The sequence below is a fragment of the Panthera leo genome, chromosome B4 (genome assembly GCF_018350215.1).
Source record: "Panthera leo isolate Ple1 chromosome B4, P.leo_Ple1_pat1.1, whole genome shotgun sequence".
NCBI classification, from domain to species: Eukaryota; Metazoa; Chordata; class Mammalia; order Carnivora; family Felidae; genus Panthera; species Panthera leo.
This window is the reverse complement of record NC_056685.1, coordinates 43,096,600-43,240,778: the sequence shown is the minus strand read 5'-3', so window position 1 is coordinate 43,240,778 and position 144,179 is coordinate 43,096,600. Positions and strand designations below refer to the sequence as shown.

The window sequence follows — 144,179 nt, the reverse complement described above, 5'->3', positions numbered from 1 at the left end:
AACACAGCAGTATAGAGGCCAGAAGACTTGGAATTCTGGGCATCCAGGCTACAGAGTGACAGAAACATCTCCAGGGGCCCACGGGAACACCTTGGCGGTCCATAGGTGCATGATTGCAAGTTGGGAAAAATAAAATGGGTGGTGTAGGCACAGAGAGGAGGGATCCCCTTCTGTGGAGAGACACAAGGAAGAGAAAAAAAGGCTGTGGAAGTGTAGGATTGTATTTGGACAAGAGAAAAATCATGGAACAGGGAACGGAAAAAAAGAGAGAGAGAGAGAGAGAGAGAGAGAGAACCAATTTCTAACATGATCCAGGGTTGCAGGACTTTCTCCGAACTGGGGCCTGCCATCCTGTACGCGTGCCTATGGGAGAAGAAGGACCAGCTCTGGGATCTGTAGTGAGCTCAGAGGTACAGTTGGACAGAGCAGTCCTCTCCCTTAAGTGCTATGGGGAAAAAACATGTAGCCACTCACCAGCCCACCAGCCAGAGGCCCTTTGTCAGCTTGCTGGGTGGAGTGGCACTACCCTGGAACAGGGGCACACAGATCAGGATCCTTTAAGACACTGGGGTTTGCAATCCAACCAAGCACCTGGGAGGCATGGGAGACTGTGAAGCAGGATAAACCACCTGATTCATGCCCACGAGGCACTGTGAGGACGGCCTGAACAGAGTGGTCTGGGACACCCGGTCAGGGGAGGAGAGACGGGGGTGTCACGATTTTTCTCCCCATCACCAACAAAGTGGGGCTTCAGGGAATGGGACAGAGGGTCCACAGTGGAGGCGGGGCCAACCTACACAAACCACGCCCCTTCTGGTAACCTGCGTATCTAATGGAGAAAGACTGACCCTGACCCAGCCAGATGGCCCCTCCTCTAGACCAGTGCAGCCACTTGTTCCAAGTCACCATCAGATATTGGTCCAATGGTTTTGCATTTTCTGATTTGATTCTCGGTCAATGCTTTATATATACATATATATGTATATATTTCCTTTTCTTCCTCTTGTTTCTTCCCTTCTCTATTCTAGTTGTGGTTTGTTTAAGCAGACATTTTTGATCTATTGTTTTGCACCACTTCTGTATCTCCTCCTTTATTTTCCTCTCTCTCTGGATTAAGCCATATAGTTCTTCTAATTCTCTGCCTGGTCAATATGTTTTTTCCTCTTCTCTCTTTCCCCACCCCTGTCATTTCTCTCTTTGTAGGGGATAAGGCTTTTTCTGCCACCTCCCCCCCCCTTTTTAATTTTTTTCCGGGGTACTTCAATGAACAAATCAAAGCACACCTGATGGAAGATCCAAATCACCACTATGAATAGGGAGATAAATCAACCAGAGTCACAACAGCAGAGAGCATGCAACATACTCCAAAAACACCTCCTGAAGAGCCAGGCCCTGGGAAGTGTATGACCCCTTTTAATATAATAGTGCTTACAGCAGCAGGACACATAATAAGCTATTAAAACACATAAGGGACAGAAAACTAGCCAAAATGGCAAAACAGAAGAACTTTCCTCAAAAGAAATTACAGGAAGAAATGACAGCAAGAGAATTACTCAGAACAGATATGAACAATATATCTGATCGAGAATGTATAATAATAGTTACAAGATTAATAGCTGGGCTTGAAAAAAGCACAGAAGACATCAGAGAATGTATTGCTACAGAGATCAAGGCACTAAGAGACAGTCACGACAAATTAAGAAATGCTGCAAAGGAGATGCAAAATAAACTACTTGCAGTGACAGCAAGGATGGAGAAGGCAGAGGGGAGAATAAGTGAAAGAGAGAATAAAATTATGGAAAATGATGAAGCTGAGAAAAAAAGAGATAAGAAAATACTAGACCACGAGGGGAGAATTAGAGAGTATCATAGGAGTTTCTGTGTCATAGGAGTTTCAGAAGAAGAAGAAGAGAGAGAAAGGGGCAGAAAGGTTACTGGAAAGTCTTATCAAATTATAGCTAACAACTTCCCTAATCTGGGGAAGGAAGCAGACACCCAAGTCAGGAGGCACAGAGAACTCCCTTCAGATGAAGAAGAATAGGCCTTCTCCATGGCATATCATAGTGAAACTGGCAAAATACCAAGATAAAGAGAGAATTCTAAAAACAGCTAGGGACAAACAGGCCTCAACCTACAAGGGTAGACACATAGGTACTAGCAGACCTGTCCACTGAAATTTGGCAGGCTAGAAGGAAGGGGTAGGAAACAGTCAGTGTGCTGAATAGGAAAAAATATGCAGCCAAGAATCCTTTATCCATCAAGGGTGTCATTCAGAATAGAAGGAGAGATAAAGGCTTTCCCAGACAAGCAAAAACTAAAGGAGTTCATGACCACTAAACCAGCTTGCAAGAGATCCTAAGGGGGACTCGGTGTGTGGAATGCTGCAAAGACTACCAAGGACCAGAGACATCACCACAAGCATGAAACCTGCAAATAACACAATGACACTAAATCCATATTTCAATAATCACTCAGAATGGAAATGTACTAAACACTTCAATCAAAAGACATAGGGTATCAGAATGGATTAAAAAAAATAAAAAATAAGATCCATCTATATGTTGTCTACTAGAGACTCATCTTAGACCTGAGGACACCTTCAGATTGAAAGTAAGGGGATAGAGAACAATCTATCATGCTACTGGAAGTCAAAGAAAGCTGGAGTAGCCATACTTATATCAGATAAGCTAGATTTTAAACTAAAGACTGTAACACAAGATAAAGAAGGGCATTATATCGTAATTACAGGGTCTATCCATCAAGAAGAGCTAACAATTATAAATCTTTATGTCCCCAATGTGAAAGAACTTAATCACAAACATAAGCAATTTTAAAGATAAGAATGTGGTAATTGCAGTGTACTTTAATACTCCACTCACAGAAACTGACAGATCATCCAGGCAGAAAATCAATAAAGAAATAATGGCCTTGAATGAGACATTAGACCTAAAACTTGACACATACGTTCAGAACTTTACATCTAAAAGAAACAGAATCATGGGGCGCCTGGGTGGCTCAGTCGGTTAAGCTTCCGACTCCGGCTCAGGTCAGGTCTCGCGGTCCGTGAGTTCGAGCCCCGCGTCAGGCTCTGTGCTGACAGCTCAGAGCCTGGAGCCTGTTTCAGATTCTGTGTCTCCCTCTCTCTCTGACCCTGCCCTGTTCATGCTCTGTCTCTCTCTGTCTCAAAAATAAATAAACGTTAAAATAAAAAAAAGAAAAGAAAAGAAAAGAAACAGAATCCACGTTCCTCTAGAGTGCACATGGAACATTCTCCAAGACAGATCACAAACTGGATCACAAAACAGCTCTCAATAAATACAAAAGAATTGAGATCATACCATGCATACCAGATCATAATGCTATGAAACTTGAAACCAATCACAAGAAAAATTTGGAAAGCCTCCAAATGCATCTTACTAAAGAACATCTAACTGAAGAACATCTTACTAAATGCATCTTACTAGTAATGCATCTTACTAAAGAACATCTTACTAAAGAATGAATGGGCCAAAAGCCAATTAAAGAAGAAATTTTAACATATATGGAAGCAAATGAAATGAGAACACAACAGTCCAAACCCTTTGGGGTGCCACAAAGACAGTCCTCAGAGGAAAATACATTGCAATCCAGGCCTAGCTCGAGAAACAAGAAAAATCCCAAATACAAAACCTAACCACACACCTAACGGAACTAGCAGCAGAACAGCAAAGAAACCCCAAAGGCTGCAGAAGAAGAGAAATAATAAAGACTAGAGCAGAAATAAACAATATAGATTAATAAAAAAGACCATTAGAACAAATCAATGAATGTAACAGCTGGTTTTTCTTTTTGAAAAAATAAACAAAATTGATAACCCCCTAGCCAGACTTCTATGAAGTCTGGGAAAAGAGAGAGAACCCAAATAGATAAAATCATGAATGATAGAGGAGAGATCACAACCAACACCACAGAAATACAAACAATGATTAGAGAATCCTATGAAAAATTATATGCTAACAAACTGGACGACCTGGAAGAAATGGACAAATTCCTACACACATACACACTCCCAAAACTCAAATGGCAAGAAATAGAAAATTTGAACAGACCCATAACCCATAACAGACCAAGTGAAGAAATTGAATGATGGAGCAAAAATCTCCCAACAAATAAGTGTCCCGGGCCAGATGGCTTCCCAGGGGAATCCTACCAGACATTTAGAGCAGAGTTCATACCTATCCTTCTCGAGCTCTTCCAAAAATAGAAATGGAAGGAAAGCTTCTGGGCTCATTCTATGAAACCAGCATTACCTTGATTCCCAAACCAGATAGAGACCCCATCAAAAAAGAGAATTTCAGGCCAATATCACTGATGAACATGGATGCAGAAATTCTCAACAAGATACTAGCAAATCGAATTCAACAGCATAATAAAAGAATTTTTCACATGATCAAGCGGGATTCATTCTTGGGCTGCAGGACTGGTTCCATATTTGCAAATCAATCAATGTGATACAACACTTTAATAGAAGAAAGGATAAGAATCATAGGATCCTGTCAATAGATGCAAAAAAACACATTTGACAAAACATAGAATCCTTTCTTACTGAAAAAAAAAGTCGCGATAGAAGGAACATACCTTAATATCATAATAGCCATATATGAAAAGCCCACACCTGATATCATCTTCAATCAGGAAAAACTGAGACCTTTTCCCTGAGATTATTGACATGACAGGGATGTGCACTGTCACCACCCTTGTTTCACATAGTGTTGGAAAGTCCTAGCCTCAGCAATCAGACAACAAAATGAAATAAAATGCATCCAGTTTGGCAAAGAAGTCAAACTTTCACTTTCCACAGATGACATGATACTCTCCATGGAAAACCCAAAAGACTCCACCAAAAAGCTGCTAGGACCGATACATGAATTCAGCAAAGTTGAAGGATACAAAAGCAATGTACAGAAGTCAGTTGCATTTCTATACACAATTAATGAAGCAGCACAAAGAGCAATCAAGAAATCGATCCCATTTACAATTGCACCAAGAACCATGAGATACCTAGGAATCAACCTAAGCAACGATGTAAAAGATCCATATGCTGAAAACTATAGAAAATTTATGAAAGAAATTGAAGAAGACGCAAAGAAATGGAAAAACATTCCCTGCTCATGGGTTGGAAGCACAAGTAGCGTTAAAATGTCAATACTACCAAAGCAATCTACACATTCAATGCAATCCCAATCCAAATTGCACCAGCCTTCTTCTCAGAGCTAGAACAAACAATCCTAAAATTTGCATGGAATGACAAAAGACCCCAAATAGCCAAAGTTATGTTGAAAAAGAAAACCAAAGTGGGAGGCATCACAATCCTGGACTTTAGCCTCTACTACAAAGCTGTAATCACCAAGACAGTATGCTATTGGCACACGAACAGACACACAGACCAATGGAATAGAATAGAGAACCCAGAAATGGACCCACAGAGGTATGGCCAACTACTCTTTGACAAAGCAGGAGAGAGTATCCAATGGAAAAAAGACAGTCTCTTTGGCAAATGGTGTTGGGAGTTTGGGACAGCAACATGCAGAAGAATGAAACTGGACACCTTTCTTACACCATACACAAAAATAACTCAAAATGGATGAAAGACCTGTGAGACAGGAAACCATCAAAACCCTAATGGAGAAAACAGGCAACAACCTGTTTGACCTCAGCCTCAACAACTTCTTTCTTGACACATCTCCAAAGGAAAATAAAAGCAAAATGAACTATTTGGAGCTCATCAGGATAAAAAGCTTCTGCATTGCAAAAGAAACAATCAACAAAACTAAAAGGCAACTGAAAGAATGGGAAAAGATATTTGCAAATGAAATATCAGATAAATGGTTAGCATCCAAAGTATATAAAGAACTTACCAAACTCAACACCTGAAAAACAAATAACCCAGTGAATAAATAGGCAGAAGACATGAATAGACCTTCGTGGGAATGCAAACTGGTGCAGCCTCTCTGGAAAACAGTATGGAGGTTCCTTAAAAAATTAAAAATAGAATTACTTTACAACCCAGAAATAGCACTGCCAGGAATTTATCAGAGGATACAGGAGTGCTGACGCATAGGGGCACATGAACCCCAATGTTCATAGCAGCACTTTTGACAATAGCCAGATTATGGAAAGAGCCCAAATGTCCATCAACTGATGAATGGATAAATAAGATGTGGTTTATATATACAATGGAATGCTGCTTGGCAATGAGAAAGAATGAAATCTTGCCATTTACAACACCACAGATGGAATAGGAAGGTATTGTGCTAAGTGAAATAAGTCAGTCAGAGAAAGACAAATATCACATGTTTTTGTTCATATGTGGAACTTGAGAAACTTAACAGAAAACCATGGGGGATACAAAGGGGAAAAAAAGATTCAGAGAGTGAGGCAAACCCATAAGAGACTCTTAAACACAGAAAACAAACTGAGGGTTGATTTGGGGGTAGGGGAGAGGGGAAAATGGGTGATGGGCATCAAGGAGGGCACTTGGGATGAGCACTGGCTGCTGTATGTAAGGGATGAATCATGGGAATGTACCCCCAAAACCAAGAGCACACTGTATACACTGTATGTTAGCTAACCTAACAATAAATTATATTATAAATAAGTAAACAAACAAACAAACAAACTTTTAAGGAACTCTATTTTATTTTACTTAGTAGTTGCACTATTTTACTATTCCAGCAACAATATACAAGCATTCTAATTTCTCCACATTCTTGTCAACACTTGTAATATATATTTTTGTAATAACCATACTAACTGGGTATGAGGTGATATTTCACACCAAGTAGTATGGTTTTCATTTGCTAAGATGATTAGTGATGTTGGGGTGCCTGGGTGGCTCAGTCGGTTGAGGGTCCAACTTGGGCTCAGGTCACAATCTCGCGGTCCGTGAGTTCGAGCCCTGCGTCGGGCTCTGTGCTGATGGCTCAGAGCCTGGAGCCTGCTTCCGATTCTGTGTCTCCCTCTCTCTCTGCCCCTCCCCCGTTCATGCTCTGTCTCTCTCTGTCTCAAAAATAAATAAACGTAAAAAAAAAAAAAAATCAAAAAAAAAAAGATGATTAGTGATGTTGATCATCTTTTTTATATACTCATTGGCCATTTTTACGTCATCTTGGAGAAATGTCTATTCAAGTTTTTTGCTCATTTTTTTAATCAGACTCTGATCTTTTTGTTGTTATTATAGATGAGTCATAGAAATTCTTTATATATTCTTCATATTAATCCCTTATTAAATATATGATTTGCAAACATTTTCTCCTATTCTGTAAGCTGATTTTTCACTCTGTTGATTGTGTCCTTTGATGCACGAAAGACTAAAGTTTAATGTAGTACCCATTTGTCTATCTGTGCTTTGGTTGCCTTTTTTTTTTTTTTTTTTTGAGTATCATATACAATAAATAATTGTCAAGTTCAATGTTATTAAGATTTTCCTGTATGTTTTCTTCTAGAAGTTTCATAATTTTAGGTATTACATTTACGTTGTTAATGCATTTGGAGTTAATTTTTATATATAATGTAAGATAAAATTCTGACTTTGTTCTTTTGCATGTTGGCGGATACTTCCCAACATCATTTACTGAAGAGACTCTCCTTTCCCCATTAAGTAGTGTTGGCACCCTTGTTGAAGATAATATGGCCAAAAACATGGAGTTATTTCTGGTTCCTATTCGTTTTTATTTGTTTATTTGCCTGTCTTTATACCAGTTTCACACTGTTTTTATTACTGTAGCTTTGTGATGTGTTCTGAAATCAGAAGGTATAAGTTCTCCAACTTTGTTCTTCTTTTTCAAGATTGATTTATTTGAAGTTCTTAGCGATTCCATGTGAATTTTAGGATGATTTCTTTCTATTCTGAGAAAAAAAGTGTTACTGGAATTTTGATAGGAATTGCATTTAATCTGAGTTAAATGTGCAGTATGCACATTTTAGTAATATTAAATCTTCCAATCCATGAACATGGGATATCATTCCATTTATTGGTGTATTATTTAATTTCTTTCAGCAATGTTTTGTAGTTTTTAGTGTTCGAGCTTTTCATTTTCTGAATTAAGTTTATTCTTCAGTATTTTCTTCCTTTTGATGCTTTTGTAAACATAATAATTTTTTTCATTTTCTTTTTTTCCCACGTCTGCCTGCAGTACCGCAGCTCTGCTTGCTGCTCACATCAGTTTTCAGTGGCTTCTAAAGTTGACCCGGTCCCCTAAGCACTCTGCCCTAAGCAAGACAAAAACCAGTCCCTTAAGTAGTCCTCAAACAACCTGGAATGTTGGATGCACGAGCCACTCTTTCCCCCCCCACCCCATCATGAAGAAACTACATGGGATTTCCTCACGATATCTCCACAATATGCTGTGTAGGAGTAAGGGCACTAATGAGTGTATCAAATGCCGGGAGCGATCATGCCCCTTTTGTTGGAATCTCTTCTTAATTTTACAATGCCTCTGGGTGCTGCGACTTCTCAGCTCATCTCTGGAGTTCTTACTGAGGTGTTCTTGTCCACACATTGTTGTTAATTCAGTGGAAGAAGATGAGCCTGTAGCTTCCTGGTCTGCCATCTTACTGCAGTCACCATTTTCTTTTATATTTTCAGCCTAGAGTGGTTTCTGTTATCTCATGATTACCACTTACTGCCTTTTGTGTTTTCACCTCTGGTACCGAATTATGCTTTTATCACTCTTTTCTCCATTTCCTAGCCATATTCTGGCCTCTACTATACTTCTTCATATTTAAAAGTATTCCTGTCCACCCCAACTCCCACTATTAATCTAGGAAAGCTCAATGTCAAAACAAGACATATAGTAAAAAAAAAAAAAAAAATCTGCGTTTTTGAGCTATTCAATATCATTGCTACTGTTGCAAATTCTCAAGTTCAGAGTTACTTGTAATCACTCATTCTCTGAAATCTTCAGTTTTAACATCATATATATGAAGTGTGTGCCTATCTCTGTATGTGTGTGTGTATACTACATATATATATATATATATATATATATATATATATATATATATGACAGTATATTCCTAAATTCTGATAAACTTTTTGCAAAAGTGCCAAGTGTAATTAGATGAACATAACTAAAAGCATTCTGCACGTATGAATTCAGATGAAGGTTTTATTTTTTATGTATACAATAGTGGTTACACAATAAAAGTCTTTTGTGATAGATGATTGTGAAGACAGCTGTAGCAAACAAAATGAAACATCAATGTGTTGCATATGTAGTATGGACAACTAAAGACTCTTCTTTGTTTCTACTTCTAGCCAGTTTATTCTTTCGTAGCCCACAAGACTTCTACAAGTTTTGCTTGAAGGGAAATGTCTTTGAAGGGAGCCCTCAAATAAATTAGTTTTCATTTGGCTACTGTGGATTCCAAAAGTCACAGTCATGCTTCATTTAAATGAAACTCTAGTATGCCAAACCATGATTTAAATCCCCTGAATTATCAGACTTCTGTTCACTCTGTTGATCTTTCTCAAATATCCTCACACTTTTCACTTGCTGCATGATTATTTCTTTGTGTGTGGCTCGTGAACCACCTCATTAATCTGGGATGATTTTTTTTAGCACATCCCCCACCTTAGCCTAACTGTGTCTTAGGAAAGGAAGAATACATGTGGCAAGATTCTACAATACTAACAAGTTTTCGGGTGGTCCCTATATAGACACTAAAATTTGAGGAACAGTATTCTATATAGGTGACCCAGTATACCCTTCCATAATTCTGGCAGATTATGTTTACTTTAAAGATTTAGATGAAGTATGTGACAAAACCAAATATCATAGCACAAATAAAGTGACTGCTAGTTACCAAATAGTCAGATACTCAAGGAACATTGTCATTGAATCACTGAAGAGAGCATATCAACCTAAGCTTGTTTTAGTGATTCAATATATTATACTCAAGACTTTCAGAATTTTGGGGGAAGGTGAAATATCCACCTTCTAAATATTGGTGGATAACCATTGGTGCATCACTCTAAAAATTAAACTCTCACAAGGAAATAAAAAGAAATAGCTTAGAAATTTCTTAAATTCAGAATATTATCATCAATCATGCTGGATATATTTTTATAATACAGGAAAATATATTTTTCATATGTTTCTAAAAACAGCAACCCTTTTTATTTTTCCCACCATCCACTTAAAGATGCATAGATTGTAAATGTCATATGCGTTCTTTTCAATTCTCACACATGCTTACTTTTTTCATAAGTATCCGTAGCATTTAAAGAATAAGCGTGTGTCTCTGTAACAGGCGCAGAATGAAAACTTTTCTTCTATGAATAGCCACTTCCTCCTTCTGGGGAATCAAAGCCGGGAGACCACTTTCAGTGTTCAGTGATTCTGAGCATTTGGTACAATTCTGCTCTGATTACAGCAAGTGACTTTGAGGAAATCCCTGGTTTTCTCTTGTATCATTTGCAATGTGGGAATGTCAGACTTGGTGGCATCTAAGATCCTGCTCTAAGGTTCTATGCCTGAAAATCCTTGAAAAAAAGGAAATTCTACAGACTCAAGGCCTCTACTTTCTATAATTCTGGTAGATTTCAATTTTGTGCTTATGTGGAGACTCTGTTATAGTCATGAGTGCCTTTAGAACTAAGCTAAGCATGGTCTATGGATCTTTAGCTATTTGCTTTTTTAAATTATGTTATTAAGGGGCCATGTCCACATTTACAATGCCATTTTTCATATTTCGTAGCTTGATCTACAGCACAAATATTTCACAAAGAATTTAGAACTTTTGAAAGGCATCCTGCCATTTTTGGCATAAATGTTTACTTTTTACAACATTTCATTAAATGTTATTTCTCTTGATTACTGAATCTTTTCGGAGAGTCCTTTAAATTTGCACCCTAGATGAATGTCTCATTTGTCTCATGCCAGTCCTGACCTGGAGAAAGATACTCAAAAGGGATGATTAGAACAACAACAACAAGATCTTCCCCAAATTTTGTCAAACAGCTGACCAGTTAACTACGCAAAGTAGACGTTACATATCTAAGTATATTGGAAACTCAGGAAGTGGATTGTCTTACTAATTTACGAGAGAATTAGTAAATTTAGGAGAAACCTCGCAGCTAAAAGTGTAGGTGGGAGGAGATACAAAAGAAACAAAAAAGCATTTCAGACTGGGCACTTCCTTTCGCTGATCTTGACTCATAGCACTTGGAGTCTGTCCTTACGCACAAGCTTTGTGCCACGTTCTCCTGCTTGCAATGGACAGACAAGTGACATATGCTGATTTAAACTTATCCAGGGGTCTTTGCCTGGAAAGTTCATCACCCCCATCTCTTCCTCAGGGTAAGTGCCTTTTGTTTTCCATTTGGCATTTGTTTGTCTTTCAGAGTTAGATTTTTCTCTTATATTGATGGTTTTAAATCACAGCTCTGAGGATAAGCAGCAGTCCTATATATATAGGATATATATAGGAGATATATATATATATATATATATATATATATATAGGATATATATATGGATATATAGGATATATAAGATATATATATATATATATAGGATATATATACCATATATATGGATATATAGGATATATATATATATGATATATATATATGGTATAGCTTAGCTTATCTGTAGGTAACAGTAACTGTGACGAAAAGCACACACCTTGTAGGTTTCTTCTTTTATCAAGATATTAGTGTGAAGAGTGAACATCACTCCTATTCCTGAGCCTTGGTTAAAAACCAGGAAGAAATATTTTACACGTATGAACAAAGTAATATTTTAGAGACATAATTATCTTAGAGACATAATAATTTAGAGACATAATTTTACACGTATGAACAATGTAATATTTTAGAGACTTCCTATCATGGTAACGTACCTTATTCCAAATCCTTCCCCAAAATACTAATGCTAACTTTTACTGCACTCCCTCCCATAGTGTTTTTCCCCCCAATATGAAGTATAAGGGCGATGATTAATATCCTTCGCTATCCAAAGAGAAGGAGAAAATTTTTTCTAGAAGAATATCATATTCAAGATCAAAGACTTCAACGTAATTATAATCTGATAGTTTCTAACTTTGAAACTTGATACTTGAAATGTATCCTGGTTTCGACGGAGATAAGCCATGAGACACTGGAGAATATCATTAAAAGAACCTATTTGACACTTGTTGGAATCAGCACTTTTCTATGTCAGAGGAATTAGTATTTTCTATGTCAGTGGGAAAAAAAAAGGGGGGTAACGGTCATGTGAGGTAATAGGTGACGGATGCCAATAGCCTGGAAATGGATGAAAAAAGACCAGAAACTAGGCAGAAAATATGCACGGAATTACCATGACGTTCTGAAATCTAACCAAATGTACTACTGGGATTTTTATCCAACCTGATATTCATTTCATATTGTGCTAAACATTGGGCTATAGCCTTTTAAGATGATTTGGTATAGGTTTGAAACTACTAAATTATCAATGTTCTAAATCGGGAAAAAAGGCTTAGGGTTACCAAATAAGTTTCACTATACTCTTCATTATGGGGGTTAAGGGGAATTGGAGGATCTTGATAACTACAGTCAGGGTTTGGTGTGGCCACAGTTATTTTTTAGGGAAATAATGAGACTTTCTCTTACCCTATTCAGATCTAGCAAAGGTGGAGAGGGAGGAGGCTGGTGTTTAAAAGGGATGACCTAAAGTGAATACAGAGAAAGGCAGTGAGATTTTCCTCAAAAATTACTATCTATGACCCCAAATCAGTGCGTCCAGAAAATTTGTCCAGTCTGATCATATTTTTGTCCTATTTCACCATCGTGAAAGGAAATCTGAAACAAAGTAGAATAAGGCCAACAAAACGTGTAATTTAAAAACACTGATCTGATATTACAATTATTGCGAAACCACTGCTGAGCTCCTTGGCTAAACTCTTCAGGTTGTGGTAACTGTTAAACAGTGAATGCACCAAAAGTAGTCAGCGAGCTAGAGGGAGATGTGAGCTGTGACCTATTTTGTTACAGCGAATGGTTTGCTCCCTTAGAAAAGTAAGTAAGGTGTTGGTAAAAATGCCTCTAGACATTGTTTATTCATTCAAAAATAAACTATTGGTTTTGAAGCTACAGCAGGGAACAAAATAGAGAAAAAATATTTTCCTTTATTGCAATTATACTACTATAAGAGACATAATAAACAAATAACTGAGTATATGTAAAAAGATCATGTGATATTTAAAACATTTTTTTTAAATGTTTATTTATTTTTGAGAGAGACAGAACAAGCAGCAAAGGGGCAGAGAGAGACACACAGAATCTGAAGTGGGCTCCAGGGTCCAAGCTGACAGCACAGAGCCTGACGTGGGGCTTGAACTCACAAACTGCGAGACCGTGACCTGAGCCAAATGGGACGTTTAACCAGCCGAGCCACCCAGATGCCCCAAAAGATCACGTGATATTGAGTGAAATTGAGAAGAATAAAAAATAGAAGTAGAATTTAGTTTGGTGGGGGGTACTGTATCAAATGGATTACAGGAGGTGATGATAAGAAGACTTTTGAATCAAGACCTGTCAAGACTTGTGGGACAAAGTCATGCTTTCTGGGAGAAGAGTCTTTTAGGAAGTTGGACACACAAGTGCAACCTCCCTGACATCAGAACTTACCTGTCATACTGTAGGAGAGCACGCAGATTAGGGTGAAATATCAGCATGTATATATGGAGAGCCACAGGAGATGAAGTTAGAGAGGTCATTCGAAGCCAGATTGAATAGGGATCTGCAGACCACTTTATAGACTTGTCCACATTCAAATCTCCATAGAAAGCCTTTGAAAGGTTTAGAGCAATGGAGTAGAATGGTTTAATATATTGTTTATACCCAAAGAGTAGCCCAGAGTGGGTATTTCCCAATAACCAAGGTTTACTTGGCCTCTTCAACTTGTTATCGTAACTCCATTAATTTCAATCTCATACAGTGCAGCAGAAGAACTTAATACAGAAGAGCATCCCAAGCACAGGACCTTCCATTCAATTCCTTAAGTTTTATCAAGAATGAAGAAGTATCTTTAAAAGTCACTTCAGGCGTGCCTGGGTGGCTCAGTCAGTTAAGCATCCAACTCTTGATTTCATCTCAGGGATGACCCCAGGGTCATGGGATTGAGCCCCATGTTGGGCTTTGTGCTGAGCATGGAGCCTACTTAAGATTCTCTCTCTCTCTCTCTCTCTCTCTCTCTGCCCCTCTCCCAGGCGTGTCCTCTCTTTCTCTCTCAAAAAAAAGTCACTCCAAATTTCCTTTGAGCTATACAGATGGTCCCCTACTTACTAAGGTTCAACTTGCAATTTTTGGACTTTCCAATGGTGTGAAAGCAATACACTTTCAATAGAAACCATACTTTGAATTTTGAATTCAATCTCTTCCCTGGCTAGCAAGGAGCGGCACAATCTTATTGCGTGATGCGGGGCGGTGGCAACCACAGGTCCCCATCAGCCACACCATCATGAAGGTTACAGCCAATACAGTCATCCTGTTCCCGTGCAACCATGCAGCTTTTCACTTTCAGTACACTATTCCCTAAATTATGAGATTTTCAATACTTTATTCTAAAATAAGCTTTGTGTTAGATGATTTTGCCCAAGCTTAGGCTAATGTAATTATTCTGAGCCCTTTTAAGATAGGGTAGGCTAAGCTATGATGCTCAATAGGTTAGGGATAGTAAAACTATTTTCAAATGACTATCTTTTCAACTTTCACTGGGTTTATGGGGATGCAAGGAATATACATAAGGAATAAATTGAGGAAGATTTGTAGTTTTTAAAAAAGATTAAAAGAAAAATAACCTAATATTTATTGAATAATTACTATGTGCCAGATACTATGCATAGCATTTTAGAAGAATTGTTTCATATAGTCTTTTCAAAAACCTTAAGAAGTAGATATTAGTCTACATCTTATAAATGAGGAAATTTGTCACTTAGGAAGCTAGAATACCTTGCCCAAAGCAACATGCTCAAATACAGATGTGCTAGATTTGAAAGCCTCTGCTTCTAACCACTGCTGTGCTTCCATAATAAATATTAAAATAGTCACTATATGTCTCCATTTTGCAAAGTTTCAAGGGAAAAAAGGACAAGGAAGGAAAGAGACATAAAGGTAAAATAATATACATATCTACAACCAGAAAGAATTATATTTTAGGGCCAGTCTTAGGTTCATTGACTGCATTTAGCCATTCTGTATCACAGTGGTTTTCATTAGAAGTTCTAGGTCAATGTTAATCAAGTTTGGTGTTCTCAGATCCAGATGTATGCCCAGAGTTTAGGAGTCTCCTCTGGGTACTTACTCATAGGTGATAATCTATGTGTCACTACCTTGAATCTTACCGATCATCTGTTTCTTCCCATAATCTTTGATCACATTAGCTATTCTAAATTCCATCTACTGGGGAACATTTTAGAAAGAGCTAAGATATGAATGTCAACATACTAACTAAGGGGACCATTAGTAGTTTTCTGCAAATTGGGTTGCACAAAATTATTGCCAGGGACAGTGTAAACAAACAAAGTGCAAATGGAATTGTAAGTCACTCTGGAACATTTAAGAAGAATAAAAGATAGCATTTTAACAAACCTGGTACTAATATTCTTAACAACTGACTCAAAACAAATAAATGTCTATATAGAGAAATATTAGAAAAAAATATAAAAAGAATAGATAATATAAATAAATCCAGAGCTTTAGATAAATTAAAAAAACCTTTACTTGTAAAAGCCCTCTGCTCTAATAATATAATTTAGAAAACAACTTGTAATATATCTTACAGCTATATTATATGTATGTGTGTGTATATATATATGTATCTATATATGCATGTTATGGCTATATTACATATATATGTTATATATGTGTGTATATGTGCATGTGGGTGTGTGTGTGAGTGTGTGTGTGTGTGTGTGTGTGTGTGTTACAAACCAAACGAGAGCAAAAGGGGTCTTATAATTAAGTCAGAGGTATAGGCATTACCTAAATACAATTTCAAGTGCAGTAACTAAGGTATGAATTACTAGACTAATTCCTATCAGAGCTGATTCAATTTTGGAATCTGAGCTGGTGTTTCCCTGAAAGTTTTTTTATTAGAACATTACTCTCAGGGGCACCTGGGTAGCTCAGTCAGTTCAGCGTTTGACTTTGGCTCACATCATGATCTTGCGATTCGTGAGCTCAAGGCCCATGTCGGGCTCTGTGCTGACAGTGCGGAGCCTGCTTGGGATTCTCTCTCTCTCCCTCCCTCTTTCTCTGACCCTCCCCCACTCACACTCTGTCTCTCTCTCTCTCTCTCTCTCTTAAAAATAAATGAACATTAAAAATTAAAAAAAATTACTCTCATTATTTTTCCCCACGAAATTTATAGTTTTAAAGATGTCTAGAACAAAATATATTGATAAACTTATGATTAATTTATGCTTCCATTTCATTAATTAATATAATCACAATTTCTTTTTTTAATGTTTATTTATTTTGTGAGAGAGAGAGGGAGCAAGAGCATGTGTGCTTGCAAACAAAGGAAGGGCAGAGAGAGAGGGAGAGAGAGAATCCCAAGTAGGCTCCATGCTGTCAGCACAGAGCCCAGTGCAGGGCTCGATCTCACAAACCATGACACCATGACCTGAGCAGAAATCAAGAGTCAGATGCTCAACCAACTGAGCTACCCAGGCTCCCCCATAATCATAATTTGTGATAAACATGATAAACATGAGACACAGTATACTGTAAATGATATGATTGCAGAGAAAAACGAATGTATTTGATATTTTGTTAGACTATGCAACATTGTAGACATAAGCTCATGTTATGTTATATTCATCGAAATACTAAAATAATATGCAGCCTCATAAAACACTCTTCTCTGATTCAAGTTGGAGATAATTGCTTTAGACAACAATAAAGCAGAGGAATCCATGTCTAAGAATAGAATTGTTGTGTGTCACAAGAAGCTAAAATGGTACTTAGCACAAAATAGAGCCTCCATAGAACTCATTCTAACATATCTTGACTGGATGAAGGCCATCCTTTTTAGACAAAATTCTTTGACTTACTTCCTACAATAGGGCGTGTGCTTCATTTTCATACAGCACTTGGCAATTTTCGAAACTTTTCACATCTATCCCGTTTGATTGTTACACCAATCTTTTGTACCTAAGACAAGCGTAAATATTTCTGTTTTACTCATGAGCCAAATCTCAGGTGGATCTGACTGAGAACCCATCTCGTGGAGCTCTAACATGGCTGATAAGCGTTCTTTCCTGCCCCCAGCTCCCAACTTGAATCTGTCTATATGCGACCCAAACCACCTTTGCTTTTTGTTCCAGATGGACCCAACCAGTTAACTAAGTGTATTTTCTTAACTTCTCAGACATCTGTCAAGGTCCACCTTGGCATCAGTTTGCTCTGAAACTTGGTTGTACTGGGGTTATTCTTCTCACCTTGACTGTGATTGGGTTGAGTATTTCAGGTAAGTGATTCAAGATCATTTGCTTCAGAATACATATTTTGTTCCTATCATTAGAGTATCAAATAATTTGGCCACCCCCAAACTTAGCGAAAGACCGATGAAAGAAAAACAATTACAAAACAATGCTTTTAACAATGCTCAGCCCAAATCTACTCTGCGAACTTCAGCCTTTTGGATTTCTGTTCCTAATTGTTCTGATCATCTTCATGAGGTATTTCAGATGTGCTCCAGAACTTAAAATTAGATCACCATTCTAATAAAGACATGACAATAACAAATAAAATTTAAATTTTCCATTATTTACAGTTTTTTCAGTACCTATTATATTCCAGATTGCACTAGGCAATCTCTCCCATGGGGTAGGCATAATTGTATTCCTCCCGAATATGAGAAAGCTTGGTCAGGAGTATAAACAACTTAAGAGTAGATAACAGGTAACAACGTCTATGTAAGTTCATTGTTAGGTGTTTTTTCTTGTTTGTTTGTTTACGTATGCTGTGTTCTAACTAGACCCTTTGTTACTACATAGCTATTGCCTTTATATTCTACCCACATTCAAGCTGGTTGAGATAACAGAGTTTCCCGAAGTGATAATAACATATCCATTTTGCCACATTCAGCATTTAATCTTCTTACTGGTTTCTCCTTATTTACTAGTAATATTCTTAAGGCAAAACTCATCAATAGAAGAAAGCGGTGTGGATGTTCAAGAGAACAGGAATGAAACAACAGGTAATTTTGTAGCTTGGAAGTTCCTAAAAATAACAACTCGTATTTGACCGATACCATACATTACATTAGTAAAGGCTCCTAACAACCCATATATTCAGATAGTATGAGCTTTCTGACTTTATGTTTGACAAACCTGGGGAATGGGAGGGTTAAGCAACTCACTTAGGGTCAAATCTCACCAAGTAAGAGGCGACAATGGAAATTGTACCTGTGGACTGACCTCAGAGCCGATGATCTTAACCACTAGGTCACACTTCCACACTTAGAGGAAACAAAAGAAGTATTCTGAAGCCAATGATCGTGAATCACTTACCTGACACACTCCAGCCCAACACAGATGTTGCTGCTAGAATATTCAAGAATTAACAGCCAAATATCAAGTTAAGAAGTAATATACGCACCTAAGTGAAATAGTGGATGATTTTAGTGAGCATGTCAAACAGTTAACTTTTGACTGAAGTTAATTAGTAAAACTGAAATATAAAATAAGTTTCTAAATATTTATCATATTCACGACTAGAAGGTTAATCTTGCTTCACGAAGCAGTGTGCGTTAATAAAGACACTGTGGTTGAATGACTGTAGTAAAATATGATTGTGGATGGTGCACATGCTCCCAGATCATCAATTTTAAGTAACCTGGAAATCCTTCTGGAAAATGTTACCCAACAGATTGCACTAAGTAAGCAAGTATATACTTTGGCAATTAGAAATTTTCCGTAGTACTGGTCATCAATTTAGGGCGATAAATTATATTTGCTTTGCAGTTTACAAGTTGTTTGAGGTAAAAAGTCCTTTCGATAAGTTTGATATTGTTGGATATGTAGTGGGATCAACACTACTGATGAGCTTGAGAAAATTCAGCAATAGTTTTGACTCTTCACACCATCTGATTATGTGCACTTAAATTATTCTGTCAGCGCCTTAAAAAGTAAGATGTGGCTGCGTAAATGATTTTAATGGTCTTTTCCTATTCTAACACTCTATGATTCCATTTATGCCCCATACAACTGGTCATGGATTTCCAATTCTTGATATCAGAATGAAGAGTGTCAAAAACCTCAAAATTATAGCCAATCCATTCATTGTTCTCACAATAATAATCAGAGACTTCTGTGCATTTATAATGACTTGTGCGTGTGTGATTGGTTGTGGTGGGTGGAAACAGGAGAGAACTATAACACTTATTTATTTCATCTTTCTCTTTACTTCAGAGAAACCAGATCTGTTAAAGTGCCCAAAAGATTGGCGTCTACTCCGAGAAAAATGTTTGTTTTTTTCTCTCGCTTCCGATACTTGGAACTACAGTCTAGCTGACTGTTCCACAAAAGAATCCAGTTTGCTGCTTTTTCAAGATCCAGAAGAATTGGTAAATAATTAAATAAGATACCTTAATAGAACTTAGCACTTTTTTCTAACCTTACCACGGCCTTTGGGGTTCAGCCCAAAGGGGCTATGCAGATACAAGTAGCAACTTTGACTTCAAGAAGCTCACAATCTGAGAGAAGAAACAGACATATAAGGAAATAATTGAATGTAATTTGATGAATGCAACAATATAAATATAGAGAGTAATATCACAAAGAAGGAATAATCAACTCTGATGGGGAGTTAGGAAAGTCATCATAGATGAGGTAAGACTTGAACTCAGTTTTAGAGAAAGAGTAGAAAAATGCAAACCATGAATAGATCATACAGATTCAGTATTCTGCCATTTTGTTTGCTTTATTTATAGAGACACGTACAAAGCCTGATACCTAAAAAAGAATTTCTGTTTTGGATTGGATTAAATTTAACATTATCAGAGAAGAAATGGAAGTGGATAAATGGGTCATTTTTAAATCCAAACGTGTGAGTATTTGATAAGCCAATTTGAATATTCACTCTATACCAGCTTTGTATTTCGAGAACATAAAATTGTTATGAAAGACTGAGTTTTGTGGTTTCCATTTGGCTTAGAAATTTTCAAGACGTCCAGAATAGACTTAGAAGATGAACGATTCTGAAGCTGGTTGGTTGAAAGTCCCATATGGGAAAAGACATCAGCCCTTTAGAGCAATATATATATGTGTGTATATATATATATATATATATATATATATATATATATATTTACCTACAACGGAGATTTAGGAAACAAGGAATAGATAATTTGGTGGCGGGGTGGGGGGGATGGGGATCGCATTAAACCATCTCTAGCTGGAGGCTTTTAGCATGCAGAATTATTTAAGTAGTGTTTTTCAGTGAATTAAAAAAAAAAAAAAGTAAATATCAAGAGTGTGGAACCCAGACAGGCCGGAAAGCCTTACTGATAATGTAAACAGTCGATTAACATATATTTTAAATACATTATAGTTATTCTACACTGTATTCTTGCAATAAGCTAGAGAGAAGAAAATGTTATTAAGAAAACCATAAAACTAGAAAATACACTTACAGTAACACACTGTATTTATCAAAAGACCATGTGAAGTGAACACATATAGTTCAAACCCATGATGTTCAAAGGTCAACGGTATATTTTAACAAGTGGTGCAAAGGAGACAATTATTTGAGGGGATGTGATAAATATGGCATAGGCCACAAAGGATCTATTAGCTATTTTCTATTGGGTGTCTCATTGTAGTTTTTTGTGTAAGATGTCCAAGAAAATTATCGGTTCAATAGGAGGGTTGATACTACCCAAATAAATTATATATTTTAACAGAATTAATGGATAATTGTGTAACAAAGGCAGAGAATTTTTTCCTCGGAAGCAAAAGTATGCATTCAAATAATGTTTCTGTGAAGAACTTCTTTTGATAAGTTGTTCAGAAGAGAGGATGTTGTGTTGCTTTATTTTTTAACTTATTTTAATGTGTATTTATTTTTGAGAGAGAGACACAGAGCGTGAGCAGGGAAGGGGCAGAGAAAGGGAGACACAGAATCTGAAGCAGGCTCCAGGCCCCGAGATGTCAGTGCAGAGCTGGACGCGGGGCTGGAACCCACAAACTATGAGATCGTGACCTGAGCTGAAGTCGGACGCTTAAACAGACTGAGCCACCCAGGCGCCCCTGTGTTCCAGTTTTTGAGTCTATGAAGGCTTCAATCACATTCTATAAATGATAGTTAAAACTTTTTTATCATTCAAAAAACATGAGGAAAATGAGGAAAACACATGAGACTTAAAACACAGGAACAAGTCCAAGTTTATCTAAGCTATAGTGTAAACGTATAAGGGAAAGTGTGAAACATTGAAACATATGTGGGTTTAATTAGCAAATTTTTATGCTGTTTGACACATGTTCTAAAATATTTTTTAAAGGTGATTCTTCCAAAAAATTATTTTAGGGGCGCCTGGGTGGCTCAGTCGGTTAAGCATCCGACTTCGGCTCAGGTCACGATCTTGGGGTCCGTGAACTCGAGCCCCACATCGGGCTCTGTGCCAACAGCTCAGAGCCTGGAGCCGGCTTCAGATTCTGTGTCTCCCTCTCTCTCTGCCCCTCCCCCGCTCATGCTCTGTCTCTCTCTGTCAAAAATAAATAAACATTTTAAAAAAAATTTTTTTAATTATTTTAAAGTCTAAGTGTTCCGAGGTAGAATAAATTTATGAAAGGGCAAGCCTACTCTTTCTGGTGGATAAAATGTGCTTTCACACCACACATGTATACCACACACACACCAAAAACAACATACACACATCCAACACACATCACACATACACGACACAAGCCACACACAAAATACGCTGACTACACGTATACAACACACGTACTCCACACATACACCACACACACACCACACAAATTCCAAAAAAAAATCTACCTTCATTTTTTACATGTTTTCTGGTGATTACTCTCTGTACTTTATTCCCATATAAATGAAAATTTAATGTTGACTTATTTTTCTTTGTTCATACCCAAATTAGGGTTAATGGAAATCAGTGTGTGTGTGTTTATTTTATTGAAGTTTATAATAAAATTGGAGAACACTGAAGTGTCCGTGAGTGGAAATATAGGTAAAGCGGATGGATTAAATTCAGCTGAACATCCCATTTTACTCTGAGATAAAAATTATGCTTTAATTAAATATGGCAGTGATCAGGCAAACCTGGAAGGAATGGGGTTGTAGTAGAAAGAGTATTCATTAAATTCTGCTTTTATTTTAACTGTCAGCCTGGCTTTCAGGTAAAGAAAAAAATAGAGGGTGATAGTAATTGTTTTTGCAGGATTAATAGGGATTAAATGAGATAAGGTAGAGAACCAGGCTGAGATCTGGTTAAGGAAAGCCTAGGAAGCCATTGACGATCTTTCGGAAAGAAAGTCTTTGATTTGGCCATGTAAGCATTAAAAAGTTATCTTGTAAAGCGGAAGAAGGAATCAAATGGGTAGAAGAGATAAAACATGGCGGACTTTGGCAATAGCCCAGTTGAGAGAAGTTCATAAGTTGACTAGGGTGTCAGGCACTAGGAAGGAATCGGATTGGCTGCTCAGGCCGAAAGGGCTGCATGGAGAAATGCAGTGAAGGAACAAAGAAAAGCTGTGACAGAACCCTATCCTCTTTGTTTGAAATGGATAAGAGAGTCTTGAACCATCCTATCCTGGCACCTTACCCTAGTGCTGCCTATTTCCAATACTAGTCCCACCCCCCCACCAGCAGTGAGCCATAAGCCTCATGTGTGTTGGAACCAATGACATTTTGAAGCAGACACCCACCAATTTCTGTTTGGAATGAGGAAAAATGGAAGCCTCTGGCCCTGGTCACATACCACACAAACTAAGCCTCTTTTTTTTTTTTTTTAATGTTTTTATTTATTTTTGAGACAGAGACAGACAGAGCATGAGCAGGGGAGGGGCAGAGAGAGAGGGAGACACAGAATCTGTAACGGGCTCCAGGCTCTGAGCTCTCAGCACAGAGCCCGATGTGGGGCTCGAACTCACAGACCGTGAGATCGTGACCTGAGCCAAAGTCGGACGCCTAACCGACTGAGCCACCCAGGTGCCCGGCTAAGCCTCTTTTCTAAGCCGATCCAAATTCTGTAGACCCTGCATGTCCGTCATATGCTGTTGTCTACTTACTATGTTTACTGAGTGCAAACTTGAAGCATTGTCAGACCTTCACATGGGCTATCTCAATGCCTCCCCCAAATATCAGGTGGTCCTGTCCTCTCTATTTAAGAAAACTGAAGCTCAGTAAAGTTAAGAAACTTTTCACATGTATTAAGGACAGAATAAGAATAAGAAGAGAACCCCAGTTTGCAAAGCTTGGCGTTTGTTTGTTTGTTTGTATATATTAGTTTGAAGCTTCTTGGTAGAGAATGCTTTTCCAGTGAAGATAAACTGGCAAGGGCTGGAGATTTATTATTAGCTTTAAATTAAAAGTTTACACCATTAGGTTTGTGACTGTGTGCTTGCTCTATACTCAATACTTTAGCAGCCCATTGTTTCCTGAAAGTTGTAGGAGACGCTGGCTGGATGAGGAGAATTACGTGAGAAAATTCCAAGCACTAAATGACGCTTTTCGTTTGCTCCACAGATTACGTATTGTTGGCTATACTAAGAAAAACAGCTGTGTTTACGTCTCACCGACAGGAATTTTTTCTGAGGACTGTGACACAGACAATAAATGGATCTGCCAGAAAGAACTACAACCTGTCAGAAATAAGGCGTGTTCTGGCTCTTGACTATGCATTCCCTCTCAATTTCTCTACTTTCCATCACAGGTCTCCGCATCTATACAGCTAACCTGGCCCGATGTATATCTAGAAGCACAAAGTGAACCAATACTGACTCTTCTAAAACTGTCGTGAATCTTACAGAAGTTCACGGCTAACCTACTCATTGTATGAATGAGGAAGCAAATACATAGGGAAACCAAGTATCATTTTAAGATACAGTGACGTTCCATGGAGAGAAGCCCAGACCAGCTGACTGGTTTCCAGTCTTGGCCTATACATGTGGCCTTCCTTGATCCCCTCTATGCTTTAGCTCACCTCTAGAAAAGTTACAGTAAAAGATTTCTAAAGTCCTGTGGATATTTCATAGTCTATGATTTTTCATATTATCACACAACTGGATTGTTCCAGAACATTGGCCTAAGTCCATTCTCTTGACTCTGATATCAGAATCTCATGACCAAAGGATCTTGGGAAGGGACCTAAACTCTTCCCGCCATTCCAGTGTTCTTCCTATTTTAATTTTCTCATTACTTCTTTATTTTCCTTCTATGTCCCTTTCTCTCTAGGCTCACACACAGGCTGTAGGAAATATGTAATTAAATTTTTCATTATTTAGTGGAAAATAAGTGATTTTTTTCATCAAAAGGGAAATATTTATTCAGATAAATGTCGGGAGTGTTCACTTTTTAAAAATATGCCACATTTTCTATGGAGATCAAACAATAATAATCCTGGACTTATTGTGTAAGGAGGTTTACAATAAAATTTCTGAAAAATAGGTATTTACTTACTTTGATCATTCAATGCCAATTTGAATTACATAAATTCAAATACATATAATAATGACCTAAATATTTCAATTTCTGTTTTTCATGATGATTTATAATACTAGTTAACATAAAATTTTGAATATATCCAAACCCCAAAGCATAATTCATTTTGTGTCAGATACTTGGGAAATAAATTACTTAGGGAGACATTCTACACAAGAGCGTCATTACAAACGATGTAACATAAAAGTGAGACTATGAAATGTTTGGCACCCTTGAGGAAATGACCTGCAAAGAACAGAAACCTGCGTTGCAAGAAAAAAGTGTTTCCATAACTGATAACATACATTTCCAACCCTTGGATGACATTCAGTTGCACCTTCTAAAGCGAATCAGGATGAGGCTAAGTGCATCCAGTTAAACCAGAATGCATTCCAAACATGGGCCTGTTGCTTCTCCTACACCTGTTAGATCTGAAACGAAGTGCCCCAAAAGTGCACGTCCATAAGAAACTTTTACAAAAAAAAAAAAAAAATGACTCCAAGAACTTAGGGTCTTGGACTTTTGCTATTGCAGTATGAGCTTATCAGTGAGGCTTACCGGTGGACGATACCGGAGAGCATCTCTGAGACTCAGACTGTGAGGATGCAGTTTCCTGAGGAAGGCAGGTCTAACCGTATTCTAGGAAGATTAAGAAATATTAGGTCTAAGGAACAATTTTGGTTACGGTATTTGAGTCAGTGTTTGTTGACAATAAGCCGACTGCAACTCCAAGACACGTCAAAAGAGATCCCGTGTCATTCAAGATCTGCCATCTACATTTTCTCTAAGCAGCCCATACGCTCCAGGCACAGACGCCTTGCTTGTCTCCAGACACCTCCTGATGTTTTAGGATTACGGAGTTTCATACCTGTTGTCCCGCAAGGGTGTGACGCTGTTTTCATGCAACATCTTTATTCTTTATCTAGAAGAACCCTAGTAGTTGTGGAAGGCTTAACTCAAATGGTAGTTCCTTTCTGAATTTTTGTTCAAACTTCTCTGTCTCCCACAATTTGTCATTTATTTCTCTTTCCTCCTCTGAAATATAATTACATTCCTCCTTTGCTGTCTTTTCGTGCGCTGCTTTTACGTTTGTAAGGCTGGTTCCACTGCTCTCCTGGCTAGTGTTGGACAAAAACCAAGATAGAACAATGGAGGGAAGAAAAGAGAAGTCCCTGACTCCTTTTGATACAGTGAGCTAAGCTGACCAACTGGCACAGTAACAGTCTGTTTATGTTGTAGGAGATTGACCTTGAAGCTGAACCAGTGAGACCCCCTCTGTTTCTTTTCTATGTTACGTGCTTGGATTTGAAGTCCATTTGCTTCTGTTTGACCTTCCTACCTATTCACTTCACAGCTCTCTTCATTAGGCACCTTACCTGTTAAAAAGTAGGTCTCATGGGAAAACATGGTGGAAAAAACTAAAAACTAAAAATAAAATATCCTCGATACCTTAACCTAGCTTTGTTTTTGTTTTTGTTTTGAGAGAGAAAGAAAACACAAGTGGGGGATGGGCAGAGAGAGAGGGAGACACAGAATCTGAAACAGGTTCCAGGCTCTGAGCCGTTAACGGGAACTCATTGGGCGGGGGCTCAGAATCACAAACCCTGATATCATGACCTGATCCAAAGTCAGCAGCTTAACCAACTGAGCCACCCAGACACCCCAAACTTAGCTTTTTCAAAAAGTCGTTGTTTCCAATGCACAGATGTGTAGGCAGCCAGCTATGAGATTCTTTTCCTTTGTAATGCAGGTATGGGTAAACCAGAATAACTTTTGACTTAGGTACCAAGCCTGGAAACTTGAAATACAAGGCCAACAAGGGATATGTACGTGTACTTCAGTGGTTTGCTGTGGACTCCATTCTGCCCCCTTGTGGACTTAAAATCACGTACAGTAGAATTTGTTTATTGAATGGGTTTGCCTAGATGGCTCTTGCTTGGAGTGTCTTAAGGCAGTTTGAGTGAAACGGCCATTGGGGCTGATGTTATTTCAAATCCTTCCGCCTAACATCTGGGGCTCTTGATTCTGACCACAGACCTTTGCAAGGTGGCTGAATTACAAGAACAGTTTTCCTAAAAAGCCCATTTTTCAAACAACAATACAAGCTGCATAGAATGACTTGTCAACATTCGGGAAATGACCCACTGAGAGAGCTAGAACCCAAATCGGACCTCCCAGGTATAGGAAGCCAATTGCGTGGCTACCTCTCTATCTATCCCAACACAATCAATCAGGGCCTTTTCAAAACAAACATCCGAACATTGCTACCCAGAGTGTGCTTTGGATTTATCATTTGTGCTCCCTGGGAAACTTGCAAAATTCTACTTTAGGTAACTGCCACGTGGCTACAAATTCCCAGGTGCAGGCATTCAATAGGCATAATCTCTCCATGTAATTCCAATTCTGATTTCAGTTTCTCTCCAGATAGTTTGTTTCTCCAGGCTTTTATTCAGATATTTTTATTCATTAGTAATAACTTTGGGGCTGAAAGCACCAAAAACAGTATCCAATTATTAGTACTTTGTTTGGTGCTAATGAGGACATAGGATGATTTAAATTAATGATTATTTGTTAGTGAAGTGATTTTGCCCAACTAGCAATGGAAGAGTGGATCCAGAATGCAAGCTTTTGAATCACAATTCTCTCTGCTTGTTTCTTCACTGATGTGTCCCAAGAACCTAGAAAGATGTCTGGGATATGGCAGGTACTCAATGAATAGTGCATGAATGACGATTTAAGAAGAATAAATATTTTGGGGTGCCTGGGTGACTCAGTAGGTTGAGCATCCGACTGTGGCCCAGGTCATGATCCTGTGGTTAGTGAGTTCGAGCCCCACTTCAGGCTCTGTGCTGACAGTTTAGAGACTTCAGGCTCTGTGCTGACAGTTTGGAGACTAGAGCCTGCTTCGGATTCTGTGTGTGTCTCTCTCTCTCTGCCCCTCCCTAGCTTATGCTCGCACTGTCTCTCTCTCTCTGTCAAAAAGAAAAAAACTTAAAAAAAATTTTTTAAATAAAAAAGAAAGAATAAATATTCTATGTCAGAGTTTACTTTGTAGGAAATTTGGGGTAGTTAATAAAACAATATTTAGGAGCTGATATATGGGATGTGAATGCCTTTGTTCATGCTGCTTTTCTGAGTGAATGCCCTTCTTTCCTCTTTACCTGTTGGGAACTTCCAATATTTTTAACACTCAAATGAAGTCTATCTTCTAGAAAGTGACCTGTGATTGTTTCGGCACAGTAGATGTTGTTTTCTATGAAATCTTGTACTTTCAGCCTTACCCACCTGCTTTGTATTACATATATTATCAATTCCTTTCTTCCTCAATTTTGTCACTATGCTAAGACAAATTCAGGTCTTTCGGGTCATTTATCTTATTTTCAAATTTTCACACTACTTAGGGGCTCAGCATATAATTGAACTGCTTCTGGCTTATCAGTGTTTTTTCCTGAATTAATATCCATTGCAGTTACCAGGCAGCGACAGACAAAAACAACACAGAGGAGGGATTGCTACAACCAACCGAAATAATGTCCCAAATTTCTAACCAGTTAAATCAGAGCAAAAGAATCCTCAGCAAATTATTTTTAAAATTTTTCACATTTAATTAACGGGATTATATAATGTCAAAATAGACTTATAAGAGAAACAGTAAGTACAAATACAACCGTATTTTCTACCTGCATCAGTTAAGTTTTGCTACGTGACAGATCACCTCAAAACTCAGTGGATTAAAACACAATGATTTAGTTTGCTCACCAGATTATGGGTCAGCCAGAAGCTTCTACTGATCTGATCCTGGTTTGGCTGGTCTTGTCTGGGCTCACTCATGTACCTGGGGGCTGCTGACTGACCTACTGAAGGCTGACTGGGCTAGGAGGATCTTAGTCAGCTGCGGGCCAGTTGGCTTACTGTCCACTTGGCTAATAGGCCCACGCGTTTCTTATTCCCCGTCAGACTATCTCAAGTTAATCAGACGGTGGCTGGGAGAGTTCCAAGAGGTAGAAGCTCTAGGTTTGCAGCTGGACTTGTTACTCTCCCCGCATTTGATTGGACAAATCAAGTCAAAAACTAGCCCAGAGTCAAGGCGTGGAGGTAATAGACTTTTGGTCTTAATGGGAGGAAGTTCAAAGTCCCACTACAAAGGGCGTGGGTACAATGGAGGGGGACAGAACCAGTATCGGCGTTCTTTCTTTTCATTCAATTTGCATATAACCCTTTAAAAAAACTTTTAAGTGTTTATTTATTTTTGAGAGAGAGACAGAGACAGTGCAAGTGGGGGAAGGGCAGACAGAGAGAGAGAGAAAGAGACTGAGAGAGAGAGACACACAGAATCCGAAGCAGGCTCCAGGCTCCGAGCTGTCAGCACAGAGCCCGATGTGGGGCCTGAACTCACAAAATGCTAGATCATGACCTGAGCCAAAGTCGGGCACTTAACCAACTGAGCCACCCAGGCGCCCCTGCATATAACCCTTTAAAGTGATTTCTGGTTGTACCATACTTCACATAGCGTATATGCAGAATTTTCTCCTAGTAATTGGGATATTGGTACTAGATGTCCACAAAGGCATTTTTCAATGGAAGGATTCAATAATTCTATGGCTTCAGGCCCAGAAATTAGAAGGGGGGGGGGGAGGTATAAAAGGGACTTCCGATCAGTAAAACTTGTCACTTAGTTTGAAGATATGTTTTCCCTATGGAATGGACTTGAGTTTTGAGGAGGGAAAGAGCTGCAAATGGGTTGATAATGGTGGGCATGATAAAAGAGGGAAGATCTGGTTGCTTTCAAAGCTCCCCGAAAAGATTAAAAGGACACCAGCTTCCTGGTTATAGCATGTCAGAAAAGTAGCACGGATCATGAACAAGATGAATTGGTGCAGGGTGAGAAAGACGAAATTCGCAGGATAATTTGTTCAGAGCGAGTTCTATTTCCTTTCCTCATCAAAGAAATGTATCATTTAAATCTTTCCAGATCTTTATCTTGTGGCTTATTGCCCACTCCTTCTTCATCCCTTATAGTTTTGTTCCTTTACTCTCTCCACGTGGCTTACACGTGGGGTGACAATGCATAAGAGCAGAAGAGGAGTGATTGGCTCTGATGAACTGTCCACTATATATATGTATATATGTTTTCAGAAACACCTATGCATGCATAGCAAACAGATATAGTGCACAGGAATATTTTATGGCATCTCCTATCATATATGCATATCTTTTTTTCTTAAGTTTATTTATTTATTTTGAGAGAGAGAGAGAGAGAGAGAGAGAGAGAGAGAGAAAGCAAGCAAGAGAGGGGCAGAGAGAGGGAGAGAGAGAAAATCCCAAGCAGGCTCCACACTGTCAGTGCAGAGCCCCATGTGGGGCTCAAATCCGCAAACCACAAGATCATGACCTGAGCCAAAACCAAGAGCTGGTCGCTTAACCAACTGAGCCACCCAGACGCCCCTACGTACAGTATATCTTAAGAGGAATTATGTTTCCTTCTCCGTAGGAAACTAGTCTCAGCAACAGAAAGTCAGTTATCAGGCATTTCCTTCTAGCAGCGTCAAGGTCTCTGAGGAGTTAGACTCAAGAAGTTCATTATTAGTTACCATATGCAAGTTGGACCAAAGAGAGACGTGACTTTTTTGACACATGAAAAGAAAGTGAAAGATCCCTGAGTCTATTTTGTTTTTTGTTTTTTGTTTTGTTTTGTTTTTCATTTTACACATGAGAGCTACTTATAGGTGACTTGGGTAAGGTCACAAAATTAAACATTAATTGAGCCAGGACTAGATACTGGATTTCTCCCAGTCAGTCCTTGCTTCTTCCTGTTTCCGTGTTTCTTCCACTTTCCTGCATGCCTATGTGAATGTTCACTACTCGATCTTAAGTGCAAATTTTTTCAGGGATTCTTAACCTCCCGAGATTTTTTACACATGTCATCTCCTAGAGCTAACAGTTGAGGATGTTTTGTTAAGTATTTTTTTCTGGGGACACCTCAGTCGGTTAAGCATCTGACTTCAGCTCAGGTCATGATCTCGTGGTTTCTGAGTCCAAGCCCGGCATCAGGCTCTATGCTGTCAGCAGGGACCCCACTTCAGATCCTCTGTCTCCCTCTCTTCTTCTCCTCCCCGTTCACATTGTCTGTCTCAAAAATAAATAAATATATATGTTTTTAAAAGTATTTTTTTCTGGATACTCCTTTCACAGCAGGAGTGTTCTTAAATTCAAAGCGAATCTATCGCCACCTTGTGACTATAATGTGCCACTACAACTGGAAAAACAGTTTGGGGTGGAGGGGGAAGTTTCACATTCATAAAAAAGATTCTTACCTAGATTTTCCTTACGTAGATCTAATAATTGTTAGAACTTTTCCACATTGAACTTTACCTCTCTCTTCCGTTTTATGCTCTTCTTTTCTGAATGATTTGAAAGTAAGTTGTACATAGAAATTAATCTATACAAAGCGTATATTGTAAGATATATTTCAATCCAAATTTTCCCAAGTGGTCTTGGAACTACCTTCCTCAATCCACTTCCTTCCTCAATCCAGGATCTAATCAAAGTTTACACTCTGCGTTTGGTTATTACCACTTTGATCTCCTATAATAAAGAATAGTCTATATGCTTTTTCTTTCTTATGCACAGCATTTATATATTGAAGAGTCTGGGCCAATTTTATTATAGAACGACCTGCATTATGAATTCTTATATTTTTTGCTTACAATATCAGTGTTAATTTTAATATGTTCCCCTTCCCCCCCCCCCTTTTTTTTTAACATTTTCCATTTAGGGCAGAGGTCTGAGTTTCCCCACCCTTGAATGTGATCAGGCTTTGACGATACCAAATGTGACATCAGATGCTAGATCACAAAACTCAGGGTAGCTTCTGCTTACACTGAACAGCTCATGGGAAGCTTGCTCTTGGAATTCAGCCTCCAGGCTGAGAAGTAAGACAACATGGAGGTGTTCTGGACAACTTCGGTCTAAGCTGAAGTTTCAAGTGACTGCCATCTTCAATTGCCAGATACCTAAGTGAGGGAGGCTTTGCAATGACTCCAGACCCAGTGACCTTCTGGCTGGAATTGCACTAGAAAGAGAGAACCGCCTGGCTGAGCTCTGTCAGCCCTCAGAATTGTAAGAGATAATAAAATGACTGTGGCTGCTCTAAGCCACTATGTTTTGTGGTAATTTGTTTTTTGGCCACGCTAAACTGGAACAGTGTTATTTACATTGCTTCTTCATCCCCAACTTAAAATCGTGATGCAGGTGTCACTAATGCTACTTAATTATAACGACCTGATACTTTAGTTTTCTTAAAACAAATTTTAAAAAACCCTCGGTCTCTGGAGTGCCTGAGTGGCTCAGTCGGTTAAGCATCCGACTCTTGATTCTGGCTCAGGTCATGACCTTGAAGTTCATGAGTTTGAGCCCCATGTCAGGCTCTGTGCTGACAGCGTGGAGCCTGTTTGAGATTCTCTCTCCCTTTCACTCTGCCCCTCCCCATTCTCTCTCTCTCAAAATAAATAAACATTAAAAAAAAAAAAAGTCTTTGGGAATGCAAGCTGGTGCAGCCACTCTGGAAAACAGTATGGAGGTTCCTTCAAAAACTAAAAATAGAACTACCCTGCGACGCAGCAATTGCACCACTAGGTATTTATCCAAGGGATACAGGTGTGCTGTTTCAAAGGGACACATACATGCAGCCCCATGTTTATAGCAGCACGATCAACAATAGCCAAATTATGGAAAGAGCCTAAATGTCCATCAACTGATGAATGGATAAAGAAATTGTGGTTTATATACTCAATGGAATACTACGTGGCAATGAGAAAGAATGAAATATGGCCTATTGTAGCAACGTGGATGGAACTGGAGAGTGTTACACTAAGTGAAATAAGTCATACAGAGAAAGACAGATACCGTATGTTATCATCTTATGTGGATCCCGAGAAACTTAACAGAAGTCCATGGGGGAGGGGAAGAAAAAAAAAAGGTTAGAGAGGGAGGGAGCCAAAACATAAGAGACTCTTAAAAACTGAGAACAAACTGAGGGTTGATGGGGGGTGGGAGGGAGGGGAGAGTGGGTGATGGGTATTGAGGAGGGCACCTTTTGGGATGAGCACTAAGTGTTGTATGGAAACCAATTTGACAATAAATTTCATGCTTAAAAAAAAAAAAAAGAAAACCCAAAAATGAATAAACAGAAAAAAAAAAGATGTGGTATATATATACAATAAAGTATTACTCTGCAATCAAAAAGAATGAAATCTTGCCATTTGCAACTACCTGGATGGAACTAGAGGGTATTATGCTAAGTGAAATTAGTCAGTCAGAGAAAGACAAAAATCATGTGACTTCACTCATATGAGGACTTTAAGAGACAAAACAGATGAACATAAGGGAAGGGAAACAAAAATAATATAAAAACAGGGAGGGGGACAAAGCATAAGAGACTCATAAATATGGAGAACAAACAGAGGGTTACTGGACGGGGTGTGGGAGGGGGGATGGGCTAAATGGGTAAGGGGCACTAAGGAATCTCCTCCTGAAATCATTGTTGCACTATATGCTAACTAATTTGGATGTAAATTTAAAAAATAAAATCAAATTAAAAAAGAAAAAAAGTCCTGGTCTAAAGGAGCTCCTACCCAATCATTTAAGTCATTACAGTACATATGCATTTGGTTTTTACGTGTCTCAGCAAAATGTTTCAATCTGGAAAATATTGTCCCTCAGTGTTACATATGAGCACTGTCTGATTTTTAATATCAGTCCCAATTCATTTATTTTTAAAAAAATTTTTGTTTGCTTCAGAGATGAGATAGGAGTTCTGAGAGACTGTTGGTTAGCTATTATTTTGTTTTCCAAAAATCTTTTCTAAACAGAAATGTCATATAGGTTATGCAATGAGACAATAAATGGGTCCAAGTCCTAATCCAGCAAGAGGAACTGTATGATCTTGAGTGAGTAAACCTCTTGGATATTTAACTTATTCATCAGTAATAAGAACACTCAAGACAATGACCGTCTTTCTGGGTAGGAACTTGGCCCCAATCCTACACTTGGCCCCTATCCCAGCAATGCTGTCAATATCATTTATTGTAAATACTCTGTAGTTATTGTTTGAAACTCTCTTCAGTTCAGGAATGATTTAAAAGAGTAATTTCCTTTTTCCAAGTATTGAGTTTTTTGTTTAAAATCCTTTAGTGGTTTCTAAAATAATGACAATACATTTAACTTTATGCTTTGCATTTTTTGAAAAAGAAATGGTGTATTCTCTGAGGTACAGAACTTAAAGAGTACATAAATCTGCCTTAGTAGTTGTATTACAGTCTATTATATCCAAAGAAGTCTTTAGTCAAGTGAACCTAAAAACTACAAAGTCTGGTGGGTCAAAGCTTCCCAGTGTCATTCTGATTCTACACATTCCACACCTATTTTTAAACATTTCTGTAGGTAATCTGTATGGGGTCCATTAAAGTTCAGAATTAATTCTTCACTGAAAAAATACCGACTGACCTACGATGTCTACCAGTTTTTGTCACTTGGGACATGTCAGTGAATACAGTGGAGAAACATCCCAGACCTTGTAGAGCTTACATCCCATAACGGTCAGATTAACAATAAATAATTGCTATAAGTAAATGCATAAAAGGCAATAAAATAAGAAAAAAGGAAACAAAGGGTGAAGGATTTGAGGGATGGTGGTGGTTCTAAATAAGATGGTCAAGGGGCGCCTGGGTGGCTCAGTTGGTTAAGCGTCCGACTTCAGCTCAGGTCTCACAGTCTGTGAGTTCGAGCCCCACGTCAGGCTCTGTGCTGACAGCTCAGAGACTGGAGCCTGCTTCAGATTCTGTGTCTCCCTCTCTCTCTGCCCCTTCCCCACTCATGCTCTGTCTCTCCCTGTCTCAAAAATAAGTAAAAACATTAAATAAATAAATAAATAAATAAATAAGATGGTCAAGGGCAGATATGTTGAGCAAAACTTTGGAGAGATGAGGAGATAAGACAGGCAATGGAATATCACAGCAAAAGCAGATCTAGGTGAAAGGAAGAGCCAATGAAAACCAAAAGTATGGCCAGCATATTCCAGGAACACCAAGAAGGTGAAAATGGCCGATCTATGTAAATGAAGGCACAGTAGCAGGAACTGATGTCAGGGAGATAACAAGGTGAGATCAGGTAAAACCTGTCGGTCACTGTGGAGACTTTGGCTTTTCCTCTGTGGAAAACGGGAAGCCATTGTGGGGTTTCGAGCACAATAAGGGCTTGATTTGGTTCACGTTTTAGTTTTCGGTGTTCAACTGGATTTCTGTATTGACAAAAGACTATGGAGGGCAAAGACAGAAGCAAGGAGGCAGGTGAGGAGGCAGTTGTGATAACACAGGAAGGCAATGAAGGTCGCTCAGAGCAGCGTGACAGCAGTGGGGATGGTGAGAGGTGTTTAGATTCTGGATATATTTTAAAGGTAAAAGTAAGGGGCACCCGGATGGCTCAGTCAGTTAAGCATCCGACTCTTGATTTCAGCTCAGGATATGTGGGCTTGGTGTGGAGCCTCCTCGGGATTCTCTCTCTCTCTCTCTCTCTCTCTCTGCCCCTCCCCTGCATGTGTACCCGTGTGTGCTCTCTCTCTCTCAAAAAATAAATTAACAAATAAATGAACTTTAAAAAATAAAGGTAAAATTAAAAGAGTTTTCAGACAGATTGGTATGGGACACGGAGAACAGTCCAGAATGGCTGCAGATTTTATGGCCTGAGCACCGGAAGGGGAGATTTGTTTTCAAGTGAAACAAGGGAAGGCTTTGGGTAGAAGCAGGTTTGGGGTAGATTGAGAGTTCTGTTTTGAATAAGTGGGACCAAGATGTTCATTAGATATACCACTAAAGATTCCCCGTAGGTAACTCAATACACAAATTTCAAATTAGGGTGAGGGCTCTGGGCTGCAAGCAGAAATATGGGGGTTATTGGCATCAAAAGCTAAGGAACTACATGAGGCCACTGAGAAAGGGAATGAAGGGTTATAGAGAAGAGAAGAGGGCTTAGCCCTGGTGGCACCCCACACTGAACAACGGAAACAGAGGACTCAACAAAGACTGTGGATAAGACGCTAATGAGAAGAAGGAAAACCACAGAGGGCGGTGCCCCAGTAGGCAACTGAACAAGGGCATCAGGAAAGAGGAAGCGTGTCAAATGGTGACGTTTCTTTTCCACGAAAGATACCTTATGGTTTACGTTCTTAAATCGGTTAGGTAGAAACTAGATAAGACCCGGAGAAGGAACGTCCAGAGGCAGAGTCCCGAGTCCGTGAAGGGGAATGATGGAGACCTGAGCTGGGACGTAAGAATGGTGATAAATAAACTACACATTATAAGCCAGGGAGCTCAACATCCTGACTTTGTGGCTTCCCAGACCTTGGGCCTGACAGATCAAAAATGGCGGTGGGGAGCATGCGTACTCCTCTTCCACCCCTGCCCCAGGATAATCTCTAGGCTCCTTACGATGCATTTGCATTGCAAGAACAGCCCAGCCCCAAGGAGAGAGGCTGCCACTCCTGTTCGGTACCTTGTAGGATCAAAAACCCCCCCTCCCAACCTGTGGAAGGGACTTCCCAAAAGATTGGAAGCAGCCTCCGTTAGAGACCACTTGGGTGAGCCCCCCTTATACAACCTGCCCCCTCTGCTACCTTGAGAATGTGCTTTCGCTTTAATAACCCCAGGTGTGATTGCTGCTTTCCCTCTGGCTGTCATTGTTCCCAGCCCGATCCCCATTCACACGCCGCGGACTCTCACCTCCCACAAATCCGTGAATAATTTGATAACGCTCCGTGTAGTATTCTCAGGTCAAAATCTTAATACCAGCCTACACAAAACCTCTGTGGGGGTTCACTTGTAGACTTCTGGTTATTATAGCCTCGAAGTGGAGACCAGCCTTGTTTTTGTCCTTGGAAGTCAATCTGTGTGCTTCTCTGCTAGCCCCCAGTTTCCAGGCCCACCTGTACCCTTTTCTTAAAATAAAAAGGCAATTGTATAGTCTATGATTAGGCATCGATCTCTCTTAAGGGAGAGCTTTAACTGTATGCTGATTTTCAGTTTGTGTCAGCGAAATCCAAAGACGGACCTAATTGCTCTGTTTTGCCGATCTATACTTGATTCTAAAATAGAGCAGTATTAGTGGGATTATGGAAGAGTCTTCTAAACATTTCCCCTGGGTTTTACTGCTCTTCTAAATAGAGACCATCAGATCAAGGTCTTTTTTGCATCTTTTTTTTTTTTTTTTTTTTTTTTTGTCTTTCTCCACTGGATCTCATATACCTACAGAAGACAGTCTAGTGTCCACTACTCATGCAAGTTTTCTATTTTTGTTGTTCATTCTTCTTTATATTTGAGGGTTCTGGAAGAGAATAGTTCTGTGGCCACATTTATACTTCATCTCTATCCTCTAGCTAGCTAAATTGCTGCGTCATTTCCAGCTGTCCTATTTTACTATCCTTCAGGAAAAACCAAGAAAAAAATATCTTAAGTCTCTTTTTTCTTCCTTTTTTGTTTTTAGAGAGAGAGGGGGAGAGGGAAAGGGCCAGAGGGAGAGAGAGAATCTTAAGCAGACTCCACTGTTCAGTACAGAGCCCAAATCAGAGTTCAATCCCACACCCTGGGGTCATAACCTGAGCTGAAATCAAAGGTCAGTGCCCAACCGACTGAGCCACCGAGGCGCCCCTAACAGTCTTTTTTTTTTTTTAACGCAGAGCAATTCAGTTCTCTTTAGCTGTCTCCACGAACATTTTTCTTTTATACATGCAATGATACATTAACGTTCTCTTCTAAACTCAGCCATATGCTATGGTTCCACCCGTTTTCTCTCCGAACGCTTTGTTCAAAAGTAAAATGTAGTATAGATATACGTTTTCCACTGATGTAACCTATGTCTGTCTACTTTAGTGCTGAGATTTCTACCCTTGATTTCCCACATTGACGTCTACCAGCTTCAGACAAGAACAAATCTGAGTTAGGGGCGCCTGGGTGGCTCAGTTGGTTGAGTGTCCGACTTCAGCTCAGGTCTGTGAGCATGAGCCCCGCGTCGGGCTCCGTGCTGACAGCTCGGAGTCTGGAGCCTGCTTCGGATTCTGTGTCTACCTCTCTCTCTGCCCCTCCCCCACTCACGCTCTGTCTCTCTCTCTCTCTGTCAAAAATAAATAAACATTAAAAAAATTAAAAAAAAAAAAGAACAAATCTGAGTTAAAGCTGGGTTATTATGTGCTATTGCAAGGGATGCCCACACCACGGGTGCAAGATTTTGGACACTTTGAATAACTGAGCAATTATAAGACTCCACAGAGCATACTCATGTCGGTCTTTCACCTAAAAGCCACAGATATAGTGCAGCCAGAGAAAGAATGTGTAGGAAACATTTGGGGTCCTTGGAGACTTCCATGGTCAGTCACCCCAGGGTTCTCAGTCACACATGGTTTGCATTCCATTTCCAGATTGAATTACCAATATCTATGCAAGGGAATGTAACTCTGGGAAAGCTCAAAACGGAAGTTTCCACCTATTTCCCATCCCTACTCCATTGGTGACATTATCGTCAGGCTGCCTAATTGGTTGGACCAGTTGAAAACCATCAGTCAACACACTAGCCCTAGGGGTCACCATGGACGTTTTGAAGTTTAAACAGCACATCACAAATCCTACTGAGCTTTTTTTTGCCAAGAGTCAAAGACGGACAATCAACAGTCGTCAGAGATAAGGCTACAGTTTTCTGTTCCAGTTCACCTGTGAGTCAACTTTATCCTTCCACGGCAGACTATTTTAGTAGGAAAGTATTAGGAAGGGCTTGTTAAAGGACCTGGTGTTATGCTACGTGATTTGGGGGAGGGTTCCATAAAGTTGATCTTGCTCTATATTTGATGCTTTCAGAAACTAGCATTTTGGTCCACAAATTTGATTGTTGAGTGTTGATTTTGATTATTGAGGGATAGAGCTAACTTGCAGCTGTTTTGTGGTAGCTCTATCATTGTCTCCAGGGGTGCCTGAAGAAATTCACTAGTTTATAATTTATAATGTGAGGTTTAAGGTGCCAAAAAGCACATGCATGTGCCCTCTATCAGCTCAACTACATTTTTTACTGAAAACATACAGATTGATGTTCTGTGCTGGGTTTACCTGGTTTCACTGGTAGGTTTTGGCTATGTGACCAGTGGGAGATAAGACACCTCTCTATAGACTTGTCCCTTGATTTCCCTGAGACGGAAGTATCATCCACATGTCATGGTGGTTCATGTTCCAGAGACAAAGCATGTTCTCTGTGGATGGAAGAGGACCCTGGAAGATGTGCACGGATATCTAGAATCTTCGGGGTATTTGCCTATGTTTTCTTTCTCCTGTAAGCATAGATCTTCTGTCTTTATCAAAACTTTATTTAAGTATGCTCTTTGGAGATTCCTTTCACTGCATAATTCCTGAAGGTTTCTTAACAGTCTTAATGTAGGAGGCAGGAAGAACACAGCAAGACCTGAGGTGTAATTGAGAAAGAAGCTGGAATCACGTATGTAGCTGAGAGAAGGAGATATGTGATCAGTTTGCCCAATGTGCTGATCTGTGTCTGTCTGAAATATGATTAGGCCTTGCTTTTGTCTTACTTTAACATGATCCCAGAGTGATCTTGTGTAATGTTTGTATTCTGTAAAATTATTATGTTCAGCAGGAACACCAGCTAAGAGCTGACAGGGATGCTTTTTTTTTTTCTATCTTAAGCCCCTGCTTTTGGTTAAAGGAAGATGAATTCAAACCATAGGACATTAATCTGTGATATCCAGGTCTTTGCCATTGCTGAAATTCTGTGAATCTGGAGATTTTCTAGAGAATGTTGCTTGCACTCGTTCGTGCTGTTGTTAGAAGTTGTGGAATCACGTGATGTAATAATAACTATGCAGTAGCACCTAAGACCCTGGATAAAACACAGTCAACCACAACACAGACTGCCAACAAAATGATATTAATCCTTGAAATAGATCACAGGGCAGGATCCTAGATAACTAAACCCAGACCATTAAAACATGTCTCAATATCCTTCTAGGTTGGTTTCAGAGAACCATGTGCCTTTTTCTGTTAGTTTAGTCATGCGCTGTTTACTGACTATATTCGTGAGGTACAGAAAGAAGATTTGCCAAGGCACAAACACCCCCCACCTTGGGAGTTCCTTAAGAGGAAATCATAGGCCATGCTAAATCTGGTTGTGAGTTTAAAATGGCGTGTTGCGTTTTAAGAGACGAAGTGGTATCGATGTTAAGCAGTGATGCCTTAGATGGGCACCGTCCCCGTTGGTAGTAGAAGTGTCATTCATTTTAACAGGAGTGAATCAATCATCGGTCCCTTAAGGTGGTCACATTTTCTGAGTAGAGTTCAATAATTCCTGCAAAGTCACCAGGGGTGTCTCTGAGAAAACAGAAGAGATGCTATTTTCCAATGATAGTTCTGAAATAAGCACACTTCTCATGGGCTGGATTTAGCTGATTAGAATGCAGTGACCTCAATAGAAGTATTCTGTTGGGGAACGGGAGAGTCAAGGCCCAAGTTTTACAAGACTAAAGGTTACAATGAATAATGTAACGGTAATTTAAGTAGCGGACAAGTCCTGCAAAACAAAATCTACCTTTTGAAATCTTTTCACAATGTTTCCCAATCGTTCTTCAATTTTGTCCCCCTAAGGAGCCCTTTGAAGTGGTTTGTTTCTAATTGTCATACCCAAGAAATTTTAATACCATAAATTTAGATATGCTGTATATCTATTTATGCCCTGTATATATAATCATGCTTAAACTTAAAAAAGTAAGACATTTTCAACCCATTAGAACTATTTTTGCTCTCTTAGAGGTGGTGTCACTCCTGTTGAGAATGTATACTTTAAAGAAACAGCTATTGGTTGTGTGACAGGAAAACAGATGGGGGATAATAGACCCGCCAATCAGTTCTTTGCTATGGTCTGCAGAAAATGCATAAGGAAATTTTGCTTTTCTTAATGACAGAAGGCCACAGCGTGTCAACAGTAAAAAGATGTAGAAAGACTCCCTTGGCTGAGCTTGTTGGGAAATCATTCAGCCAGTCAATATGGGGTGGTAAAATACAGTCGGAGGCAAGATTAGAGAAGAGAAAACAGAAAGAAAGGAGATGGTGGGTAATCAAAAATTTTATTTTATTTTATCGCCTTGTGTGGGAATGTTTTACTCCGGGCAGCTGTCTCTTTTTAGAGGACTTGTAGGAATCTCCAACTTCAAGTCCCTCAATGAAGAGGACCACAGTGATCAGACCAAGAGGATATCTGGTATAAAGAGAAGATGGCGTCTGTCTTCTTGGTTGGGAAACATGGATCCAGTGATCAACAGTTTGGAGCTTTACTGCTGTCCTAGTTGTTCCAATACCACGTAAGATCCTTTTCTGGCGCTTAACCAGACCAGGATGAATTGTTTGTATAGCGTTTCTTTGAGAGGACTCAATGTCCATGTTCAAGTTATGAAGGGATGTGTTGAGTGGTTATTCGAAAAAAACTGTTTGTACCTATTTAATAACACTGGTTGTATCTTGTTATATCTGTTCATAATAGGGAAGTCGCCTAATACATGGGGCGGCCTGTTATTAATCTATAAGAGAGAGTCTGTATCCTGCGTACCATCAAGGTTTGTGGCAATCCCTGAGGCAAAGGAAGTTCTAGACTCTCTAAGAGCTTTACCAATTTTTGGTGTTGTTTTTTTTTTTAATTCCATTTGGTCTACTTTGCACTGAAGATGGAGGATAGAACAATGAAACTTTTTAAGCAAAAAGTAAAGCCTTACAGAGGGATTTAAGAATCTCTCAGTGAGGGGAGCCTGGGGGACTCAGTCGGCATCCGACTTTGGCTCAGGTCATGACCTCACAGTTCGTGGGTTCAAGCCCGGCATCGGGCACTGTGCCGACAGCTTGGAGCCTGGAGCCTGCTTCGGATTCTGTGTCTCCTTCTCTCTCTGTTCCTCCCTTGCTCTCACTCTGTCTCTCTCTCTCTCTTAAAAATAAAGATTAAAAAAACAAAAACAAAAACAAAAAAATCTCTCAGTGAAAGGCATTTCCGAAAATAAGCAAATAATGGCCAGATATACGGGAACATGATCATTGTGTAAATGTTGATCTTTATCTTTTTTTTTTTTTTTTGACCTTGGAAAGCCCAGATGAAGATTATTAACTCCGTCAGGTGGATTGATTTAAATGCAGGAAGCGTATCAGGTTGCAAGATTGAATTTGAATCCTTAATGGATAGAGGATGATTTCAAGTTTTTGTTTTGAAGTGTAAACCACTATAAAATAAAATTAAATCAGGATTATCTAAGAGAACTACAAGAGGCCTGTGTACAGGATGGAACATTTTCTAGCAGAGATTAAACCACTGAGGAATTTCCTCAAGTAGAGAAAGGAACACTCCTGAATTCAGCATGCTACCATGGTGGATCTGATATGTAAGGAAGAATCAAATAAAATGGGGACTTGAATATAACTCCAAGTGCCTGCAACTAACAAGAGTATTTAAATCCAGAATCCTAGAAGCAAAAGCTTTTTGTAAATAATTATTATACCAGTCTTTGTGCTGAAACATGAGTGTCCTTTTTTTAATCTTTTGTTTTGTAATCCTTTTTTACAATCGCTGTTAATTCACATTAAGTTATTTGACTTTTATGTAATAAATCCAGAAAGCTGTACTTTCTTCTAGATTTACCAGGTCTTTTAAGTTCAGTAAATAAAGTGTTCTCACGGTACTATGAAATACTCAAATTTTGAGGCTGACAATCATATTTGATTATTTTTATTATTCCTGCCTTATCCCTTTCAATAAAATTAAGGAATAAATGTGTTACCCGGGGCATTGCCAGGACCCAAAAATTGATTATACATAAAAAGATATCTTAACAATTATATTATTATTCCAAATTTGGGACCTAAATTTGAGACAGGCAGATTGACGACAAGAGAGAAACAGCATACTGTGTTTTAAAAACACATCTCCACAGAAAGCAAAGATTAATAGGAACTTTTAATGTTAAAAGAAAGAATTTTGTTAGAATACATCAAGATCAAGTTTAACAGAATAGATTGGTAAACAAACTGAGCATTTGTTATCTGGGCACAGAAAAATAATCATTTAAGGGGCGCCTGGGTGGGCTTAGTTGGTTGGGCATCTGACTTCGGCTCAGGTCATGATCTCACACTCTGTGAGTTCAAGCCCCATGTCGGGCTCTGTACTGACAGCTCAGAGCCTGAAACCTGCTTCAGATTCTGTCTCCCTCTCTCTCTGCCCCTCCCCAGCTCACACTCTGTGTCTCTCTCAAAAATAAAATGAAATAAATTTTTAAAAAAATCTCTGTGTTACAGAACACATTTTTTAAAAAATAGTCATTTTACAGAAAAAAAAAATCCCAATTTTGCTCATGTATACCATTTGTGTGAAAATTTGCAGTGAAAGATGATTAACATATTTCTATTTCTAACATATTTCTATGCAGTAAAAGATGCATAAAACCCTGAGTAAAAACTCAGGGTTCGCAAGTTTGAGCCCTGCGTCGGGCTCTGTGATGACAGCTCAGAGCCTGGAACCTGTTTCAGATTCTGTGTCTCCCTCTCTCTCTGCTTCTCCCCTTCTTGCACTCAGTCTCTCTCTCTGGAAAATAAATAAACATTAAATATATATAACACAAAGTATATTAAATAGAACATTGTCTATAGTATATTACAATATAACAATGTTACGCTGATAATTCATATTGTATTGAAATCACCATCTTAATAAAGTGTAAAATGTCCTTAAGGAGCAGATAAATCATATCATCTTGTGTATAAATCTATGTTTCTCAGCAAACACGGGACCAAAAATATTTAATCACCTACGTTAATAACCATGTTCAACCTCGCTGATAATTCTCTATATTATGGATAGGAGTTGAGTAACTAGTTTCTGGATTTCTCTCAGAGAGAAGCGATCCACCGCCTAGCTGTATATTTGGCACGTCCACAGGAGCAGGAAATTCAGGAACTGCCTGTGTTTCCATCTTGGTGACATCTGTCTTCAGTGCATTACTTGAGCCAAGACTTTAGAGCAGCCTTTCTCAACTGGGTTATAAGAGAGAATTAAGTCCTGGGGTGCTTGACTGATGGGAATTATTTTATCAATACTTCCAAAGATGACACATACAAAGTACCATTCTGAGTGCATAGGAGGGAAGTTAACTCATTGCTTCCAGTAGGGATTTGGGGATGACTTCTGTTACAGACGTAACAGATGGGAAAGGTTGATTTATTAAAGTTCTGGACTTGTCATCCTTTTTCTTTAATTTTCTTAGCACTCTAAGAACTAGTCAGCCCAGTCTTATACCACAGTGGTGGAAATGTGGTCCTCACTTACTTGTTCTCGATGAGTACTTCATTAATGGGGAACAGGAGATTATTTAATTAGCTTTTTCACAAGCGTGTGATACGGACTGCTGAATTTTTATCTAACAATAGCTACATGATTTTTACTAGTTTCCACCTCGGTTAGGGTGGATAAGCCATACCTATGATCTTCCTGCTAGCTTTCCCAAAGATAAGTGGCCTGATCAGAGCACAGATCTGTCTCCTGATTATAGATCCAGTTTCCAGATATGGTTATAACTGATAGGCCTAGCAGTGATTAGAACCCCCCGCCTTTGGCTCATCGGTCTGTGAAACAAACACATTGGACTAGACGTGAAAAGGTTCTTATCTGATCCTCAAGGAACTGGAAGTTGCCTCTCACATCACACGTTGCCCCACTCCCTTCTCATTTCACTCACTTTTGATTTCCAAGTCTCACCACAGTGCCTGTGATTGGTCAAATTTACATTACCTCCCTGCTCCCTGAATTCAAGCTAATCCAGGAATGGAGCTTTCTAACTTCTTTTTTGGAAGTGAACCACATGTGTTGGAAAATTACCCAAGTCTATGAAAAACCCAGCAAATGGCCCGAAGTAAAGGTCTACACCATGTTATGAGCCTTGACAAATGTGTTGCAAGATGATTATAGAATTAGAACAAGATTTATTGGGGGATTACTGCAATTGTGACTTAGGGATGAGAAATGTTGGAGGGCCTGTCCTTTATGCCAGAGATGGAATGTGGGGTGATTCTGGGAGCCAACGTGTGAATATGGCAGTAGCTATTGCAAAATGCTTGTTTTCCATTCTTTGGGAATATGAACTTTTCTGGTTTAGATGTTTTAGGACCCAGGAAAGAAACGTATTTAATGTTTATGTTTTGTTAATGTTTATTCATTTTTCTGAGAGGGAGAGAGAGAGAGAGACAGAGACAGAGCACAAGCAGGGGAGGGGCAGAGAGAGAGAGGGAGACACAGAATCCGAAGCAGGCTCCAGGCTCTGAACTGTCAGCACAGAGCCCGACGGGAGGCTCAAACTCACGAACCGTGAGATGATGACCTGAGCCCAAGTCGGACACTTAACCAACTGAGCTACCCAGGCACCCCTATTTTTGTTAATAGGCTTAAGAATTCCATTGTGTTGGAAGCTGTTATCTGGATATTTGTCCACGTCTCTGGTATAACACATACAAACTGTCAAAAAACAATAGATTTCCTGACACACAATGGGAGTAGGTGTATGAATGGAACCAAGATGATCTCAAGAAGCCCCCTCCATGTACCACCATGCAGTAATCACATTTAACATGTGCCCCTGGGTGCCCCTGAATCACCAATTTCAAATGCAATGTAATACAAAGGAGAAATCATAAGTAGTGCCATGGGTACAAATATTAATTAATTAATTAATTAATTAAAGGGGGAATTATGCTAGTTTGAAGATTTAGTTTACTAATATATTATCTTAAACCTGATGTCTAGGATAGGTTTTCCAAGAAATGAAAAATAAAAGCATCTTTGTTATACAGCATAGCATGGGTAAAAACCATGTGGTGAAAAAGACCTTCCTATTTGAGGAATTGAAAGAATTCAATTCCTTAAGGTTTTAAGAGTGGCAAATTTAAAAAACAAACAAACAAACAAACAAACACGTTTGCTGTGGGGCGCCTGGGTGGCTCAGTCGTTTAAGTGTCCAACTTCGGCTCAGGTCATGATCTCGTGGTTCATGAGTTGACAGCTCAGAGCCTGGAGCCTGCTTCAGATTCTGTGTCTCCCTCTTTCTCTGCCCCTCCCCTACTCACACTCTGTTCCTCTCTTTCTCTCTCTCTCTCAAAAACAAATAAACATTAAAAAAATTTTTTTAAATAATAAAAACACATTTGCTTTTGTTCCAGACTTTTGTTGAGCTTGGACTGTGTTATTATAAATTGGAGATTGAAAACTAAAGGCAAATTTTACTAGAAAACTTATGTTATTCTAAAGCTAAATGAAATCTGTATAAAGCAAAGAGTGCCAGTTCTCCGTAACTTCGAAGAAACAGACAACCTCTGTTTATTTAGGTCCTGACCTCCATCAGTTACACTGGGTTCATGCAAGGTCAGCTCCTCCTGTTCAGCACCTCAAGCCTCAGGGTTATTCTTGGTAATATTCATAAGTACAGTAAAGTCAATAGTCCAAGATATTATAAAAGTGAATGCGATTTCACTTAAATATTGAAACAGGAAGTATTTTCGTCTATTTTTGGCTAACATTTTTTGTTCAATTGCACATTGCAAAGGCATTATCAAGACTGCATTCTTATAGATACGATGAGGCAAGACCTCGTTGAGTCAACATATTAGCTTTTTTCAGCCATGGACCAATTGTTTAAGAAGTACAAGTTCAAAGACACGGACAGAATGGGATCCAAAATACAAGTGGAGGAATATTTAATCTTCTGACATCATAAAAAAAAAAAAGGAATTGAGGAAAAACGAATTCAACTGTATTTGAAAGTTTGTGAGAGATGTGGAGTGATATCATATGCGATGTTCTCAACTTTACTGATGCAATGGGATAAAACTGAAAAAGTAGAAGAATTCACAGGTAATACTGAATGTCTTGCCTACCTCCACCATTACCAGTTTTGCTCTACAGAGGATTAATTTGTGTAGTTGTGTTATTTCTTCAGAACTAGGTCATGATTAAAAAGAATAACACACTTCTCTTGGTCTAGAATAATCAGTTTTCAATTAAAAAAAAAAGCTCCATTTCTTTCTTTTTGTTTAAGATAAGAGATTGGTGGCTTCTCTCTTTACTTCTTTATAATAAAGATATCACAGGTCAACAGACAAAAGAAAAAAATATATACACCATTCAGATCTTTAAGAGGCTTTCAACAAAGGCTTAGCGACTTGTGACTCTAGAATGTTTTCTCATTTACACAGTATTTAGTTTGCAAAGGAAAATGCTTGGCTTTCTGAAAACTCAGTTACCTTTAGATTTTTTTTTTTTGTCCCAGTGGATGGATTGGTAAGGAAATCTGCCCATGTTTGTGTTGGACTAGATTAATCAAATATGGCTGTACTAATTTGCACAATTCCAGACCAACTAGGCTGAGCCCATGTCATAGCAAGCAGCTGATTCTCCTTCCTCCTTCCTGGAACAATGCAAATCACTGTCCTGGCACCAAGCAAATGACCACCTGCTGTCCTAAACAATTGATTCTATTTATTTATTGGAATATCAATTAGTCTAACTTCAGAGATAGGATGTATAAACATAGAAGGAATGATAGACATTATGTATGGTTCAATGACCACATTCTACAAAAGCAGACATGAAGCCAGGTCAAAGAGTTTTACTTTGCTTACGCCAAATGTGTTAGCTCACCTTCTATGTCCTAATATTTACTGAGTTTTTATTATGTGACAAGGATTGTTCTAGGCACTGTATCTCTAATAACACATTTAATCTTCATAGGAACTCTAAAAGACTGATATTCTGTGCATTTTGTCGACGAGGATGTCAGTTTCCAAGAGGTTTCAACATGTCCAATATCGATCGGTTTGTAAGTGAAAGAGCCTAGATTTGAACCCTGTCAGGCTCCACGGCCCATACTGTAAACACAATTATTCTACCTCTCTTAATACTAGCAATATTGTCTAAAGAATTTACTATATGTGTAAAATCATACACACGTATTTCCATTATTGTATCAATACAACATAGTCACATTTTACATAGCTTATTTTTCAATGGTAGGAACATCATTTAAACTATACTTACTTAAATCTACTTTAACATATATTGTTTTTATTTGTTAAGACAATCGTCAATCCCTATCCAATGTCTGTACTAATCACAAATGCATTTGTGAAATGTAGCAAGCTGTTTACACTAAATCCATTAAATCCATTATCCCACAAAAATGTGTCTTTAGCAATTTTACACTACAGAATTTTCTCCCTTTTCTAGTCAGTTAATACCAACAAATCTCAATTACAATGAATATGAATTTTTTTTTCCTAAGGCATAAACAAAACCCAGCTTTTGTTAAGTTTGTTTACTTATTTTGAGAGAGACAGAGACAGTACAAGTAGGGGAGGGCCAGACTGAGAGGGAGACAGAGAATCCCAAGCAGGCTCCGCGCTCCCGGCTATGTGGGGATTGAACCCACAAACTGTGAGATCATGACCTGAGCGGAAATCAAGAGTCGATCACCTAACCAACTGAGCCAACCCAGGCACCCTTAGAATACATTAAAAATTTTTATCATGTCAGTGGGTGCTTGTTAATTTTGCATAAGTGGATAGTTAGACCGAAGAAATGAAACAGCAAAACAAGAAATAAACCCATGTATATATGGAAGTTTAGAACTTGATATAAACAACATTCAAAAAAACAGTGAGGTAATGAATGATGTTTGAACAGCTAGATAGTCATGTGGAAGTGGAAAAAGTTGGAACTAAACCTGACACCGTACATCAAAATAAACCCCAAATTGATCAAAATGTAGATATTAAGAAATACATACATATATATATATATATATATATATATATATATATATATATATAAATTCTAAGACAATAGAGGGTAATCTCTTCCTTACCTTGGGTTGGAGAGCTTTTTAGAGATAACTCAAGATCCAGAAGCCAAAAGAGAAAAGATTTTTAAAAAATTCATCTACATAAAAATAAAGGTGGCTGCATCATTTAAAGAGGTCATTAGCAATGTCAAAAGACAAATGAAAAAATCTCAACATAAAGAGCTAATTCTGGTCCCCATATAAAAAAATTATGTGAGAGGTTATTGCAGCCCTGTTTCTAAGAGAAAAAGATTTGAATTAATCTAAGGGTCCACATAGTTATATCTCTGTTCCTGCAAAAGTCAACGATGGCGCACTCCATGTAATGATTCAGCAAGATTTCTAAGACAGATTAGCAAATGAAGAAAGAAAGAAGCAAGACAATGCATGGAATGTGCAAATATTATTGTTAGGTAATTCTCCACAGAGAATTACCTCTGTGCACATTTTGGGAACAGAGACACTAACGATATTTTCTTCTGGACTGTCTTTTCAAGGATACTTGTAGAGCGAACAGCCTTGGATAATACAGACGGTACTTCTCTCTCTAGAGCAGAAAGCAGATTCATTTGCCATCCGATATAATAAAAAGAATGTCTCCTTTATTTTTTTGATTTTATTTATTATTATTATTTTATTTACTTTTTTTAGAGAGAGAGAAAGCATGAGCAGTAGAAGGAGAAAGAGAGAATCTCAAGCAGGCTCCATGCCCAGCACAGAAACTGATGCAGGGCTCAATCCCACGACAGTGAGATCATGACCTGAGCTGAAATCAAAAGTCAGATGCTTAACCGACCCTGCCACCCAGGCACCCCTCCATTATTTTTAAAATAATTTATTTAATCTATTTTTAGTATTTAAAAAGAATGACCTATGTCTGAAGTAAAGAACAGGTAGGCTTGTTCAAAGCCTACTGCACAAGATCAAGGTTTCTTAAGGTGGGGACTGCTGAGCTGTGACTCAAACCCACTACTTATGGAGAATATCTCTGGGTCACTCCTTGTTGGCCCCGTGGAGCTAGGAGGGACCACACAAAACAAAGTGAACATGTAATTTACACAGCTTATCACGAATAATAAAGTTGCTTTGTCTCTGCCCCACGAATCTAATGTCTTCTGCTAGCATTCCTGAAATAGATGGCTACCTTGTTCCCCTGGAAAATAGGATAAAATCTCAGATTCTTCACAGTTTTTGACACTTTTGGAGGTTGAAATGGGATACTGACAGAAGCGTGCCTTCCTAGAAGAGAAAGGACAAGAGTTCCATGCATCAGGCTAGGGAATATCAGAAAAGTCCCTAGGATCTGCTAGTGAATGCTCTCATTCAAGTGGTCAGTGAGTAGAAAGGAGCAAGGGTACTTCACCATCCTAAATGTTAATGAATGCTTAAAGGCTGAGGGGCTAAGAGGTAGAATTGAAACAAGTCGTTTGAATGGTACCTTACTTGTTGCTTACTCTCTTCCAGGTAAGAGGAGGAAGGGACGTGTGGTAAGCAGAGGTCTCCAGAGCAACAAAAACAGTAAGGGGTGTGTGTGTGTGTGTGTGTGTGTGTGTGTGTGTGTGTGTGTGTGTTTTAAATAATGATGCCAGATCATAGATAGATACATGGATCATATATAGATAAAGTAGAGATGTATTATGGGAATCGGTTCACTTGATTGTGGAGGCTGGGATATGCCACAATAGGTTGTCTCCATCTGGAGGACCAGGAAAGGCCAGTGGTAGAATTTAATTGGAGCCCAAAGACCTGAGAACCCAGAGCTCTGATGTCTGAGAACAGAAGAAGATGGATGGGCCAACTCAAGAAGAGAGAGAACTTGCCCTTGCTCTGCAGTTTTGTTCTGTTCTGGCCTTCATTGGATCGCATGATGCCTGTCCACACGGGCCAAGGCAGATATCTTCTTTACCCAGTCTACTGATTCAAATGCTAATCTCTTCCCAAAACACCCTCACAGACACGCCCAGAAATAATGTTTACTGCCCATCCTTTAGTCAGGCTGACACATAAAATTAACTATCCGGGATGCCATTATGAAAATAAGGCCTGAAGTCTTGTGATCCCAGCCAAACTCCAATGTGGTTGTAGCTGCTAAGTCAGAGTCCTTAAAGTTGAAACAAATGGTGTCGGCAATAAATATGTCTAGCTTTGGGTGGGTAGAAGTCACTAGTACTTCCTTTGGTTGAGCCAAAAGCATTCACCATCTTCTCAGAACGGAAAACAAATGTTCCTTCCTTACTAATACGGAACTTATTTCCTTCCATGCTCTCTGACCCCTGCCACACCTTTTACTGACCTCAGCGGCTCTAAGAGGAAAAGTGATGGGAGGTGGTGCAAAGGTCCCTCTGGCCCCACGAAGGACCAAAGACCATATGCACCTGTATGAGTATGCTGGGAACCTCTGGAGAGGGGAAGGACTCAAACTTTTTTGACAGCCCATCTGAAACCAGGCGGATACCCAGACCATCATCCTACCCAATCCTTTGGAGAGTGGGGACATCCAAAGTCAACTGATAAGGGTCGAGCCTAAGGGATTTAACCTTAATTGTGCTCCAGCCATGTGGATTGTCTTTTTGGACTGACAAGGTCCTGGATTGGAAGAATAATGACCACTTGGTTGAGGATATCGCTTGCTGAGTTCCCGTACAATAGTCCATGCGGGCCAAAGTACAGCACATAATAGGTCTCTGTAAATTCTATTCTTAAAATGCCCTTATTTGTCTTGTACCTGACAGTTTGGAACAAAAGATCAGGGTACACCGAAGGGATGATTGAGAAAAATATATGAGGTTATAGCTACTCTAATGGGACACACTTTTTGGAAGCTGAAATAGAGTATGAATTCTAACTCCTAGGGAGGACATTTTGCAGACCCCAAGATGTATGGGGAAAGGAGGAATATTAGTGATCTTTGTCTTTCCAAACACCTAGGTGTTTCCTCATGAAGGAACACGCCCTGGGTGCAGCTCTCTCCAACTGCTTCAAATGCCCTAATTTTAAATCAGGGCCTCATCTGTCATCCTCCACCAAATAGTTCTAACCACGATTGGTTGTCCTTTCCCTTAAGTTTTCTAGGAAGTCCATTGGAAATGGGAAGGGATGGCTTCAGCTCCTGTATCTCTCATGCAAAACTCCTGCCACCTCTCCAGTGTATTGCCCATGCCTGTCCGGTATCTTTTAGTAAGTGGCATCTATGCTGCCCAGCTGTCAGCTTGGACAAAGGGAAAGTTGGTATGACTTTCTTCGGGCAGTCCCTCCAAAAAAAAAGAGTAGCCTCAATTATTAGAACTCAACTAGGACTCTTAAGGTATGTCCGGGGCACTGTCAGTCTATGCCTTAAGACTGATAGCAATCCCACTTGGGTGCACCAACGACGGTAAATAATACTGTCTTCTTAGGCACATAATTCCACAATTATGCCTCTTGTGTGGAAATCAGGCATTAATTTGCCTTCCTCCCCAATACACGGTGATTGTCGTAAGGGTAGTTAGATAGACTGAAATGTATGGGGTGCTAAGGGAAACTTTTGCTATTTCCTATTTAGTTAGAATTAGCCCAATTATTTTCATCCCAGATATTCTAAGAATACTTCTGCTTTGATAAGATGGTCATTACATTTCCTCCATAGATGAGGACAATTTGGATTTCATAGCTCAATAAAATAATATAAAATAAAATAAATAGGAAGTTGGCAAAGGTGGCTGAGTGTTTTTTTAATTTTGCTGCTTAAGGAATGAAAAATTAAGAAGTATGATCATTTATTTTTACCATTATTTTGTAAAAGAAAGGACATATGATACCAAACATGCAGGAAGACCGTAAGCTCAGAATAAAGAGCTTAATGTTCCATCAGGTGTCCTTATCTCCCCAAGGATTAACGCACACTCTGTCCCCAACACCAGTATCTGATTCTCAGCTATTCTTGCATTATCATTTGACAAATACTGTTCCTGGTGGTTCTCAACTGGGGAAAATTTTGCCCCCAGGGGATACTTGGCAACGTCTGGAGACATTTTTGGTGGTCATGACGTACCAGCCGCTAGTCAGTAGAAATCACGGATTCTGCGAAACATCTTACAAGGCACAGGACAGCCCCCGCCACAAAGAATTATCCAGCCTCAAATGTCAGTAGTGCCGAGGCTAAGAAACCCTACTCCAGGGGATAAAAAGAGTGAAGAAATTCCTATAAAATTACTATAAAAATGGTAGCTCAGTTAGCACCACAAGGCAGCACTGTTTAGAAAGGAACGTTGATGTCTTGTTTCCTGGGATTTTATGACTCTAGTTAGGGACTGTTACCTGTCCCTGAAGCCACGTGGGTCAGAGCTAGTTATCATTGAATCCAGTTACATTTCTTATTACCCAACTTTCCTCAGGTTAAATTTTCAGGAGAAAGTATACCTGAAAGACTCCGGCACGATGTCTGGTAGGTAATTAAGTCTCAATAAGTGTTGCTTTCCTTGTTTTTTTTTTTTTTCTAAACCTTTTTTTCTAATAAACCTTTTTTTCATGTATAAATCCATTACGGAACTTAATAACCTATATGAAACAACTCACCAAACATCCCCTCTCCAAGGAAAAATGATCATCTTCCCTGCCGAAAAGATGAAGGATGGATGGACAGATGTAAATTTGTCCAGGTTTATCCGACACGTTCTGAATATTTTAATTAGCAAATTTGAATGCTAACCAGCCTTAGGACTTCTTTGAACACAATTTGAAACACCTGTTCCTGTCACTCCCACAAGGAAAACACTCTCACGGATTACAGTTGCCCTTTGAACAACATAAAAACAAAATGGCCACGTGATTTGGCCCCTCACTTTGCTGGCTGCCTCATATTTCACTACACCCTGTTCTCTCTTTCTGCGTTCCACCTACTCTGGCCACTCTGAATCCTTGTACTTGACAGACTTTCCCTTACTTTTATGTTGTGCACACTTTTTACCTTCATTCGAGACCGACTACTTACCCCAACAACATATGTCTACATTACAAACATATACCTTTCACTTGTATCCTACGTTTAAGGAGGTAGACTTCCCTGATGCTCTGGTCTGTGGTGGGCACCTCTCTTACTTGCTCCCTGTACACCTTGCAATCCTATCAAGGCACTTATCACACTATATTATAACTGCTTTTTAAAATGTCTTCCCCCACCCGGGGCACCTGGATGGCTCAGTCGGTTAAGCATCTGACTCTTGATTTCAGCTCAGGTTGTGATCTCACAGTTTGTAAGATCGAGCCCCGTGTCTGGCTCTGAGTGGACAGCATGGAGCCTGCTTGGGATTCTCTCTCTGCCCCTCCCTGACTCTCTCTCTCTCTCAATAAATAAATAAACATTAAAAAAATTTTAATACAAAATTAATAAAATAAAATGTCTCTCCCATTAAGTTATAAAAGCTTTTACAGTGGGAATCACACCATGCCTTGTTAATTGTTAAATTCCCAATACATTTTTCAAGGTTTACCAGATAGTAAATGTCCAGTTATTATTTGTTAAATAAATGACAAATTCTCTTAAACAAATTAACCTGCTTTTTACAGTCTTCCTTAGTTAATTCTTTGGAGGACTTCTCGAGCAATACTTAACTGATAGGCATTGGCAGGAGTCCAAAGACAAGAGGGAAATGACAAACTCTCACACATTATACAGAAGTAGGAGTTTGGCAATCATGCCCCACAGGTATCCCTGAAAGTTCATGACCAGTTATGAATGGAGTGATTGTAGAATGGCATTTGAGCCAAATTACTGAAGTATGTCTTAATCTTGTTCCATGAATGTCAGGGTAGCAACTCAGCTTAATATGCTTGAGATTTATCATCAGAGACACAGAGTCAGAGTTAGAAAGATATTTGGACCAGCCTTGGGCCAAACAGACTGTTAGAAAATATATTTGAAATTATAACTCAGGCCATACCAACATATATTTCCATTTAATGTATCTTTCCTGTATTCCTGTGATATTAGGAAAGAGTAGAAAGACTGATTCACAAAATTACATGACATAATGTGGCAAGAGTCATATATAAACCTATTCTTCTATCACCATGGTCATCACTATGAGCTAGGTGTCTAGACCAGAAAGGTCTACTAGAATCATCAAGGTAGCTCGATGATTGCCCAGATAGTCACAGTGAACTAGGTCAGATCCCCTCAGCTAAGGTTATTTTACTTTACTATCTCGTCATTTACCCACTAAGGAAAGCATACACAAGAAAATAAGGATACAGCCTCCCAGGGCCTCCCTTGTTCTTTGAAAACCTTATTTGGTTTTATCCATCTTGTTGATGATAGAAGGAGAAAGAGACTGCTAGTTCAGAGGAATCCAGAAACCTGGATTTTATACCCTTTTATTCTGGGGAAGAAAGAGAAAATCATACCTTATCCCTCATGCCTACCGTCCAGGTTCCCCTAGCCTTTCATAACCTAACTTCTTCCAGGTTCCATGTACTGCTACAACTTCCGGTCTATTCAAGTTAAAATGTAACAGCAGTTCTGGGTAAGGAGTACATCTAGTTGAGGCTTCTGAGTTTTAGCTAATAATAAAATTAAAAGCCTGAAGATTCTTAAATGACCCCTCTTTGGTGGGATCCTCTTTGATCCTGCTCTCCTCCAGGCAGAAAGCTTCCTAAAACCCATGCTTCCTTATTATTCCATTTGCGTGGTCTGGAGTTGATTTTGCATTTATCTCAACAATTCAATCACCATATTCTTGAAGAAAATAAGCTTTGTGGTATTATTATTACTATTTGATTCTACCCAATCACAAGACCTATTACTGATATGCAGTCATATGAAATGTATTCTGAATATTTTACAAAGCAATCAACAAGTCTCTGTGTTGAATAATGTTAGTTGGAGTCTAAATGTCTTGCTAAGGCCATGTTTCCCCAAGGACAGTCACAGAAATTTCCAGGCGGATGGTTGTTCCAGTGAAGAATAACGTAACTATGCATACTGTACTATATTGTTACCATCATTACACATCCTTTCTCCATCTCATCTACCCCTCACCGCAACCTTTTAATATTTTCTCTAGTAAAGAATAGGGCTGTAGAACTAAAGATGTCTGAACCACAATATGGGTGGTAGCATTTGGTAAAGACTCCATTTGACATTTGTCTGCTTGGATGGAGTGATATTATTTGAGATTGGTAGTGGGTGCTTAGGCAAACAGAAGGGCACAATTGACATTAAACAATCTTGGATAATCTTATCTTTGACACTGTTGAGTTTGGTTTGCAGAGTTGAAAAACGTGAAAAACGTGGCTTTGTAAACGTAGCCATGCCCTAAGTATTCAAGTGGTCATTCATCATCCATCTGGTTTTTTCCCCATTACTTTTTTTTTTTTTTTTAATCACTCATCCACAGGTGGGTATTGTGTGGTTAGAAGTTTCTTGGCCACCTTCCCAACCAATCAGTGAGGCAGGAGATAAACATCTGAGAATAAGAAAGGCAGTTTCACTCGTCAAGTAGGTTGTTCCTTTAGGAGGGAAAGGTGACTTCCCTTTCAATGGATTGCAACATCGGGAACTGAACAGCTTTATTTTAAAACGGAATTAACTGCCTATATATTACGGGTCTTGGGCAATGCTCTTATTTCTAATGTTGACTTAAACGTTTCACAAAGGTGAACTAGACGTTCAAGACTTTCTCAGGAACGCTGAAATAGGCTTTACACTTTGCACACGTAAAATGCGCCGTTATTAGTTAGGTAGCTAAGAAAATCAAGAAGTTTTCTTGCTGTTGAAAGAATTCGTAAAACGCATCGTGTCAAAACATTTTAAGGTATTGCCTCAGATTCATCTCATTCCCGCCCAGGTGAGATATATGTGATATTCCTCGGACACTCGTGGCTGCCCAAGAACAAAAGAAAGGAAAGGAAGCAAATGGTTGGCTGATAGAGATCACGGTCATGCAGGACAGGAGTCTCCCTCAGTTCACGGATAACTCAGTAAACTGCAAGAAAAAGACAATCTTATCCATAGCCTAATCTCCAGAAACCTATAGACTCCGTTGCTGGGGGCCCTAGTCTTGTCCTCATCAAGATGTGAGGGGGTTTAAGTGCTTGCTATGGTGGTGTGGGAAACAAAGGCAAATGAAAAATGATATTCCCTTACTGCCTACAGGCAGATTGACCTTTCTCAAGGAGCTCAGCTGCCTCGATGATGACACTTTGCTCCGGGGCAAAAGGGAATCTTAGCTTAACACTATCTTGACCCCCCCCACCACAGCCCCAGGATCCTGTGAGTCTCCTTAAACACATAACAATTCCTTTGCAAACCTCTTTTATCTTTCACCCCCAAGTATATGTTGGCAATTATACTCCAAGCATATGGCCCCTGATATACATCTGAAGGGTCTCACGACTGAGGTTTTACTAAATGGTGATAAATGACGTCTTCCTAACAACAGCTAGCCTCTCAAGGTCCTGGAAACCTTACTTCCAAAATTCCTTGGAGATGTACACTGTCCCCAACCCCCTCCCGACCTAATCAGTCATTCTTCACAACTCAGGTGCAGCTCTTTCCGCCCACGTGTCCTGTCCCCGTGCTTTAATAAAATCACCTTTTTGCACCAAAGACATCTTCAAGAATTCTCTCTTGGCCATCACTTCTGAACCCCACCATCACCACAAGCCCCCATCAATCTCTACATTCATTTTGCCTTTCCTGTCTTGTCTAATTACAATGGCACTCACGCTTCGTGTCCATCTCGCCCTCTCCCATTCCTCATCTCCATGTCAAAACTCACCAAGTTCTAACACCTGCAGTATCGAAAATGTTTCTTGAGGAGATACTGTCATCGTTCAATCCCTTACCTGTGTAACTTAGAATAGTCTTTGAGCAGACTTCCACATGGTTCTCTTACCACTATTTTGCTCACTCCCGTTTTCCAAGGAGCCCAGTCATTACATCCGTTACCCTCCAAAGTGACATTCAATCTCCTTGGCACAAGGAAAAGACTTCTCCTAAGCCAGCCACAACCTTTTTCAATCTCCTTATCGAATGTCATGTCATACCACCACCTTGTTTTCTCACCAAAACTGAACCTATTATTTTGAAAATACGCATAATATTTTATTACAGTCTTACAATTTTCTTCCAAAAGCTGTTGCTTCAGAAACAACAAATGTTGGTGAGGATGGGAGGAAAAAGGAGCTCTCAAGACAGTATGGAGGTTCCCGAACAATTTTTATTTATTTATTTATTTATTTTTTATTTTTTTATTTTTGAGACAGAGAGAGACAGAGCATGATCAGGGGAGGGGCAGAGAGAGAGGGAGACACAGAATCTGAAACAAGCTCCAGGCTCTGAGTGGTCAGCACAGAGCCCGACGCGGGGCTCGAACTCACAGACCGTGAGATCTTGACCTGAGCCGAAGTCGGACACCCAACCAACCAAGCCACCCAGGCGCCCCTCCCGAACAATTTTTAAATAGAATTAAAATATGATCCAGTAATTCCACTACTGGGTATTTGCCCAAAAAAAAACAAAAAAACAAAAAAAACTAATTTGAAAAGATATATGTACCCCTATGTGTTTTGCAGCATTCTTTGTGACAGCCAAAATATGGAGGCAACCCAAGTGTCTACCCACAGACAAATGGATACAGAACTTGTGGTGTCCATATATACGATGGCATATTCCTCAGCCATAAAGGAGAATAAAATCTTTCCATTTGCAACAACAATGATCGGGTCTACAGGGTATAATCCTAAAGGAAATAGGTCAGTCAGAGAAAAACAAATACCATATGATTTCACTCATATGTGAATTTAAGAAACAAAACAAGTGAGCTAAGAAAAAAAGGGACAAACAAACAACAGACTCTTAAGTATAGAGAACAAACAAGTGGTGGCCAGGAGGGAGTTGGGTGAGGGGATGGGTGAAATAGGTGAAGGGGATTAAGAGTACTCTTATCATGATGAGCCCTGAGTAATGTAGAGAACTGTTGAATCATTATATTGTACACCTGTTATAATCTAACACTGTACAGTAATTATACTTGAATTAAGAAAAAACTTTTTTTAAAGCTGTTATAACAGTTTCTTTAATTTCTACTATACCTGGAAAATTCATAATCATGTTAATATTTCCAACTCAAACCTTATTAAACTTGTTTCCAGCTTTCTAATTTATCATTTTAATATGATTCCACTGAGCATTGCTCATAGTTTCAGTATAGGATAGTCTTTGTGCCACATGGCATTGTAATTTATGTTTACATTTCCTGATGAGTGGACAGGGAACTCTTCTAGGAAAAGAAGTGATAGTACTCGGGGCGCCTGGGTGGCTCAGTCGGTTGAGCATCCGACTTCGGCTCAGGTCACGATCTCGCGGCTCGTGGGTTCAAGCCCCACGTCGGGCTCTGTGCTGACAGCTCAGAGCCTGGAGCCTGCTTCGGATTCTGTGCCTCCCTCTCTCTCTGACCCTAACCCACTCGCATTTTGTCTCTGTCTCTCTCAAAAATAAATAAACATTAAAAAAATTTTTTTTAATTAAAAAAAAAGAAGTGGTATTACTCATCTGTTTATCACCAGGACTTAGTTTAATACTAAGTACATCCCAACATACATTCTCATGGTGCCCTATAGTTGTTTCTCCTCTGTGAGACTTACCGTGATTTTAATGACTTATTAGTTGTTAAGCCTCTGCCCTTCCTGATAGAATGATAACTCCAAAACTTACATTCACCTCTTCCTTTCTACCATCTACCACAATTCTAGCAGATAGTAGTTACTTAATAAACATGTACTGAGTGAATGAGTCAATAGAGGTATTCCCACAGCAGTAAATACCAATAACTTAAATAGTATTGAATCTGCCAAAAGATGTTGATGTAATATCTGTTTTCTATTACATATGGCTTTGCTCAGCAGAAACCTACTGAGAGTTTAGAACAAAGTACACTAATCCATGTCCTTTCGTATTCTTACCTATGAACATATCCTTTGATCTCATTCAATTTATGATTGCTAAAAGAAATTCTTCCCTTGGGGCACCTGGGTGGCTCAGTCGGTTGAGCGACCGACTTCAGCTCAGGTCATGATCTCACGGTTTGTGAGTTTGAGCTCCACTTCAGGCTCTGGGCTGTTTCCGATTCTGTGTCTCCCTCTCTCTCTGCCCCTCCCCCACTCATGCTCTGTCTCTCTCTCAGAAATAAATAAACATTAAAAAAAAAAAGAAATTCTTCCCAACCCCACTTAACTGTCCGGGAGACCCTATGAAAATTAATGATATTTTCCAATACTGTATTTTTCTTATCTGTACGATGAGAATAAGTGATACATTTAAAATTGTATTTTCTGAGGATTAAATGAGATACTGTCCATATCAGCACCTAGTACACTGCCTGCTATGTATCAAGTACTCAGGAAATACTCTCTCTTCTCTATCATATCCCTTCCTTCATCTTCACTCTGCCCCTTCCCTTCTCCCATGTCTTTCCCTCTCTCCTTCTCTCCCTTTCTGCCTCCATTCTTTTCTTTCTTCATTCTCTTCTTCTTTCCTCCCTTCTTCCCTTGTCTACTAGAAGGTAAACTGCTTTAGAGAATTGTGTCTTACTTATCTTTTTATTTCTAGAACTAGCACTTTTGCCCATATATAGCAAGTCTTCAGTAGATAAGTTTGAATCCATACCTGAATTCTCTGGAGGAAATGTTCATCAGATAAAATTATATTTGAGGAAAGAAATGTCGTAAAACCCTGCTAGTCTTAAGATGAATGAAAAGAATGCGAAAAACCCACATTCTTGTTAGCAGTAAATTCCCTCGATTAACGTTAAGATCAACAGGCATTTACCCAACATAAAGTTTTACATTTGGAGGGACGCCCAGATGGCTCAGTGGATTAAGCGTCCTAGTTTGGCTCAGGTCATGATCTCACAGTTCGTGGGTGTGAGCCCCACGTTGGGCTCTGTGCTGACAGCTCAGATCTGGAGCCTGCTTCAGATTTTGTGTCTCCTTCTCTCTGCCCCTCGCCAGCTCACACTCTGTCTCTATCCGTCCCCAAAATAAGTAAATGCGAAAAAGAATTTTTTACGTTTTACACTTGGAAAAATGCAAATATTTTAGGGAAGTTTCAAGCTCTTTGGATTTATCATCCTTGGGAATAAAGAATTCGTTGCTTTGATCTATCAACAATCTGGGAAGCTAGTGATTTAATTTATCTTATGATATCAGTATGGGGAGTGGAGTGGAAAGAGTGGTTCTAATAATAAGCCTAAGGGGCTATCAGAGGGAAGGGTGTTGGTCAAACACAGAGATTAACAGTCTGGGGTTCCAGTGGAAAAAAAATTAAATCTTAAAAATGATTGGACAGGTCAACAAGTGAGAATTAGTGCCGAAGCAGAGACTTTATTTTTTTTTTATTTTTATTTTTTAAATATTTATTTATTTATGAGAGACAAGGAGAGACAGCATGAGCAGGGGAGGGGCAGAGAGAGAGAGGAAGACACAAAATCATAAGCAGGCTCCAGGCTCCGAGCTGTCAACGCAGAGCCCGACACGGAGCTCGAACCAAGGAACCGTGAGATCATGACCTGGGCTGAAGTCGGGCGCTTAACCGACTGAGCCACTCAAGCCCCCCCACCCCCCTGCATGCAGAGACTTTAAAAGAGTTGGCTTCCTCTGCAGGAAGAGTTGGCTTCCTTTCTCTTCCTTTTAGAGAAAAGACAGACAAACACAAAAGTCTTAACGTAGAAATGAGGAAGGGAGCAAGGTCTCACTTGTACTGAGAAAGCAACATGGTCAGAGTTTTGGGGAACACACTTCTGCACTGGAATTCGAAATGGGGTCAACCAGGAACCCTTAGTCTCCCATTCCTGAGGGCTCTTACTACTTCATTACAGCTTCTCATCTATTATAACTGCTATTTTTTGTTTGTTTGTTTTGACTTTGCATTGCCTTTGCAGTGTCGTGGGCCTATTTCTTTCAGAAACGAAGACTGAAACCAGCTCCCTTCATCATACAACGTAACATTCTTCAAGCCAGATGTACTAACTCCATCAATACTTGAAATAGAAAATATGTTTAAAAGAAAAAAAAAAGGAAAGGAGACAAGTGGGAAAAATAACACACCAGAGACACAAGTCAAGAGGTTGCCAGTTTCTTTGGCATGGCTCATTTTCCATTTAGAAATGCTTTGCAATCAAAATAAGGGTGAAGTGACTACTGGGCGTGTATACACACGTACATGTATTTATTACTTTTGCTTGAATTTTTTTCTTATTATATTTAAATTTTTTTTTAACTTTTTATTCAGTTTGTTGAGAGATGGAGAGAGACAGAGCATGAGCGGGGGAGGGGCAGAGAAAGAGGGAGACACAGAATCCGAAGCAGGCTCCATGCTCCGAGCTGTCAGCTCAGAACCTGATGCGGGGCTCGAACTCACCAACCGTGAGCTCATGACCTGAGCTGAAGTCGGACGCTTAACCGACTGAGCCACCCAGGCGCCCCTTTTTCTTATGACATTTAGGGTAGAAAAGGATATTGAACATTGTCAAAAAAACCTCCCTAAGAAAATCATCGTAAATGTTGAACACACGTCAACATTTTAAAGGTTCCATTCTGCATTTTGAATTTATAAAAGAATAAAAACAGTATCAATTATCCATAAAACGAGCCTGTATTGAGATATCCATTTCCACCTGTGTTTTGATAGCATCGGATATTGCTACTTTTCTCAGCAGCTTAAAAAATGTACCTTTTGGCAATCAGAATGATAACAGCTTTTTGGAGGGGTATTTTTCTGCCCAGTGCTAATTCCTATCTATCAACGCTTTCTGATACTGCGGTCAGCCCCGGGAGGGAAGTGCTTAATTAAATGAATGAGCTCTTAAGTGTTGCACAACTGTTTTCTTTGTTTTCTCTTGCTTCCTGTCCAACCTGTGCTGCTGATTCCAAAAACAGAGCAGCATCCAATGAACTTAAGAAGGAAGTTTTATATATAAAGCGATAACACGCTCCTCCTTGCTCCAGAAGTAATGGGAGAGGCTATTCTACGTGTGATTGATGGGTCCCAAGTGACTTGTTCCAAAAAGTAACTGATCCTTCATCGTGCCTGACTATAAAAGCAACAACGTACAGGGAAAGGCAGAGTGGAAGGAAGAAAAGAAAGTGGATAATTGGGGCAGCTAACATCGAATAAGAAGAAAAGAGAGAGAGAGATTGAATATTTACCTTGAAGTCTTTATTGTTCAGACACTGGGATAAAATGGTGCCCACCATTTTTCTGAGCACCTTCTTGCTTCATTTTACTGTTTCTGTGGCTTCAGAACCGTAAGGAAATGTATACCCTGTATTCTTACCCTGAGTCCTGGCAAAGTGACCAGGGGAAATGCGTGCTGTGTTAAAATATGATTCTACTTGACTGTTTCAACTTCTGAGACTGAGTGCTGGTTTGCCTTATAAATTTTAAACAAGCATATGAGGGAATTAGGACCTTTTTCTTAAGATGCCTCTCTCTACATACTCAAGTTTATCGCAATGCTATGAAAAATGTTTCAGAAACATTTCAATACGTTAAAATTGTTTCTTATGCGTGTTCTGCATTTCTGCTACACTTGTTTAAAGCCTTGGTTACTTTCTTTGCACAGGCAATATATCCTATGGGTGTCCTCCGTGATGCAGAGTCATTCTACAGACAAGGCTTGTCTCCACCTTTCAAACCTTAACGAATCTGTATCCTTGAGTGTTGTCCTAGAATATGATGGATACAACACCACGATTTTTGACCAGTATGTGGACGACGATAACTTCTACGCTTGTGCAGATTTCAAGGTGAGGCACTGAACTTGCCGTTTCCGAACTTCAGCGCGGGTGAGGAAATTATTACTGAAAAATTATTTTTAGAGAGGGGTCCCTGAGTGGCTCCGTCGGTTCAACGTCTGACTTCGGCTCAGAGATCATGATCTCATGGTTCGGGAGTTCGAGCCCCACATCAGGTTTGCTCCCGTCAGCGCAGAGCCTGCTTGGGACCCTCTGTCCCCCTCTCTCTGCCCCTTCCCCAACTTGCGCTCTCTCACAAATAAGCATTAAAGCATTACTTTTAGAGAGATAACAAACCTTGATTTTGGATGCAATGTGGAAGCTAGGGAATGGGATCAGAGACTTCCTGAGAGGCAAGAAACAAAAGGAAAATTTACCCATGCAACAAAACCTGTGAAATACTGCCATTATTCTTTCATAGGCAGTGATAATCAAGCACAATCACTGCCCTTTGGATAGAACCGTTTAACAATATGAGGAAAGAAAATACAGGTAAAAAGAAGCAAGATTGACAGTGAGGGCAACACACACACACACACACACACACACACACACACACACAGAAAATAGAAGGCTAGCGGACGTAAAAATAAGTTTGTCAGAAACAGTCCTCATGCTAACTAAAGCAATTGTAAAAAGTGGTCTCTGAGTCTCCCTTTAAGACATAAGGTCCTGGGGCGCCTGGGTGGCTCAGTCGGTTAAGCGTCGGACTTCAGCCCGGGTCACGATCTCGCGGTCCGTGAGTTCGAGCCCCGCGTCGGGCTCTGCGCTGATGGCTCAGAGCCTGGAGCCTGCTTCCGATTCTGTGTCTCCCTCTCTCTCTGCCCCTCCCCCGTTCATGCTCTGTCTCTCTCTGTCTCAAAAATAAATAAACGTTAACAAAAATTAAAAAAATAAAAAAAGACATAAGGTCCTCTCTAGAGGCTCGCGGCCTGAGAAGCCAGTTTAAGACCTTATTTACCAGCTCAATGTCTACAACTTGTTTTCCCATTCTCTGCTCTTTAACATGAACAGGTGTCTCAAAAGTCCTCTGAGCCCTTGGCCTTTGTGACATTGCGGGCTAAGGGAGAGACTCTTAAAATCTTCGAGAGGAGGTCCGTAGCACTCGCTTCAGAGGAGACCGTAACCTTTGTGCAGACAGATAAGCCCATCTATCAACCTGGACAGAAGGGTAAGTCAGTGTTCTTGTTTCCTTTGTTTCACTGGCCTCAGGAAAACATTCCTCAAATTTAGAGCACCCCGAACGTGTGAATGTCAGTCTCAAGTTTATTCTGAATGGTACGGGATCACAGATTTCTCGAATTTCTACTGGCCGCCTAGGTCAGTTACATAACAGTGCCCTCCAGCCCCAGGAACTGAATGCTTTGCTTCTTAAACGCGTGCATGCCACTTTAAAAGTTTAAAAGTTCTAGTGACAGACTTTCGTAATAAAATGGATACGAGCCTGGAATGCAAAACGTTTGGTTTCACTTCTTGCTCCATAATTTACCAGTTGGGCCAGCCAAGTAAATCTCTGTGTAGACTCAAGTCTTTTCATCTGTAGAATGGAGGGAATAAAAATGCCTCCCTTCTGGAAATAGTGTGAGAATAAAATGAGACAGTCAATGTAAAATAGGACCTAGCACAAAGACTCCTTATTATTATTATTATTCGTGCCAGTAGAAATAATCACTAATCTGATAACCTAAGCAGAGTTCTTCTATTTTCTTTAGTATTGTGGTAAGTAAAAGGTGGCAGAAAGAACACCAAACTAGGATTCTGTTTTTGTTTTGGCTGTACCAGTAAATTATTGGATTTCGCCAAGGAAATTCTGCTCTTTGAGATCTTTAGCTTTCTCATTTGTAAAATTAGGGGGTTGGATGACAGCATCTATGTATTTTCTTCTAATATTACATATTTGTATGATTTATTTTGAAAAGAAATAAAAGAATTAAAACAGAATTCCTATACTGAGATTTTTTTCCCTGCATTATATTCTCTCTGTACTTATTAAAATGTTATCATGACTGTTATGTATATAAAGGTAGTTAAAATGATCTTTCTGGAATTCTGCTAAAATTAATTTAATGTTTGCTAACGTTACTATCCTTTTCCAGAAAATTATGTTTAACTTCTACTATACATACTTCACATTTTTCTTTCTACAATTAATTCTGGCACCAATTTTTTATAACGTTTATTTATTTTGAGAGAGAGAAAGCACGTGCGTGCATGCGCACACATATGCAAGCCGGGGAGGGTCAGAGAGAGGGAGAGAGATGCCGAAGTGGGCTCCACACTGTCAGTGCAGAGCCCCATGTGGGGCTTGAACTCACAAACCGTGAGATCATGACCTGAGGCAAAATCGAAAGTCAGATGCTCAACTGACTGAGCCACGCAGGTGCCCCGAGGCTCCAATTTTTAAGGTGTCCCTGTGGGCCATTTAGGGCAAAACTTTCCAGTTGGTGGTAGCAGCTTTGGTAATAATAGAGCATCGTCAACAGTCAACAGAGGAATTACAAATGTGTAACGAGAGCTCTTTCCAAATAGGACCCAAATTTCAAAGGGTCACATCAGAGCTAGGGGACACAGGGCAGCATTCCGTGACAGCAAGACAATTAATTGCTATGTCTATTTACAAGCATTCGTAGACATACCTATGTCTATTTACAAGCATTCATCCCTTCTTCCTCTTTTCTTTTAGTTCAAATTCGCATCGTGACACTGGATACCAAGTTCAGACCTGTTGAGGAATTGGTGAGTTCATTAATTTCTAACGGTACAATGAAATCGAAGCAAAGTAAACAAATCCATTACCATCTAAAGTGTCACCAGGAGGCTTTGCATAAGTACGGAAATTGATTCTAACATGGAATACTGTACAGGTGGAGTTTCAATGCTGACCCCCAAATTTAGAACTTGTCTTTACTGGGAGTTAGTTTGTACTTCTTTAGGTCTTTTCATCATATAAGGGGGAAAAAAATGGGTTGCATGGAACCTGCTTTCCACTTCCCTGATGAGGTTCAGGATCTCTCACATTTGGGGTTTTCTTGGCACGCTTAGCTACGGAAACTTGGTCTTCTGCGAAACTTAAGGCCGTCTCAACACGAAGCCAGACGATCTTAACAATGCAATTCTGGCAAAAAAAAAAAAAGAAGAAGAAGAAAAAAAAACACTATTACAATATTAACCTGCATTTTTTTCTTTTCAGTATCCATTGATCACACTTCAGGTAAGCGATCTGCTTTATCACACTCATTATTTTGAATATTCAGATAAATAAGGATGTGTGTGTGTGTGTGTGTGTGTGTGTGTGTGTGCGTGTGTGTGTAGTTTTCATTACGTGTAGTTAGAAAGTAAGGGAACTGAAATAAGGGGAAGAGAAATGTTTATCTACTTACAATGTAAGGCATCAGCCGAAGATGTAAATAAAAAGCTGCCACTTTGGTATTGATCCTGTGTGGCAAATGCAGTAATGGATTTCCACAGAAAATGAATGATTGGGCTCCTTCTAAGGGAGGTTTATGTTTAAAATTGCTTCATTTTGGCTACTGGCCCTTCTCAATGTTAATTTAACCATATCTTATTTTAAGGAAATAGAAAACACAAACACCTAAAGGTTTGAAATAGAGTCGGTGATATTATTACAAAATGGACCCTTTGCTTTCAGAAAATAGTTAATGGAGTCTCCTTCTACAGTTCAAAGCTCTAGTGCAGTAGAGTGTGACTTAATTTCAGATCTTAAGTCTGTCAGTAAATCTTTTGTGCCCATCAACTCCAACATATGTACTTTAATTTCTACGTGCAATATGTATTATTACTATTAACTAAGTCTAAATGTTAATATACTGAGGGGCGCCTGGGTGGCTTAGCTGCTTAAGCGTCTGACTTCGGCTCAGGTCATGATCTCGTGGTTCGTGAGTTTGAGCCCCCCGTCGGGCCCCGTGCTGACAGCTCAGGGCCTGGAGCCTGCTTCGGATTCTGTGTCTCCCTCCCCTCAGCTCCTTCCCTGCTCACACTCTCTCTCTCTCAAAATAAATAAAGATTAAAAAAAAAATTAAATGTTAATACACTAGGATCTAGGTTCATTGTCATTATATATGTATATAAATATTCCAAATTGTCTTTATAATACGAATTTTTTTTGTCTTTATAATGCGATATATAATATAATTTTGTATATATATATATACAATATAATTTTGTCTTTATAATACGAATTCCTTCTTACGTGGGTGGCAAATAGCTCATCCTTCCAGTAGGATAAATATCAAGTCAGCCATTTTCATGTTTTCCGCATCCTTCGTAATCTGTAAATAGCATTATCTTCACATCCTAGTGTGAACACTAGGATTCTACCTTCACAGTTACCTTCACAGCTAGTGTTCCACTGAAAGCAACAGAAAGCTTAACCAACATTGGTTTAAATGAGTAAAAGTTTTATTGTTTTCACAAACCACTAAGTCTGAGTGCAGGCACTTTAAGGTCTGGACAAGAACAACATAATATTACGAAGGATCCGGGCTTCTTCTATGTAACCTCTCGGCTGGCCTCAGTGTGTTGTTTTATTCTCAAGGCCAGCCGCATCTGATTCTTTTAGAAATAATGTCTACTCGGTGACTTCTACTTACATTTCATTGGCCAAGCTGGTTACATTGGTCATTTCATTGGCCAACTTGGTTACATTGGTCATATGGACAATCCTTACTGAAAGGAAGCCTGGAAAATTAATTTAGTTTTCTAGGTTTTATTGTAAAGGAGAGAAAAAAAAATTAAATTAAGTGAGTAGTAAATAATGTTTTTGTTTCTTTGTAGAAATCTTTTTATCAGGAATTCTTTAATCACAACTGGTTGATATCTTTAAATAGGCTTATGGAAGCAGGCTCACATAAGATGTAATATGCTAAAAACAAATAAAGAAGAAAATGTAGAACTCCCATTAAACAGCTCTTGCATGCATTGTGTAAATTCATAACCAGTTTATTTATAGACCAAATAAACACCAGTGACAAATAGAAGTATTTGTTAGAATAAATCCCTCCTTATGCATCTGTTGGAGTGGGTCCACTCTACTGTGGAAAGCACTACTCTGGGGCAGGCATGTTGCGTTTTATTTTTTTTAATTTTTTTTGTGTTTAATTTTATATTTGAGAGAGAGAGAGAGAGAGACAGAGTGTGAGCAGGGGAGGGGCAGAGAGACAGAGACAGAATCTGAAGCAGGCTCCAGGCTCTGAGCTGTAACACAGGGCCTGAAAAGGGGCTCGAACTCATGAGCAGCGAGAGCATGACCTGAGCCAAAGTCAGATGCTTAACCGACTGAGCCACCCAGGCGCCCCTGTGTTTTATTTATTTTTTTATTATTATTATTTTTTTATTTATTTTTGAGACAGAGAGAGACAGAGCATGAACGGGGGAGGGGCAGAGAGAGGGAGACACAGAATCCGAAACAGGCTCCAGGCTCTGAGCGGTCAGCACAGAGCCCGACGAGGGGCTCGAATTCACAGACTGTGAGATAATGACCTGAGCTGAAGCCGGCCGCTCAACTGACTGAGCCACCCAGGCGCCCCGCCCCTGTGTTTTAAACTTGTTAACTATGGAACTCTGGTTCAGAAGGACAAAAATCCAAAGCAATAGTTAGAGATTGTTGTTCTTATCCTTTTGGGGCTTAACAGAGACATACTGTAATATTGAATTTGTATACCCGAGGAAGTTATGTTATTGTCACAGTGCAAGATATTAGTGCAATAAAATGGTAGTTTTCTTTACTTCCAATAACTATAGAAGGTACTCAGAATAAACAAAGAAGGGATAATACTCTTCATGACCTCTAATTTTATTTCTTCTTTATTTCTAGGATCCTCAACACAATAGGATTTTTCAGTGGCAAAATGTGACCTCCTTTCAAAACATTACCCAACTCTCATTCCAACTGATTTCAGAACCAATATTTGGAGATTACTCTATTATCGTGAAAGAAAAATCAGGAAAGACATTGACACACCAATTTACTGTTGATAGATATGGTAATGAATTACTACTTATGGTTGTTTCCTTATAAAGGAAGAGTTCAAAGGGCTGAACAAAACAAATTTTATGTTAGATTTAGCCAAAAGATTTAGGTGAGGCTTGATTTGATTTTCTGCCATTTTCCTTTCTTGGGGTTTTCTGCTTTATCATCCTTCCTTCTTGCCCTGTATCCTTATTCTAACCCCTGACCTTCCTACCTGGGAAATGTCTCATCTTCTAGAATCCAGACAATCTTCTAAGACGATCTAAATGATTACGATAAATAACATGTGAAGTTCTGAGAACAGGGAAGATAAAGGAAAGGCCCTATCACTTACTGGTGCCACACACAGAATTGGAGGCAGTTGAAATGTGGGCTATCGAGATGCATACATAGGAAAATGTTGTGCACAGAAACTTACCTAGTTACATGATTAGTTACATGATTGCCATAAGTTTTTCTCACCAATGATTGTAGGGGCTGAAGTCTATTTCTTTTTCTTTCCAGTGTTGCCCAGGTTTGAAGTTAAGGTCAGTGCACCACAAACAGTAACTATTTCGGATGATGAGTTCCAAGTGAATGTATGTGCTAAGTAAGTATTCAGGAGATTTGACTCCAACGGTCAATATAGAGCTCAGAAAGAATGAGAAATGAGATTAACCATGTAACTTTATTTATATGCTTCCTTTAAGATTGTTAGAGAAAGAGTGAATTCTCGTTGTAAAATATTTTAAAAACAAAGAAAACCATAAGAAATTACCTGTAATTAATTCTGCCGATTGCCATTTACATTGTAAGGTATTTTCTTCTAGTCTTGTATGAATCTTTTCATATTCATCAACTGCAATCATCCTTTTCTATACACTATAATTAAGAAAACACGTCTTCATATTCAGCTCATCTTTTATGAATTCCAATTCCTTGCTGCATAAACATAACTCTATGTGGCCATACCAAATTAACTTTTCTTTATTATATAACATGGAGGCTATTCAGCTTTTTTCCGTACTATTATAGTATATGTCTTTGTGTATAAGTGTATAAGAAGTATCTTCTGAATTAAAAACGATTTACTTAAGAAAGATGTCCAGAACTGGAATTGTCAAGACAGAATGTATAATATTCTTTTAGTTTTTTGATTGCCATATTACTCACTAAATACGTTGCATCAGTGTAAAGTTCCAGCAGCTGATACAGAAGTACCTGCCTCACTAAATCTTCACCATCATTGATATTTTCATTTTAAATAAAAAAGAAACTCTTCAAAATGTCATAGTGGGGGAAAAAAGGTATTTTTAGCAATTAGAATTAATTTGAATCTTCCTCGTGTGAAGAAAAATCCTGTATGATTTGAGAAATTTTAGTTTTCTTTTTGGGAAATGATTTCAAATGCCTTTTACATTTTTAAGAGTATGATGCCTTTTCTCAAATTTCTAATAATAATTAATATAGTTAATATTTATTGAATGCCAATTTCTGTGCTGAGCATTGCCCTTATTATATTCTTACCCCCATGCTATGTGATAGGAGCTGTTATCATCTTTATTTTAGAAAAAAAAGATAACAAGACACAAAGAACTGAAATAATTTATCAACAGTAATGGCGCCTTTTGATGGCCGACTTAGGATTTAGACCAATACTATTTGACTTCAGAAGTACTCTTCTAACCAAGACCTCTGTTATAATTTATATAAACAATTAAAAATTGTAATATATGACATATTTGTTCCAACTTTTTATTTAATTGGCGACATGGAAATAGTTTGCTTTAGAGCATTTTCAGAGGGTTTCAAAGTAGATTTTGACTTTCAAAATATTCTTGAGTAGAGTCAAGGTACTTTAAAGATATATTGGGTGAAAGGTTGACAGTATCTACAATGTTCTTTGGACTCTAGTACAACTTTACGAATGTTTTCTTGTTTTGGTGAAGAGTACCTGACACGTGCTAGAATTTCATAAACGTAATATATGAAAGATGTAGATATGTGTGCTAAAAATAAGGAGGTAATCAAATAAGCTTCAAAAAATCCAGGCTCCTAAACTAGTTTCACTCATAAAATCCCACACAAGCCAGAATTGTCAATGGGATTAATACCTATAATTTATCTGCCCAGGGGTATGCTAAAAAAAAAAAGTACGACACAGATATCAGGAGAGCCAAAGTATTTATCAAGTATCGCCTTCATAGGAGACTTGCTAAACTAACTGTTGATACAGAATTGGGAGTTCTCAAAAACTTCTTGAATGTTACATTTCATTTAGATTTGAAATGACATGGTATTCAGTTATCAGCAATCATGATGCCCTGCAACAGGACCAGGCAGTTGAGACAGAAGCTCTCGTGGCTACAGAAATATTTCTGGGCAGGTTACAGGAACAGGATGAATAAAATCAGTATGTCTAGGAGTGAACATCCATGCATGAGTTGCCTACTTCAGGTCGCACGCACTACGTCTGTGCCTTGTTTCTTCAGGACTCCCTGGCACTTAACTTGAGAAAACAACAGCAAGCCAGGGTATTTTGGCAAACGACCTCCTTTTAGCAAACAGGGAAGAAAACGCACCTATAGGCAAAGACACCTTAATAAACTGCATTAGTACCCACCAAAAGCTTTTCAAATCACAAAGGGAAAATGTTTATTCTTTCTGATCTGTACGAACATTTAAGCTACATATTTCACAGGCATGTGTTAACCCCTAGAAAATACGACAATGAGAGTTTTATTTTGTAAGCAAAAGACAGTAAGAAGCAATAATAAGATATGTTCAGTTGTGTCACCTGTGGCCTGATCTGAGTCTTGCCGCTGAGTTATATGTAATTGATCTTTAAAGCTCACGGATGATTTTAGCGATTTGGCTCGAATCGAATTCTCAGAAGCATTGACAATTTTTAAGTAGGGAGAGAAAAGCAACTTAGTGGAAGAGCCCGGACTGTGGGAAGGGAGGAAGATCAGAGTTTGAATTTCAATTCCGTATCTTACAACGTAGGCGAGTTGCTTGACCTCAGTTCACTAATCTGCGCAATGACATTATACACCGACGTCTCAGGATCGCTTAAAAAATAAATTAGATCATCTGTGTAACCACCAGATACAGAGTAGTGCCCAAAAATTAGAAAAAAAAAATCATTGATAAATTTAATTATTTTCAGTTTTACTACTTACTAATTTCACAGGTGCTATGTTTTTCTAAATGAAGCAATCCTCAAATAACAAAAAATTTCAAATCAACTGTATTTGCCTTTGATTGAAATTAAAAAAAAAAAACCCACCTTGTGTTGTGGTTTTCTGTGTGTTTTAGGAGAAAATGAGATATTTATTTAATCTCACCCCACAAGACATACTTTTGATCAAAATTTATCTAGTTTATGCCAATCTCCATACCTGCTGCATTTGTTGGATGTACAATGAGAATTGTTGTTTAAAGTATTGATCTGGGGGAGCCTAGGTGGCTCAGTCGGTTAAGTGTCCAACTTTGGCTCAGGTGATGCTCTTCCGGTTCGTGAGTCACAGACCAGTGTCGGGCTCTGGGCTGACCGCTCAGAGCCTGGAGCCTGCTTCAGGTTCTGTCTCTCCTTCTCTCTCTGCCGCTCCCCTGCTCGCATTCTGTCTCTCTCTCTCTCAAAAATAAATAAATATAAAATTTTTTTTTTAAGTATTGATCTGGAAGTATTTTAAGATCCTAAATAATCCAGGAGCGCCTGGGTGGCTCAGTCGGTTAAGCCTCTGACTCTTGGTTTCTGCTCAGGTCATGATCTCATGGTTTCTTGAGTTCGAGCCCCACATCGGGCTTCAAGATGACAGTGCAGAGCCCGCTTGGGATTCTCTGTCTCCCTCTCTCTGCCCCTCCCCTACTTGCACTATCTCTGCCTCTCTCAAAATATAAATAAACTTAAAAAAATGTATCCTAATAATCCACATGTTACTTAGATCCATATATATTTTCTGCTAAAAAAAAAAATGGTGCTGCAGACAAATTTTATAATATTTCTATCAGGCTAAAATGTAATTTAAAAAACTCGATGTGATCATTAAATCCCTTTTGCTGAGACTTTAGGTTCTACATTTCCCTGAATTTGATTTTTGTTTTCTTTTAAGTAGGCTCTGCGCCCAACGTGGGGCTTGAACTCACGGTGCTGAGATCAGCCGACACATGCTGTATCAACTGAGCCAACCAGGCACCCCTTGAGTTTGATTTTTAAAAAGGCAGCCGAATCCTCATAACAGATCACATGCCTAATTGAATTCAAATTCGGTGGGGAAGATAGCACTAATAGATGATGATTGCTAATAGAATTCAGTCATTGGGGTAGCCATACGTTCCAGATTTCATATACAATTTCTGAAAAAGCCCATAAAATAGGCCCATGGTATTGATCATCTATAATTGTCACTACACTTTCTCCTACCAGGTACACCTATGGCCAGCCGGTGCAAGGAAAAGCTCAAATCCGGGTGTGCAGAAAATTCTTTTCCTCCGAGAACTGTGAGAACAACAACAATGAAATATGTGAACAATTTATTGCGCAGGTACAGATCATCATTATTATTGTCATTATCATTATATTTCATTATTATTCTTTCTTCGATTCTGTAGAGAAGGAAAAAATCCTCCCTCTACCCTTTAAAGTCTTCCACTGGACTAAATAGAATTAAGTTTACATGAAGCAGGTTAACAGGAGAAAAAAACCCAAAATTTTATTAGGTACATACAGCGGTCCCATAATGAAATTGAGGTCCAAAAAGATGACCAAGGCAAGCAGCTTTTATACTTTTTGACAGAGGGACAATAAATTTGTGAGGAATTGACAGGACAAAGAAAACAGGTGTTTGTAAGCTTTAATTAGTAAGGAATTCGAATTGGAATTTGGGTCGAGGTAGTAGATTAGAAAAAAAACAGCAAGGTTTTTTTTGGGGTTTTTTGGTTTGTTTTTTTTTTTTTCTAGAGCTTTCTTGGCTTTAAAGTCCCTGTCTCTGGTGGTAAGGATGTCTTTTTACTTTTTAGTGCAGCGAGGGTGCCTTTCACCTGGGAGTTTTTTTCCCTTCTTTCAGGGGGACCAAGGAGGATCTAAGTGTCCTTGCACCGGCTCTTCCTTAAGTAACTTTTATGTAAAATAATCAATATGCCTTGGGGCGCCTGGGTGGTAAGTTAAGTGTCCGACTTTTGATTTTGATTTTGACTCAGGTCACAATCTCATGGTTGTGAGATCGAGCCCACATCAGGCTCTGTGTTGACAGCATGGACCCTACTTTGAATGCTTTCTCCCTCTTTCTCTATCCCTCCCCTTCTCTCTCTCTCTCTCTCTCTTTCTCAATAAGTAAACATATAAAATAAAATAATAAAATGAAATTAAAATAAAATGAAATTAAATGATAAAATAAAATATCGATAAGCCCATGTGGCATGTTTGGGGGGAACCTGCCCTTGGCCCCTACAATTCCATTTATAAAAGGGACTTAAAAACATTATTTTCATTTCGTGGGTAATGGAGGCTGCAGCTAGATAAGGTGAAGAATAAGGAGCAAATACAACGTCCACCAATAGTCTCTTTCTCTAGGCCATGTAAATGGTTACCCACCTATGGATTCATAGAATTTTTAAATTTGAAAAACCTTATTGGTTTTCTTGTTTTATATACCGTCTAGATGATCTCTCTGGTCTTCCCATGTGGAATCATTAGTCATCTGTTAAATTAGCAAATCCCTGATAAGACCCACCATGCAATCTAGAATTGTCCTTGTGAAAAAAGTTCATTCGCACACACCTGCGATTCGGAGTATCTACCTGCATTGCTTTAAATTTGAGGTTCATTTCTGAAGCCGCCACCTGCTTTCCTGATCTGTGGCATCTTAATCTCAGTAAACAATCCTGCCCATTTATTTGAGAATCAACTTAGGACCTCGAAAATGAGATTTGCATATATTTCAGTTTATAATTTAAGCCTGATCGTCCTGAAGTTACTCACCAAATTGATGAACATCAATTGGTAAATATCAAGATTTGCTAAAGACAAGCAGAACTCCTGTAGATAAGAATTGCAGGCAAAGAAAGGCTGAGTCGACTTCTTCCATATCAGCAGTGCAGTTTTCTGTAGTGTGATTTTAATGTAATTTAGTCATTTTACCAAGTGATGGGTGTTCTCTCCGCGAATGGCTTTTTGCTCCCCAGTGTGACAAATATAGCAATAAATAATCTGCTAAAACTATCTTTCTATATCAGTGGTTTTATGTATTTCATACAGATTCCTTCGCATGGATTTCATGAATCAAAGTAGATGATAGATAGATAGATGATAGAATCACACACAATTTTACATTTAAAAAATATTGTCAAAAAAATTTTTAAGCATTTAAATTCCTGTCAGCAATGTGTGAGAGGACTATAGTTCCCAAGTTACTGCCGGCAATATGTATAGCAGGTTTTAAAATGTTGCCATTTTGAAAGAAGTTTCTTTTGGTTTAATTGGTATTATTTGTGAACTTGAGTGTATTTTCATATTTTTGTTATGAGTTTGAATTTGTTCTTTCAAGAATTCTTAATGGTCCTTGTTTTCCCTGTTTGTGTGAAACTGAAACTTTCTTTTAGTATAAATATTGCCCTCTATCCCCTAAGCAAATATTTTTTCAAGTCTGTTATTTAAATATTGACTTTGATTGTGTTATTTTTGAAATACCAAAGTTCCTGATGTTTACAGGTTCTCAGCCTTAGAAAAAGTTCTCACCTATCACCATGTTGTACGTGTAGCTATCTAAGCGTGATTTTAACATTTTAAAAATTTCTCTAATCAACATAAAGTAGTTTTTATTATGTTGTAAAATAACACATTTTGTTTTCTTCTAAATGGATACTAAGTTGTGTTGTATTAGCATCTAATCTTATACAACTTTGGTCTCCCTCTTTATTCTAAATAGTGCTCGTAAAAGGTTATTCTGTTTTGTTGGATTTCCTCTGACTTTTGTTTTATTATTTCCTTTCCGATATTATTTTTTTGTTCCTAAATCATTTTTTTAAATTTTTTTTTATGTTTTATTTCTTATATTTGAGAGAGACGGACAGAGGGACAGAGCACAGGTGGGGTGGGAACAAAGAGAGAGGGAGACACAGAATCTGAAGCAGGCTCCAGGTTCTAAGTGGTTAGCACAGAGCCTGATGAAGGGCTCGAACTCATGAGCCATGAGATCATGACCTGAGCCAAACAAAGGAGAATGTCCAACCGACTGAGCCACCCAGGCACCCCTAAATCATTTATTTTTATAGTCATCATATTCTTTCTTTTCCCTGAAATTTTAGTTTATTTTGGTGGCTTTAAAAAATGTTGTTTCTTCTCGTTAAAAACACATTGTGTTTTACTTTCTCTTTTAACCATAGCTTAATACCATAGATTTTGATGCAAAACACTTTTTTCCGTGTCTTTAATGTCGAGATTCTTATTGATTTACGTTATATTTTCTCTTTGACTCAGGTATTACTGAAAAATGGTTTTTTTCTTAATTTCAAGGCATGTAAGATTCTTCTGATTACATTTTATTTTCATTTTTTTAATTTTTAATTTTTGTTTTTTTAGAGAGAGAAAGAATGCATGAATGGGGGGTGAGGAGCAGAGAGAGAGAGAGAGGGAGGGAGAGAATCTTAAGCAGGCTCCACATCCAGGGCAGAGCCCAAGGTAGGGCTCGATCCCACGACCTTGGGATCATGACCTGAGCTGAAATCAAGTGTCAGACGTTCAACCAACTGAGCCACCCAGGCGCCTCTGTCATTTCTTTGTAATTTGATTGTATTATAAATAGACAAAGTAAAATTGCCTGTTTTTGTTGTTAACATTATAGCTGATGGTTCAGAGGAGCACATGTTCTGGGATCAGAATGCCTAGCTACCACTTTCTATCTGTGTGACCTTGGGCAGATTATATATTTCAATTTATTCATCCATATAATGGTGATGACAATCGTGTCTCCTCATGTGGTAGTTTTGAGAGTCAGATGAATTGATCTATCCCTCTACCATTTTAAATTTAGAATTAATAGTACCGTTCATTTTAAAATATAATTAAATCTACGTTTCTCTCGTTCCTGATGTCACCAATGAAAGATCATCTATAGATTTGTTCTTCATTTTAAATAACAATTTACCTTAAAAAGAGTTCTTGTGTGACACACTTGAAGACTCAAGATGATTTTAATCTCTAATTCTTAAAATAGGATTCTCATCTTTAATTTATTGCCATCTACATTGTTGTCAATAGAATATCCCTGAAGTCTGTAAAATACACATTACCTCCTTCACTTGTTGTAATTGCTGATGGACTCCCAGCCCTTCTTTTGGAATTCTTGGTCATTTCAACAAGTTTGTGAGATGAAACCATGGGGTGGTGGGGGAAGGTAGAAATCTGTGCTAAAAGTCTATATCCCTTTAAGACTTTTGAATCCCTAATCTTTTCATTATACCTTCTCTTCATTTTTCAGTTGAGAAATGGTTGTGTGACTCAAATTGTGAATACGAAAGTCTTCCAACTCTACCGTTCAGGATTTTTCATGTCATTTCAAACCGCTGTAACAGTTACGGAATTTGGGACAGGTAATGATCATGTTTTATGGGCAACCTGGGGGTATATGCAGCTTCCTAGGGAGAAGTGTATCTAGTAAGCAAGATTCACCAAATAGAGATCAATAATTGTTCCACATAGTAAAGTGGAGTACATTTACCAATAGGTCAACTTGAAGGTTGCTTCTGAAAAAAGATTTTCCTCCTAATGTTTAAAATAAACTTATTATGTAAATGTTACAGGTTTGTATCTACTTCTGTGCCTGCATCAATCAGACAGAGATTTCTTCTGAAGTAGCAAGCTAAGCTAATAAAGTAGGCACTCTTTTTAATTTTGGGTAAATCAGTTGATAACCAATTGACCGGGTCTGAGCTTTGATTTAATACAAAAGTTCACAATCTACAGCTAGAATGTCAAACCCAGCTCCACGCTTCTTTATGTAAAGTTTACTAGAACATGACCCCATTCGTTTACCTTGCTTAACAGCTAAAATGCCAAAGTTGTGTAGCTTATGGTTCACAAGCTTAGAATAATAACTGTGAGGTCCTCTTCACAGAAGTTTGTCAACTTCTGATTTAATACAAATGGAGACATTTGCGGGTATAAAATATCATTGAGAAATTTACAAGATGGCACATGAGTGCTCAATAAATAATTGTTAAAAGAATAACAAAGAAAAAGAGGAAAGTGGAATTTAATTTGGAGTGGAGAAAGCCAGATTCAATTGCTATTTTTGTTGCTTAAAAATGAGTGAGATAATATTATTTATAAAGTGCTTTGTATAAACACACTTGATCAATAGCGTGATGGCATTTGTTATGGGTATTTCTCGCATTGTAACTTAGCTAGGTATGTTTACCTCTGCTTATCACAATCCATTCCTATTTACTTTGCTTTCAGATATTTTTCTTATCTGGGAAAAGTCTAAAAGCATAGTTATCTTGACAGGCTACAGAAAGATTTAAAGGAAGTGAAAGCCTTCTCTCAAGAGATGTCTGTGACATTCTCTGCTATAAAAGGAGTTACAAGCCAGAACTGAGTAGAATGGTCAGAAGAAAGAAATTAAAAGCATTTTCTCCTGCTTCTGGTCCAAACATTTTCACATTGATTATGTTATTAAGTTTGATGTATATTATAACCAGATAGATACAGAGTATTCTAAAACATACTCCAAAGCACCTACGCTTTCCTTTCAATGTCGAACAAGAATGTAATTCTCTGCATAGAAGTTTGTACATATCCCCTAAGCTATTTGTTCTTTTGAGATTCTAGATTAAACAATTCATCCTCCCTCACACTATTTTTTTTATTTCTTACAGGTGTGCAGATCAGTGAAAAGACTTCCATTTTTCTCACTCAATTGCTTGGGAGTGTGAGCTTTGAGAATATGGATTCTTTCTACAGAAGAGGCATTCCTTATTTTGGAACTGTAGGTTTGACTTAAAAATACATATTCTCATTTCATTTTCTTGGATCATGGATTGCCCTTTGAAAATTTCTGGACATCTTTTTCCTACTTTTATAACACACTTGTAGCCTCAGATGTCTGATAGATGAGAGAAAGTCCCCCACGGGGGAAGGAAAGCGATCAACACAATTATAGCTGTTTCCATTTTATGTATCTATTTAATAGACCATCTTTCTGTCTATTGGATTTTAATAAAATTACAAATAAGCGATCACATTTATGAATAGAAAATTCTCTATAGAAATGTGATGTTTTGAGTTTTAAAAATTAATGCCTGTTTTGTTTTTTTTTTTTTTGGCACAGCTTAAATTTTCTGGACCTGATAATGTACCAATGGGGAACAAGCCATTGCGATTGGAGCTAAATAACAGGTTTATAGGAAACTACACCACAGACGACAATGGGGAAGCTCTGTTTTCCATCGACACTTCAGATATATTCGATTCAGAGTTCAACCTGAAAGTAAGACACCAAAGAGTAGACAAGATCCCACAAAGTATTTGAGTGTTAGGAATTTTGAACATTAGGAATCTCTTAAAAGATCATTTATATTAAGAATATATTTTAGGGTCACCTGGGTGGCTCAGTCGGTTAACTGTCGACTTGGGCTCAGGTCATGATCTCGCGGTTCATGAGTTCGAGCCTCATGTCGGGCTCTGTGCTGACAGCTCAGAGCCTGGAGCCTGCTTCAGATTCTGTGTCTCCCTCTATCTCTGCCCCTCTGCCACTCGCACTCTGTCTCTCTCTCTCTCTCTCTCTCTCTCAAAAATAAATACAAACATTTAAAAAATTTTAAATATATATATTTTTAAAAAGTTGCAAAATTTCACGTATTTTATATGTCTCCTTGTTCATTAAATAATATGTAAGAATACTTACTCAAGAGGATGAGATAATAGCCTGGTACAATTGTTATAAAGTCTGTAACATCCAATATTTTCCTCTGAGACACCAGAAATAGTTCATGAAGATGATTTGGCCTTTTTATCCCCTTTGACTTCCATTTTTCTGCTTCTTGAACAGAATTTTAGAGTTAAACAATTCATCAAATTCATTCAAATGTAGCTGAAAGATACAGGGTGTAAGACTATTCCCTGACTTCAGTTACAAAGTAAAAATAAACTAGCGTAGGCCTAATAAAATATACATACAACTATGGTCATGTTTTGTACGCCAAAAAAGAAGAAAGCGTAATTATTATTTTACTTCCAATAACTTGATATTTGAAACGTCAGCCACAAACTAAGATTCCTCTCTACTGTGAAGAGATAAGAAGCCTTCCATTCTGGAATAATCCCTATCCTTAAAAGTCTTTATAGCTCTAACATCCTTTACTTCTCTTTTCCTATTAGGCCACGTATATTCGACCTAAGAACTGCTATCCTCCCAGCTGGTTAGCGCCTGAGTATGTGGATGCTCATTTCTCAGTTTCACGCTTTTACTCCCGAACCAACAGCTTCCTGAAGATTGTTCCTGAACCAAAACAGCTTAGATGCAATCAACAGAAAACTGTTACTGTGCATTACACCCTAAACAAAGAAGTATATAGGGATGATTCCAATATCAACTTTTTTTATTTGGTAAGTCTCCACTGATGGATCCTTGGGTCTTGTCTGATTGTCTGCTTAGCACAGGGCAGCTTGGAACGGGGACATCAATCATGTCATTGTTCCTGAGTGTGCAGACCCCACATGGTTGTGACTACCCTTGGATCTGCTAAAAACAAACACAGAAGCAAGTAAATGAACACATAAAAACATCCAAGGCAATTTCAATTTCCCTAAGGTTGAAAAACCTGCCACTCAGAGTCTGCTCTTTTAAACATTCGGTTATAATTCACATCGAGTATCCGTGACCCTTCATGAGAGTACAACATTAGGCAGAGACAAGAGAGTAAAGGGGAAGGCTAATTTTGATAAGCAGTAAAAGGAATGAGCCCTTTTGGCTCTGTCTCCATATTTATCCATTTTGTCCTTATGAGGCAAAGGGAAAAAAAAAGTTACACTGAATTTTCAGTTTACAAATAAGGGAACAGTGGTGGAGAAGTGACATGACTTGGCTTCCTTGAAGCGAGACAGTCTAAATAATTCAGGGCTTTGTACACTCCCTTGCCTGGTGAATTGCATATTATTTACCAAGTTTCTAGCACATAATAGACTTTCAATTCATCGTTGTCAGTTTCTGTGTTCTTTTCCAAGTGGTGCAGTTTTGCATTTGTTCGTAGAAGTTTCTGTGTTCTTTTCCAAGCGGTGCAGAGTTTTGCATTTGTTCGTAGAAGCTACCTTATCTTTGGAACAGAATTATCATCAGACCGTCATTAGCAATTCTTCAGATTCTGTTAGATAGCGTGATGTTACACGTCGTGTTTCCTGTGTTCTGTCCAGGTGATGGTAAAAGGGGCTATCTTCCTCAGCGGACAAAAGGAAATCAGAAACAAAGGTAAACATAATACATTCTTTTTTTTTTTTTACGAGGTACTCTGCCTTCATTTTTCTTTCCTTCTAAGAAAATGTTATAGGGATAGAGTCAAGAGCACTTAACGTTAACGATTAGTGGGTGGAAAGCAATAGTATGACCCCAGGGTATTCTTCCAAATATTGCAGAGAAAGTGATTTCAACTCCTTTCAATCGTTGCCAGGCTGTCAAGCCCATTATAGAAACGTGCTCCGCCAAACCCAAATATTGTTGCCGCCTAAATTATGCAGTCTTTTTTATCTGCCCACGTCGTTCCCACTATTTAACTTGTTTGACTTTAACACAAAGCCCAATTCGCTCCCGCTATCCATCAGCCATTCTCTTTTATCCAAGTGTAGCCAGTGAGCCAGGAAAGTTTTGGCACTAAAATTAATGACATCTCCTACTACACAGCCTGGAATGGAAACTTCTCGTTCCCGATCAACGTCAGTGCCGATCTTGCTCCTGTGGCTGTCATGCTTGTCTACACCCTTCACCCCAGTGGGGAAATTGTGGCTGACAGTGTCAGATTCCAGGTTGACAAGTGCTTTAAAAACAAGGTGATGTTTCTTCTATTTCTTTCCTGTCCTGAGAGAGAGGAGCGAAGCAGTTCTCTCCCCGCTCTCTCTTTCTTTACATGACTACTATCGCCTTTACGCGGTGATCTCACAATAAATGTCGGTATGATTAAAACAGGAGGGATGAGGGGCGCCTGGGTGGCTCAGTCGGTTGAGCGACCGACTTTGGCTCAGGTCATGATCTCACGGTCCGGGAGTTCGAGCCCCGTGTTGGGCTCTGTGCTGACAGCTTAGAGCCTGGAGCCTGCTTCGGATTCTGTGTCTCTCTCTCTCCTTGCCCCTCCCCCCCCCCCAAAATAAATAAAGATTGAAAAAAAAATTTTTTATAAGTATCTTACTCTCCTTTTCTTCCTCCACTTTAGGTTAGCATGAAGTTCTCTAAGGAGCAGGGGCTACCTGGCTCCAACACGGATCTCTACCTTCAAGCAAACCCTGACTCATACTGCGCACTCCGGGCTGTGGATAAAAGTGTTCTTCTGCTGAAATCAGAACAACAGCTGTCAGCCGAAAGTGTAAGCTCTCTGATCTCCTCCTGTTCCTCGTTTTCATCTGGACTCCTTGCCTTTCAGCCGATGTGCTTTATTTGAGACGAAACAAGTTTTAGAATATCAAGTATTCTCCTTCTTTTTTCTCCCAGGGATTATACACTTTATTTTTCTTGAAACTTAGAGTTAAATCTCTGTGTTGGAGGAGATGCTTGGATACAGTCTACAGTTGTCTATTACCTGTTAAGAGATCTTATATTCTCGTAAGCATTTCCAGACCAGCAATTCTAGAATTTCACATCAAAATTGTTTCCATTAATAACTGTTGGCTATTTTCCCTTTTTTTTTTTTTTTTTTTGGCATGAGGACATATAAATATTGAAAGGTATGATCCCATTTATGACTAATTGAATAACTAAAAATTTTTCTTATGATTAAAATTATACTTATTGTCTGAAGCTATTTGAACTGCTACAAGAAAATACCCCCAAACTAGGTAGCTTATAAACAATAGAAATATTTCTCACAGTTCTGAAGGCTGAAATTCTGACATCAGGGAGCTGGCATGGTCAGGCAAGGCCCCTCTTCTGGTTTGCAGACTCCTTGTGTCCTCACATGGTGGAAGGGACAAGGGACATCTCTCAGGCGTCTTTGATAAGGGCATTAATCTCACTCTCTACCCACTCCACCGAATCACCTCCCCAAGGCTCCACCTCCAATTCCATCACTCTGGGCATGAGGATTTCAACATACAAGTTCAGACCACAGCACCTGTGTCCTGCGGAAAATGTGCAAAATACACAAAGGCAGAAAGAAGGAAATCTTTAAAATCATTCATAATATTAACACTAAGATAATTTGTTTTAATTTCACAAAATGGACTTTTATTATATAGATATGGACATTTCTGATGTAATTTTTTAAATCTCTTTTCTGAAGGCATATATATTTTACAAATGGGATCTCACTGAAAAACACAATTTAGTATTCTGCTTTTAACAATCTATAGTACATCCAGCTTTAAGTATAAATTATAAAAATTAATGACTTAATATACTAACAATTAATCATGACATAAGCTATACATTTTTTCCCAATGTCAAAGTTGAATACATTTAAATTTCTTATTGGGGTTGAGAAGCTTCTCTTTTTTTTTTTTTAAGTTTATTTATTTTTGTCAGGGGGAGGGGCAGAGAGAGACAGAGAATCCCAAGCAGACTCCGCACTGTCAGCACAGAGCCCAATGCAGGACTTTCGAACTCAAGAACCAGGAGATTGTGACCTGAGCCGAAATCAAGAGTCGGATGCCTAATGGACTGAGCCACCCAGATACCCTGGAGCTACGAAGCTTCTAACTGACTTCAGAGTCAGAAAAGTATCAACAAATAAAGGATAAGCTTACCTATAAACATAGAAAATCTATATATACTTTTCTTCTAAGAGTTTCATGGAGCCAGAGTAAATCATCTCTACTCATTCTTCCTACAACTGGAGGTAGCAAGGTCTTAGAAAAACCACCTTGAGAGGGGTGTCTGGGTGGCTCAGTCAGTTAAGCCTCCGACTTCAGCTCAGGTCATGCATGATCTGTGGCTCCTGAGTTCTAGCCCCGCATCAGGCTCTGTGCTGACAGCTTGGAGCCTGGAGCCTGCTTTGGATTCTGTCTCCCTCTCTCTCTCGGCCCCTCCTCCACTTATACTTTGTCTCTCTCTCTCTCAAAAATAAACAAACATTAAAAAAATATTAAAAAAAAAAACACCCTGAGGAAAAACCATCAAGGGTCCACCAGTAGAAAATTCCAGAAGCATTTCACCAGACCAGAAGATACAAGTGAATCAGAATATATCAGAGCCAAAGGAAGTTGCCCTTGTTTATTATCTATGGCCATATTAACAGTGTAAATCAAGCGATGTTATATAAAGGAGAATGTTCCTATTCATATTAAGTTTATAGTACTTTCAATATTATGTTATATAAGTTTAATTTTTAGTTTTAAATAATGTTAAAAGATATAAGGATTGTATAGAGAACTCTCATGTACTCTCTACCCAGATTCACCAGTTTCTAACATTTTGTCACATCTGTTTTCTCTTTCCCATTCTCTCTCCCCCCTTTCTCTCTCTCTCTCTCTCTCTCTCTCTCTCTCTCTCTCACACACACACACATATGTATATAGCATTTCAATTTTTTTTCTAAACCATTTGAGAGTGAGTAGAAAACTTCATGCTATATTATTCCTTAATATATCAGTGTTCATTTCCTAAAAGCAAGGATATTCTCCTGCATAATTACAATACAGTTATCAAATTTAGGATACTGCACATTGTTTCAGTACTTTCGATCTAATCTGCCAGCTATGTTCAAGTTTTGTCAGTTGTCCTCTATACCACACATTTTTCCTAATTTAGTGCAAGATCCAGGGCAGAATCGCATACTGCATTTGGTAGTCATGTTCCTTTAGTTTCCTTTAACCTGGAACAGAATCTTTCTTTGTCTCTAATAAAGCTGACCTTTTAGAACAACGTAAGCCAAGTAGTTTTTTAAATAGGATGTTCCTCTTTTTAAGTTTGTCTGATGTTTCTCATGTTTGGGCCAAGATTATGCATCTCTGTCCGGAATACAGTGTGTAAGATACTGTGTGTTTTTCAAGGTACACAAGATTCAGCCGCGCATTTGGTGATGGTAATTTTAGTCACCTGATAAAGGTGTTTCCATATATCTCCACTGGCTATTTTGTTCCTTAAACTAATGAGCAATTTGTGCTTATTAAGACTCTTTGTACATCCTGCTTCTCATCAGAATTTCCTTGGAGTTAGCATCCATTGATAGTTTTTGCCAAAACCAATATTGGTATGAGAGTTGGAACATGATTTTCTAGTTCTCCCTCTTCCTCTTTACTTATGGATGCAGGAATATTTATTTCTCAACGTTTATAATTTTGAATTAATAATTCACAATTCAGGGGTGCCTGGGTGGCTCAGTCGGTTAAGCGTCTGACTTCGGCTGAGGTCATGATCTCATGGTTCAAGAGTTGGAGCCCCGCGTCGGGCTCTGCGCTGAGAGCTGAGAACCTGAAGCCTGCTTCGGATTTTGTGTCTCCCTCTCTCCCTCTTCCCCTCTCCCACTCATGCTCTCTCTCTCTCTCTCTCTCAAAAATAAAAATAAACATCACAAAAATTTTTTAAATAATAATTCACAATTCATTACTATCCTTTATTTTTATGTTACAATTATCTTAAATTTTCCCAGTGGGAACATCTTCAAGTCGGTGCCCGTGTTCTTGTGACGTGCCCACATCATGGTTTTAGCAATTGCTGATTTTCTGGCGCAAGATGCTAGAGGCCCATCTTGTACTTTCTTTGCTCCAGCCTTGAAAATAACTATTTTTCCAGGGATCCTTAATTCACTAGACAATGGAATAGTACTTATTTTATTTCTCTCTTCTTAAAATTTAGTATCTATCCAGTTGATACAACATTATCTTTGCTGTGCTGGTTTGCAATACTTTTCCATAGACTGTATTTCTATTTGCAATTATATTTATTTCTGGAGTTTATATTCTATTCCACTGGTCTGCCTGTCTATTGATGGGTCAGCACCACAGTTTTAATTATGGAAGCTTTGTAGGGTGCATTAATTTTTGGGTAGAAATCAACTCCTCTTTCTCATCCCCCAGCTCTTATATTTCAGAGTTTCCTTAGCTATTTTGCCATGTTTGATTTTCTGTAGCAATTTTATCTTCAACTTGTCTAATTCCAGAAAACGTTCACTGATATTTTTTTATTGTGATTGTATGGAATTTATAAATCACATCAAGTACATCTTGATGGTGAAATGTCACATCAAGAACATGAAATGCCTTTTTCATTTGTTCAACTGTACTTTTACGTCTTTCATGAATTTTAATTTTAAATAACTTTTATGTAGTTTCTTGTTAAGCTTATCCAGAAGCAGGTTAACTTCTTTTGTTGCTATTGTGAATGAAGTTTTCTCTTCTATAATACATTCTAACTTGTTATTATTTGTGTATATGAGAGGTATTTTTTTTGCAGAATAATTTTATAATTTTGCTAAATTGCTGAAATCCTTTAGTGATTTAGTTCTAGAAGTTGTTCTCTAGGCTTTCTAGGGATACTGCCATATTACCAACAAATAGCACAGAGCCTGATGCGGGCCTCGAACTCACTGACCGCGAGATCATGACCTGAGCCAAAGTCGGACGCTTAACCGACTGAGCCACCCAGGCGCTCCCCTGATGATCTATTTTTTTTTTCAACGTTTGTTTATTTTTGAGACAGAGAGAGACAGAGCATGAACAAGGGGGGGGGGGGGGGGGGTGGCGGGCAGAGAGAGAGGGAGACACAGAATCCGAAACAGGCTGCAGGCTCCGAGCGGTCAGCACAGAGCCCGACGCGGGGCTCGAACTCACGGGCCGCGAGATCATGACCTGAGCCAAAGTCGAACATTTAACCGACTGAGCCACCCAGGCGCTCCCCTGATGATCTATTTTTAAAAAATTGTTTGCCTAATTGCAGTAGAATATTAAATTGCAGGAGGAATAGCATCCTTGCCTTGTTCTGGACTCTAGCAGAATATCCTGTGCCTGGTGCTTTGTGCATGGTAGCTTCTTAATAATTTTATTTCTTTTGTAGAAATTGGTCTGCTTAAGCATTCTCTCTCTACTGGTGTCACTTTTGGCAATTTATATTTTCCTAAGAAATTCTTTCTATATAGGCTTTCAAATTTATTTGTACTGAGAAGTGCAAAGAAATCTCATGATATTTAAAAACTCTGTGCTGTATATCAATCGTTACACCCTTCTTTTCTTTAATTTTTTCCTCTTTATGTAACTTTTATTTTGCATATTTTTAGTTTCTTCCTTTTTTTTCTCCTTATTAATATGTTAGTGGTTTACCTGTTGTGTTGATTTTTTCAACTTCAGATTTTGATTGATTAATTTGATCTAATATGGGCTTTTTGAAGTATTCTAACACATTAATTTTTGCTTGTGTCCATATAACTTCTTTATTGTTGCTTGTTTTGTTGATGTTATTTGTAACTTCTTTTACTTAGAAATTTGCATAATTTTCATTTACTTATATTTATTGGTTTAAGCGTTAAGGCCTATGAATTCTCTGATCTCTACTTTTAAAGTATCTCTTAGATTGGATCTGTAGCAATTACATCATCATTTTTCAGAAATTCTATACTATCTGCATTTAGCCTTTCCCTGAAAACTTACTTAGTGAAGCATTCTATAATGTATATGTAGACAGGCCTACCTATATGGGGATTTTCGTTTTAATTTCAAGTTATCCTGCCTCGTGATCAGTAATCTTTCTACTTTATGGAAACTACTGATTTTTTTTCTGCGTGCCCAAATGTATCAACAGATTCTGAGAATGCTTCACTTGTATTCAAAAGATGCAATCTCTTTTATCAGTTTGTTTTCTATCCGTAAGATCTAATTTGTTTCCAAGTTTTTATTTATATTCCAGATAGTTAACATACGTGCAATATTAGTTTCAGGTGTACAATATAGTGAGTCCACACTTTCCTACAACACCAGGTACTCATCATGGCAAGTGCACTCCTTAATTCCCTTCATCTATTTAACCCATCCCCCATCCACCTCCCCTCTGGTAATCGTCCGGTTGTTCTCCACAGTTAAGAGTCTGTTTCTTGGTTTCTCTCTCTCTTTTTCCCCCCTTTGCCCATTTGTTTTGCTTCTTAAGTTCCACATAAGAGTGAAATCATATGGTGTTTATCTTTCTCTGACTTATTTCGTGTAGCATAATACTCTCTAGCTCCATCCACGTCATTGCAAATGGCAAGATTCTGTTGTTATTTTTTAAATACACTTGTCTTGTACTGAGAGTAGTGTGTTAAACTACTCTGTAAAGAGTGTTTCTGTCTACCTCCCCTTGCACCTTCTGCTGTTTCCACTTTGCATAAATGACTGCTGTATTATCTGGTGCACAGATATTCATTACTCTTGTCCCTTTATTGTGCAATGGGGGTTTTAGCACTACAAAGTTCCCTTTTCTATCTTATTTGATGCCTTTTGTCCTTAATTCTACTTTGTCTAATATCAAGATAATTACAACCTCTGCTTTCTTATTAATTTCATTTACCTACACTTTAGTCCTAGTATCTTGAAATATTGTATTTTATAGGTTTTTTCTAGAAGTATAGTGCTGGATTTTGCTTTAAAAAAACTTTTTAGAAAAGAATTAAGTCTATTTACTTGTATTGATATGAGTGATATCATCAACTCTATCATAACAGGCATCAACTCTATCATAACGTTTTTGTTATAATTACTGTGCAACATTTAAATTTACTTTATTTCTTTTTTTAAATGTTTATTTTGGAGAAAGAGAGTGAGCGAGGGAGGAACAGAGAGAGAGGGAAACAGAGGATCCAAAGCGGGCTCTGCGCTGAGAACAGAGAGCCGAATGAGGGGCTCGAAATCACAAACTGAACCTGAGACCATGACCTGAGTGGAAGTCGAACGCTTAACTGACTGAGCCACCCAGGCACCCCAAATTTATTTTATTTCTTTAGCTTTTTGAGTTTTTCTTTGCTCTAGATGGTTTCAAATTTCTTGCATTTAACTGAGGTTTAATTTTTATTTTAGTGATCGTCTTTGTGTTTATATCTTTTATAGAACTCTAATCTCACTTTTTTCTTGCCTAACCTTTAAATCTAAGCAGTCATTTTTAAGTAGTATCTTTTGACTCCTTCCTATTATCTCTACCACAGTCAATAATTTTATTGTACTTTCACCTTTTCTCTCATGTTAAAGTTGGATCTTTACTTCTTTGTCAAAACATCCTATGTTTACATTCTACTTTTCTCTTCAAACGCACCAAGTTTCGCCCATTGCCTTAGCCATCCTTTGGTTGCCCAAAGCTCTTTTATACTAGATTCCTCAGAAGGTCACCTGGGTAGAGAATTCCCTGAATTTCGCATTCACAATTCTTTCACTAAAGCTTTGTTGTGGGAAGGACAAGTTATCTATATTTTAAATTCTTGGTTCCCACTTTCTTTAAATTTCTTGAAAATGCTGCTACCCTATTGGAATTGCTTCAAATCTTCCTTTTAAGGACACTGACATAAGTCTAATTCGTGTGCCCTTGTAAATTATTTGATTTTTTTTTTTTTTTTTTTTTTTTTTTTTGCCTGAAGGGCTTGGCTTTTTCCCTTTATATTTAAAATCTAATATTTTTAGTAAAACACCTCTCAGAATCTGTTTGGGAGATGTTTTACCAGCTAGTCAGTAGGCCCATGCATTGGGTAAACTCATTTTTTATTTCCAGAATTTGTCTTGAATTATAATTTTAAATATTAGTTTTTCCATTTTCCTCTTTCTAGAAAAACTCTGTAAGCAATATTGGATCTTCTTTGCCTGCTTTCCAAGTCAACTGCTTTGCCTATGACTCATTTTAATTTATTTTCCTCTCATTTTTATTCTTTTTTCTTTATTTTTATGTTGCTTTTTAAAGTTTTCTTTCAATCTATTTTTTCTTGAGCTCTGTATAATTTGGAGTTTATATCTGATATTAATTTGACTATTTCTGACTTTAATAAATTATCATTTTATTTCTTCCTAGGTCTTTCTCATTTCCTTTCTTTCTTTATTGAATTTCCAATTCATGGTGCTTTTTTTAGTACCCCCAGTGAATGTTTAAGAATATTTGATTTAGGGGTGCCTGGAGCCAGTTAAGCATCCAACTTTGGCTCAGGTCATGATCTCACTGCTCATGGGTTCGAGCTCCATGTGGCAGGCACTCTGTTCGAGCCCCGTGTGGGCTGACAGCTCAGAGCCTGGAGCCTGTTTCAGATTCTGTGTCTCCCTCTCTCTCTGACCCTCCCCTGCTAGTGCTCTTTATCTCTCTCTGTCTCTCAAAAATAAATAAACATTAAAAAAAAATTTAAGAATATTTGATTTATATGAAATGTTTTTGGTTTTTCTTTTTTTTGGTATAGCTTTTTCTCTATTTGTTCAGTTAGTGACTTTAGCAGACAAGTTGCATCAGCTGAAATGTTTTGATTTTCATTTTCTCCTTTATCTTATAGCAGTTTGGTATGGAATTAATTTTTTCCAGTTCTTGATATGTTTGTGGACAGTGTTCATTGATAAAGAGTGCCTTTTCCAGTTATTTTAATGAAACGCTATTTGTTTAATTACAAATATTGTTGCTGATGGAAATAGGAGTGGAGAATGCTACCCTACATGCTATCCTAAATCCTGAACCGAAGCGGAAAACTTTATGAACATGACACTGACCACCTGAAACAAAATTGAAGTTTCCCTCTTCTGGAAGGATGAGTTGACAAAAAATGTTGGATTAAATATTATGACTATGCTCTTAAAATAAAGAGAAGATTATTATGGAACTAAAAAGTATTTAAAATACTTGCCAATTTTGTAAAAATAAAAGAGGAATGCTTAAAACCATTGGGAACCATGTGATTTTTCTCATAGGTGTACGATCTGCTTCCACGTGTAGAACTGTATGGTTATTTCTATCATGGCCTCAACCTTGATGATGGCAAGTTTGACTCTTGCATTCCTCAGAAGGATATATTCTACAATGGTTTGTATTATATACCTGTAAGCAACTATGGGGATGGAGACACCTATGATATTCTCAGGGTAAGATCACTTAAGACTTTAAAAATTATTTCATTTCAATTTTAACTGTAGTATTCATAATGCATATCTGTGTTTTATTAAATGTGTCGTTTTCTTCCTATTCTTGGAGACTGGTGTCAGTAATCTCTTTCAAGATGACTCAGAAACTATCTTATAAAAAGATATTAAGGGGTGCCTGGGTGGCTCAGTCAGTTAATGGTCTGACTTTGACTCAGGTCATGATTTCATGTTTCATGAGTTCGAGGCCCACGTCGGGCTCTGTGCTAACAGCTCAGAGCCTGGAGCCTGCTTCGGATTCTGTGTCTCCCTCTCTCTCTGCCCCTCCCCTGCTCATGCTCTGTCTCCCTCTGTCTCTCAAAAATAAGTAAAAGATTTTCAAAAAGGTATTAATTTTTGTTGATTTTCTCCCTCTTTTGTTAAAAATAAGTGGCAGTGAAATTATAAAACTTTGTGTTCGAAGTAATGAGCCAGTCTTCAATTTATTGCAATAAGTGTTACACAGAAATTACCAAACCAAGAAGCTGAAATATAATCCAGGCTCCATCAATTAGATCCGCTGAAGTCTCCATAAGAGGAGTCAGAAGGCATGGAAGAAAAAGGGCTAGACAGACTTTAGTTTAATCTACAAGGGGCTGTGCAGTGCATGTGTATATATCTATGTGTTTGCATCTGTTTGACATTAATTATGGTGATGATAGTGCTTACCTCATAAGTATTTTTCCCTTTGCATTAAATGGAGAATGACTTAAAATACTTAGCAAAATCCTGGCACATACATGCTAGATAAATCATAATGCTTATCATTTTTGTTCCAAATTAAAGACTTTCCATACATCAAATAGAGCTGACTTGACTTCTAAAATCCCACACCCTTGCTGGCAGAGGAAACTTCTATCATCTGTTTATCATTATAATATATAGTTGGTAGGCCTTTTTTTAGGTCTTGCATGAAAGAAACACACAGCTTTCTTTTGTTGTTTGTTTCTTTGAAGGCTATGGGTCTGAAAGTCTTTACCAACCTTCATTACCGGAAACCGGAAGTATGTTCAACGGAGGGAAGGATGCCATTCCTCAGGCCATTGCATCTAGACGCAGAAGGATATGGGCCAATATACAGTGCCCCAGCTAGAATTGCATGTGGGTATCACCTCACGCCAGTCAGAGTGGCTAAAATGAACAAATCAGGAGACTATAGATGCTGCGAGGATGTGGAGAAACGGGATCTCTCTTGCACTGTTGGTGAGAATGCCAACTGGTGCAGCCGCTCTGGAAAGCAATGTGGAGGTTCCTCAGAAAATTAAAAATAGACCTACCCTATGACCCAGCAATAACACTGCTAGGAATTTACCCAAGGGATACAGGAGTGCTAATGCATAGGGGCACTTGTACCCCAATGTTTATAGCAGCACTTTCAACAATAGCCAAATTATGGAAAGAGCCTAAATGTCCATCAGCTGACGAATGGATAAAGAAATTGTGGTTTATATACACAATGGAATACTACATGGTGATAAGAAAGAATGAAATATGGCCTTTTGTAGCAACATGGATGGAACTGGAGAGTGTTATGCTAAGTGAAACAAGTCATACAAAGAAAGACAGATACCATATGTTTTCACTCATATGTGGATCCTGAGGAACAACAGAAGACCGTGGGGGAGGGGAAGGGGAAAAAAAAAGTTAGACTTGCATGTGGGTAATCTAGAATTTTATGTCTTAGAGATGGCTAAAAGAGTTTGTGGAACTGGGTGTATTTGTGATAAAACTATAAAAATTGGGATTTATATGTGAATTAGGCCATGTTTTTGACTACAACTAGACATCCTGCAGGATAAGGCAGACTAGAAATGGTTTTTGGGTTTTGGTTTGGGTTTTTTTGTTGTTGTTGTTCAAAGGAAGAATTACCTTCGGATGTACAAGGAAGTTTATTTTTATCGGTAGAACACAGAATCAGAAGTGTTTAAGAGCAGGCAATGTGTCGTGATGCGGGAGGGACAATCATTGTAAGTGAGTGTGATACAGGAGAAGGTGTCCTGATGGGGCCCTTATACCTGTATTACGTGTAAACCACAATCCACAGGGTTCAAGACAGAAGGCATTTTGATTCCCAGGTAGCCAAAAAGCTGGCATCAGAGACGTGAGTTCAAATAGTAGTCCATTTTCTATTGAAAGGGCTGTAAACACAAAAATCAGCCATCATCTTAGGCGAATGAGGTAATGAGACAGATGTTCAAAACGGGAATGTAGTCGGGAAAGCAAATGAAACAAGATCATCGGAATGGGACTAAAATCAAAGCTGAATTCCAGATCTGAAAATACGTGAATGACACCCACAAATCCCCCTACACAATATCGAGTGAGTCCAGTAGTCGAAGTGGGGCTGATCCTGAAGATGAGTACCAGAAACTACTGGAGAAAAATGAAAGCCCTAACAACTTCATGCAAGGGTGGATTCAGCAGGTACTCAAGAGACCCTAGAAGTGTAGAGTTTAAAACCGCTTCGAAGTCCTAGTCAAGAGGTTGAAGCTCTGTACTTTTTTTTCTGCTACTCGATGACACTACATTCAGTAATCTTTATCAGACACATTTAAACTGCTTAGTATCTTTCAATGAAATATACTGAACCCCAAAGTCATTCCCTGTAATGTCCTCCTTCTTCAGTTATTCATTTGTTAACTCACTCAACAAACATTTATTGAGGCCAGGTACGGAGTTACGCATCGTAAAGGCAGTGGCTTCATCTCGGCTTTTCTGGAACTTTTAGTCTCACAGGGAAGCATGACAAGTGAAGCAGGAACACCAAAAGCCTGGGAAGAGTGCACGGAATGGGAAGAATATAAACAGGAGACATAAATTCCTCCAGGGCCTGTTAAATCCTTGGCATTTATGCCAAGACCTGAAAGATGAATGATTGTACATCGCAAAGGAGTTAGAAAACGCATTCCAAGCAGTGAGGGAAGCACTATGCAAGACCAGCGAAGAAAACAAAAGTGTTTCAGGGTGGCAGAAGGATGGCTCAAAGGCAAAAGTAAAGATAGGCCAAGCAAGAGGGATAGACAGCTCAGGAAGACCTTGTAGGGCATTGAAAGCGCTTACAATTCATTTCAGTGAAATAATACACGATTGACAAGTTTTCCGCCATCTAATATGTGTTTTTAAAAGATATCTCTGGCTGCTCTATGGAAAAGGGGATTGGGATTTGGGCTGCTTGTATGAAATATTCTAAATGCTAGTAATTAAACTGGGAGACGGCAGTGCTAGGACTACCATAAAAAGGCAGTGGAAATAGAGAAACATGGATAGATCTGAGAGCTCTTTTCAGAGATTGGTTAGGATAGAAAACGCAGAAAGGAGGTCTGGGATCAAGGGCAATTCTTAAGTCTCTGATTTGGGTAAGTGAGTGGATTTTGGTACTTTTCAGGGAGACAGGAAATACTAGAGAGGAGAAGGGGGTGTCTATAATGAGTTTACTTTTGGAACAGTTTCATTTGAAATGCCTGTAAAGTATCCAAGAAGAAATGTCCAGGTTGGAGATGCGGGGGGGGGGGGGGGGGGGGGGCGCTGGGGGAGACCTCAGCACACGTATTGTAATGGCGCCATGTGTGGGGATGTCAATGGGGAGACAGTGCCTAAAGAAGAGAAGAGGTCTTAGAAACCAGAGCTCTTAGAAACCAGTCAAAGAGGGGGAGATCACAGAATGGGGAGAATGGGAGTGGCCAAAGAGAAGAAAACTAGAAGGATGTGGTGTCACGAAAGTTAACAGGAGTGTCTATTTAAAAAGGATGCAGTGAGGGGCGCCTGGGTGGCTCAGTCGGTTAAGCGGCCGACTTCGGCTCAGGTCACGATCTCGCACTCCGTGAGTTCAAGCCCCGCGTCAGGCTCTGTGCTGACAGCTCAGAGCCTGGAGCCTGTTTCAGATTCTGTGTCTCCCTCTCTCTCTGCCCCTCCCCTGTTCATGCTCTGTCTCTCGCTGTCTCAAAAATAAATAAACATTAAAAAAAAAAATCAAAAAAAAAAAAAAAAAAAGGACGCAGTGATTAAGAATGCCGGTTACAGCCTAGAGGCCAAGTAAGTGCAAGATACCAGAATGTCAAATGAGAAGCTCAATTCAGGAACAAACATCACTTTCTCTAAATCTGGCCCTGGAGGCACAATGTAGCCCGGTTGTTATTGTTGTCGGTTTGTTGTGGTTTTGGATAATGGCAGAGATTTGAACATCAAAATGCCGATGCCTAGGTGTAGATATACATTTATTGGCAATGAGCCCCGGGAGCAAAGCCCTATTTTGCTTCACATTAAGCATGTGTGATTAACGACATAGCTTATAGGTGTGTGCCTTTGAAACACATACCTTTATTCTCTTGTCTAAAGCATTTCTCTTGTCTTTTAGCTGGGGGAGGCCTGAAGGAGAATTTTGACTATGTAGAACAAGCTATAATAGAAACGGTAAGAACAAACTTTCCAGAGACGTGGATATGGGACCTCGTCAGTGTCGAGTGAGTTTTTGAGTTTTCTCTCCTGTGTTTATTTCTATTTTCTTTTCGTTGTTATTTCTTAAACTTCACCATCGGCCGTATAAAGCAATACCGTATTTGTAAAATAGACGATCATTCATTGTTATGTCCTGATCACGTTATTTTTTTTTCTCTAGCATTGTTTCTCATTTATTAATCTCATGCAGGCAGATGCAAGCTGCTTCAACTTTTTTTTAAATTGTGCAGTGTTCAAAGAAATTTGCCATTTTTAAAGATAAATTTGATAAAAATACGGCTTTCAAGATTGTTATCTAATGCCCTGTCTAAACATTTTAACTTACTTTTAACCTTCAGTTAATACGTTTTTGCTTGCTCTGCACGACTTAGGAAGTTTAGCTTCCTTGTTTAGACAAGGAATGCATTTTATCAATGATGTCTCCTTAGTTCCTCAGGTTCAGCAAACATGTCCTTCCTCGTCCCTGATACCATAACCCAGTGGCAGGCAAATGGCTTCTGTGTGAATGGTGACGCTGGATTTGGCATTTCATCAACAGTCACTCTGGAAATCTCCCAGCCTTTTTTTGTTGAAATGACTTTGCCCTTTTCAGTTGTTCGAAATGAACAATCCGATTTGGTTGTCAGTGTCTTCAGCTACCTGAGTACGTGTGTAGAGGTAAGTTGTTCCCTTCGATCTGGACACGAAATCTACCAACGCCAAAAGATCTCTCAATATTTTCCTTGAATATTACCCTAGTCTCTTTATTCTCAAATGCAAAAATGGCACTATCAAGTTATAAGACCTGTTCCCATATTCCTCAGGGAGAAATACTTACTTTAGGGAAGCCTGGATGGCTCAGTCTGTTGAGCAACCAACTCTTGATATTGGCTCAGGTGGTGATCTCCCAGTCGTGAGACCGAGTCCCACACTGGGCTCTGCGCTCACGCTCTGCTTGTTTTTTTTTTTCTCTCTCTCTCTCAAAATAGATCAATAACCATTTAAAAATTTAAACAACAGCTGTTTTAATTCACAGCAATGATTTGAATACAACTCTGAGAATATCATAACATACTGCTGTGTGTTTTACCATTGTTTATCTTCTTGTGAGAAGTAATTTGGTGTCTTTTGTTTTTGCTAGCAAATTGGTTAATTTTCTCAAGATGGGAAGAGGAATCGTAGCAACAAAGTTTTTAGAATGCCACCCTCATTGCTTGACTTTTTTTTTTTTCAGATTTCAGTTCGGCTGGAATCATCTCAGTATTTTGAAGCAAATATCAGCACCCCTAAAAACAATGGCAGTGAGGTTATCCAAGCTGGAGAGAAGAAAACGTATGTCTGGACTCTTCTACCGAAGACATTGGGTAAGTCAATGGGTATGCCAATCCCTCATGGAAAACCAGCCCTTTTGTTTTTCAACTTTTTTTTTCTTTACTTTTATTTCCAGTATAGTTAACACAAAGCATTATATCGGAGTCAGGTTTACAACAGAGTCAACAATTCTATACATTATTCAGGTCTCATCATGGTAGGTGCAGTCTTAATCCCCAGGATGGGTGAAATAGATGTAGGGAAAAAACAGCCTACTTTTATGGCCTTCATTTATTTTCCTTAAATCCTCTATACAAACATAGTTTTCTCCCTCACATTTTGTAAGTCTCATTTTTGTAAATTTTCTTTTAAAAAATTTTTTAAATGTTTATTTATTTTTGTGAGAGAGCACACAAGCAGGGGAGGGGCAGAGAGAGCAGGAGTCACAGAATCCAAAGCAGGATCCAGGCTCTGAGCCATCAACACAGAGCCCGATGTGGGGCTGGAACCCCTGAACCATGAAATCATTACCTGAGCCAGAATCAGACGCTTAAATGACTGAGCCACCCAGGTGCCCTTCCTCTTTGTAAATTTTCAATTAAAAATCCTATTTTGATAATCTCTTTTCCAGTTGCTAATGCAAAGCCACCATTCATTTGTATAAAAGCATAACATGATTTAAATACAATATAAATGCCAATTTCCATGATCTATCAAATCCATATGTCATGTCCCAAAAGGAGGTTATATTGTTATTAATGTTGCTCAGGTCCTCCACTTCTAACTTGCTCCTTCACCTATCATCAAGGACATACATGCGTCACCTATACCAAAATTACTCCTCAATCATGATGATTGCCAGGACTTATAAATTTGCTAGATATATCATGAAACATCAAAAACAGTGAACCCTTGGATGGAGATCAGACACTGAGAAGAGTATTTTCTTCATGCATGTGTTATCTGCAATATAGAAAAATAAATTTGCAAGTATCTTGTTGAAAATATAAGGGAAGGGAAAGTTAAAAAAAAAACTAGTAAACAAAATGCTAGATGTGATAGAGCCGTGATACTCGTTATCGCTGATGTCAAAAATTGTCATTAAAATTTCCTTTATTTCATGTTCCATGTTCATTGTGTTATTGCAGGCAGCAAAGAGTTTATTTATGAGATCATTTTGGTTCACCTGTGATGTTGGTGTGACTAAAACTACTTTCCCTGTTAGATTTTGTTTCTCGATTTTTCTGACTACACTTAAGTCTTCAAAAATCTTACCCTGGCAATTGAGATAGAATACTATATGGCATTTTTTATGGTAAGTTTTATGGCATTAAGTGGGGGACACAGTTCTAAGAATAGAGAATCAAAGTCGTTCTTAAAAGGAAACAAATGAAACAAAACACAGCAACAAGTAAAAACAAGAACAGTAATTGGTTATATATATTGGTATATAGGCATACAGTAATAGGAAGCCAAAAGAATTATCTTTTTCAATCTTCCAATTTTTACAATGAAACTGAAGATCAGTGTTAATTACATGACCCATGATTCACGGGGAGTTAAAAACAATGGATTCCTTGCTAGCACTGACTTAAATCCAGTGCCCTTTCCACTATGTCATATTTTACTATTTGTGTTTGTTCAAACTTGGGAAAAGTGAGGATCCCTGGTTATTTGATGTTCTGTCCCCATATTGGTATACGTAACCTTTATCGACAACCAATTATCAAGGAATTTTCTCTGGTGGCTTTGCAAATTATTATTTTTCCTTAAAATATTTTACTTTTTAATTAAATAAATGAATCATTTATTATCTTTGTTGGGTTGGTTTTTAACTTCTTTTTTATTTGAGTAGAGTAGGCACACTGTGCGACATTAGTTTCAAGTGTAAAACTTAGTGATTGAACATCACTATGGTATAACCACCATCCGTCTCCATACAAGGCTACTACAGTGTCATTGACTATACTCCCCATGTTGTGCCTTTTATTCCCATGACTTATTCATTCCATGACTGGAACCCTCTCCTTCACCCATTTTGCCCATTACCCCACCCCCTTCCCTCTGGCAACTATCAAGTTGTTTGTATTTAGATCTGATTCTTTTTGTTTGTTTGTTTTGTTTTTTACATAATGAATCGTGTATTTAACATAAGGATCTTGAAACAGCTAAAACAGAGCATATCAAATCATCTTCAGGCAGGAGAAAGAACAAATTATTTTGGTCAAGCACAAACACGATGATAGTATGTATTCAGGTCATCCAATTCAAGATGTGGTTCGTAGAGTCTAACCATTTCCCATTACAGAAGAGGCCTATGGTCAACAATTTAACTTACATTCAGGAATGTTTTCCAGGTAAAGTGAATATCACGGTAGTTGCTGAGTCCAGACAAAGTAGTGCCTGCCCCAAAGAAGCAACTGATCAGCAGAATCTAAACTGGAAAGATACTGTGGTCAAAAGTCTATTGGTGGAGGTATGTACATGCAAAACTGTCAGGCTCTTTCAGATAAGCAATGGGTTAAATACAGGGAGGCATTCTTCTTGAATATACTTAATGAATTGAGTATAGTGACTTTTGACACAAAACATATCATTTTAGATGAATTAAAGCAGCAGGAAAATTCATCCTTTCTTTAATTCATATCTGACCCAGGATAGTAAAGCTTAATATTTGAAACAGGCTTGATGATTTTTTGCTTGCTCCCGACTCATGGTTCCTGTAGACCTGTTGCTCTTCCTTTCCTTTTTTTTTTTTTTAATTTTTTTTTTCTTTTTACATTTTATTTATTGTTGAGAGAGAGAGAGAAACAGAGCACAAGTGGGGGAGGGGCAGAGAGAGAGGCAAACACAGAATCCGAAGCAGGCTCCAGGCTCTGAGCTCTCAGCACAGAGCCCGATGCAGGGCTCGAACCCACGAACTGTGAGATCATCACCTGAGCCAAAGTCAGTTGCTTAACCGACTGAGCCATCCAGGTGCACCTTCCCTTCCTTTTTTTTAACCGACTCTTAAATCTGAGACAAATCTACTTGTCCTACACTCCGGTGTACATCCCATCATCCTCAAAAAGAATTAACAATTCTCAGTAGATAATTCTCACCTCGCCTCTTGGTCCTACTCCACAAAACACTGTCATTTGTCATTGGAGATGCTGGACGGGATCGGGGGGTCGACAGTGTCCCACAATGATATCGAAGTTATCTCTGTTCGAACAACGGGAACACAGGGTCTAAAGTAGATCTTGGTACTATACAGTGACTTCCAAATTTAAACAAAAGGGGTCAATGAATGGATCATCTCCCGGGGACAAACATGGGCCAGTCATGCCTCTCTGAGCTGATTCTGGATTACGTTTCCTACATGGAAGGTGCCCCAGACTCATTACTTTGTGCTTGTCTTTGTTTACTCTTTGACAGCCTGAAGGTATTGAAAAAGAAATGACTCAAAGTTTCCTTATCTGTACACAAGGTAAGAGACTCTTTTAGGTGGTCAAATTAGTCCCAAAGAAAATTTGTCAACAGAGTCAACTTATTTCCTTTCCTTACACGTTAGTTCCCTGGCCACACTGAGTAATTTCAGTGATTTCATGTTAAGTACCTAACGGGGGATGATTTTATTCCATCCCTTATCTTCATTGTACAATTTTGGCTGACCAAAAGTATAATTTGTGAGAATTTTTTTGTCAGTTCATCTATGACATTGGTCTGCCTCAACCCGTTTTCCCATTTTACATATTTTTTGGCTCCTCTTGCCATATGATGTGTTGCACAGCATTGGACAGAGGAAGATCAGGACGGGGAGAAAGCAACCCACAGACACATCACCACCCCTCAGTCACCTGCTTTGTGGCCATCTTGTTGATGATGATCTGATGTTAGTGGGAATCTCCAAACTTTGCCTTCTATGTGTGCTGTTTTATATGTCATAGTCAGTAGCTTTTTACATTTTTTTTTCACACATAAGGAGTTTAGGCACTCTACTAATGGAAACTAAGGGCCATTATCTAATACACACACACACACACACACACACACACACCATTCTCTGAATGTATTATTATTCTAACTGAGATCAGAGATTTCAATTTCATCTTTCTAATAAGCAACTTGCAAAAAAGAAGTCAATAATGAAATCTATTTCCTAATATGTTTGTCCCACGTATCTGGCTGCTGTTGTCTGTAAAAGAAAGTTATCACATTATCTTTTTTATCAATATTTTCCATCTAGGGACCAAAGTCTCCAATCAGGTCGTTTTGGACTTGCCAAACAATGTTGTAGAAGGATCGGCCAGGGCCTTTTTCACTGTTGTGGGTAAGTTGGCTAAATCTTGTCTTTCACAATGAGTTGAAAATTTTGATTGAGGTGATCTTAAAAAAAAATAATCCTTAAAATAACAGAATGGAGAGATTTCTCTAAACTATTAGTTGGAGGGAAGGATTGTTGAAGGTCATTCTCTATGCTTATTTCCATGTGGGATCTGAAAGGAGAATGGTACCATTTTCTTTTTTTTCTTCCACATTTTTTATTTAAATTCTAGTTAGCTAAGGAGCACCTGGGTGCCTCAGTCGATTAAGTGTCCAACTTCGGCTCAGGACGTGATCTCATGGTTGATGGGTTCGAGCCCCACATCGGGCTCTGTGCTGACAGCTCAGAGCCTGGAGCCTGCTTCAGATTCTGTGTTTCCCTCTCTCTCTACCCCTCCCTCACTAGTGTCCTGTCTCTCTCTGTCTCCCTCTCTCAAAATAAATAAACATTAAAAAAAATTCTAGTTAGCTACATATAGTGTAATATTGGCCAGGAGGAGTAGAATTTAGTGATTCATCACTTACATATAACACTCAGTGCTCCTCACAAGTGCCCTCCTTAGTACCTATCACCCATTTAGCCCATTCCTATAGTAGCCCATAGTAACAGGCAAAATCTATTTTACAAAAGGCAAACTTCTTTTTCTAACATTAATGCTTTTGTGGGAGGGATGGATTGCAGTTATAATTCACAGGCTCAGTTTCTCAAAAAGCTAACAAGCAAACAAGCAAAGACACACTTTTCTAACTTCCCCCTGTCTCTGGTAAGGAGATTTTCAGAAATATTTTGTATGCTTTGGGGCACCTGGATGGCTCAGTCGGTTAAGCACCCAACTCTTGGTTTCGGCTCAGGTCATAATCTTGCAGTTCGTGAGTTCGAGCCCCGCGTCGGGCTCGGCGCTGACAGTGAGGAGCCTGCTTGGGATTCTCTGTCTTCCTCTCTCTCGGCGTCCCCCCCTCTCAAAAATAAATAAACATTTAAACAAAAAAAAAAAACATTTTGCATACCAGAAACTCCTTTAACTTCACCGGCTACGCCTATCTCCTCTTTAGAATTACCTCAGGAGAACGTTCCTTGTTTCCACCATTTAAATGCAATTTTAGGGACACCGAGGTGGCTCAGTCAGTTAAGTATCTGGCTTTGGCTCAGCTCGTGATCTCAAGGTTTATGAGTTCGAGCCCCGTGTTGGGCTCTGTGTTGACAGCTCGGAGCCAAGAGTCTGCTTCAGATTCTGTGTCTCCCTCTCTCTCTGCCCCTCCCCTGCTCGTATTATGTCTCTCTCTCAAAAATAAACAACCCTTAAAAAACAATTGTAATGCGATTTTTAATATTTCCTACTTCCACTGTGTGTCTTTTATCTGCAGTTGTTAATGCTGAGGTACCAACCATAAGCGGTGGTAACCTTCTGCTTTTCTTATTTTTAGGGGATATTCTAGGACTTGCGATGCAGAATCTGGAGAATCTTCTCCAAATGCCCTATGGATGTGGAGAGCAGAATATTGCCCTACTCGCATCGGATACCTATGTCCTAGACTATCTACAATCTACTAAACAGTTGACCGAGGAAGTTAAATCTAAGGCTTTCTTTTTCTTGTCTAACGGTGAGGCTATTTGCGTAATTTCCACCCATAATAAATAAAATCAATTGTCCCTGATACCAAGATGTCCTAAAGCTATTATTATGAGGTGGTCTCGTGGGGGGGGGGGGGGCAGGTAGGTATTTATTTTTGACCCATAATAGTGGGTCTGGACTCCGAACTGAGGTGGTCTGAGTCCTAGCTACTTTTTCTTTTTACTTCAGTATCTATGCGGTCATTCGGCTTCACAGATTAGAACAATAACTTTTAAAATTATGAGCCCAGTTTTTTTTTCATCTGGACATTGTGCCACCCTACCTAGTTTGTTGCTCTTGTTACTAATAGCTATAAAAAGCTCACTCATCAAGTTCTGTATTCGTTTGCCCAGTTGTATTCCATTGTAATGAAGTGACTGGATTTGTATGTAAAAAAAAAAAAAAAAAGGATATACAAACCTTGCAAAATGTGACACCAAGGAGAGATCCAAGAGGAAAATTTCTCCAGGTTTACTTTTCAGAAAGATATCACAGAAATAAATTAACCTTAAGGAAAAGGTATTAAATAGTTAAGTGCCACTTATTAAACTAGGCATAGTCACATGTCATATCTGGTCATTAAAACCCTGTAAAGCATGACTTACTTCTTCTCACTATGGATAGAGAACCCAAATTTCAGAAATTAAACTTGAAATGATCCTCCTAGTAATTTCTGTCTGTATAAAACCCAAACACAGGGCTTGTACTATGCCGTTCTTTTTCTTCTAATTTTCGTAGCTTGAAAAACTAATTTCCTATTTTTTTTTTATTTTAGGTTATCAAAAGCAGTTGTCTTTCAAAAATTTTGATGGTTCATATAGTGTGTTTTGGCAGAGTAACCGGAAAGGAAGTCTATGGTAAGAGATGAACATTTTATTTTAAATAATGTAAGAGTGATCCGAAGAGGGCTTGTGACAGTCTGAGGGGGCTGAGTTCGGTGGGATTTGGAAGCAAAATGAGTTTCAAAGTGACTTTACAGAAATGAATCACATTGACTAAAATGTTTGACTATTCTGTCTCTAATACAACCATATACCTAAAGTACCGTGGCAATTTGCCTAGCAGTCTCATCATTTAATGACACCCCCCTGTACCCCCACAGCCTAACATTGTGGCAAGTGACACAGGTTGGTCTACACTTCTCAGAGAGCCATGTAGATTCAGGAGAGAGGAAAGTAAAACCAGAAGGCCCCAGAGCATCTAATTAAACCCATTCTGTCTCCGTGTATAGATAATCCAATGAACCACAAAACAAGAATTTTGAGTGGAAACACGCTGGAAATTACCTACGTGTATGTTCACATATTGACGTTCACAGCATTTTACTGACCTAGTGGAAAAATCCACTCTCAGTAAATGTTCTTTGCGGTCAACATGAGCCAAATCAGACGCAGCCACTCTTGAAGGGGAACAATGCTGATGAACCTGTTGGAGAAATGACGTCTCTTTCTTATCTAACTGTTGTCTAACTAGTGATTTGTATTACAGGCTCAGTGCCCTTACTTTTAAGACATTAGAGAAAATGAAGGAATATGTTTACATTGATGAACAAGTTCAAAAACAGACCTTGCTCTGGCTTTCAAGCAAACAGCAAATCGATGGCTGCTTTAAAAGTGATGGCAAGCTTTTCAACAATGCCTGGGAGGTGAGAGATGAACAGAATTAGGCCTTCCTCGCGTCATTGCATTGCCTACCTTTCCTACTTCTGGTCTAACTCATCTAAAACAGGAATATTTTTCCTGGGAATATTACCCCTTCTGAGTCCACCAGAGTCGTAGGTCCCTGGCGTACTGGTCAACAGCCTCATTCCCCTGCATGCATGTTAACCACAGCTAGACTAACTTTTCTTGAACCTGCTGTTTGCCTCATGGTCTTTAGTTCTTCCATAGAACTTCCATAGAACTAGTCTCCTGCAGTGGATAAACTAAAAATAGGAGAGAAGGAAGAAAAAAGGAACCTAGAAGGGAAACATTCATAAATTTAAAGTCAGACAATATGTTAAAGAATGGGGCCCTAATTAGGGAATTCATTTCTATTTATGGATGGCAAGAACGTTCAGGAAGAATATCCAGTCATTCACAGCATTTCAGTGAAACTCTTTCAATGTTTTCTCAAGTCAAAGGATGAAGGCTTAGGTTGCTGTAGGTCAAAATACAAATGAGATGAACTATGTCCTTGAAGGTACCCACCCCTTCCCTTCCCCTGTGCATATGTAGGTAAATCACTAGGCATTTTCCCTTCTGGTTTCCCTTCTTTGAGGATACCTGTACATCTCCATTCCATCCTCTACATTCTTTTTTTTTTAATTTTTTAATGTTTATTTATTTTTGACAGAGAGAGAGAGAGCATGAGCAGGGGAGGGGCAGAGAGAGAGGGGGACACAGAATCTGAAGCAGGCTCCAGGCTCTGAGCTGTCAGCACAGAGCCCCATGCCGAGCTTGAACTCACAGACCGTGAGATCATGACCTGAGCCGAAGTCGGATGCTCAACCGACTGAGCCACCGAGGTGCCCCTCCGTCCTCTATGTTCTTTATTCTCCTAACCTTTGTACTTCCCTCTGAAAACAAGCCCTGATCATGATTTTTTTAGCATGCCATAGTATCGCCTAAAATATTCGGGGCTTTCCCTCTTCATTGTTCAGAGTCACCACACCTATTCTTGGATTTGAAACCTAAAGCTAATCCACTTCAAAATATGGACAAATGGCCACTCTGTATGGTATTTCATTTTAATGCAATTTTCTTCAAATTGTTATACTGTTTGTAGTGTAGAAAAATGTCTTTATCTTTTTACTGTTTTTTTTTTTAATTTTTTTTTTAATGTTTATTTATTTTTGAGACAGAGAGAGACAGAGCATGAAAGGGGGAGGGGCAGAGAGAGAGGGAGACACAGAATCGGAAGCAGGCTCCAGGCTCTGAGCTGTCAGCACAGAGCCCGACGCGGGGCTCGAACTCACAGACCACGAGATCGTGACCTGAGCTGAAGTCGGACGCTTAACCGACTGAGCCACCCAGGCGCCCCTCTTTTTACTGTTTTAAAGTTTGTTTTTGAGAGAGAGCACGCACGCAAGCGTGAACAGGAAAGAGACAGAGAAAGAGGGGGAGAGAATCCCAAACAGCCCTCGCGCTGTCAGCACAAAGCCCAAACCTGTGGCTCGATCCCACGAACCGTGAGATCATGACCTGAGCCGAAATCAGGAGTCGGACACAACTCGCTGAGCCACCCAGGCTCCCCTAGACAAATGTCTTTAAATTATTTCAAATCTCTTCTTCACAATAGGAGCACCCTGGTAGAGAAGAGCTCTTGTCCTTACGTAGAAAATGAGAATTGTGTATGTTCTTTTCTAAAACATCTCTGCAAGCTTTCTTCTTACTGGGCCCGTTACTGATCACTGCTTCCGTTTGTCTGATCTTACCCAATCCCTTTTCCAGGATTCTGTGTGTGTGTGTGTGTGTGTGTGTGTGTGTGTGTGTTGAGTTGGGAAGGATTAAGAAGCAACAGAAAAACAAGAACCCATACTGCAAGAGAATGGTGATAGAACCTGTTATAATTTAAATGGATTCCCACAGCTTATTTTGGTGTTCCTTTCTACAGTTATTTGCACCTTGCAAACTGAGCTCCTCAGATGTTCATTTTCTGAAGAAGAAAGAGGTCACCTTTTGCTTAAATAGAGAAACTGAGAGGTTTATGCCAGATCAGAGGATCTCAAAAGCCATCTGAAGGCTATGCACCTATATCATTAGAGCACCCATTCATTTCCCTGTGTCTTATTCCTAACTTTTTGAATCAGAATCTCTTGTGTGAATGCTGGTTTATCTAATGCTTAAGTTCCCCACTGCATTTTTATGCATTGTCAACTTACAAATTGCATAACTTACAGATGCTTTTCTGGTTTTACACTCTACGAATCCTTGAGACCTGACTATCGTTACCTCCTAGGATACGTCCCCAGGGATGTTCAGGCAGCTTCGCAGCAACCTTCTGCTCGAGGGCAGCAGAAATTCTGTGTTTATTTTTCCAAATGAACAACAAATAAAGGAAAATAGAGCCATGGGAGTTATTTGGAATTCATGCTCAATCCTGGGTCATGTAAACAGATTGTCATTTCGTGTACTTGACATTAATTGTATTTTTGTTTATTTCATTAGTGTAATGAATCTTGGTGGATTCTCACTCCGATAGCATAGTTATTAACCATCACATTTTAAAATTACATTTAGGATGTTTTCATAAATAAGAGTATTGGTTCCAGTGTTTCTAGCATACTTAGTTTCACTTCAGAAGAATAGCTCTTTTTTGTGTGTGGTCTACTATCCTGTGTGATTAATTGTTCCCTTGTGTTTAGGGTGGAGAAGAAGAGGACGTTTTACTCACTGCCTATATTGTCGGAGCGTTCCTTGAAGCTGGACTCAATTTCACCGTACGGATTCTTATCATCCTTGAGTTCCAGCCAGTTGAATGCACATTAAATGCATTATGGGTTCAGAGCGATTTGAAATCCTTAGACTGAATGAAAATCGGGAGAGCATTTAATTCATTACCCCTCCTTAAGTTAAAGCTGCTCAAAGTTTTTCTGATTCATAGAAACCTCTGATGAACGCTTGCGTTTCTCTCTAGGGAAAATACACATAGGCACACATCCGCAAGCTTTTCATACCATTTCAGGTATTGAGATATATCTCCTTATGTCCAGCCATGAATTTCAGGTTAAGAAGTCCTGTTTTAGGTGTAGACGTAACCGAAGAGTCTGTTTGTCAAACCAGTTTAGTATGTAAACATGTTCAACTTAAGTGTGATCATATTGGCTACCCCCGAATCCCAAATTCAGATTATCTGACTGAAAAATCTATTCCTGAACTAAGTGAAATAGCAGGAATTTTTAGTCACTAGTATATCTCGAAAAGCATCCTTAGAAATATAATGCATATTACTTAGCTTTTATTTCCCAAACACTAATATTGTCATTAAAACTGAATTTTAACAATATTTATGAACTATCATACATACGTGTATATGAATAAGTTTATATGTAAAATATACTTCAAGGACATATTGTATACGTTTTACAGAATGATTAGTTTAAATAGTCAGCAAGCTTATAAAGTATTCAGGTATTATTTTAAAATATATTATTCTTCGCCTTGACTAGTTTCCTGCTCTACGAGATGGGCTTTTTTGCCTAGAGGAAGCACTTCAACACGGCGTCACTAATGGCTATAATCATGCAATTCTAGCTTATGCTTTTGCATTAGCTGAAAAAGAGGAACAAATGGAATCCTTACTCCAGATCCTGGATCAATCTGCTACCAAAACAAGTAAGCATTATTATTCACTCTTACTAATGAGGATGGCCTTGAAAATAAAGAAATGAAACTTACTTATAATCATATAGGAACCCTGTCTTCACTGGTCTGCTTCCATTTCTCTTGTGGAATTTCTCGGCGCCCCTTTATCTTTAAAGAACATTCCATAGGGCACCTGTTGGCTCAGTCAGTTGAGCATCCAACTCTTCATTTCAGGTCAGATCCTGATTCTGGAGTCAAGGGATCAAGCCCTGCTGAGCGCAGAGCTTGCTTAAGATTCTCTCTCCCTCTCTCTCTCTCTGTCTCTCTGCCCTTCTAAAATTAAAAAATTAAATTTAAAATTAAAAAAGTTTTAAAACAATAAAAATAAAATCAAGAACGTTACATGTTTTCTATTTCCCTCTTTCTCCTTTCTGTTAGTTTCTTTTCCAATGAGTAAAGTAGAGAAAATCAAGCATGGTGACCATGCCATCGACCAAAATTACTGTTTGTGTGACTTAATCACATACTGCTTTTAACCTTAGGGAATTGCTGTTGGAAGCTATATGGGTTTTCTAAGACTGCCATAACAAAGTACTGCAGACTAGGTGGCTGAAACAACAGAAATTTATTATCTCACAGTTCTAGAGGTTTAAAGTCCAAGATCAAGGTATCAACAAGTGAGGTTTTTCTTCTTGGCTTATAGATGGGCATCTTCTCCCTCTGTCTTCTGCTTTCTTCTGTGCACCTGTCTGTCTGGTGTTCCTTCTGTGTATCCAAATTTTCCCCTCTTATCGGAATACTAGTCATACTGGAGTAGGGCCCACGTTAACAGTGTCATTTTCACTGAATCACCTCTTTAACAGCCCCATCTCCAAAGAGAGTCACATTCAGAGGTACTGGAGATTAGGGCTTCAATATGTGAATTTTGAGAAAACACATCTCAACCCACAGCAGAGGTCAGAAATGGAATTCGCACTGTTCTTATGTGTAATCAGCGGTATTTATAGGGACTATGTGAAAATTCTTCCTTTTCCTTAGATAATGTCATATACTGGGAACGAGCAAAGAAACCCAAGACAGAAGCATCCCGGTTCTTTATTCCTCATGCACCTTCTGCTGAGACTGAGAAGACTTGTTATGTGCTCTTGGCTGTTCTTTCCAAGAAAACTCCTGATCTCACCTATGCGAGTAAAATTGTGCAGTGGCTTGCCCGGCAGATGAATTCCCATGGGGGTTTCTCCTCCACTCAGGTGATTGACATGGGCCTGATATTAATCATATGTTTCATGCGAAAGATGCTAGCCTTCAATAATCTAGATAGCAAAGGTAATCATAGAAAATACCTTCTGAGATGAAGAATATTTGATATTGTGTATGCCCAACGATTTGTTAGGCAGTTCTTGTGCAACAGAGACTCTACCAAGAATTCTTCATATACAGATGAATAAACTAAGGCCTCTGTTCAAGGAATTTGTGACTGATTTTTACCTCCATTTGCACAGTAAAAGTAGAATATGAGTCTAGAATGGATTGTTACTGTAAGCACCAGAGTCTTGATGATGTTAGATATCCAATAATACTATGATACTACATATAGGCCAAGAAAAAAAATTTCTCTCTATTTATGTGGTGTAGACATTGGGAAAAACAAGTGGAAGTAATGAGTAACAAAAGAAACGGGTATAAAAAACAGTGGCTTATGTCTTTCCTTAACAAGAAAAAAGTAAAATTCAAAGAAATGCAGTTTCATTCCTATGAAGGAAATTGTTACTTCCCTCCTTATTTGCTTTAGTCTTAGTATCTGAATAAAATCATATGTTAGTGAATCTCCCAACATCCTTTTCTGATTCTGACTCCTTTTCTTGAAGATTGTTGGGCATAAGCATTATTCAAGGCAGCCAAAGTACATAGAACCTTAATTTTTAGAAAAGATTTGACACTATTTCAACAACAGAGACTACATTTCATTAAATCCTTTAAACTAAAATCTAATTAAGATGGGTTGAAGAAGATTAAATGGCAATCATTGCTTAAGCAAATGTATCTTCCTATGACTTAAGATTTGTTTCTTGGTCCATTGACCTGTCTTAGGGATATTTTTACGGATTGATTTAAAGTTCATGGTCAAGTGATGACTAATATTGCAACATAACAGAACTTAGATCTTGGCTTCTACTGTTCTTTGCAGGACACTGCAGTCTGTCTTCTTGCCATGACCCGCTACATGAAGTTAACCTTCTCTGATGACCAAAACACCGTCACCTTACACAGTGAAGAATCCAGTGAGATTTTCCAGGTTAACAGTGACAATCGCTTACTGGTCCAACGTTCTGAACTAACAAAAGCACATGGACAATATACAGTAGATGTGGAAGGACAAGGTTGTACATTTATCCAGGTAATGGAAATCTACCTGAGGCAGAAATAAATATTTGCCAGTTAAAAAGCAAGACTATCCTTTTAGTTATAGATAGAGTGTTATTTTACCGTTGTATATTTTCATTATTATCTCCATTCTTTCTCTCACTGATATTTCCTAATCAAAAGCTGAAAATGCAAGTTATTTTATGAAGAGACACTTACAACTAAAGATAGCTGGGTAACTGAGAAGTTTCTCGAGGAATGTCACTGTTAGAAAAAATTCTGATATTTCCATTAAATTATGTAAAGGTTCTTACATCTTCTGAAAACTGAACAATTACATTTAGCTTTATTCCCTGATGGTAAAGATATAAAATAAAGTGCATTAGAAATAAATATAGAAGGGGGGTGCCTGGGTGGCTCAGTTGGTTGAGCGCCTGACTTCAGCTCAGGTCATGAACTCACAGTTTGTGAGTTTGAGCCCCACGTCGGGCTCTGTGCTGACAGCTCGGAGCATGGAGCCTGCTTTGGATTCTGTGTCTCCCTCTCTCTGCCCCTCCCCTGCTCACGCTCTGTCCCTCTCTCAAAAATAAATAAACGTTTAAAAAATTAAATTTAAAAATAGAGGAAACAGAAGTCCTTCAATTTTTACTTCAGGATAAATTTGTCTTATGATTTTCTTACGATTTGCTTTTCTTTTTAGGCTACCCTGAGGTATAACGTACTCCTACCTAAGAAAGCATCTGGATTTTCCCTTTCCTTGGAAATGATAAAGAAAAACTCATCGGATACATTCCAGAGCAATTTTAACCTGACTGTAACCCTCAAGTGAGTGTCCCATTTTGACATCAACTCCCAGCTTAGACAGAGGGCGATAGATCAAACAATAATTATTTTAAATAGTAGCAAAATAAATATTAATGATGGCATCCTCAATGAGTTCATATGTTGGTGGTGATATTTCTACAGCATAGTTACTTTATAGCTCTCTCTGTACACACCAGTTTAGTACTTATGCAAGTATGATTTGTATTATAGGCAAGTATAAATTTGAAAGCTTCTGCTGGAAATATATTCCAGCAATGCTCCCATTTGTGTGTGTGTGTGTGTGTGTGTGTAAGATCTGTCAGATTTGGGCAACAGAGATACTATTTTTTTTCCTCCTGAAGACCACACAGTGGGGCCAGCACAATGAAACTTACAAATACTGGTTCTCTAACTATGCAGAGCAAAATTTTATATTTTTATTATTTGGAGTAGACAAAATCATTCTCTTGAATTAAAATATAATTTATCGATGCCGGAGAGCTTTAATCCTAGTTAATATGTGGAGAAACACCGAGTAAAATTAGTTTGGGGGATTTTTCTTAGGATTTCCGAATGAAAATCTCTTAAACATCAGAGCTAAGATAAGAACTACATACGCTGTGGAACCCTCAACTTCATGTCCAAACAATGCTGTCCAGAGTCAGGGACATAATCTAGGGACATAATCTAGTAGTCAGGGCACGACTACTCTAAGATTCTGCCAACATCTTGCTTTCTAAACAAAGATATCCTTTAAGTATTGTGCAAATCTAAGGCTAACATAAGTATATGTCATATAAATTTATCAGCTTTGTTTAAAATTCATGATTTTGAGGCCTCGGGTAAACTTAAAAGAGATTGGAGAGATTCTGGGTCCAGATAATTCACTCTTTACTCCAAATTACACTCCTTTGTATCTTCTCATCCATTATTATTCTAGTTGTGCCTATTCTCAGATGTTTGAGAATGACTTTCTTCGCCCTGTTCCCTCTTCAGTTCTTGCCTTTGCTCCAGACGTACAGACAGTTGGCATCTACGTCTCCATCATCCTTGCCTTAATATAGGTCACTTTTCCAGACAGTTGTCTCAACTTGTGTTTGTTTTTAAATTTCAGATATACTGGAATCCGCAATAACTCCAATATGGCCCTTGTTGATGTAAAAATGCTGTCAGGATTTACTCCAGTCATGGCATCTATTGAGGAGGTAAATAATAGAAGCCTAAAACTTGAGCACAGGAAAGGCTATAGTGTATACACGGAATAATTCGTTAGCAAAACAAAATAGTGCAATTTTTCCTTTAAACAAATATATGCAGAGTTCATTTATTTTTGCTGTCACACTGGAGGGACGGTGTTCTTAATTTGTAGCAATTAGAAGTCATTTTTTCCCATAGTTCATAATTAATTTCTTTATTTAGTTCTTACTTGTGTTTATAAAAATATCATGGCATGGAACACCCGGGTGTCTCAATTGGTTAAACATCTGGTTTCAGCTCAGGTCATGATCTCACAGTTCATGAGTTCGAGCCCTGCATCGGACTCCACGCTGGCGGTGAAGAGCGTGCTTGGGATCCTCGCTCTCTCCTTTCTCTCTCTCTCTCACTCTCTGCCCCTCCTCTACTTGTGCTTTCTCTCTATCTCAAAATAAATAAACTTTAAAAAATATCATGGCATGAGGGAACATCCATAAAATGGATTCCTGACAATCAGTTAAGTAAAAAGCATGAAACATTCAATACTAGAAGATATTCTTTAATATCTATTCTCCATCCCTCCCTGCCAATTTCTTTAAAGCTTGAAAATAATGGCCAAGTGATGAAGACTGAAGTCAAGAATGATCATGTTCTTTTCTACTTGGAAAGTGTGAGTTGAGCAATAATTGTTTTTTTTTTTCTTCCGTGGCTTTCTTTTGATTTCTGAAGGTAATTGGATGCTTGTATTTTATTCATACATATATGAATTTTTATCCAGTTGACCTTTGAATGACACAGGTTTGAACTGCATGGGTCCATTTACACAAGGATTCTTTTTTTTATAAGTGCAATACAATACTGTAAGTATATTCTCTCTTCCTTATGATTTTCTTAATAACATTTTCTATAGATTTAATGTAAGAATACAGCATATGATATAACATACAAAATATATGTTAATTGGTTATGTTATAGGTAAGGCTTCTCTTCAACAGGAGGCTATTAATAGTTAAGTTTTGGGGAGTCAAAATATATATGCAGATTTTCAACTGCACAAGAGGTCGGTACCCTTAACCTCCATGTTGTTCGAGGGTCAACTGTATATCTGATGGGGTTTATTAGAAAATATGGGACATTAAAGATGCTCAGTGTTCTTCCATTCCCACTTCTCCCTCTTAACTCTAAATGTAATTAGATATTTAAGATATTTAATGATATCTAAATATCACTAGATAATAAGAGTTAACAAGCGTGTTCATATATGCTTTAGCTACTTTACTAGAATGACTCAAGTCAACAATATCATTTTCCTGTTTTTCATTCCTCACAGCATCTAACATAGTATGGACACAGAGTCGTAGAATTCATGTAGAGTTTAACTGGAACTCCTAACAAAGGCTGGCATAAGTTTTAGAGTCGTCCCTTCTATGTGTACATCATTACCTTTCACATAAATGCCTGCATTACACTAATGTTCTGAACTAGATTCTTTTCACTTCAATATAAGCAATGGGACTTCAAATTTCTTATAATTTAATGTCACCTAACACATGATTTTGGCATTATGTGAGATACTGATACCCTAGTTCTTTTTTTTTTCAATATATGAAGTTTATTGTCAAATTGGTTTCCATACAATACCCAGTGCTCATCCCAAAAGGTGCCCTCCTCAATACCCATCACCCACCCTCCCCTCCCTCCTAGCCCCCATCAGCCCTCAGTTTGTTCTCAGTTTTTAAGAGTCTCTTATGCTTTGGTTCTCTCCCACTCTAACTTTTTTTTTCTTCCTTCCCCTCCCCCATGAGATCCTGTTAAGTTTCTCAGGATCCACATAAGAGTGAAACCATATGGTATCTGTCTTTCTCTGTATGGCTTATTTCACTTAGCATCACGCTCTCCAGTTCCATCCATGTTGCTACAAAGGGCCATATTTCATTCTTTCTCATTGCCACGTAGTACTCCGTTGTGTATATAAACCACAATTTCTTTATCCATTCCTGATACCCTAGTTCTATTTAATTGGGTAAATCATGAACTTCTGGATATGATTTGCTCAATGATTTTCTCTTTGCAGAACTGCTGATGTATTTGTACCTAATGTATTTATCATTTGCGTCTTCGTGTGATGTAAACCTGATGTATTTACCATTTGTATCTTTCTAGGTTTTTAGTACAGTGAACAGTTTTACTTTCTCTGTTGAGCAAAGCAACCTCGTGTCCAACATACAGCCAGCCCCGGTTATGGTCTATGATTATTATGAAAAAGGTAGGCAAGCAACGCCCTTGCCCTAAGGCTACTGAACATGACCATGATATCTAGATCTAAGACTCCCTGAGCCACTAAATTTTCCAAAATCAACCTCAGTCATCAAATACTAAACAGTAACTGGTTTTACTTTCTATATTGCTTTTTTCCCCTCCCTGTTATATCTTCAGACTGGGCCATTTTCGAGTTACCAAAGATTTTCGGCACCTAGAATCTTTTTGATATAGTGTGAGAAAGCGCCCCTTTAACTTGAAATACAAACCATTCGACACTTCCAGTCTCTTTGTTGCTCTTACCATTTCATGCTACCTTTATGGACTTTGATTTGAGAAGGAGAGTGGACAATACTCTGAAATGTTATAAAAAACTCTTGATAGATTAGGTTCCAAAACAGTTGCTAAGATGTTGTAAGGACCATAAAAATTTTCCATGGAAGCTCAGTGCTATTAGTTTCTCATTGAATGACACATGAAATTTGTCAAGTAGCATTTGAATTCCTGCTCTTGTCACTTACTAATTGAATGTACTTCATCAAGCGCTTTAAACTTTAATACGATATTTTTGGATTTAGAAAATGGAGAAGTGATTGACTGTCTTACAAAAGTATTGGAAAGATAAGACCTAATGTATCTATATAGTCTGACATAATCTGATTATAGAAAGTTGGAAACTTAATAAGGGGCGAACTTTCTCTTTATTTTCCAGATGAATATGCCCTTGTTACTTACAACATCAACAGTGTTTCAGATTCCTCGTGAGAAAAAACAAAGCACCGGAAAAGGTAAGGAAATTACAAATACTGAAAATATATCTGCAACGAAAGCCTAAAAAGATAAAAACAAAGATGAAACAAAGGGAAGTCTGCCATATGTCACAGGGTTTGAGTAGCTATGTGTACTAAATGAGTATCCTGATAGTCAATAAGATTTTATTTCTTTCTTTAAAATAGCTTTAAAGAATTTCCAGCTGTATACGTGGCTTTTGTACATGACTCATTTTTTAAAACCTCTCATCTTTGTTTTATAAGTTGATAAGTCATCAAATATAGATGCACATACATTTATACACATTCACATATAGATTAGATGTGTATGTGTATTTGTGTGTGTGTATATATGTATGTTTGTTCAGCAATGTCTATACCTATCTATCCATCTGTCTATCTATCATCTATCTATCTCTCTCTCTATGCACACACAGTTATTTATTGTTTAACCTATGTTTTTAAATTCCAGATGGAAAGCTATTTACTTTGAATAAACTCATCTTTCTGTATCCAACTTGGAAGAAAGCCATGCATCACCTCCCATATTGAAGAGACCACAGTCTTCCGTGACTTCTTATCAGATTGTATTTTTTATTGTCCCATAAAATGCTTTCATGTCTCATCTGAGTCTGTGAGTTTCTCTTCTTTCAATACATTATATGTAATTTTCATCCTGGGAAACTTAGGACTTTCTTTGATAGCGGCTCTCATAATTTGCTTTACTGGTGTCAATTCTGAAGTCTAGTTTCTAGACGCTATGGTGTACAGACTATGGGATCCTCCAATATCCAGAGAAAGGGCAAGAAAGCCAGGGTCAGTGGACGTGAGGGAAAGAGATGAAGTTAAAGAGGACTTCATATGGGCTCAAGGAAATAAAAGAAACACAGGCAACACAAAACACACAGACTCTTCTCCATGAAAGATCATCAGAGAATAAGAGGAAAAGTACTTAGAAAGTCACAAATTAATTGATGAATTTATTAATTTCCTTTATATAATTGAGAGGGAAGTCCAATGGCATTTGATCTTTTGAAAAATTATTATACTGATTAACACAGGCTTATGACTCTGCTGAGATACTACTACAAGTAAGAAAAAGATACAGATAAATTCTCCAGTTGCTGAGCTGAAAAAAAAAATGGAAACAGAGTATCCTGGACTCTACCAGTACCCCCAAAATTAAAAATATAGTGTTTGAAAAGAAAATGGTTAAAACTTATTTTTGTAGTATCTCTGCCCAATGTATATTGCTCACAGGGCGTCAATTACAACTGGGCCCTTACTAAATGTTTATTAATTGATTCATCATAGATACACTGTTGGGGTGAGTCCACAGGTGGTGCCACAAAAGTTTATTTGATTGGGTTAAGAATTGCTTTATACCTTCTCAGTTCGCTTATTTTACCAAAACATGGCACATCAGATGTGTAGATACAACATCAGTACTCCATGCTTTTAAAGACACCCTAGGCTCTATTTAAATTCAAGAGTTTCATTCAAGGAAAATATGACTCCTTGGTACATGGTAAAATAAGGGGAATTTATTTTGTGGTAAATAATGTCCCTATGTGGGAAACTTTTTTTTTTTTTTGGTGCCTAAATAAAGAATTCTCAATCCTCATTTTACGTGGCACGTATTCAATAGTCTGCGGACATAATAAAATCGTTTCCCCAATTCTAAGGAGGCAAGGAGGGCACGATGCAGTCTGCTAATGGCTGTATTTCAAGGCACAGAGAAATTCTAGAATTTAATGTTTACTTTTCCAAAATGTCTTGGTGTCACAGTGAGGATGAGAGGTAACAGGGAACTGAGATCTATGTATCTTCTAAAGAATGAAAGACTATTGATGAACAATATAGCTCTGTTACTTGCCCTTTTCATTGAAACCTCTGTCCAGTTTATGTTGGACAGAAAACCAAAATAATTTTCCTGGTCCACATTTCAATATAAAATGGGACCTAAAGGAGTACTTGGGTGGCTCAGTGGGTTAAGAGTCTGACTCTTGATTCTGGCTCAGGTCATGATCTCACAGGTTTGTGAGATCGAGCCCCACATTTGGCTCTATGCTGACGGTATGGAGCCAGCTTGGGATTCTCTCTCTGCCCCTCCCTTGCTTGCACACGTGGGCATGTGAACTCTTTCTCAAAATAAATGAATAAACATTAATTAATTAATTAATCAATTAAATGGGGCATACCAGACATTCCAGTTTAGGAGTATTGAATGGGAAATGCCAAGTTTTGATGCGATTGTGTGTGTGTGTGTGTGTGTTTAAGAAAAGATCTTTAGTAAACTAGACCACCATGGAATATTTAACGGAGGATATACAGCTTTGATCTAGGTGACACTTGCATTATCAAAGCATCATATGACACTTGTCCCTCTTGCCCCTCTACACAAAAGTACTTGGACAACAGGAATAATTCATTCCATCATGTTTTTATGTAACCATCACACTTTTTTGTGTTTGCAGTTTGCTATGTTGTGTTTACATTTAACTGGTACATGAAATACTTAACCCTAACATCCCCTTTACTGTCTTCTAGAAATCTCATCCTATTTGGCCTCCTCCTCATTCTATCAATTTTTCTTATTTCTCTTGTCTTGGCCTCTTGCCTTTTATTGTTTTATTTTTCTCCCATCATCCCTTAAGGATTTGATCCCCTCCCATAATATACACCTTTTCCTTCTCACTCTCTAGATACCAATTGATCTTCTTCTTTTTGGCCCCACTTTCTTTCTCCAAACATTAAATAATATTTTTCATCATGATTCTAGCAAGCCCTCTTCTCTTCTCTTTATACAGACTAAAAATCCTGTGATTTAATTTGCATCTATATTTTTTATGTTTCCCAAATATATGCCTCTCTTTCTACATTTCAGCCCCGTGAATCCCACTGCCTACTGTACTTCGTTAGCCACATGTCCCACAGGCGCTTCAATAACATTCATTATTTACCCCCAAACTAGCTTATTTGACAGAGATCCTTATCTCAGTGTGTGACAATATGATTGCTAAACAATTATCTAAGTCTCAACCTTAACTCCTTCCCTGTCTCATCTCTTTCATTTTACTTATTTACTGTTGGTAATGGACCTGTGTTGACCTATCACATGAATGATTCACTGATCCATTTGCTTTTATCCACATTGCCATGTCGCCTTAGGTCAGACCACCAGTCTTGAGGGCCCACATGTGCCAAAAATCTCTTCGAGATGGTGGGGCTATAGCAATGAATGAAAATAGTAAGAAATGGCTATCCTTGTGGAGCTCACATTTGAATGGGAGATATACACAATATATGTAATCCAATCAAACAATATATGTAGGCATAAAATTAACATCAGAGAAGCAAAATATAGGAAATGGGAAGGTGATAAGTGTTAGGGAAAAGAAAAACTGTAGAGATGAGTAAGAGGACCCACAACATCCAAGGAGACAGGAAGAGGAGAAGGACTGAAATACTGAGTAGATTTAGGTCCGACCTCCTTAAGGCAGTGACATTTGAAGAAGGGTCTGGAGGAGGTGAGGGAGTTAACTACATAGATGCATTGGGGAAGAATCTTCCAGGCAGTGAGAGCAACTAGAAAAGCAGGAAGGGAGGAACATGTGGTGGAAACGTGTCTTCTGTGTTCACAGAGCAGCAACTACTTCAGTGTGACTAGAATTGAGAGAGCAGAGGGGAGCATATAGCAGGGGGGAAGGAGGTGGGAATCATAGCGGGGAGTTAGATCAGGTAGGGCATTGAGGGTCACCATTGGGACTTTAGCTTTCCCATCTCTCGCAACTTTTCTTTCTTTTTACAAAAAGCATGCATATATACACAAGATATGGTGGTCCTGGGGGAGACCCCCCCAACACACACACACACACACACACACACACACACACACACAGCTTTCGGATGTAAAAGTGCAAGAGTAGAAGTGTGGAGATCTGGTAGATGCAATCATGTAATCCAGACAAAAGATGACAGTGGTTTGGACCAGAGTTTGTAGCAGTGGAGACAGTAAGAAGTGATCAGATTCTCAGTGTATTTTGAAGGTAAAACCAGTAGAATTTCCTCCCGGATTGTATATAACAAATGAGAAAAAGAGCGGTCAGAAATTATTTCCATGCCTTTGGTCAGAGCTACTGGAAAAAAAGAATCACCATCACCTGAGCTGGCTGTGACTGAAGGTTGAAGGAGGAATTCGTGTTTGGACTTGGTGAGTTTGTGATGTTTATATACTCAAGTGGAGATATCAAGTTGGAAACTGAACAATCGATACAGGAATTTGGGCGAGAGCTCTGGGTTAAAAAAAAAAAAACTAATTTGGGAGAGATTAGAACCTAGAGAAGAGTCAATAAGAAGAGATTGCTCAGCAGTTAAGTCTGCTGTGAGTACTCGAACCTTAAGAGGTGGGTTAGGGGCAGGTTAAGGAAGAATCAGTAAATATGACTCTGAAAGAGAGACCAGCGAAATAAGAAAACCAAAACAGTGTGCTCATGAAGGCCAAATGAAAAAATGTATCAAGGAACAAGGGGTGATCGACAGTGTCGAGCGCTCATGATTAATCAAGTAAAAGAAATATTGCAAATTGATCATTTACCGACTTGTAAAAAAACATTACCCACAAAGGGACATCATAAACCAAAGTAAATTGCATTCATTCTTTAGGACAAACGTCTTAGAAGAGTCATGTTTTGGGAGGAGTAAATTTTTCCTAAACTTCCTAAGAGTCTGTGGTGTTAATAAATAAATATATATATATATATATATATATATATATATGGGTGCTGATCTCTTACCTAGACCAATTTAATTAGAATCTCTAAGGCAGGAGTATTGCCAAAAGTCTATTGGAAATGCAGAATGTCATGTTTTACCCAAACACATGGAAACAGAATCCACATTCAGACAAGACCGTCAGAGGACACACGTGCATCTGAAGGTTTGCACAGACCATCCCTGAATTATTCCCTTGGAGAAATCTGCAAAAGTTAGGATAGCAATCATTCTTGCTGGTCCTCGATCTTTGAGAGCTTTCACTCTCTCCCTGCTGTGCCAAATAACATCTCATCACTTATCTTGCTTACAACTGTCTTACTTCTCCTCTTCCCCAACCATCTGCAATATCTGAAATAAAACATGCTGGAGAATGCACCCTTCTGTGTTTGCGGTTGCTCGCCCAAGAGTATCCTTCCTTCTTCAATTTAGAGAACTTGTGTTTTGCTCCGGCCCCGGGGTGGTTTGGGATGAATCATAATTTTAAGCCAATCACATTATCACAGTTCTCACTGTGAGTGAGTGGTGTCCGTGGGTCAGGTTCCCTGGGTGTAGACTCTGGGTGGAGGGGGTTTACTGAGGAGAGCTTTAAAGAACAACACCCGTGGAGAAGAAGAGAATCTGGATTGTATAGAGAGAGCGGTTGAGCTGCGATGGGCCCCAACAAAAGTTTCAGCCCCCAGAAAGCTTTGGTGCTGGGATCGGCTTTTAGAATTCTCCCACTTAAGGCAAGGGAGCCAGGTCTTGATATCACCACTGTAGTGGTTATTGGATACCAAGCTTACCCTAAGGAGAAGGGGGAACTTGGATGAAAAGTCTCTCTGACACTGAGGGAAATTTTCAGAGCTGAATTCATCGGAGAGCCAACAGTCGCCAACACGTCTAGAAGCTGGGATTAGGAGTATTTCTGTCATAGAGAAGAGTATCTAAAGGACACATCCCAGGTCGCTACTCTGGTCTAGCAGTGAGATACAAGAACCAGATCCGACTAAGGACCTACTACGGGGATGTCTCCTGGCACAGCATCTGGGATGGTTTTGCTCCTGGGTAGAAAAAGAGAAAGAGAGAGGGAGGGAGAGATTCAGGAGATTTAGGAGAAGAAAATTCTTCTTCTGCTGCCCCCTCCCTTTAAGATCGAGATATTATTGGGAATAAATCACCTTTGGTAGCGCGGAAGCCAAACTGGGACTAGAAAGGCAAGACGATGCTGACCCATCAAGTGGCAGAGCAGAAAGAATGACAGAAAGGGACAAGCTGCTGAATCAGGGCCAATACCACCCTCCTCAGAATTTGTGCCACATGAGGTAAATGTTTGATATTTTTGAAGTCTCTGTTAGTTAAGCATTCTGTTCCTTGCAGCTGGTGAAGATTTTCTCATCGTTTTTTCCCCAATTCTTCATCTTTTTTTCCCCCTGTCGTATCTTTCTAGAGAACTTGTGATATCTCCTTTTTTAAGTTCTTTCTTGATTCCTAATCCCGGGGAGATCATGTTGGAGAGGGGCCAGTACAAGGCTGACTGACTGACATGAATCATCCGTTGTTCACAGTATTGTTCTTTACAGCTAGAACTTGAAGGATGGCAGGGCAAGTGCATGTGTGCGTGATATTTAGTCTCGGTAGGGACTTATCCTATGTTTTCTCTGTGCCAGGCACTGAGCTAATCACTTTAAATATATTAATTTAGGGGCACCTGGGTGGCTCAGTCAGTGAAACGGCCAGCTCTTGATTTCCGCTCAGGTCAGGCTTTCGTGGTTCGTGAGATCAAGCCCACATTGGTCTCTGTGCTGACAGCACGGAGCCTGCTTGGGATTCTCTCTCTCCCTCTCTCTCTCTCTGTACCCCCCGCCCCCCGCACTAGCTCTCTCATCAGAAGTAAATAAACTTTAAATTAATTAATTTATTTATTTATTGAAACCCCCCCACAAGCTTATAAAGTTTCGTTATTATTCCCATTTACGGACAAAGCAAGAGAAACAACAGGGAATCTAAGTGACTTACTCAAGGTCACTCCTCTAGTAAGAACCAGGATCGAAACACTGGCTTGGAGGCCACAGAGCCTTCGCACTGTAACCGCTTTGCAAAGAAAGGGAGGAAAATTCCACACACAACCCAAGTCCTTAACATACGACTATTTAAAAGACAGGGTGTGGGGGCGCCTGGGTGGCTCAGTCGGTTGGGCGGCCGACTTCGGCTCAGGTTATGATCTCGCGGTCCATGAGTTCGAGCCCCACGTCGGGCTCTGTGCTGACAGCTCAGAGCCTGGAGCCTGTTTCAGATTCTGTGTCTGCCTCTCGCTGACCCTCCCCTGTTCATGCTCTGTCTCTCTCTGTCTCAAAAATAAATAAAACATTAAAAAAATATATTTTTTTTAAATAAAAAAATAAAAGACAAGGTGAGTAAATGGAGTTTCCCCTGGGCTACAGCAAAAGTAGAACTTCATTTAGGCAAAGGGGTTGTAGTTACTGCAAACCGGTCCCAGAGGGGTGCGTTTGCTCCCAGTCCCGCTCTGCCTGAAGGACGAAGTCGGCCGCGGCTGGCAGGAACCTTCTGGAAATTTTTATAACTTGCTTGCAAAACTTCGATGCCAAAATCAAAACAAGTTTACAGACACCTCGTTGTTTTCAGGAAGGGCAATTCAGAAGAGAACACCGTGAGCTCACTCCCCCTGACAGAGGCCCACCACAGGTACGTACTCTAGTTCTGCACACAAAGAGAGGTCTGAAGGGAGAACACGGGTGAACATCGCTTACCATCGACTGCCCGAAATGTCTGCCTGCTGGGGTTGTGGGTAGACTTCTCCTCAAGAACAGGTTCCACAGAAGAAAGGACAAGTTCTCATTTGTTACCTGACTCATAACAAGTTCCTGGCAGATCTCTAAGCCTTTTGGCCTCTGTCCTAACACTCGATGTTATGCAATAATGACAGTCAAGGTTTGCAAAAATGGTTAGGGTTCTTCCCAGAAGTTTCATGTTTTACCATTAAAACTTATGAACAACACCTGAGGAGCCCCACTTTAAAGAAAGTGAAACAGGGAAGGTGCGAAGGACATAGCACAAAACAGAAGTTATACTTCACAATTAGCTTTGAAACTGAGAATATATTTTCACTAAGATGGGAAACATAATTCCATCCTTTTCTTTCTTATTTTGACTTTTTCTTTAAGTTTATGTATTTTTAGAGAGAGAGAGAGAGAGAGAGAGACCAAACGAGGGGGGGCAGAGAGAGAGGGAGAGAGAGTCCCGAGCAGGTTCCACACCGTCAATGCAGAGCCTGACGCAGAACTTGAACTCACAAACTATGAGATCATGATCTGAGCCAAAATTGAGTCGGACACTTAACCGACTGGGCCACCCAGGCACACCTTATTTTGACTTTTCATGAGTATTTATTACCTGCTTACTTTTTAACAGTATCTATTGCCTATATATTTTAAATCCAATATAACTGGATTTAAAATGTCCTTGTATGTCGCATACACAAATATATTGAAATAAAAGCACACAGTATCAATTAATAATATTATTATAATATATTCAAAAACATACAGACTTGGACTTAAGTCTTGTTTATATCTCATTTTGACAATTACTGGACTCATTTTCTTGCTTTCGTAAAGGAAGTTGCTGTTGTTCTTTTGAAAACATTTCCCATAAAGGGAATCCCAAGATGCATTTTAGACCAGAGCCATGATCTTGAAATTAACGGCATTAGTTTAGATTCTGTTCGCACCTCTTTATTAGTAACTACAAGGAGGCCTTATCCCAAATTTACTCTTTTATACTTCATGATGATTTCATCTCTACAGGATGAAAAATGAAAATTTCTAGGTAAATAGAAAAAGAGGGAGGGGCACCTGGGTGGCTCAGTCGGTTAAGCGGCTGACTTCGGCTCAGGTCATGATCTCGCGGTCCGTGAGTTCGAGCCCCACGTCGGGCTCTGTGCTGACAGCTCAGAGCCTGGAGCCGGTTTCGGATTCTGTGTCTCCCTCTCTCTGACCCTCCCCTGTTCATGCTCTGTCTCTCTCTGTCTCAAAAATAAATAAACATTAAAAAAAATTTTTTTTTTAAAAGAAAAAGAGGGATTTCCCACATGTTGGAAAGATTACACCAGTTTTGCCTGATGCAAAACCCAAGCCATCATTTTCTCCACTTTCTCCACACCCTGAACTTTACAAATGAAATCCTTCCTTGCTGGCAAAAGCTTTCCCAGGATAGAAGGGAATTTCCCCATGCGATAGACTGAAAATCAGAAGCCACCGTTCTGCATTTCCTATGTAAACAACATTCTTTTTTTTTTAATTTATGTATTTACATTCAAGTTAGTTAACATACAGTGTGATATTGCTGAGTACATATGACACCCAGTGCTTCTTAGTCATTGAATTTATCCCAAAAACCTTGTGTGTATCTGGTTTTTTGTGCACATACATTTCTGTTATTGTTACTGTTTCACATTTAAATTTCACACTTAAACATCTAGGTAACTTTTACCAAATTTAGAGGGTGTGTTTGAGAGAGACACTCACGCACATGTGCACGCGCACACATTTACACACAACGTCTACCGTGCAAAATTCACTTTGGAGGTCCGCGAGGGACATCTCAAAGCAATAAGCAATCGTAGTCTCAGTCAGATGCAACTGAATTACAATCACAGGCAAATATAAATAACATTAAGAGGATCATTTTCTAAGTTATTATAATTCCATGAAGAGAGAAAATAAACCATAATTCCAAACATGAGCCCCAAACAAGAAAATTATAGGGTAGATACTACAAATTTTAGTTGCTAATTGTCAATCTAGAGAATTCTCATATGGGGAAGTCAGTCGAGTGGGCTTAATGGTAGATATGTATTTATTTATCAGAGGGGTATGTATTCCAATGTTTCATAATTATGATTGTCTCCACCAAATCAGATCAGATTACATGCATGGGTGTAAGTACAAACTCAATTCACCTTATTAAAAAGAAGTGCTATGTGAGGTTTTTCTCTCACTTAACAAACTTAAACATTTACAGCAATTACCTTGTGTTTTTGAAACTCTTCATGTTGAATTTCCTCTTACTGATATTAGATTTCAGGCATCCAAATTATAATATGGTAAAAAAGTCTTAGAAAGCATTTGACTTCCAGGTATGCTGGCTGCTGCTATGATTGTGTTCTGCATTTTGATTAACAAAGGTGTTCTAAATATAGACACCACTTTGGAATCACAGCTTAGAGTGAGTGTTATAACACGGGGCAAAGAAATCCCAAGGAATCAATAACGGAAAAGCATGGAGGGAGGTAGATTTTTGTTGTCGCTTTTTATAAGGGATAACATAAAGGATCACCAGCCCGAAACTAGATCCCATCTGTGATAGAAAGAAGCATGAGGTTAAAGGCATAAAGACAGTCTTCATCAACTAAATGGGACCAAATTTCTTTAGGTTTGGCCAAAATCTTTAAGGTAAAGAAATATACAATACAAGGCTGTCTTTTTTTAGAAAGAGGTGAGTGAAAATATAACAAGAAGAAAACGCAAGTCAATGCCTCATGAAGTTGACCATACCGTGCGTCAACCTTGTAAAAGAAAAAGGTGAGCGATTCAGCCAGCAGAATTGAGTTTATTAAAAAAAAAAAAAAAATGGGGGCGCCTGGGTGGCTCAGTCGGTTAAGCATCCGACTTCGGCTCAGGTCACGATCTCACTGTCCGTGAGTTCGAGCCCCGCGTCGGGCTCTGTGCTGACTGCTCAGAGCCTGGAGCCTGTTTCAGATTCTGTGTCTCCCTCTCTCTGACCCTCCCCCATTCATGCTCTGTCTCTCTCTGTCTCAAAAATAAATAAACGTTAAAAAAATTGAAAAAAAAATGAGTTTATTCAAGAATAGCAGAGGGATTGCAATTCGAGACAAGCAAATTATGGCCAACCATAGACAAGTCCAGAGAACAAAGGAGGAGAGCATCCTTCCATAGAGGAAAGGAGGAAGGTGGAAGGAGTCGTTTTGAGCAAAAGTGTATTGAAGGAAAATGAGAGTTCGAAGCAGTGGTGACTTCTCATTGCCGCCAAAAGAAAATGATCCTACTTCCTGCTGGACTATGCAAGCTGGGACAAGTGCAGGTGCCTAAAAGCCCTCCTTTCATGGCTTGCCAACTGCCATTTGACTTAATATATTTTTATACCTGAGCACTGGATAATTACTGGCTTTAGTCCTTTTCATTGTCTGGAAGGTGCAACAGTCAGAATCCAGCAAAAACCACTATTGATTGGAAAGGTGCATCTTTCTGCATTAAAAGGACAGTGTCTAATTCTGGATTACACTGTCTAACCACTATAACACCACTGTCAAAATGGGTTTTTGCTTTTAAAATTGGGGGATCAAGAGTGCTTCCTTCATTGTGATATATATATAGTGAAACATTATTCAAAAAAAGAGAATGAAGAGAATCCTACCATTGTTGGACCCTAAGGGCATTATGCTAAGTGAAATAAGTCAGAGAAAGACAAATGATGTGTGCTCTCACTTATATGTGGAATCTAAAAAAAGAAAGAAAAAAAGAAAAGAAAAAACACAGAAAAAGAGATTGGATTTGTGGGTACCAGAGGTGAGGGATAGGGGATGGGGGGTTGGAAGAAGGTGGTCAGAAGGTACAAACTTCCAGTTAAAAGATGAATAAATACTAGGGATGTATTGTACAACATGAGGACAATAGTTAACGCTGTTTTACGGTGTGTTTGAAAGCTATTAAGGAAGTAAATCCTAAGAGTAAGAAAATAAGAACGTTTTTCTTCTTTTTCTTCTTTTTTTGTATTTATATGAGATGATGAATGTTAATGAAACAATATGGTAACCTTTTCATAATGTATGTTAAGTCACATCATTATACTGTATACCTTAAACTTACACAGTGCTGTATGTCAATTATATCCTAATAAAACTTAAAAAAAAAAGAGTACTTACTTCAAACACACATAAGGTGAGTTCAATGAATAGCAAGAAGTTTTCTTTCTTGCTAGAATTAAACTCTCCTACTTTACTCCCTAAGAATATGCTACCTTGTGAGCAGAGGCAAAATTCTATGGAAAATCTGAAACTGACTAAAAGCCATAAGTAATTCAAAAGGGGCTTTTATTATACAGAGAAAGACAGATACCATATGTTTTCACTCTTATGTGGATCCTGAGAAACTTAACAGAAACCCATGGGGGAGAGGAAGGAAAAAAAAAAAAAAAGAGGTTAGAGTGGGAGAGAGCCAAAGCATAAGAGACTCTTAAAAACTGAGAACAAACTGAGGGTTGATGGGGGGTGGGAGGGAGGGGAGGGTGGGTGATGGGTATTGAGGAGGGCACCTTTTGGGATGAGCACTGGGTGTTGTATGGAAACCAATTGGACAATAAATTTCATATATTGGGAAAAAAAATAAACATCTAAAAAAAAACAAAAGGGGCTTTTATTAATTTATTTTAATTATTATTTATTTTAACTAATAAAATATTAATTAACTGTTTTAATTATTTATTTTTATTAATAAAATATTGATAACTAATTTAATTATTTATTTTAATTAATAAAATATTAATTAACTACTTTAATTATTATTTATTTTAATTAATAAAATATTAATTACATATTTAAAATAGCATTAGCGTTTATTAAAGGCTTGTGATAGTCTAACCATTGGAAAGTTAGCCATGAATAAAAACATACCAGCTGTGCGTTTGAGATTCTGACAGTCACGTGCAGACATAACATAAAAGCAATCATTCATACGGGAATATGATATTCTATAATGGAGATATCTACCTGGAGTAGATACCTATCTACCTGGAGTCTAAAACAGTGTCAACTAATTTCATCTGGAGAATCATGAAAGTAGAGCTGGCAGAAAGAAATTCATAGGGAGACATTCTAGATAGAGGATTTGGCACATTATACATATTCATGGAGAGGTAGAGTGTGTGGTTCATGTAAGAAATTGCTCAAGTTTTCATGGAAATTAGCAAAGAGTGTCTTAAGGAAGTGGAAAGTGCTGAAGGGTGGGTAGTTAAGGACTTCTTAAGAAGAAACTCGCTAAAGAGTCTGGGATTTATCCTGTAGGTAATTATGGACCATTAAGGAGTTTTTAAAGAGGACGTGATATTATTAATTTACCTTTTTGGGGGGAAAGTTGATCTATTGGCAGCATAAAATGATCTCCTGCTGTTTTCAATAGAAAGGCAGTATTCGAGGCAGAGCCCAGCAGAAGAAATCCTTCGTGACCCGTGATGACATCACAGCCATCACGTGAGTGGCTTCCAAGAGTTTCTTACTTGGCAATACTCTTGGAATGGAAAAGAAGATAATACAATGCAAAAAAAAAGGGGGGGGGGAGGGGTAATGCTTCAGTGTCCTGCCAAGATACCTTTATTTCACAGATCACGAGGCCTTGATAAGGTTTACCTCGCTCCACTCGGATTCATCTTTCCATGTTTCCCTAACTGTGAATGCTAAGGTGATGTCTTTATCTCCCAGAAGTCTTCTTATGGTTCTATGGCAAATTGCTCCCACGACCTTCCTGACCTCTGTTTACTTACCAAGGAATAAAAAGAGATGTACCTTGAAAAAATATTGGGGTGGGGGACACATTTAGACTGCCGTGACCTCGTACGTGACCACCATCTATCTGGGTTTTGATATTTGGACATTCTTCTTGCCCTCTTCCTCTGCAAAATTACAGAAGACATAACATCAACCCACACTAAAGATTTTACAGGAAGTTACTGATGGCGAAGTAGTTGCCACTTGAGCCATTTAAAATTCTTAAGACTCGTAAATCATCCAGATGCATCTTCTAACTTTACGTTTTCCAGCTTCACATTTGGCATTTACCATACATGGAAATTCCCTACGTTTGTAATTAATGAATTCTTGGAGAGCCGGTTTCACTAGAATCATCTGCCTGGCTGAAAAACTGAATACGTGTTTAACTCTTCTGGAGTGTTATCACCGCTTCTGCCCAAATTTGCCAAGGACAAGGAAAAAGCAAACAATGAAATTTCACTCAGCGATCAGAAACAAGGACAGGCTGACTAATGTATTTGCCTGTGGTCTTACAGGCAGTGACAACAGGGTAGGCCTCGAGAAATTTACAGTCTATTTCACCTTGTATAATTTCCGGTTGCAAGGCCCTCTGACAAAATGATCACCACTACTAGTCCTTGAGTCCCGAAATTCTGTAGCAAGAGCTTCAGTGCATTTATTTAAAGTGTTTATCCTGCTAGAACACAAACTTAAGACAACGAGCTATTTTCTTTATGGAAACTCAACAAATTTTAGTGTTTTTCTTAAAAATACATACTCACAGGTAAAGAGAGAGAGAGAGAAAAGAAATGCTCATCAAAAACTTGAAAGATGTTTTAAGCTCCGAAAACAACCATCTAAATGTCATTGAATGAGGAAGGGAAGGTTATTTGCACTTACCCCTAGGAGCCCAGAAAAAAACAATAGGACTGCCTAGAAAAGAGTATTATGTTTATACTGACAAGTATTGTCATTCTATCAAGAGAGTTTTACCCTATTTTGGCAATTTTGTGCTATCTGGTTGTTATTTCACTAGAAATATCTGTGAAGTATATGATTTTGAAAGTGTTGAGGTGAGTGTGTGTGTGTGTGTGTGTGTGTGTCTAAATCCCACTCTATCTTCATAGTCTTAGTGAATGAAAATACCCCCTCATATTTTTCAACTGACAAAAATGTTTCAGTGCTCATAGTTTTAAAGCTGGCAAACTGAGTGTTCTATAAGCTATTTATGCTATGGCCAGATGGGGACTAGAATTTATTCCACAAAAAACACATGTCATGAGATCATGACCTGGGCGGAAATTAAGAGTCAGGCACTTAGTCAGGTGCAAGAGTCAGACTGAGTCACCCACGCACCCCCTGAATGAGTTTTAAATTGAGATTTTCAAGAACATATCTCTTACAAGAAGGGTGCCCTCTTATAAAAAAAAACAGTAATAAAATGTATCTGTTGTGATCTAATATTACGTAGCTGTCTCAAATGTTTCACACAGTGTTAACACAATTCTAAAGCACCTATTTTATTCTGTTGAAAGTTTTAAAAGAAGGAAAAATGCAGTATCATTAAGGTGAGTCTACATGGAAAATATACACACAGGTGTAAGCCCCCAAACCATGAACCAGTTTAGATACTGTTTCTATAATTCATTCATAATGAAGTTGTTTTCATCTTAGGACTTTTCTCTTAATTTTCTTTAAGGAGCATGTGTTATGTAATGTTAAACTTCTATAATAAAATATAAATATCACCTAAACCATTTGACACTATAAAAAGCATTTATTCATTATTCAGTAGAAATCTGTCCTTCAGGGGCTCCTGGGTGGCTCAGTCGGTTGAGCGTGGGACTTCAGCTCAGGTCACGATCTCGTGGTCCATGAGTTCGAGCCCCGCGTCGGGCTCTGGGCTGATGGCTCAGAGCCTGGAGCCTGCTTCCGGTTCTGTGTCTCCCTCTCTCTCTGCCCCTCCCCCGTTCATGCTCTGTCTCTCTCTGTCTCAAAAATAAATAAAGGTTAAAAAAAATTAAAAAAAAAAAAAAGAAATCTGTCCTTCAAATCAACAGTGAATAATGCAGTAATAAAATAGCTGGTAGAATTTCCATTTTTTAATATGGTTAAAAAAATCAACGAACTGATTGAACACTTGTTACGTGCTGGGTAAGCCGACATATGGTAGCAATACAAAGGTGAATTAGCGATACAAAACTCATAAGCAGGAAACTGATCAGGGAGCCCAAATAAAAATATTTATAATTTATAATTTACCATGGTAACTGCTTATACTGGCATGGATAAAGTATAATGGGAAAAGTACAGTTGAAAAAAAAATAAAATGACTAATTCTTCAGGCAATAAAGAAATGTGTTAATGGGAATGTATAGGAGTAAATTTGGAGAGATAAAGGATAAGGCAGTTAAGTAATACACAAAGTCTTTAACAGATTCCAATTGTGTTTCGGAGAATTAAAGGGGCTGTCCCATGCTTCCAATGGTAAAAGAGAAAGTGGCCCCTTGTATGGAAGGAAAAGGGCAGAATACATCATATTTATAGCAATGAAAGAAGTAAAGCTAATTCTAAAGAAGGAATAACTATAGGAAACTGTGGCATCAGTTTAGGTGGCATCCTAAGGAATGACTGGATAGGAGCTTTCGGAAGATGGCCAGGCCAGGACTCGAACAACAAACAATGTGTGACCGGCTTCCTATCAAGGTATGAAGACACGGATATTTACGCAATGGAAGGCTTTCATCAGAGAAGAGATAAGATCAGGAAGTTAGTTTTTGAAAGGTTAACACTGATAACTATGGAAGAATTAGCTGATCCAGTTAGAGACTTTTGCAGGAGACCAAACAAAAGAAGATTACGTCTTAAACAAAGACAATGAGTAAATGGTGTTAGAGCAAAGGAGAAGTCGATTGTATGTCACAGATGACAATAATCTAATGCCTTCTGATTTATCTAAATAATTTTGTAAGAAAGTTCTTAAGACACAAAAAATAAACACTTTCTTTACCTTACCTTTATTTCCTTCTCAGGGGGTGTGTTGAGTTGTGTCTCTAGATGATCATTTGAAGCCTGTTGAAGAAATTGTAAGTTATAATTGGAAATACGTAGGTATTCATTATGCACATTTTTGTTTCTCATGTCTTAAAAGTAATTCACAAAAAATGAGGTAGGCTAGTCTAAATTATTGATTCTGTATTCTTAGTAGCCTTAGGGCCCATTAGTCAGTGGAGCATGTGACTTGATGTTAAGGTCATGAGTTGGAGCCTCATGTTGGGGGTAGAGTTTATTTTAAAATAAAAACAAGTAAATAAGTAAATAAATAAAATTCACTCCTTTCTTCTTTCTTTCTCTCTCTCTTGGGTGAGCAAAGTTAAATATATTTCCCAATTCCTACAAGGTTCCTAATTTACTGAACCCTTACTACATATAAAGCAACGTGCTAGCTAAGGTGAAATCAAAATATAGGGAAGATACTGTTTCCCCCTCAAAATGATGTCATAAGAAGTACATGGAGACCAATATAAATAACCACAATCAAAGTGACATTAGGAAAGTATAAATAAACAAAATGTATTTCTGTATCCTTGATATCTGGAAGAATAGGACTTGGCATATAGTAGTCTCTTAATATTATATAATGAATAAATTATATAATGAGTAAATATTACATAGTGATTGAATTATGTGATAAGTAAATGAAAGCCCTAGGGATGCTTCATATTTTAGTTATCAAGGAAGTTATTATCTTAGGTCTGTGTACCCAGAGTCAGATTATGAGACAGAAAGAAATAAGCCAGTGAGTTATTAAGAAAATGCTCCCAACAGAAACCAAAAAGAATGCGGAGGAAAGCAAGACAGGGACAAGAGGAAGCCAGTCAAGTGGGCAGTTGATTTTGGACAGTGTCTTAACTTCAGCCTGATCTGGCCGGAAGCTCCAAGGCATAAATTACACCTCAGTTCATTCCACATTTAGGTAAGGTAGCTAGGTTTTTATACTGTAGCACCAGGCAATTACCAGTGATGGGCGATTCCCAAGGTCGAGGTAAACCCTTAGGGACTTGCCAACGGGCCCAAGGACAGGCCTCTTAAAAAAAGTTCACAGATGCAAGCTGTTAGAAGCAAGCAAAGCACAATGAAGCTGGGAGTAGGACAAAGGGCTAGTAAAAAGGGATCTAGGACATGCGGGTGGGGGATTGACCATAACAGCTACGTGCATCACCGGGCAGATGAAATTTAAGAGACCTTAGAGAATACAGATGATCAGTGTTTAAATTAGGGATAGGAGGATATTGTGAACAAAGGAGCAATGTTAGTGAAGGCACAAGCGTGGAGAATCAAGAGAACCTTGGGACTAGTAATAATCCAGCTTTGCTGAAACATACAACAAACAGGAAGTCACGGTGAAAAAAATTTGGAAAGGAGACTTGGTGCCGTGTTGTGAAGGCTCTTGATTTACAGTTAGTCATAAAGGCACCCTTTGTGATTAGAGAAGAGGGATAAAATGATTGGGGAAGTGTTCCAATGGCATTACTCATTATTTATGCTAGGATGGTAAAAGAGGGAAGTGTTTTTATTCATTCAGAAAAGTGACCCCACCTTACAGAAATACTGGGGAATTATTTTAGAGATACTGATCCACAGTTAAGGGACTAAATAACAAGAATATCGTGAGGATAGTCTAAAACGAGATTTTTGTCAATGGGAGAGTACTATCCAGCTAGGGGGTGGTAATAATGAAAATGGTCAAAAGAACATGAATCATGACTAAATGAATCACGACCTCGAAGAGATAAAGTTGTGGTAACAGGATACCTGACGTGTTTTACAATCCAGTATGTTAGACATAACCATTGTACTTTGGTCTCCCATGTCAATCTGTCAGCTGAACACAATTACATAGATGCCTGCTAAGCTCGCTCGTACACTTACGCAGAAAATAGGCGTGTAAAAACTGGAAGCTTAAAAATATACCAAGTGTTATAATATGTAGTTGTGTGAACCCAGACAGGAGAGTCATCAATTCTCCCTGGGGAATCAGAGGACATCCCCATGGTTTCAATCAGTAGGCTGGAATCTTAATAACTCGGAAGCTCCTTACTGACATTTTCCGATAAATTAAAAAATCCAGCATGCAACGAAATACACCTTCTTTTTTTTTTCTCCAGATCCACATGTTAATCAAATTCAGCGGGCGAATGGGGAACCTCTGAGAGGCAACTCTCCTTCCAGTTACCCTCAGAGCCCATCCTTGGCTGGTGTGAAATCACCATGGAGATGCTCTCGGAAAAGAAAACACGTTATTGCTTCTCAGGGGGAGGGCCAGATGTAGTAAATAATAGCTATGGAGATGTTATCCACCAATGATAAGAAAAATAATGAAAATCTGTCCCGTTTTGGAAGGGCATGATTATTAAATAGCACTTTTACGTGTGCATTTCTTCCTTGCCTCCTTCCTTACCCTTTGTTATTATTTCAGCATCCTTCACCTGGTATGTCTTTATCCCCTAGTTCAGTCTATAATTTTCGTGTAGTTCTCTGCTAACCTAGGATCCCCATCATAAGTTCTTTTTGTGGTATTTGGAATCCCGTTTATATGATGGTTTCTAAAGCTTTACCTCTCTTTTTAAGGCAAGTTTATGCTTCAAAGCACTCTGTATAAAAGGACTGGAATTAACATTAGTTATGGAAGAATGTACTCCCTTTTTGTTGTCTCATAAAATCCTCATAAAATTTCTATTTTGGTGTCATTATTCCCATTCTACAGACAAAATATTGAGACTCACTTTGCCAAGACTAATACCTGAGAAGTGATGGATTTGGAATTCAAATACGCAGTTTTCTAAGCAACTCCAAAATTCACGTAGTGTCCTCTGAACATCATTTATTAATAGCAAACATAACAAAAGCCCATGGTTTGTTAAGGGGAAAATAACCTCTATATGAACACTTATGTTATTTTTTTTCTTCTTACTGACAGTGTCCCCCAAATGACTACGGATGTGCCAGAAAATGTCTCCTTTGTGGACCCTGAATTCAAAGTTGATGTCTGTGCCTTGTCAGTTTAAATTGCACACGGTAAAATAACGCATTTACAGAGTAAGATGAAGACAACTAAAAAGAAATATAGAAATATGTAGCAGGCAAGGGGGAAAACGTGTGAAATGGTAGTGCTGATTTTATGAATTCTTGCTATATGTCAGTAATTATTTACATATGGGTTGTGGCACATGGTTTTAGGTAATAGTTTAAGACTATCGGGGTACCTGGGTGGTTCAGTCGGTTAAGTGTCCGACTTCGGCTCAGGTCATGATCTCACAGTTTGTGAGTTCGAGCCCCGCGTTGGGCTCTGTGCTGACAGCTCAGAGTCTGGAGCCTGCTTCACATTCTGTGTCTCCCTCTCTCTCTGCCCCTTCCCTGCTCATGCTCTGTCTCTCTCTGTCTCAAAAATAAATAAACATTAAAAAAAAGAACTTTAAAAAAAAAAGACTATCAACTACTCTCTGATTTACATCACGACATAATACAGTGATTTGCACTGTCTCACACAACTGAGATTCAATTAATTAAAATTGAATAAAATTTAAAATCCAGTCTCTTGGTTGCACCAGCCACATTTCAAGTACTCACTAGCCACCTGTGAATTGGAAAGCACAGGTATAGAACCCAGAACATTTTCATCATTCTAGAAAGTTCTATTGGACAGTATCATGTGATTGACTTCTTGATTAAATCCTTACACGTTACATGATTAAAGAACAAAACTGTAGCTCGGAATTCTTAGAAAAAGCCATGAGCAGAGCTGGAAGTGACTCTTGGGTAATGCTGATGCACTGTGTGGAGGGGATTAAAGGCAGACAGGGACTTTGGCGCAAATAACAGGGCATTTTATTCGTGTATGATGGAGTACTAGCCAGGTAGTTCAAACTGATTTCTTACCCCCTCCTCACTAAGTGCAGAAGCATTCGCAGGGCCTGTGTAACCAGCAATGACAGCTAACTAGTGTGCAAACAGAAAGCATTGTCTCCTCAGACCTGATGCGAGGATTAATTCTTTCTCTACGAATCAAATCTCATGTCTATTACATTCCTTTTCCTTTTCCTTTTGGATAATTAGAAAGAAAAAGTACCTGGTGATTGCTAGTGATAAGGACAGTCTCATTCTAATAATATAAAATTCCATGCTAAACTTCCAGGTTAAAGCCTTGCCCCCTCTCTAGCTTCTCTGCTTTAGGCTGGAAGTCCGTAATGGTCAAGAAGGGGCATGGCCAACCTTTTTATATCCCTATCGTGTGCTTCACCTCCAGAGTTGGAGCCACAGGAGGCAAAAGAAGTACCGGAAAGGAAAGTCCCATTTTAATCAGGTGGAGAAGGCAGGACATTACCAGCTTTGCTGGAAATACCCCTGGGCAAAGGAAATCCCCAAAGCCCAGGACGAGGTACCACCAACCATGCTTGGCTGAATGTAAGCATCTGTGTGGTCTTGTTGGAGAAATCTTGCAATTAGCAGACAGGTACTCTGAGACCGGCTCCAAACATAAATGGTTGAAGACTCTAACAACTTGAAATAAAAGTATTTAGCTGAAAAAAAAAAAATTGAGCAGCTAATACCTGAGAAAACGGTTGGAGACCAAATAAAACAAGAACTTAGAAATAAGTAAGATTTGTATACTCAGAAATGAAGGGGCGACGTATCTTTTTAAAATACTCAATGAAAAATCTTGGAATTCAGCATATCGGTTTTTAAAATAAAAATGTATAGATGGAATGATTAGGAGAATGGATAGCGCTGAAGAGAGAATTAGTTCGTCGGAGGATGAAACCAGAGAATTGTCACAGAATGTAGCCCAGAGGAATCAACTGTTATTCCTTACAGACAATTTTGTTCTTTGCCTTTTCTACCCATTATTTAAATTTTTTAACAATTAAAACATGTATGTAATCTGTGTAATTAAAAATAAAGGTAATTTATACCTTTTTAAAGTAAACATGAAACAACGTATGCTCATTATAGCATATTTTGGAAATGAAGAAAAGCTGAAAGGGGCGCCTGGGTGGCTCCGTCAGTTAAACGTCCGACTTCAGCTCAGGTCATGATCTCACAGTTCGTCGGTTCAAGCCCTCTATCGGGCTCTATGCTGACAGCTTAGAGCCTGGAGCCTACTTTGGACTGTGTCTCATCCTCTGTCTGCCTTTCCCCCACTTGTGCTCTGTCCCTCTCTGTATCTCAAAAATAAATAAATGTAAAAAAAAAAAAAATTAAAAAAAAAAAAAAGAAAAGCTGAAAGATGCAAAATATTATCCTAAAAACTTAAAGCCAATGATCATTTTCTTTCTTTTTTATCAATATTTTTTCTGTTTATATTGTGCTTTGGCTACTTAGACATATGGGCTCTACATGTTATTGCTAATTTTTTAATTAAAATCTATCTTTGTCTAAGGCATTTAACTCAGTTTAAATCGCATTGTTTTAGATTTCCTCCAGAAAAATAAAACTTAAAGTAATTAGCTATTTAAATATAAGTGCACTAATGGTTTTAGCCACCAAAGAAAGGTTTCACAACAGGCTGCACAGATTAGTAACGCAATTAATCTCTGTAATTTTATTGTTTTTATTTTCCTTTGTTAGATATATAACAAAGGGCAAACCTGCAAAGGGAAACATTCAGCTTAGTGGGTGCAAGGAATCTACTTCTTATTGAAAGTAGCTCAGATGGGGCGCCTGGGTGACTCAGTTGGTTAGGTGTCTGACTTTGGGACAGGTCATGATCTTGCAGTTCGTGAGTTCAAGTCCTGCGTTGGGCTCTGTGTTGACAGCTTAGAGCCTGGAATCTGCTTCAGATTCTGTGTCTCCCTCTCTCTCTCTGCCCTGCTCTCCCTTGCTCTCTCTCTCAAAAATAAACATTTAAAAAAAAAAAAAAAACTTAAAAAAAAAGAAAAAGAAAGGAAAGTAGCTCAGAAAATTGAAAATAAAGAATTAACCAAAAAGTATTTATGTCAACAACTCAGAGATAACCATGATTAATTTTTGGCATATTTTCCTTGTGTCTTTTTTTCTTGGCTGTATAAACATAATTGAGATCATCCTGTACTGAATTTTTAGTCTACCTTTTTTAAAACCTCATGTTATCTATAATGACTTTGCCATATTATTAGAATAATTTAAAAACAAGAAATTTATACCTTTGTGATATAGTATCATATGGATAAGCCATAACTTAGGACTCTTGTTGAACTTTCCGTAATGTTAAAGGAACTCAAAATTATGTTGTATAAACATTCTTACAAATAATTTTTGCCCCTACGTCATTATTCACGTAGAATAGGTGAAATTTTTAAAGTTCTGAGATGATGTCACCAGACTGATATCTAGTAAAGTCATGCACGTGTATACTCCCATCATATATGCAGCGTCTATCCGACTTATAGCACTGTCAGCAGCATTGAGTAATGTAGGTATTAAAACAAAAATCTTCACAAAGAGCAACAAAGGGGATGCTTCACATCCCTTTTGATTTCTAGGACGAGTCCAGAAAACAGATGTTTTTTTGTACAATTATTTTCAGTTTTAATTTTCTCCTTTGTAATTGCCCTTGAAACTTTTGCGTCTACTTTGATTTTATTTATAACTAATGCTATGGACCTAGAATTTATTTCAGTGTATTGTACGATCTGTACATGATTTATTTCTAAATAAACCTCTTGTTCGTTAATGCTGTCTGTCCCAACTGAGTTTTGAAGCCAACTTTATTATGTTGCTTACTAGCTTCTCTACCAGTTCTGTTGTTTGACCTGCCTTTCTATTTTATACTCTACTCTTTTAATGACTGTAATAACATAGCACACATTTCCTGCGCTACTTTCTACGTTATTTCTAGGGTGAGGGTGAGGATGAGGTTGGATGAGACCTTTGCAGAATATTCTAAAGATCTCCATAGGCCCATAGTTATTTTTAAAAATTGGGTTCCTGCTCCTATAAATTCCCTGGACTTTTGGGTGTTTTTTTTTAATTTTTTTTGTTTTTATTTATTTTTGAAGGACAGAGAGAGACAGGGCATGAGCTGGGGAGGAGCAGAGAGAGAGGGAGACATAGAATCCTAAGCAGGCTCCAGGCTCTGAGCTGTCAGCACAGAGCCTGATGCCGGACTAGAACCCACGAACTGTTGAGATCATGACCTGAGCCGAAGTCAGATGCTTAACCGCTTGAGCCACCCAGGTGCCCCGGTTTTTTAATAAATAAAAGATCAAAATAAATTTTAAAATATTGTAATGAACAAAATCCTATTTTCCTGATGTTATAAGCAGTACCTTTTGAAGACATGAAAAACCTCAGCCCGAAAGTGTGGAAAGAAAGCAACCAATCTGAGTTTTCACGATTTTTCTTTTATTACGATGAAATGTAGTCCTTCCTCTGAATTCTGTGTTACTGGCATGTCACCCCTATGCTTTATTCAAGGGGAAGAGAATAATGAAATCTCTCTCGTGGCAAATGTTATCGATACGCTGCTGGAAGCTGGTTAGCCCAAACTCAGCACATAGCCCACTGGCGATACTCAAGATTTGCATCCTATGACTGAAAACATTTTACCCCAACAAGCAGTAACCGGAACTAGAACTAGATGTTTGCAGCTACCACAAAATAATGCTCAATCAGTATCTTTCTTAACAGTCAAATCACACTTTGTAGGGGCAACTGTACAAAAATTAAAATGTATATGTTGAATTTGCCCTTTGAACTTTTCAGCACAGACAAGAATCATTGCTGATTTGTCTCCGGTGATGAACCCATCTTCATATGTGTTTGCACATTAGTTTGTGTGCATGGTGGAGGGGTGGTCATCGAGAAGACATGACCACAGGTTGACCTGTAAGCTCAACCTCCTTGGTTGGAAACTCCTCAACCTTTCCTCTGTCCAAAGACATGGCCTTGAGACAGTCATGTGGTGTTGAGAGCGTCTGGCTGGTATACAAGACTGAACCCAGGTAAGACCTCCACATAAACTTTTGGGGCGCCTGGGTGGATCGCAAAGTTAGGCGTCCGACTCTTCATCTCAGCTCAGGTCATGATCTCACGGTTCGTGAGTTCAGACCCACAAAGGGCTCTGTGCTGACAGCACGGAGTCTGCTGGGAATTCTCTCTCCGTTGCTCTCTGCCCCTCCCCCCCTCATGCTCTTTTTCCTTCTCAAATTAAATAAATAAACTTAAAAAAATTTTTAAAAAAGAAAAAAAACGCCACATAAACTTTTAAGATTTGGTGGATGGGTGCGGGGACTCATCCGTCCTGCGGTTGCCCAAGACAAGCCTCGTGTGTAAGTCCCCTTGTTTATTAAACCTACCACCTACAATCCGGAGTGGCTTGCCCTTTTCTGTCATCTCTCTGTGCCCTCCACGTATGAGGGACTGGTTTCAGATTTTACCCGAGAAGTGCCCGAGGGGATTGTGAACCAATTGATGAGGCAGCCAGGAGACTGAAGAAATGGGCCTTGGGAAAGAGGCATCTGTGGGTGAAATCCCATAATGGCCACCTACCTCTGTGTGGGAAGAGGTGGCTTCTGTGTTAGATGCTTGTGGACTGCAGTGTGAGTCCTGGGACACCATATAAATACCAGCTCCTGATACGGTACACTGATACCCACGCTGAGTCCCGCTGTGGGACAAGACCTTACGATGGGTAATCTTTTGCTGATCTGGGGGAGCCTGACAAATCCTGGGCACAGACACAAGCTGTGAGAAAGACCGGAGACAGAGAAGGAACTCAGAAAGCCAAGGGGCTATCCTGATTGGCTGTAAAGGGCCAGGTGAAAAAAATAAAATAAAATGTGGTTGACCTCATTGCTGTGGGGACTCCATCTGAACAAATGGCCAGACAACCTAATGCTGTGTTGGTTGTCCTGTGGGAAGCCTTAAAGCCTGAGCAACAGTTCAGACCCGCTGCACCTGCCTCTGTCATCTCATCTGCTCCAGCAGGGGCCTCAGGGATACAGTGCTATTCCAGGTGGGTGCCTCCCACACCCTGGGTATAGACTGCAGGCCGAGACTGCCTCTGGATGAGGGCCGTTAAGGGTGACCAGAAGCCTCACCAAGGGCAGGAATAAACAAAAGGTGATGGGTGTGGCAGACACTGGAGCTGATAATACACGGTAACCCTCAGACGTTTAGTGGCTTCCTTGTGCCATTGACACATATGAAGGGCGCACGGTTATGGCCAAGAAGTTCCTTCTGACACTTGCAAATTGGATGTCCCCAACTCCCGCCCAAGAATATGAGATGTGTATCTCCCCGATACCAGAGACCACGTTGGGCATTGATATCCTCCAAAGTCAAACTCTGCACCCTTGTATCAGTGGATCTGACAGCTCGGTCAAAGGAATCAAACCAGTGCTGACAGGAAATGCCAACCGGGAACTGGTGAGCTTGCCACTCCTGTGAGGGGTGGTAACGGTCAAGCAATGTAAATTCCCTGGGGGCAAAAAGAGATAGGAGAAACTATCCAAGAACTGCCCTGAGTGGGCATTGTGTGCCCTGCCCACAGTGTTTTCAATAACCAGGTAGGCCCTATAAATAAGCCTCATGGCAGATGACAGTGAACTACTGAAAACTGAACACGAAAGTGCCCCCCCCATCCGTGTCGCCACTCTATGTTGTCACCATCTTAGCTACCTTGGCCAGGGTCCTAAGAGTATGTTATGCTGTGCCGCACTTAGCAAATATCTTTTTTCAGTATACCCCTAGCCACTGAGTCACGAGACGAATTTGTCTTCTTCGCGTGGGAGGGACAACAATTTTCCTTTCAAGTGCTTCCCCAGAGTTACCTGCACAACCCCTATGTCCTAGGACAGTAGCCCCAGATCTGTCCCTGTTCTCCCTTCCCACATCAGTAAAATGGGCCCATTGTGGGGCGCCTGGGTGGCTCAGTCAGTTGAGCGGCCGACTTTGGCTCAGGTCATGATCTGGCAGTCCGTGAGTTCAAGCCCTGCATCGGGCTCTGTGCTGACAGCTCAGAGCCTGGAGCCTGTTTCAGATTCTGTGTCTCCCTCTCTCTGACCCTCCCCCGTTCATGCTCTGTCTCTCTCTGACTCAAAAATAAATAAACGTTAAAAAAAATTTTTTTTTAAAAAATGGGCCCATTGCATTGATGGTGTAATAGTAACATGTGAAGACTTGTCTCTGCTGCAGGACCCTCTGAAGTTTTTGCTGGAACATCTGTGAAGAAGAGGTTGGACAACGCACCCGCAAAAAATTCAAGGACCAGGCACCACTGTAAAGTTGAGGGCGTTGCTTAGTTGGGTGAGACCCATGTTGTCCCAGAAGCTGTGATGGATAAGGTGCAAGCCTATCTGACACCCAAGAATGTGAACAACCTCTGTAGGGATCTAAGGGTTTGGGAGGACTTTTATTTCCTACTTGGTGCCCATCCCTTATACTGTCTGGTAAATAAAGGGCATTTGTGGGACCAAAGATAAGAGCAACAAGCTGCCTTTGAGAAGGCAAAGGTACTAGTAAAACAGATGAAAGCTTTGGGCATCCCCCAAGCAAGGCTACCATTTGAGTTAGATGTTTCCATGACTCCAGAGGTATGGGTTGGATACTATGGCAGAAACTGAAGGAGTGAATACTCCCAGGTTTTGGTCTCAGCTCTAGAAGGAGGCAGAAACCTGATATACCCCATCAAGTTCCTAGCAGTGCATACAGCCCACCGAAGTAGAGCCTCTCACTAAAGGACAGCACATTATGGTAACTTTCCGGTCGATGGGTTGACAATATGTTCCACCAATTTCCCTTTGCTATGGCTCAAACCCCTACTTTGACTAAACGACATGTGTCTTTGCAGCAGAGGAGCACTGTCTCTAGAAAGGGCGGTGCTACTAGCCCCTGTAAATTATGTAGATCTTGCAGAAGGATCAGGATAAATTCCTTCTGATGCCTGGTATACAGTGGGGTCTAGTCAAGGAAGCCTGTCCACACGAACTAAGGACGCTGTTCAGCCCAACACTGACACCATCTGGGTGGAAACAGAGACCAACCATAGCAGTCCGTGAGCTGAGAGCTCAGAGTTGTCTGACTGGTTCATGGATAGGAGCCCTGGCCATTAACCCTTAGTACTGACAATTGGGTTGTTCTAAAGAGATTAACCGCATGTCTTTCTTGGTCGATGGAAAGCCACAGGGTAAATGATCATGGGTGGGCCCTTATGGGGTCAGGATGTGTGTGGAGACATTTGGGTCCACCTGCAAGAGCCTGAAACAGTCCTCATTGTCTTCTATATCTTGGCTCATAAGGCCCTGACACCCCTTGGTGTCACCTAAGGAAGTTGACACCCTAGATCAGATAAGAGCCTTAGCAACTAACCCTCCAGTAGGTACAGCAGATTGAGTGCCTAGAAAAAAGCAACCACTGCAGTACCCAGGTGGGATGGCATATCACCAAGAATGCCAGACTTTCCTTGAAGTAGAGTAACATGATTCATGAAATGTCCCATGTGTTGTAAACAATGCCCAAGACAACTGCCAAAGTAGTCAGGGCCATTCACAGGAGTTCCCAACCAGTAAGAGATTGGCAAAACGATCGTATTGGCTCCCATCTTCTAAGGGAGGCCTCTAAATATTGTTTGGTTTGTGTGGGCAATGCATCACAACTAATTTCAGTTTATTATGAAATTATTCCAATATCAGAGCAATGAAAGCTATAAAGGCCATGATAAATGTTTGCAATAAAATACATTTTTACAAATTTTTTTTTAATTGTTTATTTATTTTTGAGAGTGAGAGAGAGACCGAGTGTGACAGGGGGAGGGGCAGAGAGAGAGGGAGACACAGAATCGGAAGCAGGCTCCAGGCTCTGAGCTGTCAGGACACAACCCAACACGGGGTTTGAACCCAGCGAATGGTG

The 144,179-nt window shown here is 38.9% G+C and overlaps 2 protein-coding genes, 1 long non-coding RNA gene and 1 pseudogene across 3 annotated transcripts; 2 read left to right on the top strand and 2 right to left on the bottom strand.

Moving 5' to 3' along the window:
* The window catches only part of LOC122225340, a 1,759-nt pseudogene extending 1,409 nt beyond the window's left edge, over window positions 1-350 (bottom strand).
* Window positions 351-11,198: 10,848 nt separating this feature from the next.
* KLRB1 (killer cell lectin like receptor B1) lies at window positions 11,199-24,647 on the top strand. Its single transcript, XM_042945768.1, has 6 exons — window positions 11,199-11,342; window positions 17,400-17,498; window positions 18,156-18,230; window positions 19,444-19,598; window positions 19,965-20,080; window positions 23,744-24,647. Exons 1-6 carry the CDS (start codon window positions 11,258-11,260, stop codon window positions 23,889-23,891), a joined length of 678 nt encoding a protein of 225 aa, XP_042801702.1. The 5' UTR covers window positions 11,199-11,257; the 3' UTR covers window positions 23,892-24,647.
* Window positions 19,607-26,156, bottom strand: LOC122224222. The gene is made up of 3 exons (XR_006204684.1): window positions 26,074-26,156; window positions 25,256-25,336; window positions 19,607-19,727 (listed from the first exon to the last, which is right to left on the bottom strand). It is a non-coding gene; the product is annotated as an uncharacterized LOC122224222 (long non-coding RNA).
* A 36,439-nt stretch (window positions 26,157-62,595) lies between these two features.
* Window positions 62,596-116,600, top strand: LOC122224220 (ovostatin homolog 2-like). Its single transcript, XM_042945767.1, has 36 exons — window positions 62,596-62,939; window positions 63,257-63,440; window positions 64,443-64,599; window positions 66,112-66,164; window positions 66,619-66,639; window positions 69,262-69,430; window positions 69,922-70,006; window positions 73,826-73,943; window positions 77,877-77,988; window positions 79,276-79,385; window positions 79,728-79,886; window positions 80,777-81,004; window positions 81,809-81,863; window positions 82,293-82,438; window positions 82,819-82,968; window positions 91,430-91,600; window positions 92,593-92,737; window positions 95,991-96,096; window positions 96,520-96,748; window positions 97,305-97,434; window positions 99,739-99,857; window positions 100,799-100,850; window positions 101,610-101,693; window positions 103,112-103,288; window positions 104,075-104,156; window positions 104,788-104,944; window positions 107,645-107,719; window positions 108,449-108,614; window positions 109,623-109,834; window positions 110,773-110,982; window positions 111,649-111,773; window positions 112,867-112,957; window positions 113,548-113,616; window positions 115,110-115,212; window positions 115,918-115,993; window positions 116,448-116,600. Exons 1-35 carry the CDS (start codon window positions 62,875-62,877, stop codon window positions 115,968-115,970), a joined length of 4,368 nt encoding a protein of 1,455 aa, XP_042801701.1. The 5' UTR covers window positions 62,596-62,874; the 3' UTR covers window positions 115,971-115,993; window positions 116,448-116,600.
* Window positions 116,601-144,179: the final 27,579 nt, after the last annotated feature.

What these genes read in the sequence shown, in the direction of transcription:
- KLRB1 (XM_042945768.1), top strand. Translation starts at nt 11,258, where the DNA reads ATGGACAGACAAGTGACATATGCTGATTTAAACTTATCCAGGGGTCTT. An exon ending in TTCAAGATCCAGAAGAATTG is followed by an intron (nt 19,599 to 19,964) that starts GTAAATAATTAA and finishes CTTTATTTATAG; the next exon opens with AGACACGTACAAAGCCTGAT. An exon ending in TCATTTTTAAATCCAAACGT is followed by an intron (nt 20,081 to 23,743) that starts GTGAGTATTTGA and finishes TTTGCTCCACAG; the next exon opens with ATTACGTATTGTTGGCTATA.
- LOC122224220 (XM_042945767.1), top strand. Translation starts at nt 62,875, where the DNA reads ATGGTGCCCACCATTTTTCTGAGCACCTTCTTGCTTCATTTTACTGTT. An exon ending in ACACCTATGATATTCTCAGG is followed by an intron (nt 91,601 to 92,592) that starts GTAAGATCACTT and finishes GTTTCTTTGAAG; the next exon opens with GCTATGGGTCTGAAAGTCTT. An exon ending in AAGCTGGACTCAATTTCACC is followed by an intron (nt 107,720 to 108,448) that starts GTACGGATTCTT and finishes CGCCTTGACTAG; the next exon opens with TTTCCTGCTCTACGAGATGG.